This window comes from Sciurus vulgaris, assembly GCF_902686455.1.
Source record: "Sciurus vulgaris genome assembly, chromosome: 17".
Taxonomy (NCBI): Eukaryota; Metazoa; Chordata; class Mammalia; order Rodentia; family Sciuridae; genus Sciurus; species Sciurus vulgaris.
Genome location: NC_136478.1, coordinates 52,713,855 through 52,850,950, shown reverse-complemented (window position 1 = coordinate 52,850,950; position 137,096 = coordinate 52,713,855). Strand labels below are relative to the sequence as shown.

The window sequence follows — 137,096 nt, the reverse complement described above, 5'->3', positions numbered from 1 at the left end:
AAAACCAACAAAGCACCCAAGAATCATCATCTCAGCTGAAAAGCACCGTGTAGGTCCACACATCCTCAGAACGCTACATCACAGACCCGTCCTCTTCACCTGACCTTGCACCATCTCAGAGACCCACACTGTGCAACCCATGAACAAGATATACCTTTACATCACACGTGCTCAGGCCTCCAGACACATTACAGGACACAGGAGTTTTGTGGACAATGGAACCATCACACAGCATCACACACTTTATCATACACACTGCTCCCTCATATGTCTGGGCATGAGCAAAGGTCCACAGTACAAAATTGCCAAATTGTTGCTGTGAATGACAGACAAAAAGATGCATACACTCACATGCAGCACAACAGTCACACAACACCATCCCACACACTTCTCACATATCACGTATTCCAGTACCATCATGTATACCTTTGTGACACCTCCAAACACAGCCTAACACTCCCACCCACATGCCACACCCCCATCACAGAAAGTGTGTGCACACACACAGACACACAGCCGACACCCACACCCCAGGCCTGCCACACACACGCAACACCCATCAGCCACCCCATGGGGCTTGAGGAGTCATAACCTCCCACTCCCACTCCCAACACCACTTTGCTCCAAGAGGAACACCCTAGACTCTCCCTGGGGATAGAAGCGGGGGGTGTGGAGAGAGAGAGAACACCTGACCTTGTAGCTTTCTAAGAATGGATATCCCTCCCATTTCTGAAGTGGAGATATTAGGGACACAGGCAAGGGATAAGGAGTGAGCTTGGAGTGTGGGGATGGGTAAAGGTTAAGGACCTGGTCAGGGAAATGTGTAAAAGGTTGAAGGTCAGAGTGAGAGACAGAGAGACAGGGAGAGACAAGAGTCAGAGCCTCAGAAAGATGACCTTGGACAGGTTGAGACAGGGCCAGAGAAGGAGGTAAGGAGGCTTCCCCCAGCAGTCAGAGACTCATCCCAATCCTTTTCTCTGACCTGTCCCCAGTCCCTCCTGCTGTCCCTTGTTGCCATGGTAACAGGGAGACTGACTCTGCAGCTAAAGGAGGCTGGGCCAGCAGACCAGGCTGTTGCCGTGGAGACTAGGAGCGGGGAGGAGCCACATCTTTCAACCCAGGTGCATTGCTACCAGACATCCCCTCCCCAACTCTACTCCTTCCCCAGAGAAGGAGAACTTGTTTGTCCACATTCATCCCTTCCCTCTCTTGTCATCTTGGCCTGGAGGTCCAGGCCTAGACCATGTGAGGATAGGACTGGGGAGACAGGGAAGGCTGGGAAGATGATGGAGAACTAGATCCCAGGAGATCTACACTCTCCTGCTCTCCAGCTGGGCTGGGGGTGGTGAGGCACCCCCCAGCCTACCCCAGACACAGGCTCAGGTCCCCCCTCACACACTTCATTCTCAGACACGAGCCTGGCCAGACTGATGACTGTGCATCGTGCTCCCAGCGCCAGGCTCTGCGGAAGTAGGGGGAGGGAAGACTTAGGAAGGTCACCCGGATGGAAGGGGACAGGGAAGCTCAGCATGAGAGATGGAAGGAGAGACATAAGAGGAGAAACACACTATCCAGAGCCAGAGCGAGACTGATACAGACAGACAGACTGAAACATAGAGATCTGCAAAGGCAGAGATGAGAAAACAGCAACAGAAATACTCAGTGAAGGTGACAGAGAGACAAGGCGACTGAGCCAGGCAGAGATAGATTTGGCTAAATGAAGACACAGAGATAAAGATGGGGAGAGTCTCAGAGCAGAAACTTGGTGGGAGAGGAGGGCTCAGAAATGGGGAGACTCCCCAGAGGAGACCAGCCATATAGGATAGTGAGGGAAGAGACCGGAAATGTCTGCAATCATATTCTAGTCCCCTCGACAGAATCCAACCCAAGGGCAGAGACATTGATTAGAGTCTGTAGAAGATGTGGAGGGAACAGGGAAATGTTGGTGCTGGCCCTGAAGGGCACACATACAGCAAGTGTCTGAGACTCAGAAGGGGCCCGGCGGAGACTTGGGGGCACTGTGCGCTCGGCGTGAGGGGACTGTGTGCCGGTAGGGGGACTACTATGGAAGACAGGCGGACCCTGGATGCGAGCGTGGGCGCTGCTGTACGCCAGGCTGGCGGCCGGGTGCTGAACGGACAGCTCCCGAGCTCGCTCGGCAGCCGAACGGGCGCGTCCAGGCTCTGCCGTCTCGCGCTCTTGGACCCTCTGTCTGGTTTTCCTCACCGCTCTGGTCCCCTCCGGTCTCCAGTTAGTTTTATATGATTTCCTGTCTTTCACCCAACTCCCCATCTCATCTCTGAATTCCCTCCTCTGCCCCACCTCTCTCTCCTCCATCACAGCCTCTGTCCCTCTGTCCTTTCCCTTCCTCGCCCCTCTCTCCTACTCACCCCCCTTATGGTCTCTGTTCCACCCCTGCCTCGTCTCTTTCTCTCCCGCCCCTTCAACTCTCCCCTTTCTGCTCGGCCTCGTTTTGGCTCTTGCTGTTTGACCTTCACTCGTCCTTTTTCAGCTGCAGTTTCCACAGAAACCTCCAGCGGGGCGGAGGAGGGCGGGGACAGGAGGCAGACCCACCCTTCTCCCTGCTCAACCAGCCCTTCAGCAACCGCCCCGCCTCCGGGATTCCTCGCTCCCCTCTTCTGGGCTGGAGAGGTACAGGTTCAGCAGAAACACGGGGTCGGTCACGGACAGAAAGAGACGGCCTCAGTAAAGTTCACACGCACATGATCACAAAGTCGCCGAATCACTCTGGCCTGGGCACACACTCGCCACCATAGGTGCCACCCCAAGGATTCACACAGAGAACAGCTCATTGGCCCTCCCCTCTCCAAGCCCCATCTGGTTTCTTTCTCTGTCTTCTGCTTCCCGTGTCTCCGCCTCTCCAGATCCCTGCATCTCTCCATCTGTCTCGGGGTCTCTGTCGCAGCCTCCCTCTGTCCTGAGAGAAGGTCAGTGGAGAGGAACCAGCTGCTGGGACCTGGGCTGACCTGCTGGATGCAGGCAGGGCCAAGGGTGGAGAGTGTGTAAGTGACCATCGAGGCTGTGATTCTCAGCAGACTTCCAGGGACTCAAGCCTCCAATGTCTTCCCACTCCCAGGAAATGAGAGCCGGGTATCCCCAGTTTTGGGGTTTTGTTCTTTTTTTTATTCCAACAGGGACTGAGATGTGGCAGGGGGTAGGGATGGGGGCCCAACTGACCCCCTCCCTGGGGGGGTCTCATAGAAATTCCGAGGTTTCTCCCCCAAAAAAAGAGAGAAAGAGAAGAGCGGAGGGGCGCCAGGGGACACCCATCTGTCCAGAGGCCTTCCCCACCTCCAGAAGTGTTGGAGGGCAACTTCAAGTCTTGGGGCGCCTGAGCAGTCCCAGGGCGGGATCCTCCCCGCCGACTGTTTGCTGCCTCCGGGAAGGGCCCCCCGCAGTCCCAGGCCCCTGGAGTCCTCGGTTCCTGCGCTCCTCTTCCCCGCCGCGGGGGGGCGGAGTGCGGGAGTCCGTGGCGCCCCCTCGCGAGTCCACTAGGGGGCGCAGGCCAGCTCCGGAGCCCGGCCTCGGACTTCACAGGGAACCGAAGGCAAAATCGCGGCGTCGGGAGCATGGGGCCCCAAGTCCTGTATCCCTCCCGCTGCGGAAGCGGGAGCGGCGGGGGCCTGGGGCAAGCCCGTCCCTGCGGTCAGTCTGGGCACCCGCCCGGCCCCGCCCGTGGTCACTCGTGCTCGGCCAGATCTCGGGGTCCGGCGGGGCCCTGCCGCGGCCGTGGAGGACTGGTGGCCTCAGTGGGGGCGCCCAGGCTACGCGACGTCGCTCCGGCCCCTGAGGCCCGCAGCGCCTGGATGCGCCTGCACTCCTGGCAGACACGCACGTGCGTGCAGGGGGTGGGGGCCAGGGGTCGGGGCCCGCCTGGGGGCCCCGGGTCGTCCAGGAGGCGCTGCGGGCCTCCGTGCGCGCCGCCCGCATCCCCACCCGCGCCGGCCGAGTAGAGCTTGCCGTTGCTGAGCCGCATCTCACGGACCGCGCGCAGCGACAGCAGGGCCCGGCTCGGGCCGCCTGGGCGTCGGCGCCGGCGGGAACGCGACGTCTTGCGGCAAGAAACGGCGTGGCGCAGCTCCTGCAGCATCTCCTGGCACACCGACACCTGGGGACAGCGCAGGGCGGTCACCCTCCAGAGTGCGCCTCACCATCCTTCCCCTGGTTTCAGCATCCTTTCCCAGCCCACCTCTCCCGTGTATCCCTACTCCTCTTCTCCTTTCCCATCTGTACGTCCTCAGCATTCTCTCCGCGCCCCCAGCCTTTTCTACAGCTCTTTCTTTCGTCTTCACTTCCCATCCTCTTCACCCGGTCCTTCGTTTCCTGTTTAGTCTCTTCCTCTCTCACATCTCCCATCTTCCTTGGGTTTATCCCTGAGCCTACCCTTCACCTCCTATTTAGGCTTCTGTCATTCCTCTCGACTCTAGTATTTCTGATGGCCCCTAGTCCTTCCCTCCTCCTGTTTCCCATCTTTTATTGACAGGGCAAGCCATGTTAACTGAGTGCTGCTGTGTGCCAGGCACTGTCCTGGACAGAGCAGAGAATAAAACAAAGTCCCAGTCCTCATGGAGGTTACAGTCAAGTAGGCAGAGACAGAAAATAACAAATATGTAAATGCCTATGGTATGTTAGATGGTGATGAGTATTTGTAGAAAAGTTAAATAGGGAAGAGAGGTAGGTAGTGTGGCTGGGGAGTGACATAGGTCAGAGTGGCTGGAATGGGGCATGCAAGGGGAAGAGAGGGAGGAGGTGAAGAACAGGCCAGCTCCCTAAGGCCTGTTGGCCATTGGAAGGCTTTTGCCATCTGACCCCCAAGTTTGAGCAGAGGACTGATGGGTTTTTATAGAATCACTTGAGCTTTGTTAAAGAGTAGGCTTCAGGGAGGCCAAGGGCAAGAGCAGGGAACCCATTTAGAAGGCTACTGCAATAACCCAGGCAGGAGGTGGTGTCAGCTAGACCAAAGTGGTGTGAGAGGGCTGGATTCTGGGTATATTGTGACAGCAGCAGAGACAAAGGGATTTGCTGAGATGGTAAAAGAGAGCAAGGAGTGAACAGCTTCATGTACTTTTGGCCTGAACAACTGGAAGGCTGGCATTGCCTGGTGGTTGTGCAGGAGCTCAGTGGTGGGCACATAACCTTATGCATATATTACCAGATGACCATGTGGAGATGTCAGGTATGGAGCTGAATTTACAAACTCTGGGCGCAGGGAAATACACGCTTGGGGGTTAAGGGAGGCAATCTCTAAAATTCTACTTCCCAAGTCATGTCCTCATGTAATCCTCTCTGTAACTGTATTAGGGTTGGTCTGGACAGAATTTGGTCATCTGACATTTTCACTCCTTGCCCTCTCTTGGATCACTTGCCTTGGGGGTTGTCAGCTGCCATGGCATGAGGACCCATGGAGAGGTCATTGTTCAAGAAAGTAAGGCATCCTGCCAATTGCCACTGACTGTATTCATCTTTTTTTTTTTTTTTTTTTTTTATGTCTTAGGATATTTTGACATCTTCAAAATCTTACAGGCTGGGGAGGGACTAACTCTCCCACAACTAGCCAAATCGTAGATAGCAAAGGACTCCTCTGCTTATCAGATGCACAACAAGAAATATTGAGTCTGTTTATACCCCAACTGACCCCTTTTACCTAATTTCATACACCACCAATATTTACCCTGCCTAAATCATTCCAGGCCAGGTACAAGAAAACTAGAGACAGCCCCTATAGTACAGAATCCACTGACATTATTCAAAGTAGCCAGTCCTAAACTATATATTCTGCCTACCCGCCTTGCCTTGTCCAAGGGAACCACAGAAGTGATGGCCTAGTCTTTCCCCTCCCGGTGGCTTCTACTTCCTGACCAAATCTGGTGCTTTCTCTATGGCCCTGTGTGATTCCCACCTCTCTTCTCAGGAAACATAACAATCTTCTCTCTTCTCTCTTTTCTCTTCTCTTCTCCCTTCCCCCTCTCAGTATTGGGGATTGAACCCAGGGGCACTTTGCTACCGAGCTATATCCCCACCCCTTTTGATGAGACTGGTCTCCAACTTGTGATTCTTCTGCTTCGGCCTCCCTAGTCTCTCAGATTACAGGCATGGACCACTGCTCTTGGCTAAGAATCTCCTTTCGGTGGCACTGGCCTGTCTGTGTTTTCTCTCAGTCCTCTCCATAAATGAAAATCATGGATATATTTGAGACAGTGAGCCTCTTGGAAGTGGACCCTGCAGCCCCCATCAAGCCTTCAGACCCCAGCAGCCCTGGCCAACTTCAAGACTGTGACCTCACCAAAGACCCAGGTGGTAGAACCACCCTGCTAAGCTCTTGCCTGGTTCTTGGCCCCAGAAACTGCAAGCTGATAGAAGTTTTCTGTTTTAACCTATAAAGGTATTATGGTGGCAATGGATAACTAGGATAGAAGTCATCAGCACACGGAAAGTTTTAAGAGTTATTCCTGGGACCTCCAAGGACATGGAGAAAATCAGAGAGAAGAAGCAGTCTGAGGACCAAGCCCTGGGATTCCCCCAACAAAGGCTGGGGAGAAAGGAACCCAATAAAGCAGCTTAGGAGAGTGGCCTGAGAGGTAGGAGGAAAACAAGGGACCAGCAGAAAGGAAAGGGTGCTGAGGAAGAGTGGGCTGTGCTGAAGCCTGCTGCTGCCCCAGGCAGATGAGGCCTGAGACAGGCACCGGATTCAGATGAGGAAGTCACTCATGACAAGAGTGGAGGTGCAGGGACAGAATCTGGGCCAAGAGTGAATAGGTAGAGAGAAGTTGGAAAGAGCAGAGAGATGCAACCCTCTCAAGGCTGAACAGGAAAGGACAGAGATCTGGTGGTGGGTGGCAGGAGAAGTGGGGTCAAGGCAGGACTTCGTTAAGATGGGAGGAGTGACGGCACATTTGTATGCTGACTGCTGATCCAATCAAGAGAAGACAGCTGACCGGCAAAGCAGGAGGAAAGGCCTGGGGGTAGAGAGACTCAGTAGTGCTTGCCTTGCACTGGAAGGTGTCCTTGGGAAGGTGAGGGGGTGATCTGGGCATAGGTGGAGGCTGCCTTCAGAGGAGTAGAGAAAGTCGGGGGCTGGATGCAGGGTTGAAGCTCTGGGGAGTGCCTGTAAGATCAGCGGCTGGGAGTGAGGAGTGGAGGAGGATCTGGAGGCTGGCAGATCCACAAGGAGGTACTAACAGTTTGGGATGTGGGAACAAGAATGGGTCTGGAACAGTAGAGGTGTCATGCAGCAGTACCCAGGGCCTCTGGAGTGAAGATCCTGACTGCAGCGTGAGACTGGTCAGCAAGCCTGCGTTCTCACGCCTTGTCTCTCCTCTAAGTTTTTCTTGCTTTATGGCCTCTGTGGCCCCCCATTCTTCTCCCCCTCGCCTTCTTTCCCTGCATCTTTGTCTCTTTCTGGGCTCTCCTCCTTCTGTCCTTGTTACGTCTGGCCACTCTGTCTCTTTGCCTGCTCTCTCACCTCTCCTGGGACCTCCCTAACCCCAGGAGTCTCTCCAGGCCCCTCCTCACCTGCTATATTCCTCCTGCCCCTTCTCTAGCCCCCCACCACCCACCAGGTGGCTTCCAATGCCACAGCCTTCCCAGGCCCCAGCCTCGGGGTCCCATGCTTCATGCCCCACTTCCTTACCTCCTCAGACTCTGCTGACCTCCTCGTGGACCAGATGAATTCCATGACCGCCACGAAGACAGCAATGATGAGGCCACAGATGAGCACAACGAAAATGCCACCAATGTTCTCCATGCCCAGACCTGGGGGTTGGGGAAAGTCACAGGGTGGGGGGCCATGTGGGCATGGGGCTGCGAGGAGGTCCGCAGGACGGACATGCCGCACAGAGGGGTGGCTGACCTTTAGCTCGATGGTCCTCCTCCTTGGGGCACCGGCCTCCCTCCCACCACTTGCGCTTCAGGATCTCTAGTCGGTTGTTCTCCTGGAGCTGCAGGATGGCCAGCGTGATCTCATCCCGAAATGGGGAGCCTGGCGGGGCACATGGGAAGGGACTAGCTGGCAAGGCCCTGGGGCCCTGCCTGCCCCCAACCCCAAATGTCTCCTCACCCTGGCCTCCTTCAGTCCCTGATGCTGCTCAGGGTCTTCCCTGTGGCCTCCACCCACACCTACCCAGATTCTTCCCAACACGGCAGCCAGGAGTGAGTTTTGGGATCAGCTGATCAGGCCTCCCTTGCTGAACCCTCTTCTGTGGCTTGCCCCACTGTTGCTCCAAGGCCCCTCCCTTTGCCTACAGAGCGCGTTCTCAGTCACTTTCAGGTACTCCTGCCCAGGGTTCTCTCAGACCCAGCCACGGTAGCCTCCTGGCAAGTTCCAAAGGTGCCTAGCAAAGTCCCACCTTAGGACCTTTGACTCTGCCTGGTAAGTTCCTTCCCTCACTTCACTCAGGTCTCTGCTCACATGCTGGCTCCTCAGGGTCTACTCTGACCACTTTACTTAAAATGGAACCAAGAACCCCTCCCCGTCAGTCTCTTCCCTAAATTTTCAGCCAGGACACTTGTCACCACCTGATGTCATATGCCACAGTGGTTACATGTTTATGGTCTCTGCTGCCTACTGCCCTAGTGGAAGTTAGGAGGGACTGGGGTGCTTGGCATCTTCTGTTTCCCAGCATCCAGCACAGGGTCTGGCCCCTGTGAGGGCACCAGACCAATCAGCTGAGTGAATGGATCCCCATCCTCCCCTCCCCTCTGCAGCACCCTCTCCTCACCCTTGTGTTCTCTCCTTGAGCCTTCCTTGGACCTCAAATACCCCATATATCCTGTTCTGTACGCGCTCCTTCATTTACTAAGATACTCATAGAACATCTATCACATGCCAGGAAGTAGGGATATGGTGAATAGAAGTGATTAATGTTTATTAGGCACCTACTATGTACCAGATCCTAGGTTTGCAGAAATTTATCCAAGCCTCGCAGTGACCCTGTGAAGCAGACATTACCACCTGAAGCAGGTATTTCTGAATGAGGTGATGCTCTTGCCTTGGGTCATGTACTAAATCAGGGTGGAAAGTGGGATCTAAACCCAGGTTGGTGTGACACTAAAGCCTGTCCCCAAGGCACCAGGCTACACTGCTTCTCTGGCACAGCACCAACTCTTCTGCAAAAATGCTTAGAATTGGGTAATTTCTGTGCAGTTACAGGTAACTAATGTATGCACGTCAGCTTACACGTGATTTTAAAAGCCAAAATGGCAACATTTGGAGACAAATCAGTGGTAGGACTCCAGCACTGAGTCCTGGAAAAGCATATCCTGAACTGAAGAATAAATTGGCACAATAAGTCTCCCTGGAAGGTTCATCCTCCCTCCCTCCCTCCCCCATTCTTTCTTCCTCCCTCCCCTTCCAGCCATCTATCTATCTATCCTTTCTCCCTTCCTTCCTTCCATTTACTTACAAACCTACCTACCTTCCTTCCTTCCTTCCTTCCATCCATCCATCCATCCATCCATCCATCCATCCATCCATCCATATTTCATTTTCTGAGCACCTGCCTGAGCCAAACTGTAGGCTTTGGTGCAGAGAATATGAAGCAAATAAAATCTTCTCCTTCAAGGGCCCTTAGGCCAATGAGGAAAGGCAGCAAGCCTCACAGCCCTCATGTACGGAGTTGTATAGCAAAACCTCACTGGATTCTCTCATCAGCCCTTGGAGGCTAGACCTGATTGTTCCTGGGCCCTTCTTTGCAGGTTGAGGGTGCAGAGGCACAGGAAGGTGATGACACCTGCCCAAAGCCACACAGCCAGAAGAGTACACGCAGAACTCTCAGCCAGCCTCAGGGGGCCCTGGCCCCCGTCCCAGGCCTACTCACATATCTCGGTTTCAGACACAAAGGGCCCTTGCTCCATTCCACACCCTTACTGCAGCCATACCCAGCGGCATGCCGATGCCGTAGCCCTTGGTGTCGAGGAGGCCCCCGATCTGGGTGAGGTTGCAGTTGAGGCGGCGGTGGTACTCATTCATGGTGGACTCGAGCAGGAAGGCATAGCGGGAGTTGAGGACGCGGGCGATGCCTTCTTCTGTGCTCTTGACGAACACGCTGGGCTGCTTGGACTGCATGTAGTTCCACATACGCTGGTACGTCTGGTATCGGGAATTCTGGGCAGAGGAAGCACAAGGGGAAGATGGGTGAGGGTCTCTCTACTCCCCTCCTTTCTCAAGCCCTGTACCCTGCCCTCCAGGATGTCTCCCTCAATCTGAGAGAGTGGGGAGATGAGATGAAGACAGAAAGAGTCAAAGAGAAGATAGAGACCAGACGAATTGTCCAAGGCCAGGTCCAAATCATCCCAGTGCCTCACAGGATGCCTCAGCCCTCATGGCTCAGCAATCTCCCAGAACCACTCTTGTCTCCTGTCCCCTAACCCTCCAGCCAGTGGCCCCACCCAGCTAGAGCCTCCCCCAGACCACTTGTCTACCCCAACCTGACCCAAGGGAAATGTCCAACTCTAAACTGTCACCCCTTGCTCCCCTCTGCCTATGGGCAGGGTCCAATCTAAGTGCTCTCCCTGGCCTCTGAGGTCTTTGAGTCTCTCATGCAAACCTCCTTGCCAGGAGGTTTTTTTTTCTTCTTCTTTTCTTTCACCCCGAATACATAGGGACGAACTCTTCCCACTTTCAGGGCCCTCTTTCCTCTCAGTTGGATGAGTTTCCAGTTCCGACTCTTCTAGCAGCTCTTTGACCCTGCTTGTCCTCTATTGTATGGCACTGATTCAACATTAAATCCCACATCTGCCTCCTCGTCCCCATTCCAGGTCCCTCGCCAGACAGCAGCACTCCCCAGAGAGCGCAAGTGTGTCCTTTGTTCCCGTGACCCCCAACTGTCACTGATCATCAGTCCCTTTGATCCAGGAGGTCCTGCCCAGCTCCACTCAGAGATGCTATGCAGGGCAGAGACCCCAACACCAAGCCCAGAGGTTCCGAGTGGCCCCACCTGGAAGAAGGTCATGGTGGAGCCAGCGTGTATGGTGCCGTACTCAATGTTGGTCTGATCTGCCAGGTCATCAGCTGACTCCACAGGCACCTCCATGCGCTGCACGGTGAGGAAGGCGGCCAGGTTGGCCGTGTAGGAGGAGATGATGATCAAGGTGAAGGCCCACCTGAGGGGTGGGAGGGATGAGCTGCAGGCTGGAGCCATTCCTGCCACTTTGACCTGTGACCATGTGCTCCATTAGTGGTACCTCCCATCCCAACAGTGAACCTGACATTCAACAGGCTGACTGCTGACTAGTGGACAGGTTAGGAGTGTGGATTGTTTTTTTGGGCGGGGATGCTGGGGATTAAACCCAGGGCCTTGTGCATGCGAGGCAAGCACTCTGCCAACTGAGCTATATCCCCAGCCTAGGAGTGTGGATTTTGAAGCCAGACTTGCTGGGTTTCAATATTGATTCCAGAGACTTCTATTTCCAGGTATAAGAGAGTAAGACTGTCTAGAAATACTCTCTCACCATAAACAACTAGAAAACTGTACAGAATATAGGAAATGATGACCGAGAACAAAAGGCATCTCAGGGCTGCGATCCCCGAGAAAAGAGAAATGAAGTGAGGCATCATCATGTAGGCCGCCCAGTGGATTTAATTTATACACTGCAGCACCTAGAAGGGAAACCCAAAGGGTCCAGCAATCCTGCAGAGTTGTGGAGATGGAGATAGGAGATGGGGTCGGGGGAGCAAGGTGGCTGGAATTTGTGAGACAGAATACTTAAGAGCAGGGAACTGCACAGAGAGAAAGATCCAGAGACTTGGGGTCCCCTTGAGTCTGTGGCTGAATATCAGTCTGTAAGTGCATGGGATGAAACTGTGGGGCCAGACAAGAACAAATTTCAAGGGGAAAATGATTTCCAGAGTTCCCACAGGGCTGGAAATTGCTTGAACTCCTTCCAGCCAGAGTGAGATATTCAGTAGAGAACACAAAGTGCACCATTTTGGAAACAGGGTCATATGAGCCCTAAAGACCTATCCTAAAAGAGCTTCCGTATAGACCTGGAAGGATCAAAATAATTCACAAGTAATTTAATTGCAGAAAAAGTCCAAGATTCTTTTGATGTTTTTGTTTGTTTTTGTGGTGCTAGATATACACTCCATCACTGAGCTATACAAGACTGGGTAATGTAAACAATGTAAAATTCACGATGTCTGTTATCTATTTTTTAAAAATGATCAGATATATAAAGGTGCAGGAAAATGTGACTCAAAACCAAAAGAAAAATCACTCAACTGAAATAGATTCAGAATGGTCAGAGATAATGAAAAAGGCAGATAAGGACATTAAAATAGCTATTATAAATATACCCAGAATGCTCAAGAATATAAAAAACATGAACACAATGAGAAGAGAAATGGAAGATATGAAAAAGAGGCAAAGGGAACTTCTAGGGATGAAATACATGATATCTGAAAGGAAAATTTTGCTGGAAGGGGTTACACAGATTAGACACTGTAACAGAAAAGATCAGGGAAATGGAAGACAGCAGTAGAATCCACCCAAAACAAAGTAGAGAGGAGAATGACTACAAATGAGCAGAGAGCCTCAGTGGCCTCAAGTGTCCACATAGATATGACTGGCAGCCCAGAGAGGAGAGAAAAGGGTGACAGAAAAAAACTTTGAAGAAGTAATGGTTAAAAATTTTTCAAGTTTGACAAAAACTATAATCTTGCAGAGCCAAGAAGTTCAATAAACCCCTAGTCGTATAAACATCATTTATATATAAAACACACCAGGGCACATTGTAAATTAATGGCAGAAAACCAGCAATAAAGAAAAAAGCTTAAAAGCTGCCAGAATGGGGCGGGGAGGGGGGGAGAGAGAGAGAGAGAGAAATGTAGAGCACATTACACATAAAGAAGTAAAGAAGAAGTAAAGATAATAGCCTCAAGAGACTTCTTGTCAGAGAATATTCAAGCCAAAAGACAAGGCAACAGCATGCTGAAAGAAAAATCAAAACAAAACTGTCAACCTAGAATACCAAATCCAATAAAAACATCCTTCAAAGATCACATGTGAAAACATCCTTCATATAAGCGCAGCTGGGAGAGTTAATTACCAGCAGACCTGCACTTTCAGAAATGTTAAAAGTTCTTCAAGTAAAAGTAAAGTAACACTGGATGGGCATGTGGATGCACAAGAAGGAATGAAAAATACAAGAAATGGTAGATAGGAGAGTAAATATAAAAGGCATATTCCCCATTGGATTTTTTTTTCCTTTTTTTGTGGTGCTGGGATGAAATCCAAGGTCTCATGCATTCTAGGCAGATGCTCTTCCAGTGAGCTATACCTACAAGCCCTAAAAACTTTTAAAAAGACGCTTACTATTTAAAACACACACATACATGCCCCTAGTATAGTGGGGTTCATAAGACATGCAGAAGTAACATAAATGATACTAGCCAGAAGATGGGGCATGAGATGAATATATACTGTTGCAAGGGTCTTACATCTTACGTGAAATGGTATGTTACTTGCTTTTTTTTTGGTACTGAGGATTGAACTGAGGAGCTTAACCACTGAGCCACATGCCCAGCCTTTTTATTTTTTTATTTTGAGACAGGGATTTGCTAAGTTGCTCAGGGCTTCACTCAGTTGCTGAGGCTGGCTTTGAACTTGTGATCCTCCTCCCTCAGCCTCCCAAGTTGCTGGAATTATAAGCATGCAACACTGTACCCAGTTTGAAAACATTTTTTAATAAATTAAAGATGCATATTGTAAACCCAGGGCAATCACTAAAAAAAAAAATAGAAGAAGTATATTTATTTGACAAGTCAATGGTGAAAATAAACAGAATTCTAAAGATCTCAATAAATTTTAAAAAGGGCAGGAAATGAGGGAAAAGGGAACACAGAACAAATGGGACAAATAGTAAGCTGGCAGATGATTGACTTATTTATTTCGCAATACTGGGGGTTGAAACCAAGGGTGCTCTACTACTGAGCTACATCCCCAGCCCTTTTTATTTTTACTTTTTATTTTCAGACAAGGGCCTCACTAAGTTCAAGGTTGGCCTCCTGCCTCAGCCTCCACAGTAGCTGGAATTACAGGTATGCACCACTGCCCACAGGTTAATCCTGGCCCACTGCTGTTTCTGTACAGCCCACAAACTAAGAATGATTTTCACATTTTTAAATAACTAAGAAAAAAAAAAAGGGACAAGTAATACTTTCTGACACCTAATTTATATAATATTCAAATTTTAGTGTCTGAAGCTATACAGTTATTTATTTTTATTTATTTGCTTATTGTGGTACTGGATATTGAACCCAGGGACACTCCACCACTGAGTTACACCTCCGGTCCTTTTAAATTAATTATTAATTAATAAGGGCTGGGGTGTGGCTCAGTTTAAATTTAATTAATAATTTTAATTTTTAATTAGTTTTTTTAGCCAGGGTCTTGCTAAATTCCAAGGTTGACCTTGAATGTAGTCCTCCTGCCTCTACCTCCCAAGTCACTGGAATTAACAGGTGTGCACCACATGCCCAGCAATATCTATAAAGTTTTACTGGAACACAGTCATATTCATTCACTCGTTTATATTTTACCTATGGCTGCTTTCATACTCCAATGGCAGAATTGAGTGGTTATGACAAAGATCATATGACTGCCAAAATGAAAAAATACTATCTGACACAATACGGAAAAAGTTTGCCAACCCCCCTTTCAAGGCCTAAGAACAGTCAATCTTCTGTATCTGTGGGTTCTGCATCTGCAGATTCAACCAACCACAGATGGAAAATATTTTTGGGAAAAAAACTGTACTGAGTATGTGCATATTTTTTCTTGTCATTATTCCCTATACGATATAATAATGATTTAAAGTTGGGCTGGGATTGTAGCTCAGTGGCAGAGCACTTGCCTAGCACATGGGAGGCATTGGGTTGGATACTTAGTACCACATAGAAATAAATAAATAAAGGCATGCTGTCCATCTACAACTACAAAAAAATTTTTTTAAGTATATGAGAGGATGTATAAAAGTTATATACAAATGTTACACCATTTTTATATAGTAGACTTGAGCATCATGGATTTTTGGTATTTGCGGAGGGTCCCAGGACCAATCCCCACAAACACTGAAGGACAATGTATGTGCTATTTACAGAAACACAATGTATGTGCTGTTTACAGAAACACATTTAAATATAATGATACAAGCAGGTTGAGAACAAAAGGATGGGGAAAAGACATATCATGTAAACACTAAGCATCAGAAGACTGGAATGCCCTTATTAACATTGAACAAATTTGACTTCATGGTACTGGAGACTGAACCCAGGGGTGCTCTGTCACTGAGTTACGGTCCCATTCATTTTTAAATTTTAATTCAATTTTTTATTTGGGTTATTTACTTATTTTAATTTTGAGGGTTTTGTTTTGTTTTGTTTTTAGTTGTCTTAAGTTGCCCAGGCTGGCCTTGAACTTGCAATCCTCCTGCCTCAAACTCTGAGTTGCTAGGATTATAGGCATGTGCCACCATGCCCAGCATGTAAAGTTACCTTCAGAAAGAGGAATAACACCAGGAATAAGAAGAGACATGATATAATGACAAAGGATCAAGAGGACCTAGCAATCCTAAACATTTATGTACCTAATTTCAGAGCTTCAAAATTCATGAAGAAAAATGGATAGAACTGAAAAGAGAAATAGATAATTTCTCCAATTACAGGTGGAGATTCCAACACTCTCCTCTCAGTCACTGATAGGACAAGTAGAAAAGCGGACAGGAAAGCAGTAAGGACCCAGAAGCCTTGAATGATGCCATGGACCACTGGCCCTCACTGACATTTACCCACCAACAGGAGAATACACATAGAACCTCCACCAGGACAGACCATTTGCTGAGACATAAAACAAGTCTCAGTAATTTTAAAAGGACTCAAGTCCAATAGAGCGTGTTCTCTGATCACAATGGAACTAAATTAGAAATCAATAATAGAAAGCTCTTCGGAAAATCCCCAAATCCTGGCTCCAGTGGTATGACCTTGAAATTGTGTGTCAGTTTCCTCACCTGTGAAATAAGTACAGCTGCGAGCCGTTCCTCACAGCGTTTTGGGGAGAGCGAGTGAATCTGGCACACTGAATCTGCGAGCATTTGCTCTTATTGTCTTGGTGACACAAGACTGACTTGGGAGAAGAGGCACCCATGGGCCTGGCTGCAGGACCCCAAGGCAGCCATTTTTATTATCTTGGCCCCCTTTGTCTGCTCTCTGAGCAAGCAACAGGGGCCACCCAGATCCAAGGGGCCTGAAGACAGACATCAGATGGAGAGGCTGAGAGGGCCTCCCAGGACCCACTCCCATCCCTGGCAGATAAGAATGAAAACAGCAGCTGCCCTTTACCTGTCCCATGTGCAAAGCACTATGTGAGACCCTGGGGTGGGGAGTACAGTGGGGGGTTGACAGAGGGATGAACGATATAATACAGCCTCCTGAAAAATAAAACCCGACCCCAACACACAAGACCCAGGAACCGACACAACCTCTCATAAACCAAGTATCTCCAAACCCACTAGGGTCAATGTTGACATTCACTCATTTAAAACAAAATTAACTATTGACTAGAGGTACATGCCTGTAATCCCAGCAACTCAGGAGGCTGAGGCTGGAGGATTGCAAGTTAGAGGCCAGCTTCAGCAACTTAGTGAGGCCCTAAGAAACTTAGTGAGACCTGTCTCAAAATAAAAAAATTTAAAAAGCCGGGGATGTAGCTCAATGGTAGTGTTCCTGGGTTCAATCACAGTAAAAAAACAAACCAAAACAATAACAACAAAAACAGTGCCTGTACACACCAGGCACCACGCCAGCCTTTGAGAACACTGGCTGGCTGGCTGGCTGGTGGTAGTGATGGGGTGGAGGGTGAGAGCAAAGGGGACACAGATAGTGAGTTGGACTTGGGAGCAAAAACACAAGCTCTGTTTTGAACAACGAGTTTGGGGATGCCTGTCAGTACCAAGAGGTGCAGCCCAAGCGGGGTAGATACATGAGAGGCCTGAGAGGAGGACTTCAGAAGTACACATCTGGATAGCAAGAGAAACCAGGGCATAGGTGAGACGGCCCCTGACCAAGGTCAAGAATGGTGGTCTCTGGCTGAGATGCATGGGAAGTGTATGGAGAGGGTGTTTGGCAAAGTGTGGGGGTACTCTGCTGGTCGGGGTGGTTCCAGGGAGTGGCAAGTGTCTGACCATGCTCAGCTCAGTCTGAACAAGAGAGAAAATCCAGACATGAGTATCTAAGCCTGCCTCCTTGATATAAAAGAACCGCATATTTTTGGCAGTTAGAATATAAATCGGAATCTCCAGGAATGCATCTTTTGTTCAGATTGAGAAACAACTGGATGTTGCTTTGTTTGGCACTCTGCCGAGAACTCTTCGCCATTTTGGGAACTCGTGTCTCAGACAAACTGTTCCATTTGTGTCTGAGTTCTGGAGTCGGGTGGCTTGGATCAGCTGCAGTAGCAAACTCTCTTATTCATGGCAATTCATAGTTGCCACATTAATGCACCAACTATTTCCACATCAAATATCAAGGGTTGACAAAATTCTAATAGACAACCTTACTCTTCATCACTCCAAACTATTCCTTACAAGTAAGATGCCACCTGATCAGGCATTCTGTTCTCCGGTGTGGTGACATCCAAACATTTACATTGCCATCATATTATTTTATTAGAAATCACTTTCTTTTTTCCTTCATATTGTAATTAGGGTGTTATATTTATTTATTTATTTTAAATTATGCCTGTTGGTAGATATATTACCCTCAAATTTCAGGGTAGAAAAGGAAGTTTGAAGGAAGAGTTGTTATAAAAAGAAGGCATTGAGTCTTCAAGGACTGAACCATCGCTGGTGTGGGGTGAGAAGCCCATCTGAGGAACGGACAAGGGCAAAGGGAATCCACGGCAAAATGAAGTTGGGGACCAAAGTGGCCAGGGGAAACCAGAAGACGTGGCAGTCCAGAAGCAAGGACAGAGCCTCTAGAGGTGGGTGACTAACAGGGCATACAGTGTCCGCAGGGAAGAAAGGGATTGGATGTATGGATAAGGGGGCCACATGTGACCCTGTGGAACTGTGGATGTGGGGAGCAGGAGAGGCCAAGTGCAGCTAGCTCTGAGGTTGGGGGTTTTCTTGCCAGGACAGCTTGAGGACAGGGGCAGCAGGGGAAGAGTAGAGGACAACGGCTGAAGAGAGCACTCGGAAGCCTTCCTGCAGATAGACAGACTTGAAGGCAGGCAGGGCTCAGAGAATGGGGAGAGGGACCCAGGGGGAGTCTGGGAGGGACAGGGGCCGTGGTCAGAGAGAAGTCTTGGAATGTTGATTTCCAAGGCAGAGCTGTCCTGAATGATGATGAGCCCTCGGATGTGGCTGCAGGAGGCTGCAGGTCAAGTGGACACTAGAGACCAGGGGAAAGAAAACAGGTTCTGGCCAGGCTGCTGCAGGGCAGGCATCAGCTAAACCCCCCAGGAGGATGGCAGCAAACCCCTACGGGAACACAAGACCCACACGGGCAGGGACCTGGCTTGCTGAATCGTCATGCTGGGGCAGTATCTGCAGTTTTCTTTTTTATTTCTTTTCTTTTCTTTTTTTGCGGTGCTGGGGATTGAACCTAGGGCCTTGCAAGGCAAGCATTCTACCAACTGAGCTATATCCCCAGCCCCCATACCTGCAGATTAACAAACATTTGTGAAATGAGCAAATGTGTAAATGGACTCGGGATACAGAAGTGATGAGCCGAGAGCCAAAGCCTCCAATGAGAGAGGGAGCAAGACACAGGGCTTCTGGGCGACAGCAATGGGGGGGCAAAGAGTGCCTGGCTGGAGAACATGAACCTCAGCAAGAGGGTCCCTGATCAAGAAGCAGGCAGCATGGTTTGCAGAGAGGCCACTGGTCCCCCTGCCTGATGTGCAGACTTAGATTTGTCACAGTGGCTCTTCTTGGTGCCCTCGCAGCTACGTCTCACATACCCTGCTTTCTCCTGCCCGTCTTGAATGCTCCTCCTTCTCTTTGGCATGGACGACTCCATTGCAGCCCTTAAGGCCAGCCCCGGTGCACCTCCTAAGGGGGCCATTCTCAACTGTTCTGTCACTTCCCTCTGCAAGTTCCTTAACAGCACTTTTATATGAATCTAACACATCATTATATTAAAAATACGAACACATTTCACTTGAGCTGTAAGGTAGCAGAATAAGCCCTCTCCCACTGCCACCACCAAAGATGTCTATATCCCATTCCCTAGAAAACATGACTATGTCAACTTACATGGTAAAGAGACACTGCAGATGTGATTAACTTAAGGATCTTAAGGTTGGGAGATACTCTTGAATTGTCCAGGCAGCCCCAGTGAATCATGAAGGTGCTCATAAGTAGAAGAAGAAAGTCAGAGAGAGAGAGAGAGAGAAAGAGACTGATTTGAAGATGTTACTCTGCTGGCTTTGAAGATGGAGGAAGGAGGCCATGACCAAGGAATGTTGGTGTCTTCTAAAAGCCGGTAAAGGCAAAGAAAGGGATCCCCCTGGAGCCTCCAGAAGGATCCAGCCTGCCCTGCCAACAACCTGATGTTAGCCCTGTGAGATCTATTTTGGACTTCTGACCTCCAGAACTGTAGGAGAATACATTGGTGGTTTTACTTTTTTTTTTGGGGGGGGGTGCTGGGGATCGAACCCAGGGCCTTGTGCTTACAAGGCAAGCACTCTACCAACTGAGCTATCTCCCCAGTCCCATTGGTGTTGTTTTAAGCCAGTAAATTTGTGGTAAATTTTGCAGTAGCCATAGGAAACAAATACAGGGGCATCATTTGAAATGATGCAAATTCAAAAACTTTTAAAAATCATTAAGACTTGAAAATTTCACTGGGGTAATCTGAGGTAATAATCAACATGAACCAATGAGACACTATTCATTCACAAGCCAGTAACCAGGACTCTGACTTGGTCACTGTAGATGCTGAAGTCTGAACTCTCATTTACTGTGGTTTATCTTTGATTTTCAAGTTTTCCCAGCTCTTTATTGTGTCCTTCAGTTAATACTTTTATGGCCCCAGTTAGCTCCTCCACAGTGAGTACCATACAAACCTGTGGAACAACAACACCCAAACAAAACAAAAACAAAGAGACTTGAAAGTTTCAAAGCCAGTGGACTGCAGTTGATTCCACTTAGCTGGGAGAGAGAAAAACCTACTGTCCCTTAAGGTTAGTCTTGATTGAACAAGTCATATATTTAACGGTATTTTTGGGACAGATCCATTAAATAAAGCATGAAGCCCAGCGTTTACTGTTTGCTGGTTTATTGTCAACACCTCTGCCTCTGGAGGGCAAGGATGGGGCTGGCACAGGAGGGGCTTGACAGGCCCCTGTGGAATGGCCACGGATGCATGAATTCTGATGGGGAGGAGGGGAGGAGGACATGTCCTAGAAGGCCGCGTGCCTGGGGTATCCCTGGAGAGGCTATAGAGGGCCTCAGGAGCTGGGCTGGCTGAGCAGTTCTGAGGGCTGGCACGGGGAGAGGGCCGGAACCTGGCTCTGCATCTAGCCAAATACATGCTTTTCAGCAACTCACTCCTCTCTAATCCAGAAAACAGGGAGACTATTCCTGTCCTAAGCTTTCTCTTCAGTCTTCTGTGGTCCTGTTGAGGAGGAGGCAGAAGAGTCGCAGGAACTACAGCTAAACCCAGCTGCTAGATGACAGACCACGGAGGCAGATGTGAAGCCAGGCCAGAGAACAATGAGTGGGGCGTGTGAGCCTGAGGCCATGCTGGCTGGGACACCAGCTGGATGCTGGTCAGTGCTGCCAATCTTCTAGATTCCTGGGTTCATTTTTTTTTTTTTTTTTCCTTAGTACTGGTGATTGAACCAGGGGTACCTTACCACTGAGCCACATCCCCAGCCCTTTTTATTTTCTATTTTGAGACAGGGTCTTGCTAAGTTGCTGAGGGTCTCTCTAAGTTGCTAAGGCTGAACTGTCTCAGACTCCTGAGTCACTGGTATTACAGGTGTGTGCCACTGTGCCTGGATGAATTTGCCCAGAGTTTAAGTGTTGGCATCTAATTCCACATTTTTTAAAACTGTGAACTACAGACCATGAGTTCTCAGGGCTAGCTCCCTGACACAGAGCTTGTCTAAGGGGAAAAGTAAGTTCTGTCCAGGATATTGGGTCACTATGGGACTTCAAGGACTCTAGTCTCTGTGACAACCAGGGCAATGACTGTGACAGCAGATGATGCTCCTCTTGTTGTGACTATAACCCCTCCTGTGAGCACAGGCTGTCCAGCTCACAGGGCACTTTTCCCTGACTGCCTCATTGAATCCTCAAGGCTTAGACATGGGCCTTCTTAGCCTCAGTTTTCAGATGAGGATACTGAGACATGAGAGAGGATGGGGCCTACCCAGGGTCACACAGCCACTCTGGGGCTTAGTGTCTGACCCCATTCCCTGCCACACAACTGGAGATGGAGAATGTGGAATCACCCAGAGGACTGCAGAAGCCTCCCACACCCTCCAGAACTCAGAGGGCCCCTTCCCAGGCCCTGCTGGGCAGATAGAAAGCATCTCACCAGACTCCGCTGACGCAGCGTGTGGACAGCGCCCGTGGCATGATCTCCGAGCCCTGCTGCATGAACCCCCCCACAGGGAACCAGAGGCTGTTGCCCAGCGTGTATTGGTTCTCCAGGATGTGGGGGCGCGCCCGCAGGCATGGGTGAGGATTGTACCATTCATAGGGGCTCAGCCTGCAGAGAGACATAGGCAGGGGCATAGGCCCAGGTGCAGGGGAGAAGGGGAGAAGTTGGGGGAGATGGAGCCACTGTGGTCAGAGGAGGAGAGGTGGGAAAGAGAAAGATGGACGGAGACACACACACAGAGGAAAGGTAGAGAAACAGAGAGGCAGAGAGGCAGAGACGTCTCTACAGGGAAGTAGAAGAGACAATGGAGGCAAAAGAGGAGAGAGATGGAGAGAAGAGAACGGAGATGACCCAGATAGAGACCCACAGAGCAAAGGGCAGAGCCACAAGGGGAAAGGGCTCATGCCTCCTGCCCTCCTTCCGAGGCAGCAAAGAGTGCACTCACCTGGCAGCCAGGAACAGGACACAGCTGACAGCCAGGTAGGCAAGAAGCATGAAGAGCCACACAGCAGGGGAGAAGGGGTCCAGGAAGGAGAAGTAGCCAGGCTTGCGGCCCTGTGGGGAGTGAGATTGGAGCAGTTCCTGAACTGGGCTGCCAGGCACCAGGAGTCTGATGGGCTCATCTGCACTGGCAGCCCCTGTCCCTGTCCCCCAGGCCAGGCTGAAGCCCACAGTCCCCAGGGGATACTCACCATGTGCACTCGGTAGAGGATGCTGATCCCCAGAGTCATGAAGGGTTTGGAGAAGTCGATGACCTTCTCTCGCTCGGCAGTGATGGTAAATGCAGCCACGGCCAGGTCTGCCTTCTGCTGGAGGGAAAGCAGGGCAGGGCAGAGGGAGAGGAAAGGAAGACAGAGACGGGCAGTTAGAGAGAAACAGGCAATAGTGAGTAAAAGCAGCAGCTGGGGACTGCAAAGTGGGGATGTGATCACTATTCTCTTGCCCCTGGTAGACATTAGTGGTCCAGATGTGGGCCTGGAGCCTTCCCAGACATACAGCACCTGTGTCTGGCTCAGCGGCAATGACCTCAGAGGAGGCCGCATGGGGTCCCAAGTGGAGGGTGCTGCGGTCCAGGTGTGAACCAGGTCTGACAGTGAAGGGTGGGACAGAGAGCAGGGTGTGGGTTGGGCCTGCAGGTGTACCTGGAGCCCCTTTTATATTTTGTTGGCTGATCCAAGAGGCTATTCACTCTGGCTTAAAGGGACAGTAACTGGTCTTTAGCAGAGGATTGGACACAAGAGTGGAAAAATCCCTGTACCTCATATATGCTCCTGCATGCACTGCACTGGGGAGCACTATACACACACGTCTACACTACCTCACCCACACACGCCAATACGCAGGCGGAAGCAGCAACACACAGGGCATTCCCTAAGGGCCCAGCACATGCCCTCACATACTGGCATCTGCATTCACATGTACATGACAGAGCAGGTGGGGTGAGCATGGGGAGGTGGGAGCCCTGGCTATATCCAACTTGCTGCAAGATCTCAGGCAGCTTTCACATCTCTGGGCCTCAGTTTGCTCATCTGTAAACAGGGTGTCAGGCACCATGTGCTCCACATTTCTGAGTCCCAGGTTGGAGACAGGATCCCAGGGTGCCCCTTTTAGACACCCTGACTCCATTCCCTGGGCCTCAACTGGGTCCCAGCATCAGGAGCCAGGGATGGAGGGGGTCTCAAACCCAAATTCAAGAACAGTTTACCCTAAGGCTTTAATGAAAGAGCCAAGGTCCTGAAGGGGCCGAGGCTGGGAGCACATGAGGGACATAGGCCTAGACATAACCTGGGACAGGGAGAGAGGACACAGGGTAAGACCAGGGTAAGAAGAAGGGCACAGCCAGTGGAGAGAGCCCAGGCCTAACCCCATATGCAGTCAGAAAGAGGCCACAGTTGGAAACAGAGCCACGGCCAGGAGATGACCCAGGAGCCAAAGCACAGCCCTCATTGGCAGTGAGACAGCCCAGGCCAGGACTTAGCGCAGAGGCAGGAACAGGTGGCAGGGACCAACACAAGCCCAGGTCACTGAGAGAACTACAGGTAGAGTGGCACAAGCTAGAAACCAAACTCAAAAGCAAGGAGAGCACAGATGGGCCACATGAAATCCAGGGCCAGGGCCAGAGGAGAGCCCAAAGACAATGCCTGGAGATCAGGGAGAGCAGACCCAGACCCAGACGACAAGCCAGAGCTGAGACGGCACAGGTTTAAGGAGGGGCTCAGGGCAACAGAGATGGTGCCATGGCACCTGCTTGATATAGCTGAAGCACTGAGAGTCAGCTCAGCGCCCAGGCATAATGCAGAGGCCCAAACCCCAGTGGATTCTGGGAACATCAGTGGGGGTTCCTGGGTGTTGAGAATGAAGAGCCCTTATCTCCTCTCTTGTATGTTGGTCACATTTATCACGAAGATGTGAACTGCAGAACAGTCAAGCTAGCACAGGAATCCTATTCATTTTGTGCACTCATTGGGCACCCATGGTGGCCCAGTCCCCAGTTCAGACAGGAGGAAGCAGTGGCCTTTCAGATGAGTTCAGGGGGGCCCTGGCTGTCCCCAGGCCATGTGCTTAGGACCCCAGGTTCTCAGGAAGACTCTCCTATTCCTTTCTGCCCATCCCTTGGCCCACCAACCTCCTCACCAGCTGGCCTGCTTCTTCTTTCCAGTAACAAGGGCAGTGGCGTGCTTGAAACACTCCTAGATCTATCCACCTTCCTCTACCACCTCACAGACGCCCCCTGCCACCACTGACAGGCTGCTGACCTATTTCTCATATATAAGTCAAAGGGATGTCTCCTGTTTAAAACCAGGCATGGCTTCCCACAGCACTAGGACAAAACCCCTTTATGGCCTAGAGGCCCTTTGCAGTCTAAGACCTGCCACCTTGCTGGCTTCCCCTCATGCCCTTTCTCCCTTACCTGCTCCTCCAGCCATGATGGCCTGCCTTTTGTTCTTCAACACAGCAGGCTCACTCCCCATCTCAGGGCCTTTGCACCTGCTCCTCCCTGCTCTTCCTCACCACTAGAGGCTTACAGCATACCTCTCCATTTAAGCCCTCCCCAAAGCAGCCTCCACCACAGGGCCCTCTTTTTCACATTATCCTTCTAAGTGCTTCTAAGTACACAGTAGCTCCCCAGTGGCCACTATTCCAGGGTTTTCCTTGCAGTAGCTTATTTGGTCCCCTAGAGAAACCTATACAGAGGGACCACATTCCTGCCATACTACAGTGACGAGACTGAGGCACAGAGAGGGTAGGTGTCTTGACCTAGCTGCCCCCAGATGTGGAACCACTCCACTGCTGAGGAGACTTTACCTGTCTGCTGCCCACATCCTCCCATGGCTGGGGGCAATCTGAGGTCAAGTGCAGGTATATGACTCTTCCTTGGCTCCCAGGGAACTCAAGAAATGAAGGAGTCCTTGAACCTCCAAGGAACATTCAGCAACCTCAGCACCTACCCTCTCCCCAGCACTGTTCGGAATTCTACCTTCCCTGAAGCCATTGCATTTGAAGTCTGGGGGGTCATCCTGCACATGCCTGTCTCCTTGCCCTCACCATAAGCACTTTTTTTTTTTTCCCATGCTGGTGATTGAACTTGAGGCCTTGCACATGCTAGGCAAGCGCTCTCTCACTGAACTAAATCCCCAATCCCTGCATCCACTTTTGAGCCCTCCTGATTCTGCCCCCAAACGCCTGCAGAGCTGGGTCACTCATCTCTGCCTCCACTGACTGCCCCGCCCAGGTCTCCATCTCTGACTGGAAAGCTCATCTCTACTTCCCAGGCCTCTCAGCTGGCAGCCCCAGGAATCCCGATATGCTACAATCTGTTCACACCACTCCCCTGCTTAAATACCATGACGACACTCACCCTTCTTCAACTATCAGTCCCAATTCTCACCTGTCCCTCCCAGAGGCTCTGCTCCATCTGGCCCCTGCCACCCTGCCTGCCTCATCCCCTGCCATCTTGCCCTCCAACCCTGCATGGCAGCCGCTCTGCCCTTTCCATCTGTTCCCTCATTCGCTCATTCACCTGCTCAATACATCTTTGCCGGGCTCCCTCTACTGGCCAAGTACAATACCAGCTTTGGGAATATTGCAAATATAAATGTACAAAGTGACAAGTGCAATGAAGTAAAATAAAGCAGGGCCACAGAGATCCATGGAAGACACTGCTTTGAATACACTTTCTGCTGTGGGGTCTTATTCGAGTCCCATCTTCAAGGAAATGCAGGGAAGACCTATGGTGGAAGTTCCCAGCTATGGGAACAGTGGGTGGTTTTTGAGGTGGGTTCACGGAGGCTGTTGGAGAGCAGGAGGGGTGGGAAGTGAGGTGTGCAGGGACCACAGCCCTGCAGGACTGTGAGAGACATTGTGAGGGGCTGGGCTCTGCTCCAAGGGCAACAGAGGACATCAGGCCAGAGGGTATGGGTAGAGGAGAATGATCTAGACACTGTGGGAGCAGACCACAGGCACCAGAGTGATGCAGGGACCAGGGAGCTGACGCAAAACCCCCATGAGAAGGTGGGGTGGGACTGAGGGTGAGCAGTGGTGGTGGAAAGAGGGGGCTGGGTTTGGGTTTTGCTCTGAAGGTAGGACAAAGGATCCTTAAATGCTGTGAGTTCCTTCTAGGCTCCTGTCAAAGTCTATGGGACCCCCTACTTCTCACCCTCATTTCCCAGCAGAAATACCTCTTTCCTACAGAAATCTTCCCTTCCTAACATGTGCCCCCCCCACTCTTTGCCAGTGGGACCCTGAAAGTTGTTCAATCTCTAGAATGAAATTGGTACAAATTCAAACTAGGAATTACAAGGGGGATCGAATCAAAACACTGACTGTCCCTCAGCTCCAAATTTACCCTCTATATGGAGCTATGTGCAACCTACATTCCTGCCTTGCCAGACTCTGCCCATAGCATACTAGAGGGAGGCTCCCAGGCCACAGGAGGGTGAGTTTGCTCCTTCCTGTTGCCATTCTCTTCCTCCTGGTCTGTGTGGGCTCCCCTTGGCAGCAGGGGTTCCTTTCCACCATAGCAGATGAAGCCAGTCTTCCCAATGCTTGCAGTGTCTGACCTCTCAGGGACATCAGCAGCAGCAAAAGATCCTCCTGTGACCACTTCCTCCATGATACTAAGGGCAAAGGTGGGCAAACCATGGACCCCAGGTCAAGCCCAGCCCATCCACCTGGTTATGTAAATAAAGTTTTATTGGAACACAGACTGCCTGCTTGTTTACATGTTGTCAAACTGGTTTCCATACAACAGAATTGCTGAGTGGTTATGGCAGAATGGACGCAAACCAGAAATACTTACTCCCTGGTCCTTGACAACAAGGAGTCAAATCTTCTGACTTGGAATTCTTTCATGTTCACATTTACCTAGTGAACAACTTTATACCTACAACAAAATCCTCTTCTTCATTCAAATATCTGTGTGGCTTGTCTCCTGATGGGAGCTGAATGACACAGAAATGACACACCCAGGTGGTGAAGGGGCCACACAGTCACTCACCAGGCATGAGAAGGTGTTGGGTTGTTAGCAGGGCCCAGTAAAGGAGCCAGGAGTAGTTTGTCAAAGGAGAACAGTTACTGCAGAGGGCATGGGTTCGTTCCATGAATCGTCTATTGATATCAGGGCAGCTCCATCCAGCAGCCTATTTGACAGTGGCTCTCTGCAGATCTGTGGATCTGTCGGACCATCAGGTCCAGGGGCACATCAGCTACCTGCAACCTAGACTTGCTTACAGAGCTGGCATGTGCTCCAGACCACAAGAGAAATGACAGGCTGTAGGGTTTGCTTGGAAAACAAGTGGATTGAAGTTGTACAATCCAATGTGATTATAAGTTGTCCTCAAATTAAAAAAATGTCATGCACCAAGCAAAAAGGGTCCTCTCTTCAGGGCTAATGAGTCTCGGTTCTGCAAGGCCTTCTCCTAGGTTTCTAAGTTTTCATCTTTTCAATCTCTTTCCCTTGTCGCCTCAGTCCTAAGGGTGGAAGCTGCTACCTGCAGCTACTAACTTCAAGACCCTTTGATTTTCTTTTACCTTTTCAATCAGCTGGTTAACAACTTTACATTTAGTTAACAATCCTTTATATTCAATTCTTTCTGTTCAAATAACTGATGGAATTTTAGTCAAGTAACTAATGGGGTTTTAGTCGAGTGCTATCTTCATCTCCAGAGTGGACCTGACAGACATCAGCAGGGGATTTATTGCCAACCTCACTTACAAAACTACCTCCTGCTCCTCAGATCAGATCAGCATCATGTTGTCAACACGTGGATCAGTGTGGGGCCTTGAGATCAATTTCTCTGCCACCCGTATCATGGCAGAAAGTGGGAGAGTTGATGTTGCCCTGAGGCAAGGCTGTGAAGCTGTGCACTCTTGGCTTCTGGTGGTCCTTGGAAACTGGTATGGAGGAAAAAGCATTTGCCAGGTCAGTAGCTCACACCAGCTGCCAAGGGCTGTGTTGATTTGCTCCAGTAAAGATTCTTCATTTGGGACAGCAACTGCAATTGGAGTCATCACCTGATTATAGCGAAAATAATCCACAGTCATTCTCCAGGATCCATCTGCCTTCTGCACAAGCCAAATGGGCCAGCTGAATGAGGGTGGGATCACTACCCCTGCTTCTTTCAAGCTGTTAATGGTGGAACTAATCTCTGCAATTTCCCCAAAGGATGTAAAATTGCTTTTGAATTACTATCCTGAGAAAGATGGGGAGTTCTAGGGGCTTCCACTTGGTTCTTTCTATCATAATGGCCTTGGCTCCACAGGTCAGTGCAACCGTGTGGGATTCTGCTGGCTGCTGTGTATGTCTATTTCAATTATATAGTCAGGAACTGGGAAAACACAAGGTGGGTCCATAGCCCTATGAGGGTCTATTTAGAGTTGAACATGGGCTCAGACTCTTTTACCTGACCACATAAGCCCCATTGTGGTCCGCTAAGCAGGAGTAATAAAAATGATTTGCCATCTACAAAAATGACAGTGGGTTGTCTATTGCTGAAAACTAATCAAAACACTCAATGCTGAGGAAGGTGCTGGAAAAACTGGACAGCTGTATGTAGAAAAATGAAACTAGATCCCTATCTCTCACTCTGTACAAAACTCAAAGTGAAATGGATCAAAATCTTAGAATAGAAATTAGACCAGAAACTTTACAACTTCTAGAAGAAAACTGGGTCAACACTCCATCATACAGGTGCTGGCACCAAATTCTCTAACTAGACCCCCCAAAGCATAGGAAATAAAACCAAGAATTAGTAAGTGGGATGCCATCAAACTAAAAAGCTTTTTCACAACAAAGGAAATAAGAGCATGAGGAGAGAGCCTACAGAATGGGAGAAAATCTTGGCCTGCTACTCCTCTGATAAGTTGTTAATATCCAGAATATATGAAGAACTCAAAAAACTTCACACACACTCACACACACACACACACACACACACACACACACACACACACACACCCCAATCAATAAATGGACCAAAGAACTAAATGAAAATTTCTCAAAAGAAGAAACATAAATGGTTACTGAATAAACAAAAATATGAAAAAATGTTCTACATCTCTAGCAATCAGGGAAATGCAAATTAAAACTACACTAAGATTCCATCTCACTCCAGTCCAAATGGCGATGATCAAGAATATGAACAATAAATGCTGGTAAGGTTGTGAGGAAAAGGTACCCTGTACATTGTTGGTGGGACTGCAGACTAGTACAACTAGACTCTGGAAGGCAATATGGAGATTCCTCAAAACACTAGGGATGAGCCACCATGTGACCCAGTGATCCCACTCCTTGGTATTTTCCCAGAAGATCTAAAGTCAGCATATACAGCAATACAGTGATCAGCCACCTCAATGTTCACAGCGGCACAATTCGCAATAGCTGAATTACTGAATCAACGCAGATGCCCACTAAGAAACTGTAGTATACATATATAATGGAGTTCGACGCGGCCATAAAAAGTAAAATTATGCCATTTTCCAGTAAACAGGTGGAAATGGAGAATATCATACTAAGTGAAATAAGCCAAACTCAGAAACTCAGAGGGTCGATGTTTTCTCATATGGGGAAAGCTAGAATAAAATAAAGGAAAGGGGAGGAAGGATAGGATAATATAAAGAATCAAACAAATATAAATTAATAGACAAGCAAAAGGCAGCCCAATAGAGGAAGGAGAATAGGAGAGGGGAGGAAGGTGGAGAGGAGAGGGGAGCACCATGGACAGAAATCGATTCCCAAGCATTCACGAGTTTGTTGGGATGAACCCAACAACCATAATTATAAAGCTCCAATTAAAAAAAAAGAAACATTAGCTTCAGGGTAGGTAGGGAGTATATCTGTTCTGTACACTGCTTCCTCCTAGTGGTTGGAACAGGGCCAGGGGCATAATAGGTGCTCAATAAATAATCGATAAAATAAGGTAAATCTATGTAGAAAATTCACCCACAGCCCTTTGATAAGCCCCTTTATTCTCCTTTCCCACTCTTCACTCTTACTTTTTTTTTTTCCCAGTACTGGGAACTGACCTCACACATGCTAGGCAAACACTCAACTGCTGAACTATATTCCCAGGCAAACCTCTCCATGTGTACCAACAGAAAAATGTCAAGATATAAGTGAAAAAAGGGCAAATTACAAAATAGTACGTATAGCAGGATAACTCCCTGCCCCTAGTACTGGGAACTGAAAACAGAAGTGCTCTGCCACTGAGCTGTATTTCCAATCACCCCCGACCGGCCTCACCTTTTATTATTTTGAGACAGTCTCACTAAGTTGCCCAGGCTGACCTTGAACTTGTGATCTTTCTGCCTCAGCCTCCCAAGTCACTGGCTGGGTACCATTTTTGTAAAAAATAAAGCTTAAAACTTTAAATACTTGTATCAATGAATTTCTAGAAAATGAGTTAGAAAAATCTGCACCATACTCATTACAGTGGTTGTCTCCAAAATGTGACTTTGCATCACTTTGTATTATATATATAATCAAGGAACATAAAGGAACTGTTTTTAAATGGCTTAGGACAACTTATGAACCCAGGGCCTTGCACACGCCAAGCATTTACTTTACCACTGAGCTACATCCTAGCCACATGACAACTTTTGATGGCATGCAGAAGCACTTATAATTTTTTGATGTACATATACATTTTGTGTGAAATGGAATTATACTTAACATATATTGTTTTATAACCTGAAACACAATATAAAACTGTAAAAGGGCTCAAAAATCTATGCATAGAATGAAATAATTTTTTTAAAAATATAAAGCAGAGGTATCCTGTAGTGATATTCCCTTTCTCCTCTCACTTGTGATCATCTGAATGCATAAAAATTTTGAAGTTGGAAGACAAATGTGATGTGGTATTTGAGAATCACATCTAGGGAATTTTGTGCATTCCCAGGAGACAAGGTTGGATGAGGACTATAAGCAAGAAGGTTGAAATCAGCCAGGGGAGGTGGTGCACACCTGTAATCCAAGTTAGTCTGGAGGTTGATACAGAAGGATCGCAAGCTTGAGGCCAGTCTGGGCAATTTAGTGAGTCCCTGCCTCAAAATAAAAAATAAAAAAGGGCCGAGGATTTAGCTCAGTGGATGAGAACCCCTGGGTTCAATCCCCAGTGCCTAAAAAAAAAAAAAAAAATTGAAATCAGACACTAGATGGAGGGGTTATGGACAAAAGTTCTACAGCTCTCATACTGATCCTTCATGGCCCAGGTTTGCTGTCTTCCTACAAATGAGTTCTGGGGCTCTGCAGCAAAGTGACTTGACCCCAACTCACAGTGCTGCAGCAGGTGTCTCCCATGCCTTTTTGAAACCCCCAGATACTTGAAAAGCCAGGAATAATCTAGAAATTCACTATCACTGATCAAGCACTGCTGTGCCAGGCCCTTGTGCAGGTTTGGCTTGTATTCACCCCTTGACTTCCCATGACCACCCAGCAAGGGACTGCTATTAGCCCCATTTCATCCCCCTATATGCTGTGCAGTGATATCAGCCCCATTTCAGGAAGGGAACGCGAGGTTCTGGAGATGATGCAGCCTGCCAGTGAGTCTGTGGGATCTCAGGAAACCTGGAGCTGGTGGTACATGCCGTGCCTGCCGTGGTGCCTCCCCGACCTTCACTCATGTCACAGCACTCACTGCCCCGGGTGCCCAGGGTATTGATGGCTGATGGCTCAGCTCTGACAATGGGAAACAGGACAGCCCCTCACCCAAGGTGCCCTCCCTGAGGGAAGCCCATGTCCAATGATGTCTGTGGGGGACATAAAGGCCTGGTCCCTTACTCTAGGAGGGATGTCCTTGATGGCTATCCCAAATATGGAGCTGTCCATGGGATGGCGGAGGATGCAAGACAGCAGGACTATATCGTAGCTCAAGTTCACCCTCGGCCCAAGCCTATTTTCCACATTCCCTCACAGGGCAGGTTTCCAGGGTCACCTCCCACACTCCCAGCCTGTAAACCTCTGTCTTGAGTCTGCTGCCTAGGACCCTGACCTAAGACCTCTGTACCCCTTGAGGGCCAGACCAGAAGCCACAGATTTTATCCTGAGGCCCTGGGGTTTCACCTGAAGTATGAGTGACAGGTCAGACTTAATTGTAGTGAGATTCTGATGTAAGATCAACTGAGGCGTGGAGAGACATGAGGTCAGGAGGCCAGGAGGAGGCTGAGGAGCGGAGCCTCAGTTCACACCACAGCAGCCACAGGGAGGAGGAGGTCAATTCTAGCAGTGGCCACTGGGTGGAATAAAAGGACCATAATTTGATACTGGTCAAGGATAGCTGGCCCAAGCCAGGGGTGACTGGGGATGGAGAGGTGCGTTGCCTAGGGTTGTCTTCCATCTGGAAGTCACTCTCCACCTCCAGGCCAGTCCACTGGGGTGCCTGCTCTAGTTCTCTCAGTCACTCGTGGTACAGCCTGGATATAGTACCTGAGTGCCTCACCCTGTGCATTTGATAAGATGGGGCTAATACCAGTCCCTTGCTGGGTGGTCATGAGAAGTCAAGGGGTGAATACAAACCAAACCTGGACAGGGGCCTGGCACAGGAGTGCTTGATCAGTGATAGTGAATTTCTAGATTATTTCTGGCTTTTCAAGTATCTGCTGGGGGTTTCAAAAAGGCGTGGGCCTTGGGACAGACACCTGCTACAGCACTGTGAGTTGGGGTCAAGTCCCTTTGCTGCTGAGCCCCAGATCTCATGGTGGTAGGAGGACAGCAAACCTCTGCACTACAAAGGATTGCTATGAGAACAAAGTTAAGTAACTCAGAACGTTCCTGGCACTCGGTGTGAAGTTGGCCAGTAGCAGCTGCTGCTGTCGTGGTGATGTGGTGGCGATTCCCACACAGCTCTGCAGGCAGCGCAGACTCAGCAAGGCAGGGCCCCACCCTGCTTAGCACTCGCAGGCTGCTCCTCCTCCACTGTTCTCTCCATAAATGTCATCGCAGCCAGCTGCCCAGCCAGACAGGGACGAAAGCCCGCCTGCCTTCTCCCTCCTGCTTCCACTCCCCAGGCAATCACCAAGACCTGCGCTCCCTGTCCCTCCCCAAGTCTCCATCCCTACTGTGCCTGGGCTGTGCCTGGGACCCAGGGACACTATCTCACCCTGAACTTTCTTACTAATCCTGCTGCCACTGTGGCCAGCCCCCCCCTACAATGGAGCCAGAAAGAAGTCTTTGAGGGCATCCCATTAATCTGCTGAGGCCCAAACTCTTTAACATGCACAGTAGTAAAGGTTAGGCCAGATCCACCTTGTTCACAACTGTACCCCAGGGTAAGGCACAGGGCCCAGTACACAGTAGGTGCTCAATAAATACTAGCTAGGGGACCAGTGCTAAGAAGAGGAATGTACTCATGAGCTGGCCATGCCAAGAGGAATAAGAACAACAGGAGTATAGGACACAGGTACGTGGCATCTCCTCCCCACCAGGCCCTTTTTACGACTCTTATGTAGATTCACTCATTTTATGTTCACACCTATGAGAGGGGCTCTTTCTGCAATTTTACAGTTAAAGAAACTAAGTGATAGGAGATTAAATAACCTGCTCAAGGTCACACAGCTGGGGCACAGCAGAGCCAAGACTCAGGGTTAAAGTCACAGCAAACAAACATAAAATCTTGTCCCCCAGCATCAAATCATCTGGCCCATCCCCTGGGAAGGTCCAGAAGCACAAAGGTTAAGACTTGCCAAGGTCAGGCCGCTGTAAGTAAGTACTGTTCCAGAACCTCCTTCTTTTTTGATGAATAAACTGGCGTGTACTTTATAGAGCTTCAGTTGGGGGACTATTCCCACAAAACCTGCTTATTTCTAGGGTCCCTAATGAAAGAAAATTCGTGAGCTCAGGAGACTGAGGACCAGGCTGTGGAAACAGGTCATGGGAAGCCTACCAGTTGGGCGGGAGCAGGGCTGGCATCGCTGGGCCTCTGCTCTCTATCTCATCAGGTACCTCTTTGGGTTTCAGGCCTTAAAACCCTCCCTGGGGCAGAAGCTTTCAAACCAGATGGCCACTGAGGGCCTAGCTGGGGAGTTGGGTGAGGAAGACCAAGCAGCCAGGACTTAGCACCCGGCTCCCTACACCTCTACTGCACCAGAGGAGCTCCCCGTTTGTCCAGGATTCTGAAGAAGCTTTCAATTATAGAAAAAAGTTCCAGTCAAAACAACTTGAAAATCAGTGCCCTAAGGGATAAATGTCCTTGTCAAGCAAAATGCCCTACTCATATCTATCCTACTGACATTCAGGGACTTGGATGTAGTAAATTCTGGCACAGGAGAGACCAGAGGCGAAGAATCTCTGATGTGCTCAGCCAAATTCAATGTCAAGGCCACTCTGACTGTTCCTGGCCAGTTTCTTGCTCTGCACCCCAGCTCTGAGTGTGTGCTAACCAGGGGCCTGTTTGGCACAGTCCTGCCTCTTGGCATGTGCCCACCCAGTTTTTCCACCTGGAACAGAAATAGGAACATCTTGGTCCCCACTGTCTGACAAGCAATGTGTGAGGAACTTGTCCCTATTGCCTGAAACCCTCACTACAGACCTGCCGGGTCCTATCCCCACCTTAGAGGGGGAAATGGGTTTAGAGAACAGAAATAACTCACCCAAGGATTTCAGTTCAGGTTAGTCTGACTCCAAAATATTCTTGCCTCCCAGGCCCTGCCTCTCATCCCTCCTCACCTTCATCCAAGTCCTGCCCACGTGCAGGCCCAGCTGGTTCTTCCCGGGCTCCCCACTCTCTCAGGCCCCTACCTCTGTAGATGCTGCTTCCTCTGCTCCAAATACATCTCCTCCTAAACCCCATCACCTGCAGACTCCTTCATGCCCCTCAAGAATCAGTTAGGGTGTCATCTCTTCTTCTTCTAGAAAGCCCTCCCTGGATGTGGAGGCTAGGTCAGGTGCCTGCATGGGTCCCGCCTCTGTTTTTTCCATTATAGACTAAATGGTTCTAGGCTATGGTCATTTGCTTCCTGAACCCTAAAGAGACTTAAAGTTCTTGTGGGTAGGACCCAGGTCTACAGTGCTCCCCACTTGCTATATCCTGTGCCCAGCAAGGGGCAAAGCACATGGTAGGTGCTCCATAAACTACTGACTGAGTGATGTTTGAGTTTGACAAGCTGCTCTCAATGCCCACAATATGCCATGCTGGGCAGAGCACACAAGTGAGGCGAGCCCCTGTTCTGAGCTTCACCTCCTACAGGAAGCCTGACCTAATCACCTCAGACCTGTGCCGCATTCCTACTCCGTGTCATCTCATCCATTCAACAAATCTTTGAGCACTGATTAGGCCAAGGTGGTCTGGGGCGGGGGGTGGGGGCATTTGACAAAGCAGGACCCAACCGGTGATGTGCTGTGCGGCCTCATGGGGCTCCCAGGCACAGGTACCCAGTCCCTTATCAGCCAGGCTAGTGAAGGAGCCCTTAATGACTCTCTTTTGCCATGTGCTGGTGGGTCCTGAGGTTCCACTGGCTGTCTTCCCTCCCTTGCCCACTCCAAGGCCTCTTCCCCAGCCCTGGCCCAGCCGTACCCGGTTGATGAGCTCGCCAACCATGCCAGTCCAGGAGCCATTGGGCTCGGGCGCCCCATACAGCCCATCCTCCACCAACCGCAGGCGGTAGCGGAAGCGCAGCAGCTCAGCCAGCTCCCGCAGCATGTCCACACAGAAGCCCTCAAAGCGTTCGTTCCCCGACAGCGCCTGGAAGTTGGGCCGTCGCATGACATAGGGGTTTTCCTGGGTAAGCAAAAGAGAGCAGGGGTCAAAAACTGGGTATCTCTGTCTGAACTGGGGATCCCAGAGCCCCGTGAGCCTGGAGAGCCTGGATCAGGCAGCCAGAGCAGCAATCTGCTCGCAGAGTCAGGAGGACGGATTCACTGCATGCATCCTCACAAATGCTGAGTGGGAAACAGGCCTGAAATCTGGGAGGAAAGCACATGGACCCTGCCAGCCCCCAGCAGATCACAGGGAGCCATTTTAATCTCCACAGCCAACCTGATGTTCCTTGGTCTTCAGTTGAAATGCCTATAAGGGAGGAGGGAGTTGGGAGAGAACAGGATTGGATAGAGCTTATGCCAAACTAGAACAGGGCTTTCCATATTTTTTTATTATGAACCACAGTAAGAGAGAGTTTACCTTGCAACTCAAGTCACCCCCACACATGCACACACATAACTAGACCTAATTCCACAAAGCAGTCCTTGCCCTTGGTGACCACGGGCAACCCATGGATATTTTCTTTTCTGCCCTACTTCATTTTTAATGCTACCAATAGTGACTCAATAAGCTGACTTCATGAGCCACCAATGGGCCAAAGCATGCGTCCCCCTACCTACCAGGATTTAGCTCCAGCCCAGCACTACCATGAGGGAAGTAGGCCTGAGATGCCAGATGGTGCAATTTCAACACAATTTGGAAACCTAGATTGTTTCGTAAAATCTCCTGATTATAAATGTTAGTAACTAATTCGAATTCTAATACCATTTGTTTTAATGCTCTGCAGGCCAAATACACACACCTGCCAGTTTGTAATCCCTGACCTTTTGCTACATTGATGCTTATTTCTGAGGGTTGTAAGCAAATTTTACTGACCCCATTGTGGCCAAAGAAACCAAAAGCAGAGAGAACATCCAAAATGCCAGTAAGACAAGTCATGAGGAGATAATCATAACAAAAGGGAAACCTATCTTGACACAGCGATTGTCTAAATGGTTGTTGGTACAGTCTCTTTGGACTAATGAATGAAAGGACTTGGGAAATAATCAGGGGAGAAAGTTTGGGTAATAACATGCATGATGGTTACTGTGTATTGAGCACTGGCCGTGTGTGTGTCCTCACTTTAATTCCTCGCAGACACCTAACACTAAAACATGCAATATTAGCTGGGTGTGGGGACTCATGCCTATAATCCCAGGGACTCAGGAGGCTGAAGCAGGAGGACTGCAAGTTTGAGACCAGCCTGAATGATTTAGTGAGATTCTGTCTCAAAATAAAAAATAGAAGGGCTGGGGATGTAGTTCAGTGGTAGAGTGCCCTGGATTCAATCTCCAGTATACCTAAATAAATAAATAAGCAATATTAGAATCATCTTTACACATGTGTACACTGAGGTTCATAAAGGGCAAATGACCTGTCACCATTTATAATTACTGAGCTCTGTGATAGATGAGAACATAATATCTTGCTGCCTCTTCCAGGTGGAGTCTATCTCCTCACTACTTGGGTCAGGCTGGACTTATGACTTGCTTTGGCCAAAAGAATGTGTGAATTCCAGAGCCTCAGCTTACAGAAGAGCTCTCAGGGACACCCATGTAAAGAAATCCAGGCCAGTCTGTTGGAAGATGAGTGGACCAAGGTGGGCCAGAAAGAGCCAGCACCTACAACCATTCTGGATCTTCCTGTGCAGCTTGACCACCAACTGAGTATAGCCACAGTAAGCCCAGGAAAGACCAGCGGAGAGCAGCCCACTTGACCCACAGAATCTCAGGAACTAATGAATCATTATCATTTTAAGTGTTTGGGTTTTGGGGTGGTTTGTTACAAAGGAATAGACAGAGTCTCCTCCCATGAGGCCTTCTGTCATTGGCCCTAGGCTCCAGGATCCCAGAGGCCTGCAGCTGAGGGACAACAGGATGGAGAGAAGTCAGTGTTTCTCTTTCTCTACAAGCTGCCTTTTCAAATCCAAAATTGTGGAACTGGGAGCAGGAATGTGAGATAATACTAATAATAGCAGCAGCAGCTAGCATTTCTTGTAGGCTTGCTGTGTGACAGCTCTTCTGTCAGTGTGGGAGGTCGGTATTATTACCTCCGTTTTAGAGATGAGGACACTGAGGTCCACAGAAGTGAAGTCATAAGTAGCTCAGAAGGACAAGTCAGTCTGATTCCAAAGCTCTGCTCCACTTATGCTAGACTGAGCTCAGCTGGACAGAATCATAAAGTGGACATGGGAAAGCCAGACACAGAGATGGGGCTTCTGGGTCAGGTAACAAAACTGGAGGATCAGAAATCAAGAATTTAAAGAGAAGCACCCATGCTGGAGCTGGAAGGCCTTCATACAGCCCTCTTGGTATACAGAGGAGGAAAAGGAGGCTCAGGAAGGTAAAGTGACATATAGCTAAAGGAAAGCCAGGGGAAGGGATAGAGGACAGAGCTGAGATTCACAACCGAGGCACCATGCATTCTGAAGCCCTGGTCAAGCTGATCTCCAAAGTCAAGATTGAGGAACGTGGGTTCAAGGTCTCAGAGTCAGGGTCTGAGCTTATAGAGATAAAAACAGAAACTGGGGCCTAAGGGAGAGCTCAGGGTCAGAAAACAATGATCTAAGAGTCAGAGCCCTGAACCCCCACAACCAAAGGTCTTTAAAAGGGGCCCCAAACCCAATATCTTCAGGTTTCTTCAAATAGACTCTAAGGTGGAAGCCCCGCACAGCAGGCAGGTAGGGGCGTGCTGCAGTCTGGCTCTAGGAGCTCGTCCTGGAATGGTGAGCATCTATAGCCAGAAACACAGGTCCAGGAAAGGCATCGCAGCAGTGCCTGAGGTGGGAACAATGACTGAAACAACCTAATTTGGGACAAGATAAAGAGATCAACGATGTCATAAAAGAATCCCAGGCAACTATTAAAATAGCAAAGTCTATAAGATATATTAAGAGGAAAAAAAAAACAAGCTACAGAACAACGTGTACAATATGCTCTTCTTTGTGATAGAAAGAACAGACATGTGGCTGCAGATGCACAGACATTTCTGGAAGGATGGTGGCCTCCAAGCAAAGAAAATGAGGAACCAGGGAGGGAAGAATGCTGATTTTTCACTCCTTACCCCCTTTATCCTTTGAATTCTATTTTACCTAGATTTCCATTATCTCTGTCACTCCCCTGAGGTCATGATTTTTAAAAATTAAAGTCTGATATTTAAAATTATATGGACTGGGGACATGACTCTGTGGTTAGTATATGGAAATGCAAGGGTCAGGAAGGACCAAAGCAATCCTAAAGAAGATCATCAAAACTGGTAGCTCATTCCACAGAAAGTCAACATTTAAATTGAGCTATGATGTTTAAGACAATGTGGTATTAGAAAAAGAGGGGCAACGGACAATTAAATGGAGTATTAGGAAAACCACACATAAATGGATATTGATTTATGACAAAGGTAAGACTGTGGGGAAGAGAGGAAAATGATCATTTTAATAAACAGTGCAATTCAGTCAGGTGTGGTAGTGTATACTTGGGAGGCTGAGGCAAGTGGATCAAGTTTGAGGCCAGCCTCAGTGACTTGGAGAGACCCTGCCTCAAGACAAACTAAAAAAGACTGGGGATGTAGCTTAGTGGTAGAGCACTTGCCTAGAATACGCAATGCCCTGGGTTCAATTCTCCAATACTACACACAGACACAAAAATGGTACCATTCAATTTAAGATCCATACGGAAAAAAATGTATTCTGACCACCTCCCACCTCACATGAGTCATAGAAGTCAATTTCAGAGGAAACACAGATTTAAATGTAAAAGGCAAAATTATTATGTTTTCAGAAAATAAATAAAATACCTTCATGACCTGTGTGGTAAGCAAGGAATTCTTAAATTCTAAAACATTAACCCAAAAATGCTGATAAAACAGACCTTAGTAAAATTTAAAAAACTAAGACTTTTTATCAATATATACAACTGAGAATAAAAAAGGTGTCACAAAAGGACAGGCGATATTTGCAATACACATATCTCACCAAGGACTGGAATCCAGATGTATGAATAACTCCAAAATCAATAAAAAAGGTCATATATCCCAATTTTTAAAAAACAGACAAAGACTTGAGCAAGAGCTTCCCAAAGGAGGATTTTCAAATAACCAATAAACACAAAATGTGACTGAGTACAAATGAAAACCACCACACATCACTGGTACCTATAAATATACTCACCACTGATGACAAAGAGCAACTGGAACTGTCAGTCATACACTGCTCAGGGAATGAAGTGGTGCAACCACTTGGAAAATGCTTTTGCAGTAGCTATGAAGCTGAAACACACACCTATAACCCAGCAATTCTTCCCGAAACATCCGCCAGAGACATTCCAGTACAAATTCATGGGCAAGAATGTAACTAGTGGTACTACTGTTCATAATAGCAAAAATCAGAAACAATTCAAATGTCCATCTACATTTGATGGGTAAGTGAATTGTAGTACCTTTGCATCACAGAACATACAAGTCTAAACTACATGCGATGGGTGGATCTCATAAATGCAAAGGGAGTCAGACACAGGGCATACCAGTATGATGTCATTTATATGAAGTTCAAAGGCAGGCAAACTATTCTGGGGATGGAAGTTGAGAGGTGGGCAGGTTAGTGACAGAAAGGGGTACAAGGCGGCTTCAGGAGTGAGGGGCTGGTTGCATAGATAGCATGTATATGTTCAGCTTTTGAAAATCTAGTGTGTCAAGTTACATTTACAATATCTGCAATTTTCTATGTGCATGTTATACTTCAGTAAAAATCTCTTGAGGCTGGAGATGTTCAAGTCTCTAGGTTCCATGTCCAGCACCGCAAGGGAAAAAAATCTCCTGAAAGTAAAAACAAAATTAAAGTAGGGTGTTCTAGAACATGCTTTATAAGCTGATTGCCCTGGACTCAAATCCATGTTTGTGACTTCCTAGAGTAGTGTATATGACCCTGATCTAGTCCACGCCCCCCCCCCACTCTGTTATGAATACAATACTTTAATCTCCTCACTTTCAAGGAGGGAAGGGAGGACAGAGAGAGAGTTGCTCAATGTGTGAACAGCAGTGTCAGGCCTAGAACATCACCCTGAAGACTCAAGAAGCAGCAGAACTTGGGGCAATGGGGTGCAAGGGACAGGCACACAGGTTCTATCAACTTAAATTGGCTCTACTCTCTACTGTCTTCTGGTTGAGTGACCTTTGGCATGTCACTTAACCCCCCTGTGCCTTTAGTTTCTTCATCTGAGAATCAGGGTCATAAAGGTACTGACCCCAGCCAGGGCTCCTGTGAAGATTGAGTACCACCAGTGAAGGGCTCTGCACGGTGCTCAGAGGCGTTGGCCACTGTGACAGCTATTTTCATTGTGGATACAAGTGCAGGAGGGCGAGGAAGGGCAAGGGAGGGCTCTGGTGCACTTGGTGGCCTTGTATGCTGGGCACTGCAGGGGCTCTTAGCACATGCACTGCTCCCATGGCCCCTCCAGGGGGCCCACTGGACTCATGTTACAGATGAAGGTATGTACACTGGAGAGTTAGAGGGCTTGAATGGGAGCCAGGAATGGACTGAAGTCTGTCTACTCCACAGTAAGGGCTCTTACTGCCACACCAGTCACCAAAGGCTGGGGTGAGGCCACAGTTTGAGGAAAAGAATCATCAGAACAGACCAGAGCCTAAGGTTGGGGTGAGGAAGGCAGGCCCCGGCCTGACCTCATTTCCTTAGAACTTCTGCACCCCCACCTCACACAACCTCAGAGCCAGCTCACCCCCTGCAGCTTCAGAGCCATGAGCCCCTGCCATGGCTTAGATATGAGGAGCCTCCCAAAAACACATGCGTGAGACAATGCAGGGTTTAGAGATAAAATGAACGGGCTATGAGAGCATCAACCCGATCAGTAAATTAATCCCCTGATGGGGTTAACTGAGCAGTAACTGAAGGCAGGTAAGGTGTGCCTGGAGGAGACAGGTGTTTGGGAGCATGCCTTCAGGGTATGTATTTTATATCTGGCAAGTGGAGCCTAGGCCCTGAGCCCATTCTCTCTCTTCTTCCTGGGCACCATGTTTGCAGCTGCTTTCCTTCACCACACCTTTGCGCCATGATGTTCTGCCTCGCCTCAAACCCTCGGGAACGGAGCTGGCTATCCATAAACTGAGACCTCTGAAACCGTGAATTCCAAATAAACTTTTCCTCCTCTAATTGTTCTTTTAAAGAAAAAAATATCGTTTAGTTGTAGATGGACACAATACCTTTATTTTATTTATTTTTATGTGGTGCTGAGGATCGAACCCAGTGCCTCACACACGCTAGGCAAGTGCTCCACCGCTGAGCCACAACCCCAGTCCCTCTAATTGTTCTTGTCAGGAGTGTAGTCACAGTAACACAAAAGTTGACTAAAACAGCCCCCACTCCAGGGACAACTCCAGCCGGTGCCCCATCACATGGCCTCCTCTGCTCTCACTGAGCTGGCCCTGCCTGCCCTGCACTACTACTTTTTTTGGTGGGGGAGTACTGGAGATTGAACTCAGGGGTGCTTAACCACTGAGCCCCATCCCCAGGCATTTTTAAAATTTTATTTAGCGACAGGGTCTTACAGAGTTTCTTAGGGCCTCGCTAGGTTGCTGAGGCTGGCTTTGAACTTTGAACTCTTGATCCTCCTGCCTCAGCCTCCTGAGCATGAGATTATAGGTGTGCACCACCGTGCCCGGCTGCACTACTTCTTAACATCCACATCGGAAGCCCCCTCCTCCCACCCAGGTGTCTTCCCTACAGCATCCTACATGGTGGGCCCAGGAGCTCTCCTGACATCAGAATCTGGCCTTGCCCTTCCTGCTTAGTACTCTCTTCCAAATAAAGAGCAAGCATAAGCAGGCCTTCAGAGACCCTTCCCCTCTTCTGCCCTACAGCTCCCTGGACCACTTCTATCCCATCATGACCCACACACCTCTTGCTTGCAGTTGCCAGGCACTGTCCTAGGCCCTGAGGACAGAGTAGGGAATGAGACAAGTCCTGACCCACGTCTGGCCAAGGCATCAGTGTGACTCACACATGTAACCCCGTATGTCTGACACAGGCCCTGCCCAAAAAACCAGGTCAGAAAATAGTGAAGCTGTGGGTGTGGCTCAGTGGCAGAACACTTGCCTAGATGTGTAAGGCCCTGGGTTCCATCCCCAGCACCACAAAAAGAAAGAAAACACATTCTGTTGCACACACAGGCTGCCGCCCCCCCATCCAAACTAACAAACATCCCAAGGCCCCCGCTCCTGCTGCTCTTGCTGTCCCGGATGTTCTGCACAACACTTCTATACAACTTCCAAAACCCCATCTGATGTAACCTCTCCATGAGGTCTTCCTCAGGCCTCTAAAGCTACATCAGTCCCTCCTTTCTCTGGAAATCCCTCATTATTTTGGGTTGGAAGGACTGTGTTCAGGGTGGAATCACCTCCCTAGTGCCACTTGAGAGCAACTGTGACTCATTTCTGTGCCTCTAGAATTTACGTGATGGCCAGGCACATAGTAGCTTTAGTAAACATTTGTGGAATGGGTGAGTGAACCAACCCATCAAGAAGAAAATGAACCTCAGTAAGAGAAGAATAATATTGGCTCTCAGGCCTTGGGGAGAAAAGAGAGGAGAGACTCAGAGTCCGGCGCATGGACTGGCTCTCCAAACATCTTCTCCCTGACCTCTGACCCTTGCTCCCCAAGGACCTCAGTGTTCTGCCTCCAGGTGGCTTCAGGGACTGACAACACAGTACATGCACAGGGGTGCCCACTGCTCCATGCCAGCCCAGCCCTCAGGGCCCCTTGGTGAGGCTATTAGGAAGTGACTGGTTTCCTGTCTGCAGGCCATCTGTCCCTTTGCAACAGACTCACTGGCCCTTCTCCAAAGGGACTCCAAGTCCACTTTAGATCAGGAGTTTCCTAGAAACCAAGGGAAGAGCTCTGTGATTTGTTGCTTACAGGATCCCTGACAGCCTGTGGAACCCTCTGCAAATCCTCTTTGAACCTTGGCCTCCACAGCTATTAGCAGTTCCCTTGGACAAGGGAAGGCAGCAGGCTCTGGACTTGGCTGCTATGAAGAGTGTGGCTGCCCAGCATGTCCAGTCTCCAGGCCCAGCTGCTCAGGGAAGCCCCTGCTCATCAGGCCCTGTGCGCCAGAACCTGCCTGACTTGATGGGAGGCAACAGGGTGTAACAGAGAGGGTACAGACTCTAAGCCTGATGCTCAGACCTACCAGGGTTCATTGCATGCCATCTCCTTACTGTCAAAAGGAGGAAAATAAAAACAACCTCACAGGCTAGCTGTGAGGTCTCAAGAACAATACCTGCAAGGGCCTAGCATAGTACCTGCTGCAGTGAATAATCACTGACACCCCAAGGCCCCTCTACCTCTGATTTGGTAAAATGCAGGAACAGAAGCCTGAGAGCTACAAAACAATGCCTTTAGCTGTTCTAAGTATGGAGAGGACTGGATCTTCTGAGCAGAGCACTTAAGATTCAGACTCTGGATCCTTAAAGACATGGCTTCCAGTCCTGGCTATATCACGTATCTGCACTGTGTTCCTCAGCAAGTTGCTTCACCTCTTTGATCTTTAGTTTCCACATCTTCAGCATATACACTAAATAAGTTGGCATGTGTCAATTTACTAGGTTGGCAAGTATAAGAAAACAACCATTCTAGAAATAGCTATTATCAAGAGCCCACCATGGGTCAGACATGTGAAGAACCCAAGGCTGAATCTGGCTCCCATGTGGTTAGCATGGTGACACCCTGGTCACAGTTGGGAGCTGGTGGGTACATGGGCCATATCCCCTGCTAGTCAGTACACTGTGCCTTATGCCAGTGAAGTTTCCCTCCACCTCACAGGAGAGCTAGGATAAAGCTGGACTACTGCTCAGGGAAGGCCCAATATTTGAACCCCTTAACCTACAGTGCCCTCCTTCCCCAGGGCCACTCACCAGAATGGTTGTGACCACCAGTGTCTTGTTGGCCAGCGTCTGTGACAGGTTGATGTCCAAGGTGGTAGCATTCATGGCCAGGGTCCGGTTAGAGTACCACACCCCTATCTAGGGGCAGAGAGGGCGCCATCAGCCCCAGGCCCTGCCCAGGGACACAGCAGTCTCTAGGCCCACCCACCCAAATCCCAGCAGGGCTCTGGTACATCCTGGGCCTGCTCACCTCACGGTGGCCCTGCCGGGACTTCTCTAGGATGCGCAGGGTGTAGTTGGTCCTCTGCCCTTTGCTGTTGAACTCGACCCGCCCGGTCAGCCCATCATACTCTACCTAGCAGGGCAGGAGGTGGGGCAGAGGGAAGGGTGGCAGGGCCCAGAGATGGGCAGAAAGACCCAGTGGAGACCAGACAATCACAGAAAAGAGAGGGAAGGAACAGGAGAGGGACCAGGAAAGGGATCATGGTCAAAAAGAAGATGGCACAAGGGGAGATGGCACAAAGCAGACCAGGAGCAAGACAGCAGGACCCAGAGAAAGCATACAGCCCAGACAGGCAGAGGACAGTTGGGAATGGACAGACAAGATGCGAGAGTGAGGAGGAGGCCCAGAAGAAACCCAAAGGCAGTGGGTAGTGGGGTTGGAGGTGGGGGAGAGGGCAAGGGCCACAGGGTGGACATGGTGAGTGCCCCTGTCAGAGGTAGCCACTGCCCACCTCCCACAAGTTCCCCTGCTCCTAGCTCACCATGCGCAGGTAGTTCATGAGGCTGGTCCCATGGGGCCAAATGTTGGCCGATGTACAGGCCAGCGGCTTGACACCGATTTCCTGGCTACGGTTCAGCTCTCGGACAGCACTCACCACCACATGCACAGCATCAAACATCAGGGCAGCTGACAGCTAGAGCAAGCAGAAGCATGTGTGGAGAAAAAGAGGCAGTTTAGCCAGGTAAACTTGAAGCCCCCTCATGGTACCATCCCCAGGTTCTTGGATGGTTCCTGTCCTCACAGGAACAGGAAACCAGGGGGTCAGGAGGGAAGAAGCGGTCTGGTCTCTCTTAGGACATGTGGATGACAGTTGGGAAGTTGTTCGTTTGTCCCATGCCTTGGTAGGAATAGCTCTGGTGGACTGTGCGTGGTCACATGTCTACCAGGGGAAGGCAAATCTAAGAGGGTTTGCCTGGAGGGCCAGATATGTCTCTCACAGAAGCAGGCACTCCAGGGGTCAATGCATGGTCAAAGCAGGTGAGGAACAGCCACTCCCTATCTTGAGTGTGTGTGGGGTATGCTCATGGGAATGGGTTACATGGATGTGCCCATTTGTTTATGTGCCAGTGGGTGTGGGATCAGGGAGGCAGTGACTGCTGCAGGCCCAGCTCTGCTGTTTCCTGGTGCTATGGCCATGTCCCTACCATTCTCTTGAGGCTTAGTTTCTTTCCCTGTAAAATGGGAATAGCAATAGTCACCAGCTCTGAGCACTGTGGGACAAGAGAGAGAGAAAGCTCATAAAATGCTCAGATCAGGGCCTGGCACACCATGAGTGTTGTATATGCCCTGGCTGGTGGTGGGTGCACACATGTGTATGTGTGAGCATGCACCTTCACTGGGTTGGTATGAAGGGCTCAGTGTGCCATTTGGTGTGTACAGGGGTAAATACTAATGTGCCTCTGCCCGTGTCAGGGTGTGATCTCTGTATACACACATCTTGATCACACATCTTGGCATCTGTGGATAATTTGGTGCAGGCAGAAGTGTCTTGGTATCTCAGTATATGAATAGGTGTCTACAAACAAATACACATAAATAAGCCTCTTTTGTATGTTTGCATTTATTCAACATATATTTATCAGACACCTACCACAAGCCAGGCTGTTGGAGGTGCTGGGGTACAATGGTGAGCAAACTGGACAGAAATGCCTGCCCTCAGGGAACTTACAGTCTACAGATCTCTCTCTATATGTCACATGGTGATTAAATGTTAGTGCTGCAGGGAAGAAGGAAGCAGGGAAGGGGGTTACAAAGCGAGTGCTTTTCCTTTTTAAAGACAGAGGAACCAAGGAAGGTCTTATAGCCAAGAGAATATCTGAGCACATACCTGGAGATGAGGGGCAGCCACTGGTTCAGTGGGACAGTACATGGGAAGCAGAAGGATAGGCATGTGCAAAAGCTGGAGCTGTGCATGTGCAGGGACAGCAGAGGCACCTCTGTGGCTGTAGCAGTGTGGGAAGCGGGGAGGAGGACACAGTTCAACTTGTCACGGCATCATATTGCAAGGCCTCTGGGGCACCAGAGGGTTCAGAGTATGATCTCAGTGAGGTCTGAAAGGGGCCCCTGGAAGCATCTGTGCAGTGTGTCTCTGAGTGTGACTGGGTTTTTGTGCTCACCGCAGGGCCCGGGTAGGTGCTGGCTTCACAGTTCTCCCTCCAGGACATATTGAGGCTGCGCACAAACTCAGGGTAGAAGGGATGGGAGGTGTTGAACATGGAGAAGCCCAGGATGTTGGAAGAGTCCTCCACAATACCATCCAGATGCAGGATAGGGAAGTCCTGAGACCAAGCAGAGGTGGTGAGGGCTGGGGCCAAATCCCAAGTGGGGCAGACACGGGGGGAGGTGGTGGGGGATGGCAGGGGTACGCACCATGGTGGTGAGGATGTACTTGTAAAATGCTGAGGTCATTCCCAGCTCTGAGGCCTGGAGAATACAGGAGAAGCCAAGAGGCAGCATGAGAGGTGGACGTCCAGCAGGCAGCAATCAGGGAACCAAAGAAAGGAAGAGAGATTTAGTGGCAGGCCTGACGAGAGGATATCCAATGGAAAGCACAGTAAGTAACACCCAGAGACAGAAAAACAGAGGAAAGTAGACAATGAGGGCAGAGGGAGACCTTGGTCCCTTGGTGCCCCAGGGTGAACAGAGATTTTGTTAGAGGAGACAAAGGGTCCCCCAAAGGCCTGCTCTTTCTCATAAAGGCACTTGGCAGACTTCCTTCTAGAAATGAAGGAAAGCCTCAGAAATGGGCTGGACAGGGACAGGAACTTGAACTTAACCCTCACATTGCCCAAAAGGTGTTGGGCTGCTAATGTGTAGGACTCAGCCCTGTCACACATAAGCTCGGGAAAGCACTGTGTGACCAAAGGCTGCCCGTTCAAATCTTCAGGCTCATTTTTTGAGTCCCCTTTCTCACAAACCTCAAGAATAAGTCTGGAAGCCTTCTCTGTCCCGTGAATGCCCAGTCCTGACCCCCATGAGAATTATTTCAGGGAACCAACTTGTATTTCCTGCACTGCAGGAAGTGGAGGGTTACATGTGGATGTCAGAGAAAGGTAAGCTGAGAGAGAAAGACAACTGTGCACAGCTCCACAGAGGTACCAGGCTGCCTCTCCAGGCCAGCCTGCCTCCTGAGCCTGTACCTTTGCCCTGAGCCATCCTGCCTCCAGAGCCCACTTGCATTTCTTTCTGTGGGTTATTATCAGCAATGATATATAGTTTTAATTTTAAAAAAAGTGGAGAAAAATAATACAAATTAGATTATGAAGAAAAATTAAGAACAGGGAAGCAAATGAAGGATTAATGAGCGTGGGTCACTAGTGGATAGAATGTGCTGGGCTCATGGGGGAAGGTCCTAGTATTCCAGGCCCTCTTGTGTGCCCTTGAGCCAGTCCTCCCCCACAAACTCTAGCTTCTTCACCCACAAAATGCTCATGACACCTGTTCTGCAGGTGGGGTGATAGTAATTTAAAGATGCACATTAAGTGCATCAACCTAGAGCCTTAGAAAAAGTCTTAAGGAGTTGTGACCCAGGTGCATCTACCCTGGCCCAGCACTGTGCTAAGCACTTCCCGGGTCGTTCATTTGCCAACCCTCACTACAAGCCACTGAGGTAGGAACTATCACTGCCCTCACTTCCCACAAAGATGAGATGACTGTCCAGGGCCACATGACAAGGGAGCAGCCAGGCTAGGTGACAAGCCTTAATCATCAGCTGCATGAAAGAAGAGGGTCTCATTATCCTCTCCCACCACTGAGGACCCTGAGAACTGGGTGACATGATCACAGCTACCAAGGTTTTTGCCCTTGGCCCTTTGAAATAAGAGAGAACAGAGGGGGCCCACCTTACGGAGGACAAGGTGGGAGATGGACGCATTGGCGTCGATGATGATTGTAGACACTTTGTCATCTCGGATCTCCTTGAGCAATGGTGTGGGGTCCCGACTGTCATCCAGCATCCTCACTGACAGCGTCTCCTTGGAGATGAGGAAGCCACGCACCAGTTCCTCCAATCGCAGCAGGCCTGAGGGAGGGTCAGGTCTTGGCTTAGAGCCCTTATTTCTGGGTGCCAGACACAGGGCAGACACACCTTCCTCCTCCCCAACATAGGGAAGCGGGCAGAGAATTAGAGGGCATGCCAAGAAGATAGTGGGGCTGTCCCCAGTGCAGCTGGGACCCTTGGCACTGGGCTCAGGGACCTAATGCCTAGATCCTCCCCAAGTAAAATCTCAGCCTATACCCCACTTCCCCAGATCTCCAAACTCCTGTCCTGCCCCTCTTCTGATCCCTCACTGGAATGTCTGACATCACATACAACATTCCTGTTTTCTTGCCAAAACCACATTACCCTGTCCCCATCTTCCACCTTTGGCTGAATAGCAACTGTAGCCTGACAGCGGCTCAGGCCAGACCTCTGATGGAAGCCCAGCTTTCTCTCCCTCCTCCTCCCTCACCCACAACCAGCCCATCTGGGCTCGCTCTTTGAAACACATCAGAACCCATCCTGCATCCCACTGTCAGTACCCTGACCCAAGCCACAGCCATCTCTGGTCTCCTGCAAAAGCCACACTGGCTCCTGTAAGTCTGTTTCCTGCACAGCAGCCAGAATGATGTTGATAGAGGGCTTCCTGCTCTGCATCCAGCCCTTTGATGGCTCCACATCTCCTCTCCCCCATCGTGCAGCTCTGGCCACAGGACCTCCTTGCTGTTCGACACACACAATAGTAACACTTCTGTACCATGGCCTTGGCCCTGGCTGCTCCCTCTACCTGGAACTCTCTTCCTCAGGTCCCCCACAGGTCTTTCCCTCACCTCCTCCAGCTTTACTCAAAGGCACCTTCTCAATGAGGCCCACACCCACATCTGGTTTAAAACTGCCCTCCACCCCACTTCAGATTCCAGAACCTTATTACTGACTACCATGTCCTCACGGAACTTAGTGTCTAACCACAGAAAGCGCTTATGCACAGTGTTTACTGCCTAACTCCTCTCATCAGAATGGAGGTTTGACAAGGACAGTGATTCCCGTCTGCCTCACTCACTGCCGTCTCCCTAACCCCAACGGTGTCTGGCAGCCAGCAGATGCTCAGTGAGCACCTTTGAAAACAGGAATTCCTTCCAGAGGTTACAGAGCACAGTCCGCCTTCTTTCAAGCTCCCCAGCCACCAGATGGCTCACTTGGATGTCTCCAGGACTTGCTATACCCAGCATGTGCCCCTTGAGCCAACTGCTGTTCTCCTCTTTGGCGCCATCCGTGACCCTGCTCTCCCACCCTCCTCTACTCCCTCAATCTACCTTGGTTGTCTACCCTGATTTCTACCACCTGGGCCCCCAAACACATTATCTTTCCCTGCCTCTTGTTGGTCTCCAGTTATGTGTGTCCCTCTCCAACACACTATCTTCCTACAACACAAACCTGGCTGTGCGCCCTTGCCCTGCCCTGCTTAGAAAGCTTCCGTGGCTCCCCTTGTCTCCTGCTTCATTGCTCCTACACTCCAGCCAGGGGCACTCCTGAGCATCTCAGAGAGCCACACTCCCTAGGTCCTCCATCTCTGCCCCTGCCAAGCACTCTGCTTGGAATATATTCCCCCACCATCCCCTTTGATTCAGCTTAGATGTCCGCTTCTCAGGACACAAGCTCTGAACCTTCCAGACAGGCCCTCCAGGAGGGCCCCACACACCTCCTGGAAGCCCTCTGGGTCACAAGAGTTCAATGACCTGCAGCACTAGAGCAAGTCTTGTGCAGAGAGAGACCTGACTAGCACTGTTCCCTGCCAAACCACCAGGGCCTAGTAGAGGGCTGGATGAAGCAGGTGCTTAGTGACCATTTGTGGACCAATTGGGTCTGTCTGGGGAAAGAAGGGGTCTGTGGAACCAGAGGTCTTAGTTCCTGAAAGGGAAAGGGACAGTGGGGACTACTAGGAGAACCTGGTACCCAGGTTGCCCAGGGCTCCTAGCCACGGGGGAAGGGACAACCACATGGGAAGGGGCATTCTGGGGGAATCAAAACAAAACATCCAGAGCTCCTCCCTCACACTCAGCTTTGGCGCAGATGAGGCTGGCCGAGGGGTAGTTGAAGGACTTGAGGATTCGGGAGACTGCCAGGCTGACGTCCTCATTACTGGGGTATAGGCTGACAGATGCGAAGCGAAGGTACTGGAGGCGGGGCGTCTCCTCAGGACCCACTTTGATGTGGGGGATCTGGACAGAGAGGGAGCTTTTGCTTCCATCCTGTTGCTCACCAGCCCTCACCTCCCAGGGACCACTTACCCTGCACCCCGCAATCCCTGCCTTACCTCCTTCTCCCCACAGATATGGCTCACAGTGGAGGCAGATGCTGGGCTGGAGGAGGGTCCCAGGACAGACACGACCCCCTTGGGCAGGACCTGACACACTATAAGGGGCAGAGAAGAGACCAGAGTCAGGGATTTTTGGCCTCCTCTCCCACCCCACCTGCTAGGGGACTGCCCTGGCCTAGGAGATGACTTGGACACTTGGAGGTGCCCGATCCTTCTCTATCAACCCAGTCCTAGAGACCCAATCCCTGACCCTCCTCAAGAGAGTGTATAAAAGGAAGAAAAACAAGACAGAGGTTCAGGTCAGACGAGAGAAACAAAGGAAGGCAGGAAGAGAGACACCAGGGGGTCAGTTCCTCTGCCTTCTTCATTCTTAATCCTTTCAGTCATGCTACTGCCTGTAATGTGCCCAGCACTTCTTCCACACTGAACCTACAGTCAGTGTCCCCTGGGTTGCTCTAGACACCACCCTTCCATTGCATCTCCTCACTCCTCCTGCTATCTTCCCTTTAAACACATGTTTCTCAAGACTCAGAGGCAAACAGCTGCTGCCTTGCTTGCTCAGTGCGGGTTCTCACAGCAGAACCCTCTCTTTTCCTGGAAAAAAATCATTGTGCCCCTTAGTCCATGGGCTTCCCAGGATTGACTGGCACCCGACTCAGGCCTGGCTAGTCACAGAGCCACATTCTCTTGGCCACAGTGACTGGTTCAGAGATGGATCTGGGTTCAAATCAGACCAGAGAGAGCCTTCCCCATCTTCTGCTACGATTATTATTGAGTTTCCTAAACTGGTGCGATGTGAGCTTTGAACTGCCTCCAGCTGAGAAGGGAATTCCTGAAAATGAAGCCAACTCAGAGGAAAGCAGGACCTGAAGATAAAAACAGAGAGATTCCTAGAATATCATTTCAACCCCTGGATCCAGCCATTCCTGGAACAATCCTGAGACATCATTTGAATACCTAGATCCAGTCATGCCTCCTGAAATTAGTCTGCAGGTCATTTAGTGACATGATTTAATTGTGGTGTGTGTGTGTGTGTGTGTGTGTGTGTGTGTGTGTGTGTGTGTACTGCTGTGGATAGAACCCAGGGACTAGGCAAGTGCTTTACCAATGAGTAAACCCCTAGCAATAAGGTCTCTTTTTCCCTTAAGACAGTCTGAATTGAATTTCTGCCACAAGTAACTAAAAGTATCAAAACTGAACATCTCATCTTCCTCCAAACTTGTTCCTTCCATGCCTTTCTCACTGGGAAGGTCCCATCACTTGAACAGACCAGATGCCTCTTTCCCCAGAGACATTAAGCACCAAGTCCTGTCTCTACTTTGCCTCCAAAATTTCTTACATCCGGCCCCCTCTCTTTTACTCCTCTGCCCCTGTCCTACATTGGACTCCTAAGTCAGGCATGTACCAGCCTCTTCGCTCATTGCCCAAACCCAGCCTCCAGATTCCCCTTCCAAGAGCCTCGTCCCTGGTCTAAACCCATCAGCAACTCCCCACTGCCTTGGCTAAAGGTGGCATCTTACCCTGGCACTGCAGGCCTCCCTGAGCCAGCCAGTCAATCTGCCCAGCTCTGCTTCCCACTCCCGTCATACTCCAGCCCTGGAACCACTCACAATCCCCTCTCTCATCACGCCCTGCATTCTGGTAGTCAGGATGGTCTCAACCCCACATACTATTCCTTGGTTCCAAATTATTCTTCCAGCCCCGAGCTCCAGACTCCAGGTATGTGTCCACAAGCTATCTGCCTCCTCACCCTCCACCCCAGCTTTTTCCAGATCATGTTCTGCGCTGCACCAGTCAAAAAAGTCCAGGAAACACTGTGCCCCACTCTCCCTCTTGGTGATCTGAAATATACATGAACATAATAAAACTTCTAAAGTTGGACATGGTGGTGCACTCCTGCAATCCCAGTGGCTCAGGAGGCTGAGGCAGGAAGATCATGAGTTCAAAGCCAGCCTCAGCAACTTAGTGAGGCCCTAAGCAACTCAGTGAGACCCTGTCTCTAAATAAAATATAAAAAAGGGCTGGGGATGTGGCTCAGTGGTTAAGTGTTCCTGTGTTCAATCCCTGGTGCCACACCCCACTACCCACACAAAAAAAATAATACTAGAACTTCTGATTAGGCCTGCAGGAGAATAACCTGCCTAAATCATGCTTTCTCCCCACCTCTTAGTGGTGCTGGGGATAAAACCTAGCATCTTATGACCTGCTAAGCAGGTGCTCTACCACTGAGCTACATCCCCAGCTCTAAAACATGGTGTAAAGCAGCTGCCTGCAAAGATCAATATCCCTAGCACATCTGTTCAAGTAGCAACATTCATTCACTCACTCACTCAATACTCAATAAACACTTCCACACCCCTATCATGTGGCAGGCTGGGGCTTCACACAGTGTGCTGGGAACAGTGTCGGTCTACATTCTGTTCACCTGTCAAAGTTCTGCTTCAGTCTAGCCTTCTCCAGAATGCCTTCGCTGACCCTCCCCTAAGCTACCCGTCTTACTGATTGGGATCCTGGGACCAGTAGCAGTCCCCTCTGGGAAAGAGAAGGCAGAGACAGACACAAAGGAAGTGGGAAGATAGATCCAGGAGAAGACAAGGCCAAGTTGAGGAGGCCAGGGAAGGGGGACAGACTGAGGGCCCCGGCTTGCCCTGCCTCACCCCACGCCCCCGTGGCCCCGCTCACTGGTGTCCGTGGTCTCGTACTGGCTGTCCCGCTGCAGCTCAAAGATGTCTACTTCCACTCGGGCCTTGGCTGGGACCTCGATGATCCCGTTGATCTGCTCCCGGGCCAGAGCCAGGGCCAGACGCTCACCGCGGCCACACACTGTTTGGTCGTCCAGGATTGCAGCTGAGGGGACACAGGGGTTGGGGACCAGACTCCCCCAGGTCCTGAGAAAGGAGGGGCTGGGGTCTGAAGTGAGGGGAGTATAGAGACTAAGGGTCTAGACTCCTGAGTTTGAGACTGGAGAGAACTGAAGGTCTCAAGTCCTAGGTGCAGAGGAAGGAGGAGTTGGGGCCAGGGCTCCCCTTGTTGTTGAAGAATGCTGGAACGTGAGGCCCAGGATCCTGGATCCTAGGGGACTGGCATGCCTGGGTTCCCAAAAGGACCCCCAGGACCCAGCAGGAGGTCTCTGAGAGAGGGGCTGCTGTAGGACCTCACCCATGCGCAGCGATGAGAGCACCTGGCAGCTGGGACTGGCGAAGGCGACAATCAGCAGCAGCAGCAGCTCAGCCGGCATCTTCCTCCCCTCCTCATGGGGACGCAGCTGCCGCGGCCCCCACTCGCCACCTGCAGGGAGACCCCCAAGCTGAGGGAGACTGCTGATGTGGAGAGGAGAGTCCCTAAGGAGGGCTGCTAGACACAAGCATAGCCCCCAGGACGTTGCTGGTGAGGGGTTCACAGGTCTGCAGGACCCTGCTCTGAGTATAAGCTTGCAGTACTGGGGCACTGCTAAAAGGAAGCTCAGGCTCAGAGGTGCAACTAGGAGGAGCTCACAGCACTTGGGCACTGATGGGACAGACACTGCTAGACAATGTGCACAGTGACCCAAGTGGGAGCAAGGCATGTTAGAGATCTCAGGTAGGAGTGATTCCAGAGTCCAGCCCCACCCCAATAGGAAACCAAGAAGTGCCACCCCCCACACCCAGTCCCGCCCCTGTCTCTGGGCAGGCAGCCGTTACTAGGCAACAGAAACAGGCTGGAGAGAATGCAATGGTTGCTAGGCAACCCCATCCCAAGCTTCACTTGCTACCTTCCTGACATCCCTAGCTCCCATAATCCCATGGGAAGAGAGAACTGGACATCCGGGGTCTGGTGGGGGGAGAGAGAATCTGGGACTTAGGGAACTTGAGGAGAGTGGAGAACAGAAAGAAAGAGGGAGATACACACAGATGTGGCAAAGGGGCTTAACACAAAAGGAAAAAAAAAAAGAAAGAAAGCAAAAGAAAAAAAATAATAAAGTGAGGAAACTGAGAGTCAGAAAGTCTTAGGGGAAAATGGAGAGACTCAGAAAAGGAGAAAGGAAGGAAAAACAGGCAGATATAAAAGGGAACAGAAAGATAACAGGAAAATGGAGAAGGAAACAGAGAAAAATACAGGTGGAGGGTTCCAGGGAGCTAGGGATAAAATTAGGAGAGAAAGAGGCAGAAGCAAAAAGAGGAAGAGAGCAGGGTAGGTCGACCAAAGGCTCAAGAGAGGCACAGGTGAGGAAAACAGAACAGAGAGAGGCACAAACCAACTCAGGATGTAACCAAGAAGAGCCAGAAGGCAAGAAAGTGAGTGAGGCTGGGAATGAGCTGTCTGCAGTAGTGCATGCCAAACTGCTGCCCCCACCTGCTCGAGGGAACTGAAGGAAAGGGGAAGCCAGTGCATCTTTGCTTCTCACAACTCTCCACCCGCTGGGGTTAGGGACTGCTCTGGATGCACCTGACCTTCTACAGGTCAACCACTGGGTGGGATGTTTGGCCAGATGCATATGCAACTCATCCTGGCCAAGGGCTGTGCCCCAGAGAAGGGACACTTGGGTTTCCAGGGCAGAGCCTTGTTGTAAGGCCCAGGGTGCTATGAGGTGAAACTGGTGTCTCTCATCATCCCACCCAGTTTCCATGGAAGGAAGGCTTGAGCTGGTAAAATGCTAGAGTGACAACTGCTAGGGAAGGGCAGAGGTACAAACCAAAACCTTGGTCATCTCATGTGGCCAGGAAAGCCCAGGCTAGGGCAACAGGAGAGCTTGTCAGTTTCAGCTCTGCACCCCCAGACCCTGTCCTCACCACATGACCTTGAGCAAGTCACCACTCTCTGGGCCTTTGGGCAGGCAGCTGTTACTAGGACCCAGCAGGAGGTCTCTGAGAGTAGAGGCTGGGGGGCAGGAGAGCATGCTGGACAGGCTGGTGGCTACAGACTGTAATTTAGATTTAAGGTGAAGGCTTGTCAAGGGGAAGGAGTAAGGAATGCTGGGAGAGCTGGAAGAAAAATTCACAGCAGAGAGGATGGGACGGTGGGGTTGGAAGAGGGGTCATCTTGAGGCACCAGGGACATCTGGGGCAAATAGGGAGCAGAGACTAGAGGACAGAAAGACCAAGAGAGGAGACAGAAGGGCAGGGACTCAGAGGAGGCAGACACAGGTGGGAGCAGGACAGAGACACAGTGCAGGGATAAGCTTGGGGGCAGCAGACAGACACAAAGGTCCAGGAAGGCATGCACAGAAAGACCAAAAGTGGTAACTGGAGCTAAATGGGTGAGGACAATAAACAGACACAACCTAGAACTGAGACACCTGAGGTGGCAGAAAACAGACTGAAGATGTGAGAGAGGAGGTATAGGGAGTCAGCAGGCCTGGGACTCACAGATCAAAGCCAAGGCAAAACTGAGGGGAAGAGGCGAGTGAGGAGCCCTGCCAGTGGGGAGAGAGAGAAAGACAAGTGGGCAAAGGAAAGAGAGCAGTGAAGATGAGCAGACAAACAGAGTGAGGAAGATGATTTAAAAAAGAAGAAAAAGAACAGAAAGTACAGGAACTGCAGGGAGGAGAGAAACGACAAAACTCGGAAAAGAGTCTGAGAAAGAGAGAGGAAGGAGAGGGAGGATGAGGAGTGCTGGAGCGGGCAGAAGCGAGAGGGAAAAGCTCGAGGGAGAGGCCCACGGGGGAGATGGCCTTGCAGACCAGAGGAGAGAGAGTCAGGAGGGAAACTGAGGCAGAGAGGAAGAGTAGTGTGCCTGGAAGGGCAGAAGCAGCCCCCTGACACTCAGGGATGCTTGTGGGGGCGCAAAAGATCCCGTGGCTGTGAGCCCCCAGGCATGAAGAGGGATGGGAGCAGAAAGGCCAGGCAGGGAAAAGCAGAAGTGAGAAGAGAGGGGGTTCAGGGCAGAAGAGCAGGACCACCCAGCAACCAGGGAGCAGAGGGAACTAGGAAGCAGATAGAGGGGCTGGGGACCCAGAGTGGGTCCAAAGTAGAGAAGGCAAAAAGTAAGAGACAGAAAACAGCCCCTAAATCCCAAGCCCAGAGGTGGAGAGAGGAAGGAGGCAAAGAATGGAAAGACAGAAGTGGAAAGATGGCTGGACTGGCATGGGCACCTCTAACAGAGACCACTTAACAGAGACACAGTGACACAGGGTTAGGCTAACAGCAAAGAAGAGAGAACTTGGGCACAGAGGCCCAAGAGACACATGAAATGGAAACAAAAACAGAAAGACATTTCCAAAAGATATGAGGCAAGATAGGGGGACAGGATGGGGACAGGGCCTGTGGCAAGCACGGGGGTGGGGTGGGGGGGTACTGAAACAGAGAATAGGAGCTGGTCTGGGACAGGACCAAAGCTCAGTGAAAGCAGGGGGCAGGGACCTGACAGGAACCCCAGAGAAGTGAGACACCACAAGTAAGAGCTGGCCAGCCCCACAGGACCCCAGGAAGCTAGAGGACTGGGGCAGGTGTGAACTGTACCCAGAAGTAGGGGTGAGAAAAGGTCATGGTGAATGGAGGTTAGGGACATGGAAGGTATGAAGCAGGACCCTAGTGGGGGAGGGTCCTTGCCCTCTGGAGAACAGCAAATGTGGGGACCCTGTCAGGTGGGCAGTGAGCCCAGCCTTCCAGCACCCAGGACCCAGCCCAATCCCCGCCCTGCAGAGACACTCACGGATCCTGGTGGGACGGAGGGCTGGGCTCCCTCGAGGCCCGAGGAACGACAGAGGAACGACAATCAGGAGATGGTCTGGTGCTGGGTGGTGGTGTGGCTGGGGCAGGGGGAGAGGGCAGTCCACAGGGCCCCCTCCCCCGCCGCCGGCTGGCTGTGGACCCCAACTAATCCAAACTGTTGGCTCCCAGGAAAGGGGAGGAAGGACAGGTGGAAAAGGAGAGGGCGGGCCGGGAGGGGAGGAAGGGGAAAGGAGAAAATGGAGGAGAGAAGGGGAGAAAGGAGAGGGGGAAGGAGCAAATGGAGGGGAAGGAGGGAGGAAAGGAAGAGAGGAAGGTGAAAACGGAAGGGAGGGGGACACAGGCAAAGCCGGGGGAGGGGGAAGCCGGCCCGGGAAAGGGCCCCCGCCCCCTCCCCTAGCCTGGCCGGCCTGGGGGGGCCACAGGGGGTGGCGAGGACTGGGTGGAGAAAAGAAAGCTGGCCATCAGGAGAAGTGGGGGAGGGGAGGGCCTTTTGGGGGGGAGGGGGTCGCCCCCGTCCCCCCCTCCCCCCAGAGCCTTGGCCCTGCCCTGGATGAGGCTAGGGCCTGGAGACCTCAAGCCCTCAGCCCCAGTGGGAAAACATGCTGGGGGCCTGGAGAGGCAGGCAGCAGAGGGGCTGGGGAGGATGGGATGCTGGCGGCGGAGAGCGGAGAAGGGGGCAGATGAGGTGGAGAGATGGGGAAGAGGGAGAGGAGGAGGGAGGAGAGGATGGAGAGGAGCAGGGAGGGGAGGATGGAGAGGAGCAGGTGGAAGAGGAAGGCGGAGGTGGGGTGTCCTGGGGGCGGCCCTCCCAGGGCCTCGGTGGGAGGGCCTGGCCACGGACTCCTGGTCCCCTGTGAGAAGCAGCAGCCGCCGGCTCTGTGTCCCCAGCTGGGCCTGCTTCCCTGCTGCTGGCCGCCGCCACCGCTCCTTCTCCCCTCTGAGGCCGCCGCCTGCCCGCCCGCCGCCCGCGCTGGGTCCTGGAGTGCGGGGGGGGGGGGGGGGGGGGTGCCGTGGAAGGAGGGAGGCAGGGAGGAGGGCAGGCAGGAGGAAGAGAGGGAGGCAGGCAGAGAGCGAGGAGGGAGGGGAATCGGGGGAGGGGGAGCTCGCATTGGTTGGGCTGGGGGCCCCCGCGAGGAGAATGCTGATGAGAGGAAGGAGCTGCATTGGATGGAGGGCCCACCCCCAGGCCACCCCCTCTACCACACCATGCCACCGCCCTGCCCAGGCAGCCCTAGGCACCAGAGCCCACAGAGAGAAGTAGCAGGGAGACCTGGGGAGAAGGCCAAGGAGATGGAGAGAGAGGGCTATGGAGAGGAAGAAAAATGCAGAGAAAAAGAAAGGCAGCCATCAAGACCCAGAGAGATGGATCCATGAGGACAAGGATAAAAAAGAAAACACTCCTCAGAGTGTGGAGAAGTGGCATGGAAAGGGCAACAAGGAAGCAGACCACAGGAAGGAACAGGAGAGAGACAAGAGCGTGGGAGGAGGGCACAATAATTGGGAGGGGCACAGAAACCAGAGGACCCTGAGAAACAAGGATTTGGCTCATAGACGCAAAAGGCCCACTGAGGCAGTAGTGGCCAGCCATGGAGAAATAGCCCCCAATGAAGGGAAGAAATGGGTTTGGGAATGGGAATTCTCAATAACACATACTGAAGTCCTTGGGAACCACAGAGTGGGTGGGAAGTCACCAGAGCAGAGAAGCTTTGGGCAAGGGGAGCAGCACAAGGGCAGGGAGCTGGACGGCACAGCCAAAGCTGGAAGACTCCCTCCCTCCCAGGGAGCCTCTGCTGCCTCTCAGAGGGAGCCTGGCTGGGTAGGGGGATGGCAGAGAGAATCTCCACAGATCTTGGAGTGGGGGTGGGTGGTGCACGGCTGGGTGGGGGGTGAAATTTTGGGGAAAGGAACATGACAGTTGGCGCTGAAGGCTGAGCCCGTGACTCACTACCACCCCCACGCTCGTGATGGGGAGGAGACAGTGACACGTTCACGTGCGGCCCTCAGCACGTGACCGCATGCCTCGCACACACAACTGGGCACGTGGCAACTCTCAGACCACATACAGGCCTAGCATGGGGAGCCCTCTGCAGTTGGCATGTGGGGCATCCCTGACATTCATGTGACATACACATTTGACCCCAAAGAACCACCAACTTTGCACACACCTCCTCACCCTACTTGGGCAGCACCTAAGATCTTCCTAACCCACTTTTAGTTCCAGCCAGGCCTGAGGCCCAGACTCATACATGCCTCCTGGGACTTTGCTTATGCAGGGATCTCAATATAGAATACCTATTCTCTCCGAATACAATCTGTTCTTAAAGTCCTGGTCTGGTGCTGCCACCTCCAGAATGTCTGACCAGACCTCATTTTACTCCTATGTAGTCTAAACGGTCCTAACCAACCCAAGTTAAGTTGAAAAATCCAAGGTCCTAGCAAAAAGGGGCCTGAGAAGCTAAGCTGGACTCAGATTTTCAAGTGTAAAGGAGGCCTCAGCGGGGGCAAAAATCTGTCCAAGCACAGAGAGCCTGTCAAAGGCTGAGCCTGACTTCTACTTCAGTTCAAACATCCTGGTTTAACCACCTGGACCTAGTGTTAGGGAGTTTAATGGAAAGGACACCCAGTTTAGAGAGTGATAAAGATACAGCAAAGGTAGTGACTGATAAATGAGAATTATGGTGTTCAGCCCCCCTAGTAGCTTTTTGGCCTCTCTGGCTCCCACCCTAGATGACTTCACCCTGAGGGCAAACCCAGTCTGCCTTAAGAACACAAAGGCTCTAGCTTTAGAGCACACTAATTTCCATCAGCCTTTTTGCTGTACTTCTTGGTTCATCTATTCAACATGCAATCACAGACCATTCTGCCTGCCAGGCACTGGCGCCTGGGGGCCAAGATTGTAGACCTTGGGTGGGATCAACTCCTGGCTTGGAATCCTGGCTCTGTCTCATCCTAATTATGGGAACTTGGACAAGTTACTTAACTTCTCTGGGCCTCAGTTTCTTTGTAAACTCAGGATAAGTTTTTCCCTCAGAGGGTTGTTGAGAGGATTAAACTAAATAATGCATGGGAAGCACTGAGTATAATTCCTAACACACTGTAACAGAAGTCAGTTATTATTATTGAGCTCCTTGAGATACTAATAAAAATTAACTCCTATATAGATTTTACTCCATGCCTCACAACAACTCTTTGAGACAGAGGTTGCTGGTAGCCACATTTCACGGATGAAGAAACTGAGGCACAGGAGAGTTGCCTTGCCCAACATTACAGCTAGGAAGAGGCTGGGCCAGGATATCAATTCAAACATCCTGGTTTAACCACCTGGACCTGGTGTTAGGGAGTTTAGTGGAAAGGATACCCAGTTTAGAGATTGATAAAGATACAGCAAAAGTAGTGACTGATGAATGAGAACTATGGTGTTCAGCCCCCTAGTAGCTTTTTGGCCTCAGATGGGCAAAGGACCCAAGTTCCAGACTCAAGTTTACTCATCTGAGAAATGGGAGTGGGGAGGGAGAAGTTTGACCAATCTTATCTCTTCCAGCTTCCCTGACCTCGGATTCAGTGGTCTCTGAAAAAAAAAAATTTTTTTTTTTTTTTTTTTTGGCGGTGCTGGGGACTGAACCCAGGGCCTTGCGCATACTAGACATAGACACTCTACCACTGAGTTACACCCCCGGCCCTGAAAACTTTTTTTTTTTTTTTTAAACAGCGCTGAAGCAACTTGCTCTCAAGACCTGCAGGACCAGAAGGGAAGGTGAGCAGGAATGGACAGAACCCCTCACATAGGGATCCCTCCTCCCTGAGTCCATGCGCTATGGGATCATTTCCTCCAGGTTCACGCCGGAATTGTCCTCAGGTACAATTGTCCTCCACACGCCATTCTTTCAAACGTAACTTCCTGACCATTTCCTTTTTTCTCCATTTCCTTCCACATCATTTGTTTTCCCTGGTCGCTAAGATAAACCCCCCTTCCTTTCTAACATTTCGGGTTCACCTCTATCCCGTCTCTTCGCTTCCCCGCCCTTCCTTCCTGCCTTCAGTCCCGGTTTAATAAAATCAAGTCTGGAGCCTTGGTTTCAATTTTAACTCCCTCCATATGATGGGCGCAGTAATTTCCCCTTTTCTCTTCCGCTGACTGGCATTTGACTTTCTCCCTTTGTCCCTCGATGATTTCTGAGCTTCAATTCCCGGGCCTCAGCCTTTGGGGGTCGTATGCCTCAATCGCCCAGACTTTCTCCCCAACCCCATCGACTCCAGCCCAGTGCCATCAAGATGGCGCCCTCAGCCTTGCGCCGCCTCCTGACGTCATCGCGCTGCCCTCGGCTCAGCGCACTTCTTTCCAGCCGTCAGAGGCGGAGTCGAAAAGGAGGTGGAGGAGGAGCATCGTTCCCGGAGGCCTAAGGGGGCGGTCACTACAAACTCGGGGGCCGGGGTGGAGGCGGGGGAAACGGGGAGCGGGGGGGGGGGTGAGGGAACGTCGCCAGAGGATTGGTTGGGAGCTACGGGGCATCCCGATCCTCCTCGTTATTGGCTCAAGCCTCAGGAACGTGAGCGTCGATTGGCAGAAAGGCCGGAGCCAGGCCGGCGATAATTGGTCGCGTTGTGCCGTCTGTGCGGCGACTGAGGAGGAAGGTAGGAGGGGCGTTGCTGAGGGTGGCTGGGGGCGAGAGTGAGGCTGCGGAGCAGGCGAGAGGCTACGGCGAGAGCTAGAGAGGGCGCCGCGCTAGGGTGGCTGTGGAAGGAGAGCTGCTGCCCGGTCCCCGGGCGTACGAGACAGCGGAGGTGGGTGAGTGCCTGCGGGCGCGCGAAGGGCCGGCCTGGCCTCCACCCCTCCCCCGCGGCCTGTTCTCGTCATGGCTTGCGCAGTGAGGGCCCGAAGGGGCGCGCGCAGGGCGGTGAGGGCGGAATGGCACCAACGGCCGCAGGGCGCGCGGGCGCCTGGGATGGGTCGGGACCGGGTGGCGGGTGGGGAAGGGGACTAGAGTCGTGTGCAGGGCCGAGTGAGGAGGGGCGGGGCGGGGCGGGGGCTGCGGGCCGGTAGGGACTTGGGTGGGAAGGGGAGGCTTTAGAGCTGACGCCGAGGAGGGCTCCTAGGTTCCATGGGGTATCGGGAAGAAGACTTGGTCGTGGGTCGAGTACCGGACCCTAAGTGGGGGCGGTTAGAGGGCTTTTTGGTGCCCGGGGTAATGGGGGTTAGGGCGCTAGAAAAGAGGTAATTAAGTTAATGTAGGGGGAAATCTAATTACATCTGGAAAGAATTAGGGCAGTGAAAGGGGTCCTGGTATGAAAAGGTATTAGGAAAAGGGTATTCTTCCTTTAAGGGGAAATTTAGGCTTGAGGAAGAGATCCAGGTGTGAAGAATGGGGTTAAATTAACGTGAAGAGTCGTTCAGCCAGTGTGGTGGGACATGGCGGGGGGTTGGCACCCCTGGAAAGCGTTGAGAGGGGTCTTCGTATGTTTTGTATGAAAGGGTATGTTCATTTGAAAGTGTCTGGGTGTCCCTAGAATGAACTGAAGGAAGGTGGTTTTTGTTCATTTGTTTGTTTGTTTGTTTTAGTAAGGGTAACTAGGCCAAGGTGAAGATATTTTGGGGGTAACCCTGAGGGGTAATGTGATGAGAGAGATCTGTGTGCTAAATAGGGGGTGATTTGGATATCCCTAGGATGAGAAAGGCGTTACACTGATAATTGGGAATCTAGCTATCTCCATAGTAGTATCCTGGTGAGAAGGATTTGGGTGTGAGGAAAACAGGGTTTGTCTTCCAGGTTAGGGTGGTTATGGGGGTCTGGGTATCCCTGAAGGGAATTTTTCAGTGGAAGGATCGTGTGTGGGAAAGGAGTTTGAGTTATTATGAAGGGTAGTCTGAATATTTCTAGACCAAGTTAGAGAGTTGGGGCATTGTTTTGCAAAGAAGAAAAATTAGGTTGATGTGAAGTGGGGGTTTGGGAACTCCCAGAATGGATTAAGGTTGACCTGGGCCTTTATGCAAAGAGGGACTTAGGTTCATATGAAGAAGGATTATGGGCATCCTGGATGAATTTGGATAGCTGTGTATGAAGAAGAGGAGTTTAAACCAACGTGAAGAGGGAATCTGGGTTCAGAGGAGGGGCTTAGCATTGTAGACTTGTTACAGAGAAGAGGTAATTAATGTGAAGAGGGATACCCTGGAGGCATATGGTAGCATAGTGGGAAGAGTCTAGGTATGCAGAAGGATTAGGCTTTTGTGAAGATGAGTCTGGCTATTCTGGATAAGGGGTTAGGTGTGGGAGAGGGTCTTGATTTTTTGAAGTTATTTCAAGTGGAGGATTTGGGCATTGTGAGGAAGTGGTTAAGGTGGGAAAAGTCTGGATGGGTTAGGCTGATGTGAGAACATTTGATTGGGAAAAGGGATAGTTTGATGTGAGGAATCTGGCCCCAGAGGGAGAGTTGGTACTTAGCAGGGGAATGTGTAAAAGAGAGGGGGTCACATGTAAGGGTGCCAAAAGTGGAATGATAGGTCACTGGGGCAGTTTGAGTGATCTGAGAACCTGGGAGAAAGAAGAGTCGTGGGAGGAGTGTAGCTAAGAGAAACAGGCCGTGAAGGCCTATGTGAAGATTCTTCTGAGTACCTTGGCAAGGGAATGGAGTAATATGAGTTGTGAGGAATCAGTGGGAGGAGATCTAACCTGTGTGTTGGGTTGGGCCTTGGGGCCTGCCATGAGGCCTGAAAGATGGAGGAATTAGACCGGTCACAAGGATCTAGTGGGTGGGTTTTTATGTGATTTAATTGAGAGATGAGACTTGGGGGTGGACCCTGGGAAGGGACTGCTGGGAAGGTTTTGCACTTGGTATTTTCGTTTTGTGTTCAGGGGAGGAAACATTAGGGAGGGAAGTTAGAGTAGAAAAATCAAAGTAAGAAGTTAGGAGAGAAAACAAATTTAAGATAATAGAAGGTAGGGGTGATGAAAGGAAAGAATTATCCCTAGGAACAGCTGATTTGACCCTGCTCTCCCCTCTTGCAGCCCAGGGCCTTGCTGCTGCCATGACTGAGGAATCAGAGGAGACAGTCCTATACATTGAGCACCGCTATGTCTGCTCTGAGTGCAACCAGCTCTATGGATCCCTGGAGGAGGTGCTTGTGCACCAGAACTCCCATGTGCCCCAGCAACACTTTGAGCTGGTTGGCGTGGCTGACCCTGGAGTCACTGTGGCCACAGAAGCAGCTTCAGGCACAGGCCTCTATCAGACCTTAGTTCAGGAGAGCCAGTACCAGTGCCTAGAGTGCGGGCAGCTGCTGATGTCACCCAGCCAGCTCCTGGAGCACCAGGAGCTGCACCTGAAGATGATGGCACCACAGGAGGCAGTGCCAGCTGAGCCACCACCCAAGGTGCCCCCACTGAGCTCCAGCACCATCCACTATGAGTGTATAGATTGCAAAGCTCTCTTTGCCAGCCAGGAGCTCTGGCTGAACCACCGGCAGACGCACGTTCGGGCTACACCCACCAAGTCTCCTGCCCCAGTTGTCTTAGGGTCCCCAGTTGTCCTAGGGCCCCCTGTGGGCCAGGCCCGTGTGGCTGTGGAGCATTCCTACCGAAAAGCAGAAGAGGGAGGGGAAGGGGCTGCTGTCCCATCTGCAGCTGCCACCACCACTGAGGTAGTGACTGAGGTGGAACTACTACTCTACAAGTGCTCTGAGTGCTCCCAGCTCTTCCAGCTTCCAGCTGACTTCCTGGAGCATCAGGCTACCCACTTCCCCACTCCTGCACCAGAGCCTGAGGAGCCTGCCCTACAGCAGGAGACTCCGACCCCATCACCTGCAGAGGTGCCTGTGTCTCAGCCTGACCCCCTGCCAGCTTCTGACCACAGTTATGAGCTGCGTAATGGGGAAGCAATTGGGCGTGATCGCAGGGGGCGCAGGGCTCGAAGGAACAACAGTGGAGAGCCAGGTGGGACAGCCACCCAGGAGCTCTTTTGCTCAGCCTGTGACCAGCTCTTTCTCTCGCCGCACCAGCTGCAACAGCACCTGCGGAGTCACCGGGAAGGTGTCTTTAAGTGCCCCCTGTGCAGTCGTGTCTTCCCTAGCCCTTCTAGTCTGGACCAGCATCTTGGAGATCACAGCAGTGAGTCCCACTTCCTGTGTGTAGACTGTGGCCTGGCATTTGGCACAGAGGCCCTTCTCCTAGCCCACCGACGAGCTCACACCCCAAATCCTCTGCATTCATGTCCTTGTGGGAAAACCTTTGTCAACCTCACCAAGTTCCTTTACCACCGGCGCACCCATGGAGCAGGGGGTGTCCCATTACCCACGACTCCAGTCCCACCAGAGGAGCCTGTCATTGGTTTTCCTGAGCCAGCCCCAGCAGAGACTAGAGAGCCAGAGGCCCCAGAGCCCCCTGTGTCCGAGGAGAGTTCAGCAGGGCCTGCTGCCCCAGGTACCTACCGCTGCCTCCTGTGCAGCCGTGAATTTGGCAAAGCTTTACAGCTGACTCGACACCAGCGTTTTGTGCACCGGCTAGAGCGGCGCCACAAATGCAGCATTTGTGGCAAGATGTTCAAGAAGAAGTCTCATGTGCGTAACCATTTGCGCACACACACAGGAGAGCGGCCCTTCCCCTGCCCTGACTGCTCCAAGCCCTTCAATTCACCTGCCAATCTGGCCCGCCACCGACTTACACACACAGGGGAACGGCCTTACCGGTGTGGAGACTGTGGCAAGGCTTTCACGCAAAGCTCCACCCTGAGGCAGCACCGCCTGGTGCATGCCCAGCACTTCCCCTACCGCTGTCAGGAATGTGGGGTGCGGTTTCACCGCCCATATCGCCTGCTTATGCACCGTTACCACCACACAGGCGAGTACCCATACAAGTGTCGCGAGTGTCCCCGCTCCTTCTTGCTGCGCCGGCTACTGGAGGTGCACCAGCTTGTGGCCCATGCTGGACGCCAACCCCATCGCTGCCCATCCTGTGGGGCTGCCTTCCCCTCCTCGTTGAGGCTTCGAGAGCACCGTTGTGCAGCTGCTGCTGCTCAGGCCCCACGACGCTTCGAGTGTGGGACCTGTGGCAAGAAAGTGGGCTCAGCCGCTCGGCTGCAGGCACATGAGGCAGCCCATGCAGCTGCGGGGCCTGGAGAGGTCCTGGCTAAGGAGCCCCCAGCTCCTCGGGCCCCAAGAGCCACTCGCACACCAGTTGCTGCCTCCCCAGCAACCCTCGGAGGTACTGCCACCACAGCCTCCTCAGCCCCTGCCCGTCGTCGGGGCCTGGAATGCAGTGAGTGCAAGAAGCTGTTCAGCACAGAGACGTCATTGCAAGTCCATCGGCGTATCCACACGGGTGAGCGACCATACCCATGTCCAGACTGTGGCAAGGCCTTCCGTCAGAGTACGCACTTGAAAGACCATCGACGCCTGCACACAGGGGAGAGGCCCTTTGCCTGTGAAGTGTGTGGCAAGGCCTTTGCCATCTCCATGCGCCTGGCAGAACATCGCCGCATCCATACAGGTGAACGACCCTACTCCTGTCCTGATTGTGGCAAGAGCTACCGTTCCTTTTCCAATCTCTGGAAGCACCGCAAGACCCACCAGCAGCAGCATCAGGCAGCTGTGCGACAGCAGCTGGCAGAGGCAGAAGCAGCTGTCGGACTGGCTGTGATGGAGACTGCAGTAGAGGCGCTGCCCCTGGTAGAGGCCATTGAGATCTACCCTCTGGCTGAGGCTGAAGGGGTCCAGATCAGTGGCTGATTCTGCCCTGTTTCCCACTTCAGCACCACCATGCCTTGTTGCTAAAGGCCCTCCTCCAACATCCCCTTAAGCCTCTGTACATACTGTGTCCCTTTTTCTTGTCCTCCCCACCACTGTAAGTTCTGAAACTGGATTTATTCTCTTTTCTGATGGGGATGCTCTGGGGTTCTTGATATGCATAAAGGTGCCCCCACCTGTTAGCACTGGTGGCCCCAAAGTAAAAGAGTCAATAAAGACTGAGTTGAACATTTTATGTGTTTTTGTCAGGCCTAGCTGTGTAGAATAGAATTTGGGAGTCAAGGGGCCTGGTACTGGGTTGACTATGGCTGCATTCCCAGAACCCAGTACAGGCCTTGCTGATAGTAGAAGCTCAGTAAACATTTGCTGGATTAAAGGGAAAGTAAAGGGTTTAACTGGGCATGGCTCTCTGAGCAGAAACTTCTCTGGTGTTAAATGGAAGCAATATGACTTTCTTGCCACTGGAGGTCCCCACAGCCCTGTAGAAAAAGTTCAGGGCTTTTCTGCTGGTGGTTAGGAATATTTAGAGAAATCCTTAGATTCTTACCAGCCTCTGTCCCTTCACTTCTGGCCTGATGTAGGCCGTGTCCCTTTAATTCCATCTGGTTTTCTCACAGGGTCCCTGAGGGTAGACTCGGGTTGGGCATGATCTCAGGCAGTAAAGGGGTCAGACCCAGCTGTGGAATTGGAGAAGATTGTGAATAAGGTGTCACTGGGTAGGAAGCATCATAAGAGGAGGTATCTTGAAGCCCTGGAGTTAGACTGTGGCTCAACCAATACATTTTGTGGGGGGAGAGGGAGTGCTGGGGTGACTACTCAGTGTCTAGTGTGTGTATCTCAAGTACTTTCTTATATTATTTTGCATAACATTCACATTGGTCTTCCTGTGAAGAGAACATTTTTACAGGAACGTTGTCTAAAGTCATAAGCATTGAGGTGACTTCCCCAAGGTCATTTCAACCCAGACAGCAGAGCTTGAATTTAACTCGGGTTTCTTTTGGCTTAATCACCCATATGCTTTTTTTCTCCACTCTGCTTCCTTTTACATAACTAGGGGGAGGGTGGTAGAGACAGGAGAATGGGGCATGCTCAGTTGCTATGCCAGCCTCGCCTCTAAGACACCACCCCTGAGATTTCTCCAGATATTTCTGTTGGAAAGAACTCTTAATTTGGAACCCCAATACAGAGAAGTAGAAAGAGAAGCTATTTATATTGAAACTCGGAATGGGAAGCCCAAGGCCTGCTCCATGAGCATCCCTGATACTCTACTCCCTTCAGACCTTTGGCTCTTTGTGGGCAATGAGGCCCTAGGATATCATTTGAAGATCTGTCACTCAGATGAGAAGAGGACTCAGAGAAGGAAGGGAGTTGCCAAGGCCACAGAGGCAGTAGAGGTGAGAAGGGCTAGAAATCAGGTCTTTTAATTCCACTGCTTTTCTATTAACATTTTACAGAATTGTTTGTTAAAAATAAAATGTACTCATCCGTTTGATGTCCTAAAAGCACCTAATGAAGAGCAGTTCGCTTAGGTAGTGTCCCACTATGGCATGTTGATCATGGATATCATCTTTAGTAATTGCATATTTTATAGGAAGGGTTTGAACCATGGTAGCCTATCATGCCAGGTACCCATAATTCCCAGAACAAATTGATTCCTGAACTGCATTCTTGAGATGCTATAATATCCTGAAAGTCTTATCAAATAAGTGCTTAGAAAGATTCATCTTTGCAAACCCAGACATCAGGCTGAATCAAGGGGGAGAAAAAAAAAGGCAGTGTGCAGTGGCACACATCTGTAATCCCAGCAGTTTGGGAGGATGAGGCAGGATGGTGAGTTCAAAGCCAGCCTCAGCAATTTAGCAAGGCCCTGTCTCAAAAAATAAAAAGGGCTGGGGATGAGGCTCAGTGGTGAAACACCCCTGGGTTCAATCCCTGGTAACTCTGTGCCAACCACCCCCTCCCCCCACAAAAAAAAAAATAGGAATGGTTGATCATAGACTGGAAAAAAAAAAAAATGGTGCTTTAAACAGAACAACTATGATGATGGGGTGACTGTCCTTTATCATTCTTTTCTGGAGCCTATAATAAAAGCTTAGACTCCTGAAAAAAGTTTATGCATGCAATGTTTGCAAACAAATTCCAGAAATGTATTGTTCTCCATCACCCTGCTGAAACTTAGATGGTGTTCAGTTGAATCTTTTGTTTAAAAAAAGACGTGCTGATCACTTGTTTGATGTTGGTGTTCGACTGGGACAGGCAAAGATTCTTAAACTCCAATGTGTATTGGGCAATTCCGAGTTTTGGAAGCAAGCACATCTAGGGTCATCCCAGGATTGTATTGTGCACACACCAATTCTGATGAGAGTGACTTGGAGGCCCTTAACGAGAGACTTGGGTTGACTATTTTCAGTTGGAATGAAAGTTGTAGAAGCAAAACAAAGGAACCGAATGCTGCTCCTCTAGTGCCCCTCTTTTCTCCACCCACAGTACTAGGGTCTTAGTTAACCCAGGATCTTGCACATGCTAGATAGATAAGCCCTGAGTTACATCCTCAGCCTTTATTTTGAGACAGGGTCTTGCTTTGTTGCCCCAGCTGGCCTCTAACCTGCAATACCCCTGCCTCAGCCTCCCAAGTAGCTAGGATTACAGGTGTGCGCCATCACACAATAGTACCCAATATGCTCTTGAAAAGAGTGGGCCCAAATGTAACTAGAAGGTAGGACATGTACAGAAATTGGACACATTCACTGGACTACATGTGGACACAGTTGAGACTTCAGACAAGTGGCAAACTGGTGTGCCAACTGCCTGTCACACGATGACCTGCATGGTTCTGACTGTACCACTGGAAGTCGCACATCACACTATCCTTTCCTGCTGATTTAAGAGTTGGGGAGGAACTTTTTTTTTTTTTTTTTTTTTTTTTTTTGCCATGCTGGGCACAGGGTCTGGGGCCTAATGCACACAAGGCAAGCACCCCTACACCCCTTGCTTTTCTACTTTTAATCTTGCCAAAAAAACGCATCACTAATACTTCATTACTAAATTTTTAAACCCCGCTCCCAGTCTTTTCTCCTTCCCGTTCCCCTTTCCCTACCCTTCACTATTGGCTTTGCCAGAATCCCAGCACCTACCTGCAACACAGACATCAGATAATAGTTCAGTGACAAAGAAACTCCAATGGCTTTCTCAGTATATTTTTATGAGAAAGCTGAGTGTTAAGACCATTTCTGATTTTCAGTGGTGATTTCTAGGGGTCAGCCCAGGTGTGGCCTGTGAGTTGTTCCTGCAAATAACTTATTCAAGATAGGGACAAGAATTTGAGTAAATAATAGTTAATGTCCCTCTAAAAAAATAAGGGGGGTGATACATACATCATACCGCCAGACAACTTCAAAATCAGCTTGTTTTAAAGAGCTTTAAAGTCTTCTAGGGAAGTATCCAGAAATAGAGGTGGATAAATACTTGCTGGATCCTGGCTTTGTTATAGTTCTCATTTATTGACTACTGTCAAATTTATTGACAGTGTTGTCTGTCCTAAGCACTTTACTTATACCATCTCATTTAATTCTCTCAGTCCCATGAGGTAGGTATTTTCTGTTTTATAGATGAGAACACTGTAAGTTGCATATTAAAGGTCACATCCACAAAATGGCAAAACTGAATTTTGGATGCAGGAATTTGAATTCATCCTAAGTTCCAGAACTTCATTTTCTGATTGGGAAAAAATTTTGCTCAGGCCTTCTGAACAGTCAGTATTTGAACAGAAGTAAAACTCTCCCCTCCCCATATAACACATCCCTACCCCATACCCTGATTTCTTCTCCACCCTTCCCAGCAGTCAGAAGACCAAGGGAGAACAGGCATCATTTCTTTCTGTACAGTTTTTAATTTTTTATTTTTTGATGTTTGTTGTTCAGATGAATGACACACTCAAGTTACAAAAATGGGGCCTTAAAAGAAGCACATTGTACAATGAACAAGCAGATTGGAGTTAAGAACACTGAAACGCTAACCCGCTACCACGAGAAGAGACAGGGAAAGGGATAGGATGGGAGAGGAGGGCTACCAACACAGGGGTCAGACAACTGAAAAGGGGGTTCACTTGGGGGAGTGGAGGAAAGGCAGGTGTACTCCAGGGCCTACTCGAGTTTTGGATGCCACTTGGTCTCCCTTGCCCACTACTTGCCACCCTCTCCAAGTCTTCCCACACAAGTAAGTGAGAGACATCCACCCCCAAAAGGGCTGAGCCAATCAGATCTTTACAAGGTGGGGTGGTCACTTTACCCTAGTGTAGCCCTGAATTTGGGCTGTGATGGTGGCAGCAGTGGGGTAAGAGGCCAGAGGGGAGCAGGAAGAGCTGATCAAAGATCAGGCCCCTGCTCTTCCCTGAAGGTAGCCTGCCCCTTCCCCACCCCACCATGATCCAGAGGCCTCTACAAGTTGTCGAGAGAGGCTCCCAGTTACCCTGCAATTACATAAATAAATACTGAGCCCCTGGTCTTGGAGGAGAGGTTGGGGGAAAGGCAGCAGGGCTAGAGGAAAAGAAGGGAGAGGAAGGGAGGGAGCAGAGGGGAGGGGTCACAGACATAGTAAATTGTTGTCTCCATCCCAGCAACACTTCTCTCTGAAATTTTTGCTCCTTTTGTTGTTGTTGTTGTGGTTGTTTGTTTCGCAAGGAGCTAACATCTCAAGGACAAATACTTAAAAATATACATTATTTTTTATTTTTCTCTCCTTTCTCATCATCGTCTTGCTTTGGAGACTGTTGAGGTCAAAGTTTAAACCGCACGAGGGAACTGCGGCTTGGAGTTTTTGTGTATTTTTTTTTTAAGTTTTTATTTTAAATTTTTTTTCACTTTTTTTCCCAACGTATAAAAAGGTAGCGGAGTTGTCTGTGGGTTTTTTTTTTTTTTTTTTTTAATGGTTAAATCTTTGGTTTGTTTCTTTATTCTCTTGGAGGCCTTTATCTCTCGCACTTGCCTTTCCCACTGAGACTGGTGGGGGCCCGCGTGTCTCAATCTTGCTCAATCTGTCTCACTCTCACTCAACTCCCCCTACCCTGGGCTAGAGGAAGAGAGAGATACCCTGGGGTTGGGGTGGGTGAGAAAATATAGGTCAGAGGTCACCCCCCACTAGTTCCAGAGTGCCAGGCGTGGAGACCATTCTCTTGGCCTTCCCTGGGGAGGATGTGTGTGGAAAACTCATACCATCCCCCTCCTGATCTCAGCCCCAACTTCCATAGGGACCTGGGGCCCCAATCCCTACTATTCACCCCCCATACACACCCAGCCCCTTCCTCCCACTTCTAGTCCCCACCCTGCCCCACAGAAGAGAACAGAGAGAGGTGGTTTAGTTACTGGCATCTTTTTTCTTTTTTGGCACAATTAAAAAGCCCATCATTAAGTAGACCCAGTCTCTGTCCCTCCCTTAAGTAGGACATCAGGGATGGGAAGAAGGGAAATTCAGAGGGCTCCCCCTTGCCCCAGTTCACTCACCTCTCCTCTCTAGCCCAGGGCCCTGGCCCCCATCTGACCTCTAAGCTAGCTTAGAGCCTGGCCTGGGGTCTCCCTCCCCATCCCCACATAAAGCTCCCCAGCCCTCCAACTCTCTCGCTCACACACAGACACACGGACACAGGCTCTGTACAGACCACAAAATAAAAACGATGAGATAGTTTTGTTTCCCGGAGTCGAGGCGGGGTGGGGGTGGGGGCCAGAGTGGAAGGGGGTGGGTGGGGGTGGGGGGCAGGAATCCCCCATCACCTTCCCAACCCTAGCTCCCTCCAGCCCCCAGCCCCTGGCCCTGGCTGGCCCCCAGCCAACGATATTTGGTTTCCTTTTTTTTTTTTTTTTTTTTAACATTAAAGTTCTATGAGGTATTTGGTGCCTTATCTCGAGTCCTCGGAGGAGGGGGGCCCAGGGGGGGAGACCTGGGGCTCACCTGCCCCTCCCTCCCTCCCTCCCGCCCCTTCCCAATATTTGGTTTCACAGCTGTAGTTAAAGCTTGGAATTTGGTTATTTCCCCCCCTCCCAGGAATTTTTTTTTCTTGTTTTTCTTTTCCCAGTTGTGGGGGTTGGATGGGGAGGGTCCCCTCTACCCCCGGCTGCATGGGGGTCCCTCCGCCAAGTCAGGGCATCTGCCCCATCCCTGCCCTGCTTCCTCCTCTCTCGTTGCCCCGCTCCCCGCACGCTGGGATGGGGAGGGGTCCCAGGTAGGGGACTTGATGGGGAGGAAACAGGAGGAAGTGGGTGGTGGTGAGCCGTGGTTTTTCTTTCTTTTTTTTTTTTTTTCCTCTTTTTTTTTTTTTTTTTTCCTTTTTTTGGTCTAAAATCATAGCTTTCGTTTGAGTCATCTCCACCATGCCTTCCATGCTGCCTGTCTTCTTGGAGGGGGTTTTTGGTTATAATTCCTTTCATTCTGCTCTGCTCAAACATCCTTCCTATCCAGTCGGGAGCCCTTGGCCCCACTCCACCCTTGGGCTGGGGCTTAGGTCCTTTCACCAGGCCCTTTTCAGGACATCAAAATGGACAAACTCAGAGGTAGGGTGAGGGCAGGGAGCTGGTTCATCGGAGATGCTTACATTCTAGCAAGGATGGGCTGACGAGGTGCCAGGCCCCATCAGTGCCAGGGGTGGGAGAGGCGGCCACTCCACCACTGCCCAGACAAGGCACCGAGGCCCTTGTGTCGGCTGAGTCTCTGCTGCCTCTGTGGCCCAGCCCAACAGTCTTGTTTCCCGGTTGGGAGAAGGGAGACCAGAAGAAAAGAGAACGCTGAGGCTGGGGCTCCGTCTGCCTCTCCTTGGAGTGTCCAGCAGAAAGCATGGAGGCCACCAGCCCTCTCCAGGCTCTCCCCTCCCTCTGCTCCTGCCCAGCCAGGGGCGGGGACCACTTTGATTTCAATGGCTCCAGTCCTTCACAGCAACACTTTGGTTTGAGGAGAGACACAGATAGAATGAGATTGAGAGAAGTGAGAAAAGAGCAAAGAAAAAGGGAGAAGAGAGAGGAGAGGGGAGGGAGGAGGACAGAGAGAGGAAGGAGACAGGAGAGAACAGAAAAAGAAATCAAAGGAGGAATCAAACCACCCGAAAGTTGTTGGTTTTCCTTCGTCCATTCTTTTTGCTTTCTTCTTATTTTTTTCCTGTCTTTTTTTTTTTTAAAGCTTTTTCAGTTGATTGGGGGGGCGAGGAGTTTGGGGCTCTTCACCCCTGTCCCTGACACCCTCTCTCAGCCCTGCCCACCCACCTCCATCCACCCTGGCTGAGGGACAGGCGCTGCCCCAGCCGCCCCCCTCCGGCTTTCCCGAAGACGACGTCCATGAGGTATTTGTGAAGAGAAAGAAGCATCCGTCCTTCCATCCGTCTTGGGGACCAAGGGCCTGGACCACTGGTGCAGGGGCTTGGCTCCACCTCGGTTCCTTCTTATTCTTGAAGAGTCCTTGTCTTCTTTCCCTTATATATTTATTTATATATATATATATCTATAAATTCTTTTTTTTTCTAGTTTTAATTTATTGTTTGTTTGGTTTGTTTTTGTTTGTTTGTTTGTTTTTTTGGTTCAAAACTTTGTTGGCCTCCACAATAGCAGGAGGGCATGGTGGCTCCCAGTAGCGTCTCTCCTCTGTCCGTCAGCAAGATGTGTCTAGGGCTGGGCAAACACAGGGTCCAGCCAAGACTTGTGGAGGTCTCATGGGAGTGGTGGCCACCACAGCGCCCTCTTGGATGGGGGCCACAGGTCATGGCACTGTCCCCGCCACATGGACCCTGATGGGGATGCCATCTGGAGGAACCCACAACGGGGGTGCGTGCGTGTGTGCGTCGGGGTGGGGGAGGGTAGGCATCTGCCAGTGTCAGAGGGGCACAGGGTGGGCGGAGCGAGGTGAGTTAACTTTTTGGTTTCTGGTTAATGTCAAAGAACGTGAAGGATCCCACGGATAGGCACTGGAATATGAATATTTTTTTTTTCAGGGAAACTGACAGACAGGATGGAAAAAAAGACAACTTGAATGCCCTCACCCGTCCCCTTTTGCCTGAAACACCCACCTTCCCATAGGCTGGGAAAGGGGTAGATTCCAGCGCAGAAGAGGGTGACAGGGTTGAGGAGGGACTTATGAGAGCTGGAACTTGGCAAAATGGCCTAGCCCACCCTTCAAAGGGAAAAGGGGGAGGTACAAGGGGTGAAAAGTCATCCCCAGGCCTTCCCCTGAACTCACCCCTGGCTGGGGGAGGGAAGGGGGCTAAGGAAAGACCCCCCTGCCCAGGTGGGGAGAGCTGGGGGCCAGGGGAGATGGGGACACATGGTAGGGACACATTCTGTTGAGCACAACGCTAAAAAGTCTGTACATCCTTTGGATGAAGCTACTGAATATTTGGTGTAAGGTTGTTCAGGCCCTTTCTCTTTCACCTTCTGGAAAAGAACGTTTGATGGGTGGTTCTGGGTCAGGGCCCTCTGCCCCAGGCTGTGCCCTGTCTCCGCTGGCCCAGGGTTGGGGCAGGGGTCAGCAGGCTGGCACCAGCAGGCTGGCACATTCTCTTTTTCCTTCTTTAACCCCCACCTGGGGGGGGCAAGGTTGGAGGTTGGCCCCACAGCCAGGGCTCGGCAGCATGAGGTCCGACCTGCAGGAGGCTGCTCCGCTCCTGGCTGGGGTTCTTATTTGGTGTCGTAGCAGTGAGGGTGAGCACTCTGAGGTCTGGCTCGAGACTGGTTTTTGGTTTGATTTTGTGGGGTTTTGTTTGTTTTTGGTTTTTTTTTTGTTTTTGTTTTTGTTTTTTTGTTTTTTTGTTTTTTTTTGTTTTTCACCTCTGGTTCCTTTGGGGCAGCTGGTTTCTGTTGTGATTATTTTTGGTTTTCTTTTTTGTTGGTTAGTTTCTCCTTTTTTTGGTTGGTTGGATTTTTGGTCTTTCCTCCCTTGTCACTCCTGCTCCAAGGACCCACTGTACCCCCACCACTGGCCTCCTCGCCCTCTTCCCAGGCGAGGGACCAAGGCGGGGGGTCAGAGGAGTGGGAGGGGAAGCATGGTGGGCCCTCACTCAGGCTTGGACCCTGCCTCGGGCCCCCCTGGGCCTCCAGGGGTCTGTGCTGCCGCCTCACTACAAGTGGAAGAGGAGGAGGACGAGGATGAAGAGGATGAGGAGGAGAGGCCAGGAGACTTGCTGGAGATGGAGGCTGCCACTGCCGCAGCCGCTGCTGAGACCAGGCCCACGCCTGGCGGGGCGCTGAGCAGGGGCAGCCCGGCGTGGTTCAAGAAGAGTGGCGAAGTTACCAGGCCAGGGCTCCCTGGGGCAGCGCCAGCGGCCCCCAGCACCAGGTTCCCGCTGCCATCAAGGCTGGTAAGGGGCAGGGTTCCACCAGAGGCCAGGGCTGGTGGGGAGAGAGAGAGGCTGGGCTGGAGGCACACCAGGCCAGGGGAGACCTTTGCCTCCCAGTGTCCTACCCCAGTGACCCCGTCAGTGCAACCTGTCTGTCTCCCCCCTGTCCCACTGCCCCCATCAGCAACCCTCACACCTTCCCCAAAGGCAAGATGGGGATGAAGAGGCGAGCGATGCAGTGAGCAGGGCAGGACGGCATGGCTGGAGCAAAATGCAGGGGGCAGGGGCTCGAGGCCCTGGGGGACAGGACTGGTGACAATGGGAGTGACATGAGGCAGCACGCACCTTGGATAGTGGCCAAAGGGTTGTTGCTCATGAGGGCTGGACTTAGCCCGGAGCTCAACCCCACCATTGTGCTTCTGCAAGAGCAAAGCAGAGGCGTTAGCAGGGGTAGGGAGCTGCAGGGAACTGGGGGGCAGCTCCCCACCCTGAAAGCAGCAGCGACCCAGCTTCTCCCCACAGCCTCCCTGCCCGCACCTGCACACTTACCCCGTGCTGGGGTTCAGGCCTGACAAGCCGATAGCCGAGTGGCTGCCTTGAGGACTGGGGTTTGTGCTGTTGGTGGTGGCCGGGGGTGGGGGAGTGACAGAAGGGATGGAATTGAGGGGGGGCGCGGCCCCGCCCCCGCCTCCACCCCCTCCAGCTGTCCGGCTGGGGTGGAGCGTCCCCACAGCTGAGGATAAGGTAGTAACTGCCAGAGAGAGACAGAGATGGGGTCTTCAGCTTCCACTAAGTCACCCATCAAGGAAGCGGGGTCAACCCCTGCTTGTCATTCCCTCCAGCTCACTCAGCAGCTCCTCAGTTAGAACGGACCAGACCTTCCTGTTCCCTCTTCCCTGAGCCCAGAGTCATTTCCTCGTACCTCTGCAAGGGGAACCACTGTCCCAATAACCTTGGTAAGAGCAGCTGCCACCTACTGAACCTGTGCCAGACCGGTGTTGGCTCTGCGAAGCATGCCCTGAACCACGGACACTGAGTGGAGCGCCCGGAAGACAAAACCCCACTCAGGGGCTCCCTCTAGGGGCCATGAAGGAGGCAGGGGCATGGGCACACTGCTGGTGGCCCAGGAATGGGCAAGGCAGGGAGGGGCTGAGGGCCAGTATGTCCTGTCTGAGATTAAGATTCCTGGCTCTGTCATGCCCCAGCTGTGCCCTGAGGTGATTGCCTCTCTGATCTTCAGTTCCTTCATCTGGAAAAGTGGGATAACAATAGAACCTATCTCATAAAATGGGTGTGACAAATCAGTCTATATGCTTTATAAGGAGCTTCGAACGGCGCCAGGCACCCTTATTTATTATTTCTACTTACTATTTCTTAACCTGAGGGGGGCAATATGGTGTTTGTTTTATATTATTCTTTTAATTTTTTACAGTTCTGAGGATTGACCGGAGGGCCTCTGGCAGGCCTGCTAGGCAAGCCCTCTACCACTGAGCTACAAGCCCAGTTCCTGCACGCTGGTCTGTAATTATTTATGTATATATCTTCTTATATATTACACATTCATAATAATTTTATATAAACTGAGACTCAGAGAGGTAAAGTAACTGCTTGAGTTCGCGTAGCTTACAAATGACAGAGGCCAGGGACAAAACCTGTGTGTGTGTCTCTTTTTAGCCACCCCATGCCTTCCTCACAGGAAATCCTGGAGCAGATTAGAGCCCTGATGCTCTGGTGGAGGAGGAGTGGGGTCTGCCTTCTATCTTCTGTCCTTCCTACTCCCCCTAACCCCCAACCCCCAGGCTCAGCCTTGAGGCCCATGGCCCCACAGAGCCCCTGGCGAACCTCAGGCTGCAGCCTGTGCAGCATCCTCCCAGTCCCCCTCCCATCTTCGGCCCTCCCTGACCTGTTGTGCTCAGACTGCTGGAAGCTTGGGACAATGGTAAGGTCCCGGCGCCCCCTTGGGGTGTGACCTGGGGAGAGAGAAAAGAAGCTATGTTTAGGCCATTGTCTCCCAGAAACCCCCATGATGCTCCCCTTGCATATGACCCCCACTGCTCTCCCCCAGGGATGGGGGGAGAAGGGACTTTGGATACAATGCCGCATTTGTATTATGTCACTTGCTTTCCATCATAGCTTTCCTCACATTCACCCTAGGTGATTCTGAGTCACAACCAGGAAGGAGTAATTCTCAACTGAGAGGTCTCCCTGCCTCCCACCTGGCACCATCTAGTCTGGCTCAAGTCCTTTCGATGCCATGTACTGCCTGCAGTGACCGAACTGAGGAGCAACTGCTCTGTGTGCTCTGCTAACATAGCTTCTCCTAGAATGAAGATATTTAATTCTATTTTTTACAGTACTGAGGACTGAACACAGGGTCACTTTATCCTTTTACACCCCCAGCCCTTTTAATTTTTTATTTTGAGGCAGGGTCTCACTAAGTTACTGAGGCTGGCCTTGAACTTGAGATCCTTCTGCCTTAGCTTCCCAAGTTGCTGGGATTACGGGCCACTGCACCTAGCCACACCTGCCCTCAAAGATTTTTGAGGATAAATCTTTGTGTCAGTGTTGGGATGCCATATTACTTCAGTTCTTGGGATCATCTATGGTCTTCCCTACCTCCAGTCTCACCTTTCTATCAGCCCCAAAAGCCTTGCTAAATTTGACCCTGTCCTTTCCCAGCTTAATACTCCTTCTTAGCTCCTCACTGCCCAAGGTTGGAATTCAAGCTCCTCATGGTGAAAGTTGGTGTTCCTGCCCCCACCCATCCTCTGCCCCCATGTCCATTCACGGACACAGCAGCTCCACTTGAGATTGCATGGAATGCCTCCAAAGAAGCGTGGCACTCTAGCATCTAGGCCTTTGTACACACTGGTCCCTTCACCTGGGAGGCCCTCCTCCTTCACATGGCTGGCTTTCTCTTATCCTTTATGATTCAGCTCAAAGGGTCCCTCCTTCCTCCACACCCCTGGGGCAGCAGGCTCCTCTCTGGAGTATCATTCCTCTGGAGCCCTTTCTACAAATGGAAATAAAGGGATGGAAGAAGGATGTCCCAGTTGTGTATGATGCTGAGTGGGCCTGTGCATGAGCTGTGGTCCTGAGGATACCCCATGGATGTAACGATGTCCCTGCCAGGTGAAAAACACCTCTCCCTGTCTCTGTGTGGGTGTGAACCTTGACCACGCCCTGGTCACACATATCCATCCGGTGTTGCTATGCCCCTGTGATAACGCTGGCTCTGACGGGTATATCTGTGGGTGCTTGAATCCCGCACATGACTTGGAAACCCTGTGTTCCTGGTATAACTGTGATTTCTATGTGACAGTCTGCCCCCAGGGGCAACACTGCTGGCTTCTGTTCTAGGCCCTGTGGACAACCAGGTAGGTTTGTTTCACACAGGTGCCTTGCCGGCTTGGGGCTCCCCTGCCCCCCACGGGGCCCTCGCGGTACCAGATGGGGGCTGTAGCTGGCTGGTTTCCCTGGGCTGGGCAGCATGGGTGCCGCGCTGCAGGGGTTAATGCGTTTCTCCTTCTGGCGTCGGTTGCAGAACCAGACGCGGATCACTTCCTTCTCCATGTGCAGCTGCTCCGCGATCAGCAGGATCTCCTCTGAGGTAGGCTTCTGGTTCTGTGGGCAGAGGGCTCGCTAGCACTGGCCTTTCCTCCTGCCACCCTCTGGCCCGCCAAGGAGGATGTGGGGGGCCTCACCGCTAGAAAACTCTTCTCTAAGGCGAAGCGGACGTTTGTCTCGATGCTGGTCCTCTTCTTGCGTCTCCGGCCAGGCAGCCCGTCAAAACCCATGCTGGGGCTGCTCAGCTGGTTAGGGCTGGGCAGGCTTGAGTCGACAGACATAGTCTCTGTGCCGGGGAGGAAACCTGGGCTTGAGAGGGCCCCTCCCCCAGCCACCGCCCGCATCGGTCGGCGACCCTAGAGCTCCAGCCCCATCTCACCTGCGTCATTGAGCCACTTCTCCAGGAGAGGCTTGAGTTTGCACATGTTCTTGAAGCTCAGGTTGAGGGCCTCAAAGCGGGAAATGGTCGTCTGACTGAAGTCGTTGCCGTAGAGCTTGCCCATGGCCAGCCCCACATCACCCTGGGCCAGTGGGGTGAAGATGGGGCGGAGGTCAGGGAGGGGTCTTCAGGCATTGGGTCAATCAGACCGTCAATCAGCGGCCTACGCCCCCCACTTCCCTCAACTGACCACGCCCCCACGCCGCACGCCTCCCACCCCGCAAGGGGGCCCCAGACCTGCGTGAAGCCCAGTTTGATGCGTCGTTGCTTGAAGGTGCGGGCGAACTGCTCCAGCTCCTCCAGATCACTGGGTTCCTCGGGGTGGGATGGTGGCTCCAAGCATTTGGGGGGCTGCGGGTGTGAGAGGTGCGGGTCGGGCAGCGTGGGGCGGGTCACGGCCTAGTGGGGCGGGCAGGTGGGGTGGGAAGCGGGACGGAGGACGAGGATGGTGCTCAGCAGTGGCTACAGGTCCCCGGTCCCTCCCTGCAGTTCAGACTCTCCCTGCAGACTCCCCACCACCTGCCCAAGGAAGCCCCTCAAAATTCACAGTCCCGTTAAAGATTTGACTCTGCTGCCCCACATGGGTCCTCTCATTGCCTGGAACTGTCTGCACTGCCCCTTGGAACCTGCAGACCCCCAGAAGAAGCAGCCAGCTTCTTTTGCTGAGGGCTTTTCCCCTGAAATGAGGAGGAGGGGAGCGGTACTTTCCTCTCCTCTCTAACAAGAAATCAAGGACTGGCTTGGACTCTGCCACTGAATTGCTGGATAGCTCAGGCTAAGGATCTTAACTTCCCTGGGCCCCACTCTCCCCCTCTACAAGGGGGAAAACCATCATTGCTGCTCTAGCTGCTCACTGGGATTTTGGAAGAATCGGGTTAAAAATAAGTGGGTTTCCAGACCCGCAGAATGTAGAACACCAAGAGTGAACCCTAATGTTCAAGCTATGGACTTGGTAATAACAATGTGTCCCTGTAGGTTCGCTGACTGTAACACCACTTGGGTTGAGGATGTTAACAGGGAAGGCTCGCATGTGAAGGGCAGGGGGATCTACCTTCCCTGCTCAGTTTGGCCATGAGTCTAAAAATGCTCTAAAAATTTTAAGTCATAAAAAAATTATAGATAAAATATAAAAACATGGACAGGGAGGACAATGAGAGGGACTGACAAAGAAGCAACAGTTCTGTCTAAAATGCTTCATTGTCCTAAAAATAAAGGTCTGAAGCAGGTGGTAGGAATTGGAATGTCTGTCACCCCTGATGATCCCAAACCCTGAGGCCAGCTGTGTTTTGGAAATTGTAAGTTTTTCAGAGTTTTGGAAGTCTATATCTAGGGCATGTATCACAAATAAGGTGCCACCTGTCAATCAGCCTAAAGGCATTGCCTTGTAATCAGACACATTAGCAGTTCTGCAGCAGCAGGCATGTCACACCAAGAGGGGTAAGAAGTCATACACTGCCCCACGTCAGGCAGGGCAGCTTTTGCAGTCAAATAAGTTCTGGTGCCAATGTTACAAGAACACCTTACCTTGACCTTCAAAGTATTTGGATTTCAGCACTGAAGTCAAGACCTGTATTGGTCTCTAAACTTTTCAGTCTTTCTGAAATAGTTCACCTATATATTTTTGTTCTGGGCATTGAGAATTGAACCCATGCGTTTGAGCAGGCTAAGCATGCACTCTTCCACTAAGCTACACCCCCAGCTCCTCTATATTTTCTGAAAGGGTTGTACAAAAAATATATATATATATGAAAAAAAAAAAAAACTGAACTAAGTAAAGGGCTGTGAAAGTCTCTTTAAACCCTAGAATTCAAGCAGCAAATTGAAGGAAAGGGGTCCAGGCATGAGGAGCCTGAGGTGTCCTGGAGAGCTGACACCCTTCCTAAGGGGGTCCCATTCATGGCCTCACATGGATGTACTTCAGTTTGCAAGATATTCTGATTTGTGAAGAGAAGCTAGAAACTGGCACTTTCTGGGAATTAAGCTGATGATGATCAAATAAAACTTCTGTGGGCCCCGTTCTCAGGTCAGACTCTGGTCTGGGAAATGGACATGGGTTAGCTCCTAACAGATGCCTAGCTCATGAGAACCCTCCAGCTGCCTTGGAGAAGAAATGCCTTGAAGAAACCAAGGCATTTCTAACCTAAAGGCTTGCAACCCCCTGAAAGCTTGTGTTTGTGAAGATGTACATTTTGAAGGCACGGGGATCATCAGATCCAAATCTTTCTTCAGATTCTCAAAGGAGTCTGTGTGCCTGAAAAGGTTAAGAATCACTAGTCTAGTTTGATTCCCTTCATTCTCTAGAGGAAGGCACTGATCCAGACAAGAAGCATGCATTTGAGGTCCCACAGAAAATCTGTGACAGGTTCCCCAGCTTCTGTCTTGGCTCCTGTGGCTTTGGGGTGGGCAATGGAAAGGAGATCCCACCCCACACACCACCCCTGTTCACCCAGCCCTCACGGCCCTGCTGCCAGCCTGGCCTTAGCACACTCAGAGGACCATCTCACCTGTGTGGGGAGCCCGGCCCGGGGTTGGGAGGTCAGAAGAGCTCCCTGGGTTTGCTGAGGTAGCTGGAATAGATTTGGCGTCGGTAGCAGGCCTGGGGAGAAATCGTGGGACACACAGGGTGAGGGGGGAATGGGGTGCTGAGGGAAGACTGTTGGGGCATCAGGGAAGTGGTGTTATTATTATTATTTGCGGGGCGGTGAGGGAGGGAAGCCTTACCTGGCTGACTCTGCTGGGTCTGTGGCAGCAGGAACTGAGCAGGTGGCTGAAGGTGGTGGCCTGGCACAAGCACCAGCTGCTGGAGCTGGAGGAGCTGCTGTATGTCCTGGCAGGGAGGTGATGGACAGAAAGACCATCAACCTGAGTCCTGGCCAGATTCCTCCCTCTCTGTACCACCTGAGTCCCCAGGGGACTAAAACAGGAACAATGAAATCTGGCACTGGGCAGCATCAGTCTCTGAACAGCACCGAGAACGGAGGGCACCCAGAGGCTTCTCTCAGCCATGGGGTACCGGAGAGTTCCATATGAGTCCTAGGAAGGCTCACTCTTTATTTATTTATTTTCCTTCCTAATGAAATATTTGCCTTGCCTTACATTCCTGCAGAACAAATAGGCTTGTCTAAAAATGTAAACCAAATGAAGTCTTTCTTCTTTTTTAAAACACTCCCAAGACAAACGATAAGATGCCCAAAATTGGTTTTAAAATACTTCAGCAAATAGAGGCTATGTAAATTGGCACAACCACTTTGGGCAACTCTTTGGCACTGTTACAAATTGAGAAAAGATATATTGGGATCTTAATCTCCAAAACCTCAGAGTGTGAACTTATTTGGAAACAGGGTCTTTTGCAGATGATCAAGTTAAAACAAAGTCATTAGAGTGGGCTCTAATCTATTATGACTGATGTCCTGATAAAAGGGCAAATTTGGACACAGATAGAGGAAAGATGATGTAAAGAAACTCAGGGGAATGGAGCTGGTGTTGTGGCTCAATGGTAGAGCACTCACCTAGCATGCGTGAGGCCCTGGGTTCAATACTCACCACCACATTAAAAAAATAAAAATAAAATAAAGGTATTGTGTCACCTACAACTAAAATATACAAAGAACACAGGGGAAAGATGATCATCTATAAGCCAAGGACAGAGACCTGGAACAGATGCTTCGAAGCTTCACAGCCCTGGAAGGGATCAAACATGCCAACACCTTGATTTCAGACTTCTAGCCCCCCAAACTGTGAGACAGTGGTTTCTCTTGTCTAAGTCACACAATTAGTGGCTCTTTGTTAGAGCAGCCCTAGCAAATTACTACAGTGTCTACTGAAACTGAACCCACACCTGCCTTACGATCCAGCTATTCCACCCCTGGGTATAAACCACCATAAATACATAGGGGGGTTTTCCACAAAACCTGTGCTGGAATGTCCACGTAGACCATTTGAAATAGCCAGAAGCTGAAGACAGCCCCAGTGCCTCACAGCGGAATGGGTAAATCAGCTCTAATTCAAGGGATGCTATAGCACTGAGGATGAGCAGCTGAGATCTGCCATTACACACAACAACACCAACTTCCCAAGCCTAGGAAGTGAAAGAAGCTAGTCATGAAAAAGAGCATCTGTGTGATTCTGTTTATTGTCCTGTCAGAAAAGCTTGGGAAGCTTCCAGGCGCCAGTGATATGGACATGCCTCCTTCGCAAGTATTCATCGAGCTGTATACTTATGTACACTTTTCTGTATTTGTTATACTTCAATAAAGTTTTTAAAAAGGGTGTGAGGGGGCTGGGGAGATAGCTCAGTCGGTGGAGTGCTTGCCTTGCAAGCACGAGGCCTTGGGTTCGATCCCCAGCACCGCAAAAAAAAAAAAAGAGTGTGAGGGAGGGGAAGAAGTAGAATCCAGCCCACCCCACCACCAAAAAAAGTGAGGAGTATGGATGAAATCCTATTTGCCAGTAGACTGACAACACGTGGTGATCTGTTAGGCTGGATGATGGGTATATGAGGTTCACTGTATCGTCCTCTCTACTACTTTTTTTTTTTTTTTGGCAGTGCTGGGGATTGAACCCAAGGCCTCATGCTTTTGAGGCAAGCACTCTACCAACTGAGCTACATCCCCAGCCCTCATCCTCTCTACTTCTGTGCTTGAACATTTCCAAAAGAAAAAGCAACCCCCCCACACACTGCGATCAAAACTCTTCACGGCGTCTAAGGCCTTTATAGGAGGCCTGTGCCATTCTCCCTGACCTCAACCTCTCTGTCCTCTTCCTCGCTGCTTATCCTCCAGTCACTCAGCCCTGTTCTGGGCCAAATGTGTTCCTGCCTCAGAGCCATTGCACATGCTGTTCCCTCTGTGGGCAGGTTTGAGTTCTTATACAGACGCTCCTCCTCAGCCATGCCCTCTTAGACTGTGTAATCTAAACAAGCCCACCGCCACGCCTCCCTTCCCCAGCCCCCATTTCACGTGCTCACCAGACCTCAAGGTGTGGCTCTTTCTGTTCACTCACTCCTAGTGTGCCACCCTCACTAGGAAGTCAGTCGCATTCGAGCATGAGCTTGACTGTTTCTGTCACAACACCGTATCCTGAGCACCTAGAATAGTACCTGGCACCCAGGAGGTGTTCCACATATATATGTTATGGATGAAGACTCATACTTCATCATTTACTTTCCAGATCTTATGTAGATGTAGCTGAAAGTTCTAACATGTTATTTATGATATTTTTCTCTTCTGGGAAATTTGGGCTGTTGGCACATGCCCCTCAGTTCCTTTCAATGCTAAAGACCAACTTAATGTCCCAGGAAATGAACTCTTTGGGAAAAAATAAAAGCGACTCAACAGAAAAAGTTGATTTCTCTAATATATAAAGAGCAATTACAAATCCATAAGAAAAATCCTAATGACCCAGTACTCTGGAAAGTGCCTAGCAAAGGAAATTCAGTTCATTCCTATCACTCACAACGAAATAAACAGGAACACAATGGCACTGAGATGCTATTTTTATCTCTCATATCAGAAAAGATAAAAACAGTGCACAAGGCACCACAGTGGAAGTGTGGGAAAACGCTCTTCTCATGACTGGTGAGGGGGAATTTGGCAATGTCTATCAAAATATGCAAATTACATAACCTTTGACACTGCCATCCCACTGCTAGGACTTCATCTCGGAGACATAGTCATGCTTGCGCACAATGACCTCCATAGAAGGATATTCCCAGCAGCACACAGTGTTCCAGCAAGAGTAGAAACCAGTTGGGGACCAAGCAATAGAGGATGGGTGAATGAATTAGGGTGGAGCTTCACAGTCTATGACTACGCAGTCATCAAAAGATGACTCTTTGTGCCTTGACATGGAAGTCTCCAGAACAGCCTGTCAAGTGGAAATCTCAAGAGGCAAAACAGTGGATATGATGTGCAATTATTTGTGTAAAAAGTATATATAGAGGTATTGACTTGGGTATGCAAAGGCAATATCTGGAAAACTATACTAGAAACAGGCCATGCTGTAAATCCTTCTGCATTTCTTGGAACATTTATCTGGTCAAAATAAATATCCAGGAGTCCTGCCCCACCTACCCAAAAAGTCGGTGGTAACCAACATCCATGTTTTTCCAACCATTAATCTCAATGGGAGGAAAATCTTAATGGGGTCCCTGGGAGGCCTCTGCTTTCTGCATTTCCAGCAGAGGAGGGGGGACGCTGATGCTTCCTCCTTGCAGCTGCCGATTACCTCAGGGTCCAGTGCAAGGCTTTTGAAATCTTACACTATATCCTGAGAAACCAAGTCCGTTCTGCCTTCCTTCTCCCAACTACCCCAGCCCAATAACATGCCCTTGGTCATCTCTCCCCAGATGTGGATCAACTATAAAGCAAAAAAAATCTAAGCTTTATAGCCTTCCATTTACAATAGACCCTTCCAAAGACCCGGACCTAATTTTGGTTTCATAATGTTGTTTTATTTTTCTTTCAAAAGCTCTCCAAACTGTAATCTCTTCAGGCCTCTCAAAAGAAGACCCACCCTTCTCTGTGTTGCCCTTCTCACAAGGCAACAAGTTTGTTGATGTATTTTCTTCCTCTGCTAGATGGAAACTCTAGTAGGAAGAGACATGTCTTATTCTTCTTGTATCCATAACCTTTAAAAAGGGCCTCAGGAAACCCCCATTAAATGCCCACTGGATTGAATCCAATGAATAACACTAGAAATAAAGTTATCTTATGATTTTTTTTTCTTTTTTTGCTATGACTCTTAGTATGTTGATAACTTGTTTCATAACTTCTATTTCTCCCTAACATGATTCTCAATGAAAACTCCCCTTGCCTGCCAGAAACCGAAGTGGTGTCTGTGATTTGCATTCTGATTCAGAAGGAGAGAAGATGGAGAAAGTGAATCCTGGGTTTCAGAGGATCTCATGGTGAGAAATACAGATTTAAAAAAAAAAAAAAGCCAAACATTTACCCACACCCATCCAGTTAATCAGACCAAGACTCAGGGATCATCTGTGATCCCTACTTTCCCTTCCTCTCTGCTATCCATCCAATCCATCCTAACTTTTTACCAGCTCCCTCCACTTCTTTCTCTTCCCACTGGCCTGGATGAAGTCACCATACCATTTGCCCCTGACCATCCATTCTCCCAAAGCAACCAGAGAGGGGTCCAACACAACATAATTCTGCACATTCTTATGTCCTCTTTTTTTAAAAACAATACTGGGGGTTGAACCACTGAGAGCTTTACCACTCCCCAGCCCTTTTTATTTTTTGAGACAGTGTTTCACTAAGTTACTGAGGGTCTCAGTAAATTGCTAAGGCTGGCCTTGAACTTGTGATCCTCTTGCCTCAGCCTCCTGAGTCATTGAGATCACATGCATGTGCCACAATGTCTGGCTTATGCCCTGAATTCTTTGGCATCTGACAACCTATCACCCCATTCTCAGAATTAAAAACACATAAAATAAAACATAGGATTTCAACTAAATCAATCACATTGAAATGCAGTCATCAAGTATGTTTAAATTGTAATAGTAATCTGTAGGTTTCTTTATAAGCACATGAAATAGGATCCAGCAATAGGTCTGATGACTTATATAACTTTGAAGCAATGATGAGAAAAAAAAATACACACATACACAAATATGTATGTATGTATTGTGCGTGTGTGTGTGTGTGTGTGTGTGTGTGTGTGTGTACTGGGAATTGCACCCAGGGTACTCTACCACTGAGCTTCATCCCCAGCCCTTTTTATTATTCATTTTGAGACATGGGCTTGCTAAGTTGCCAAGGCTGGCCTTTAACTTGCAATCCTCCTGTCGGCCTCCCAAGTGTGTGGAATTACAGGTGTGTGCCCCTGCACCTGGAGAAAACAATAATATTGAGAGACATGCACTATCTCTAAAGGGGAATATGAAAATCTCTGAGCATTCTATTGATAACAAAGTCTAAATACTGTTAATACTATTGTGGCCTATTGTCTATACTCACAATAGAAGGAAATGCTACATTTTTGGTTAGAGAATGGCAAAAATTGAGGCATATATGTTTTTTCCCATCCAAGTTCATGGACTCTCTGAAAGCTATCCACAGACCCTTCCTGGGATGGTCTGTGGACTCCTAGTCCCTGTTGTAAAATATAAATAGAACCATGGACCTTCATTCATGTTTATCACATTTGTAATAGAACCCTACTCCTTGCCGCATCCCTGCCTGCCCCAGGCCCCTGTTTGCCCCTCCTTTCTCACCTCGTGGCTCTCTCACACACTAAACCTAACCAACTACAGTGACCTCTTTCCTATCACTGAACCCAAGGAGTCCTCACCTCAGGGTCTTTGCTATTCCTTCTATAGCTACACGTCTGGCCCCTCCTCATTCAAGGATATATTAAATGCCCCTCCCAGAGAGGCTTTCCATAGCCACCTGCTCGGATAAAGGGTCTTCCTCTTCTGACACTACATCACATTCTTGCCAACATTGCAATAATCTGCTTCCTATATGTCTCCCCAGCTAAAGTGGGCGTCAACTCCATGTGCACAAGCTTGTCTACCTTATCCGGATCCACCTAGAAATGTGCCTGGGCATGGGCATGTCCACCAAATATTTGCTGACTAGAGGAATAAAAGAAAGAAAAGATTCTGGTGAACAGTGAGCAGGGTAAGGACTGCGGTTAGCCGGTAGGGGGCCCCATTTCTCCACATTCTAGATTCCACGTGGCTCGCTAAGGCCACTAGGGGGCGTATTAAGTCTGAGACAGATGGTGGAAAAGTTGCAGTTAGCTGAGACGCTGGGGTAGGGCCCTTGGCCCGCATAGTTCTGAATCAACTGCTCTGTCCCTAACCTCTGAGGAAAATTAGCCCAGAGGTTTAGCACACCTTACTAAAGCTGAGAAGGAAGGAACCAATTCTTGCTCATCACTATATGCTGATCACCCTCCACTCCTATTACAAACACCTAACAGGCAATCAATATATTTTCAATAAATGAATGTGAGGAAACCTCAGCACAGATTGGCTATGCTTTGCTGCAGCTAGGATTTTAGCCACAGGCTGGGGACAGAAAGATGGTTTATAGGATACATGAGTGAATGGGTGGGTGGGGGATAACTTCTCACTTTCTCATCCAAGCTTGGTTCCACCTGGGGAGGGAGAAAGCCGTGACAGTGAACTTGAGGAGACTTGGGTCCCAGAGCCAACCAGCTGCAACACAGCCCAGGTGTTGTGCCTCACTCCAGTGCACAGAGCAGACAGCCCACTCCCCGTGTGGCTCTCATCCGCCATGACTGGAATAGTGTTGGCCCACATGCCTAATATGGCAAAGTCTGACCAGTCTAGACACCTCATGCTAAGACATGGGCAACCTTCGGTAAAGTCCGACTGGAGAACAGGAAGGGGTGGGGTCTGGGAAGCATGTAAATTATGATAGATTATGTTCTAAATGAGAACAGGGGGAGAACATTGGTCAAGAGTTACAAAGTTTCAGTTAGGAGGAATAAATTCTGGTGTTCTGTGGCACATTACTGCGTCTACAGATAACAGTGTTATTGTATATCCCAAAATAGGTAAAAGAGATGATTTTTTTAAATGCAGGCTGAAGATCAGATCCACAGCCTTAAGTGTTCTAGGCAAACATTTGGGGTATACCCCCTGGCCCAGACAGCAGATTTCAAATGTTCTTACTACACAGAAATAGTGATATTTTGACTGATGAATATAGGAAGTAACCTGATTTAATCATTCGACAATGTACACAAGAATCAAAACATCACACTGTATTTCAGAAACATTTACAATCATTACTTGTCAATTAAAAATAAAATTTAGGGCTGGCAGCGTAGCTCAGTGGTGGAGCACACATGAGGCTCCAGATTCTACCCCCAGCACAGAAGATAAATTAAGTTAAATTAAACTCTAAAAAATGAGGATAGGCTTCCTGACACACCGAGAAGTGTTTACCTGTCCTGCAGGGAGACAGGTCACCTCAGATGGAAATGAGCTCCTGTCACAGGAGCCTTCTGAGTGAACACCTGTACCTACTGGGAATGCCATGAAGGAGTTCCTACACTGGTGGGGGTTAGAGGACTGGGCTCAAGGGTCCCTTCCAGCTTAGAAATTTGGGGGTTTGAGTCTTGGTCCTCGTGACAGCTTCTCGGCATGTGACCATAGGAAAGTGAAGTTCTTTCTGGGGCCTCGACTTCCTTTACTGTCTGGGAAGGTGATGCAAGTGTACCCAAAAGGCTTCGGGTGTACTTTGGAATCATTATTACTGGGTCATTTCTCTCTCAGGGCCTCACTTTTCTGATCTACAAAAAGGAGGAAAAAAGTGTCTCCTTCTTCATCGGGTCACTCTGAGGCCCGAGTACTGTCATGCAGAGCGCACTGTGAGAATCGCAGCACGCTCCTCCGCCATCCCTCGATACCCCTCTCCACTGTGAGCTCTCCAGGGCGCAGACCCCGCCCCCCGCTATGGAATCCCTCCGCTTCCTGACAACTGACAACTTCCAGTGCCCACCAGGCTCTCGGCTGAGCTTCCGCCTCCAGACATCTGCCTGCTCACCTGATGTCTCCACTCGGGTGACTAAGGGACTCTTCACCCCAACCCCAACACGTCCTCCTGGCTCCCTCCCCTAGTCTTCCAGAAGGTCCTTTTCCTTTTCTGTCTCTCCCAACTCAGGAACCACCTCATCACCGCCCAGGTGCTGAAGCATCATCAGCATCATCTTGACTCTTCCACTCCGAACCAAGCAGTGTCCACACCCACCAGGTGCCTGCAAGGACTTCCTACCTTGCAGTCTGTCCTCCCCAGGGGCTTTGGAAAAGGTCAATCAGGTCGAGTCGCCCCACTCTTTAAAAACCTCCACAAAGCCTCCCATCATGTTTAAGAGTACTTTTCAAACTTCTTGCACTAGCGCACGAGACCCTGCAAACTCTAGTCCTGTGTTCCTGTCCTCTAGCCTCCTCCGCCTGCCCCTTGGCCACTCTGCTCCAGCCACACCTCCTCCTCCTGTGCCCTAAACAAAACAAGCTGGTTTCCACCTCAGCACCCTTGCACTTGCTGTTCCCTCTTCCTGAAATGCTCTTCCCCTGGCATTTTTCATAGCTGACGCATTCAGTCCTACCCTCAAAGGCCATCTTCTCAGAGAAACCTTTCCTAACCACCCATTAAAAGTGGCTCCTCCCTTTCCGACACTGCACTGTTTCATTTTCTGCATTACACTTACTCTGAAACTGTCTGCTTGCTGGTTTGCGTTGTTTACTGTCTGTATATGATCTTCAAGGACAGCCACCTCTACCCTGTTCACAACCACCCCTCAGGGTGTAAATGGGTCCCTGGCATACACACTGTAACCAGTAAGTGCCAGCTGAATGAATAAATGACCATGTCTCTTCCAGTTACTCTTCCAGGGGAAGCTCTCAAGAGGTGGTGGGGGCATGTAGCCAGGTGTGGTGACACACACCTGAAATCCCAGTGACTTGGGAGGCTGAGAAGGGAGGATCACAAGGGCAAGACCAGCCTTAGCAATTTATTTATTTATTTATTATATTATTATTACTACTACTACCAGGGATTGAACCTAGCAGCTCTCCACCATGGAGCCACATCCACAGCCCCTTTTTTGCCCCTTTCTTTTCTTCTTTTCTTCCTTTCTTTTTTAAAGACAGGATCTCACTAAGTCGTTGAGTGCTTTGCCAGCCTCAGCAGTTTAGAGAGGTCCTAAGCAACTCAGCAAGACTCTCTCTCTCTCTCTCTCTCTCTCTCTCTCTCTCTCTCTCTCTCTCTCTCTCTCTCTCTTTCTCTCTCTCTCTCACACACACACACAGGCTGGGAATGTAGTTCAGTGGTAAAGTTACCCTGAGTTCAAACCCAAGTATAAAAAATAAAATAAAATAAAATAAAATAAAATAAACAAGAGGTGGGGGGTGTCCAGAGTCCAGAGTAGGCTCATCCCTGCACTCCATTTCCTAGAGGTTGACCTTGCCATATGGAATCCAGGAAGTCCTGACCACTGGGTTTGAACACCATGAAACAGAGAACCAATCAACAGGGAGAAAAACTTGTATGGACTGTGTGTTACATCACATGCGACCTTATGCTAAAAGTCTAGGATAGACACACGATTGCAGGCAACAGTGGGAGAGACTGGCTGGCCCAGTCCCGGAACCCCAAGGGTCTGAGATGCACTGGCCACACAGCTCCAGGTCTGGTACCACTATCCCTCCCTTCTTCAAGCAACATCTCTTCCCTGTGGGAACTTGTCTTCCCTATGCTCAAGACATGAGGACCAGACAGGGCCTACCCTGCCTTCTCCAGGGACTGGGCAATCACTCAAACCTGACCAGTGGATGTGTCAGATCCTTCAGGACAGGGTTGCTGCAAGTCTAGTGCTGGTGCCATTTCTCTTGCCCCAGAATGAAACAAGGAGACAGGTCTCTGGAGTTGGACCTGATGTTCCAGTGTCAAATATTTCCATTTCTTCTTCAGCCACCTGGGGTTAAGCTTTGGCCAATTCAATGCCACCCGCAGCTTATTCTTCCCCGTCACCCACCCCAGCTCCCTAAGCCTGTCCTGCTTCCTCACGTCACGCTTGTTCTTCCCACTGCCGGGAAGCTCTTCCTCTGGCTCATCCACCTGGTCAGCTTCTACTCCTCCCCTCAGCTCCGATAATGCTTCCTCTTGAAAGCCTGCCAGATCCCCTCGGACACACAGCACATTCCTTGTCCCACATGCCCACCACATCCCCTGGGTGTCTCTGGGAAAACCTTTATTCACTAGGCCTTACACTCTGAAAGATTTGGGTGAGTGGGAGTGGGGATGTAGGTCAGTTGGTGGAGTGTGTGCCTCACATACACATGGCCCTGGGTTCAATCCCCGGCACCACAGAAGGAAAAAAAAAAAAAAAAAAAAGATTTGGGTAAGCTTTACTTCCTGTGGTCCTACTATCAAAATAGGGATTCTGCCCCCTAACACTCACACTTTCCAAATACAGAAAAATGTTTTAACAGTTAATGACTAACATAAGTTTTCAATCAATGCCAACTCCTATCGAAGACATTCTGAAACACTCCCCTGGAGAGATTAAAAAACTGCAGCAAAACATCCTTCATTGATTCCATAAGCATGCATGTTGCCCCCGGGTTGATGACAGCTCACCAAACATTGGACAAATTATAAAACAGTATTATAATCAACTTTTCATCTGTAAGCCAGGAAATTATAGGGAAGGACCCTGCCAAACTGTCTAACTGGCACTATGGAAGGAGTACTGCCTCTTCATACTTTATATAATTCTGAAGTGATAGAGTTGCCCCTAGTTGCCCCTAGTGCTGGGGTTTGAACCCAGGGCTTCACACATGCTAGGCAAGTGCTCTACCAGGGAGCTTCACCCCTAGTTCTATGGGTGATTTTGACTCTCTTTTCTGGGCTTCTTTGTATCTTCAAATAAAACAGGTTGATGTGCCTGTTTCACCACAAAACAAAGAGCTCCTGAGGAGCAAGGATGACAGGGACTCACTACTAAGTCTCAGCCTCCCGCTAGGGCCTGACTCATGGAAGGTTGGGAAATATTTGTGAAATGACTGTAGGAATGGAGCTGAGCAGGCAAGGGAAGGGGAGGATAGGGAGATGCAGGCCCAGGAATAGGGAGCAAGCCCAGCAGCTGGCTGGGAGGGCAGGAGCAGTGGGCAGCTAGGGCAGGTGGAGCTGCCTCTGGGCCCTACCTGGTGCTTAACACTTAGAAGGTACAGAATAAATTGCTGTTGGGAAATTGGGGCCACAGGGTAACTCAGACTATGAGAAAGAATCCCTAGAAAACACACTTGGTCCAGCTTTGCACAAGCTGACGGCAGACAGAGAAAGAAAGATCAGAGGTGAGAACGCTGGGGAAGTAGGAGTGAGAGGCAAGGGCTTGTGGGGAAAGATTCAAGGAGACCTTGTGATCAGGGACTGGCTGGACAGCAGGTGGCAGAGGGGTGGCTTGCTGCTGGGCAGGCAGGGGGTGGGAGGTTCCTAGGGGTGCATGAACACATGGAGTATTGGCTGCTAATGGGGTGTCGGCCTGGCGGGGCCTGCACCAGGTTGCCTGCCCTTTGCCTTCCTCCTTCTGACAGACATATCCTTAGGCATACTCAGACAGTTGGAGGGAGGGAAATCCGCAGAGACCTCCTGGAGGCATGTACTCTCGAGTTGGGCCTGATGGATGAAGAGTAGCTCTTCAGGTAAAGAAAGGGAACAACTCTAGGTCGAAAGGAGAATGGGAGCAGGGGCTGCCCAGCGCAGCGAGGAGCCTCAAGGCCTTGGCATTGCTGAGTAAAGAGCCTTTGGCCGTGTACTACAAGGCAAATGGAATACCTGCTGCTGGAGTCTCTGGCGGCCTGGGGGGGAGGGGCCATGAAGGACATGTCCATGAAGGACAGCTAAAGGCAGCAGCTAAAGACCATGTGGTTAGAGCCCTAGGCTCCCATGCCTGGCTTCCAGACCAGTTCTGCCATTTCTGTTAACTGCGTGACCCAGGGAATGTCGTTTTGCCACTGGGAGCCTCAGCTGAAGAGAGGATTCGTGAGTTCGGAAGTCACAGCTGGCACAGTGCCTGGTACCAAGGCAGCGCCCAGAACACTCGATACAGTTATTGTTCTTTGGTGAGCCAGGTAGTGGAAGGCCACACAGGGAGAGTCATCATGCTATAGTGAGACCTGCTTGCTCTGAGTTTCCCTGCAGAGCCAGGCCCAGGGGTAGCCTATTCTGAAGAAGGCAGGTATCAGCTCAGTATCAGGGAATTTCCAAATGGGAGCATCAGTCAGTAAAGGAGGGATGAACTCCATCAAGGGAATAGACCCTGGTGCACGCCTGGTACAACTCGGGTGGGTGAGGCAAGAGGCAAGTTGGAGAGCAGCCTCAGCAACTTAGCAAGACCCTGTCTCAACATAAAAATAAAGAGATAAATAGAGAGACCTGGGATGTAGTTCAGTGGTGGGGTGCCCCTGGGTTCAATCTCCAGTACCAATAAATAAATGAATGAATAAATAAATAAATACATAAAAATAAAAAGGTAGAAAGCCTTGCAGGGTAGACAACATCTGTCACCACCAGGGGATCCGGGAAAGATGACGGACAGAGTAAGAGAAAAGCTTCGGAACACTAGGCTAAGGGAGGTGAAGCAGATTTCTTTGTTGCAGGATTTTTCAGGACCTTCACCACTTTAATGAGCACCACAAACTCAAGTGCTGGTGGAAACTATACAGACAGCACAAATGGGTGATGCGGGTAGGTGCGCCGGAGAGAATGTGTCTGTCTGAAGGGTAATCCTACTAGGCTCCTACCTTGTTCTTCTTGCTATCTATCCTTATTGGAAATTGATTAACCACTGTCGAGTTAAACTGTGTCCCCCTGAAAGATACGTTGAAATCCTAATTTCTGGTACCTGAAATGTGGCATTATTTGAAAACAAGGTCTTTGCAGGTGTAATCAAATTAAAATAAAGTCAGCGCCTGGTACATGTGACTTGGGAGGCTGAGGCAGGAGGATCACAAGTTCAAAGCCAGCCTCAGCAACGTAGCATGACCCTGTCTCGAAATAATAAAATGAACAGGGCTAGGGATGTGGCTCAGTGGTTAAGCACTCCTGGGTTCAATTATTCTTAATAATAATGTCATTATGGTAGGCTCTAGTACAATGACTCTTTTTTTAACTATATATATATATATATATAAAATATATAGTTAATTGTGTATGAACCTTTATTTTTATTTACTTATTTTTATGTGGTGCTGAGAATTGAACCCAGTGCCTTGCACATGCTAGGCAAGTGCTCTACCACTGAGCCACAACCCCAGCCCATGACTCTTGTCTTTACAAGAAAGAAATTTAGATATAGAGGCAGACACAGAGAGAGGACCACATGACACCAGAAGCAGAGGTGGGAGCCATTCATCTTGGAACACCGAGGATTGCCCAAACACCAAAAGCCCAAAAAGGCAAGGAGGGATTTTCCCCTAGAGGCTGCAGAGAGAGCATGGCCCTGTTGATACCTCGATTTTGAACTTGTGGTCTGAGATAATACATTTCTACTGTTTTTAGGAAGGGTTATTGTGTTTGTATTTTTTGATACCAGGGATTGGACCCAGGGGCATTTTACCACTGAGGCTCATCCCCAGCCATTTTTATTGAGACAGGGTCTTGCTAAATTACTTAGGGCCTTGCTAAGTTGCCCAGGCTGGCCTCAAACTTGTGATCCTCCTGCCTCAGCCTCCCAAGCCACTGGGATTAGAGGTATGTGCCACCATACCTGGCTTCTATTGTTCTAAGACACCTACTTGGTAGTAGTTTTTTGTGGCAGCCCGAGGAAACTAATACAACCACTAATTCATGATTCAGTACATACCCACGAACTCCAGAATGGGGAGAGAGGATCTAACATTTCCTAACTCATATATCATAGACCTCCTTTCTGAAAGAACATCTTGGAGGCACTAATTCTGATTTGCTTGTGCCCGTAGAGGTAGCACTCATGGGGGTGACTCTGGTTTCCTCACCTGTTAATGATATCTGGGAGGCTCTGGGCTCTAGGGAGATGTGCAGAAAACACTTAGCTCAGCGTACCATCAGGCAGAAGACTATTATGTGGGATACTCCCCCTTGTGAGCCTCATTTTACCCATCTGTAAGATGGGAGAGCAACATCTCCCAAGGCTTCCTAGGATTACTGAAAGCTGCCTAGCATATGGCTGGTGGTCAGAAGGCTCCATGTGGACCAGTCAGCCCCTTCCTGCACACTCACTGCTTCTGCTTGTCCTTTGCTAGAGGGAGTATGGTCCCTGGTGGCCACCCTTACCTGTGCTGTGAGCTGGATGGGTTGGGACAAAGTGAGCTGTGGGGTCCCAGGGGGCTGGCTGGCAGGCTGTGGTGGTGGCAGGTCGCCTCCCCCAGAGGAGGGTGGGGGCTGCGAGGTCGAGGAGGAGGCAGAAGAGGAGGAGGAGGAGGAGGTGGAGGAGGAGGCAGCAGCGGCGGCAGCGGCGTTGGCGGCGGCGGCGGCACTGGACTGCTGAACGGCAGCGGCCAGCAGCTGGGCCTGGGCTTGCTGTAGGAGGAGCTGCTGCTGAGCTGGCATCAGTGCTGTGAGCTGTGGGTGGGTGGGCAGCAGGGCCAGAGACAGCAAGGGAGCAGAGAAGGCAGAGAGGGGTTAGAGACTGAGCCGAGCAGGTGAGAGGACAGGTCTTCCGGAGGACAGAGGAGGGCGCGAGGTGGGCATGAGAGGCTATGGCCTTGCCGGGGCTCCTCCTCCACGGGTCCTGCAACAGATGGGAGCAGGTTGGCCTGTGCCCTCATCCCAGGCCTTCCCCAGTTACTTACCCCAGCTAGCTGGCTGCCCGTCAACATGAGTTGGGCCTGGGGTAGATGAGGCTGAGCCGGCTGGGGAGGCGGGGGCACTGCTGGGGCTGAGTCACCACTGGGATCTTCAGCCTTGATCTGGGGGGGAGAGAGGCAGGGTCCGGGACCCCAGAATGTTAAGTGGAGGCCAGAGAGAATGCCCACCTGTGAACCAAAGAGAGGGCATATGTGTGGCAATGACAGCCTGGGGTTGGCACAGGAGGAGCTACTCTGGCCTCGGCTTCCTTATCAACCAGGAAGGGCTAACGCACCACCTGCAACCAAACTCCCTGCGAGAGAGGTCTCCTCCTGAGAGTCAGTTTCCCCATTTGGAAAATGGTGCCACTGGGAATCTGGATGGACAAATAAGGGGGTCTGGGTCCCACAATCCTCATCTGCATCAGTCAGAAGTGCATCTCTTAGGACTGTGGCTGTGGCTCAGTGGTGGAGCACTTGCCTAGCATGTGTGAGGCACTGGGTTCAATCCTTAGCACCACAGAAAAATAAAATAAATCAATAAAATAAAGACATTGGGTCCGTCTACAACTAAAAAAAATTTAAAAAAGAAGTGCAGCTCTTATTTGTTCAATGGTGTAAGACCTGGTTGGAAAGGAGGATCTCAGGGTATTTTAACCTAGGCCACAAACTCAAATGATTATGAAGACAAACAGCCCAAGTAGGTGACACAGGCAGGCGTGGACAGGGTGGCCTGAACAGCACATGCCCACCAGAAGAGGAGGCCTACCCAGCAACTACCCTGCTCCCATTGGCCACTCCCATTTCAGAATCTGGAACAGAAACACCGCAGGACAAGGAAAGTACACCCAACTGGTCCTGTGCAGTGGACAAACCAGTCCAAGGGCTGCCAGGTTCCAGCAAGCCTCTGTAGCAGAGGTCCAGGAGCCTCTCCAAACTCTTAACCAGGAGGTGAGTGAATCTTGCGTCCTGCACATAGAATGGATCAGCATAGAGTTTCCCTGGCCACCTTCCCCTCCTCAATAAAAAGCCAGATAACAGAGGCTGCTGGTCGAAGGTGCTGGGTAATGGACATGCTGGGACATGAGAAGGCAAGGTTTGATGGTCACACACTCTCAAGCCCGGAGCAGACATTAGGGATCACCCTTCAGCCCACCATCCAAGCACCAATTTGTAAAAGGAGATCCAGAGAGGGAAAGCAACTTGTGCAAGGTGAAACAGGCAGACCGGTGTGGTGGGAGGGCTGAGGAGGTGGTGATCTTCAGAATGCAGACAAAGACGAACAAAAAAACAGAGGCTCAGAAAAGGTCAAATGACAGAAATCATGTCCCAAATTAGGGGACCCAAGTTTCAGGAAGTTTTAGGGCTAAGAGAGATGCAGCATGAAATGACACTCAGTATAAGAAGTTAGGGAGGGGCTGGGGATATAGCTCAGTTGGTAGAGTGCTTGCCTTGCAAGCACAAGGTCCTGGGTTCAATCCCCAGCACCACAATTAAAAAAAAAAAAAAAGAAAGAAAGAAAGAAAGAAAAGAAATGGCAATCTCAGGGCTTCTGGAAGGCAGGTCTCATTCTGCTTCTTGATCTGATTGCTAGTGCCATAGGTGTGCTCAGTTTGTGAAAATTTAGTCATAAGCTGAGGATCTATGCATACTTTGATGTGCATCATATTTTAATACGAATTTTTTAAAAAATAACATTGAATGCCATAAAGAGAACACTATTCTTTTTTGTGTGTGTGGTTTTAATTCTTTTTGGTTGTCTTAAGAAAGACTCTGATGCAAGGATGTCTTAGACATCTCTCCAATGCTGGCCAATCTCTCCTTTTAGCCAGTGAAGAACAGCCTTAGACCCTGCAGCACATAAAGAGACTGTGGGTAAATTTTAATAATCATTGTATTTATTTCCATGGCAAATGACTCTAGTTTTCCATTCACGAAATTTCCATTTAAAAACCATTTGTTCAAGCTGTTGAAAACACAAGGCAGTTCACGAGCTGATGATTGCTGAGGTTGATTGATGAGATCCTGGGGGGTGTTATTTTCATTATACCCTTCTGTCTGTTTTTGTATCTGCTTCACATTTTCCATAGTAAAATGTTTTTAAACATTGAGCCAATTAACAAAATTATTATGTAAATAATTTTACACGGTGGTATGTGGATATATCTGAAACCATGACAGGAGCATGTAAATCATTGCAGTTGGGCAACGACTGGCCCAGAAGAGAGGGAAAGAGGTTGAGAGGCAAAGACCAGGACTAGAGAAACGGAGGTGTGGATGGAACCCAGGCCTAGGAACAGGAGGAAAACCCCTTCGTTCCCTTGGTCTCATTGGCTTTCCCGAAAGAAGGAAGGCTGCTGAGGGATGAGAGCCGATTCAGCTGATGAGGGAGTGGGAGCAATGGACAATCACTCCCAGGGCTGAGGCCAGGGCCAACCCTGAGATCAGGAGGAAAGAGTGGAGTCCTCGCCTGAACCTGGTTTGAAGCACTCAGTACAGAAGAGAAGACACCTGTTCACGCAGCACTTTGTCCTCCCGTGGCAATATGGGACTAGACCAGAGGTGGAAGGGACTTCAGAGTCATCCAGTTCTACTGTCCCTACCCCCATCTCCATGTTGAAGAAGAAGACGCTTAGAAGTCCAGAGAAGGAAAGTGGCTTTCCCGTGGTCACAGAGCAAAGCTACAGCTGGGTCAGGAGCACGTCTCAGTTTCCAACCCTGTCCCTTGGCCACCTCTGCTCAGGGTCAGGAGTCTTGCCCATGTCCTCTCTGGCCCCACCCTTGGTGCTATCATCAGGTCTCTGGACCTGGCTAGAGAGTAGAGACGCAGGCCCAAGAAACCCCCCAGAAGCCTAGCAGCACTCAGTATGGGACTCCTTCTGGATCTGGAATTGGCACCATCTGGCTGCTTCTGGCCTCCCCATCGTCCTCTCCTCCTGCATCCCCATAGCTGTAGACTCACAGGGTCTTCCAGCCGCCACCCGCCCCCCGCATCCCCACTGGTACCCGTGTGTGTGTGTGTGTGTGTGTGTGTGTGTGTGTGTGTGTGTGTGTGCTGGGGGACAGGGGGTGGTGCAGGCCCCTTTGGTCAGGGAAGTCGGGATGGGGGTGGGGCCTTGGCTTCCTGTTGTTCATTGCCCTGGGGTTCTGGGGGGGATTTCCCTGGCCACCCCCACCCCCTAGGGAAGGGGAAGGAGCTCTGGTGAGTCACAGGCCTGGGGCGGGAACCCAGGGTGAGAAGGGGCGGGAGGAACCTTGTCACGGGGTGTTCTCTCAGATCCTGGGGCCTGGGGCTGACATGCCAAAGACCCTCTCCCAAACACAACCGCCTTTCCTGGATGTTCCAGCAGGTGCTTACCTTGGTGCTGGGGCCAGTTGGAGACACAGAGAACGAGGAGGCCTTATTTTGGGGGTTCTGCAAAGAGAAAGTTGGAGCAGGGGGTGGGAATAGAGCGATGAAGTGGCTTCAGGCACCTGCCCCTTGGGTGGCTGCACAGAGGTCCCTCGCTCCCTCCTCCCTCTTCCCACCACCCTCTAATCCACTCCCTCCTGACCTGATGATTAGTGTCTGGTCCATTTCTTTCAGTGTCTGTGAAGAGAGGGAAAGGATGTGTTGTCATCAGCCACCCACCACACCTGTCCCTTCTGTGGTCTTCCCATCTGCCACACTTCTCTGCCCACTGTGACCCTGCCCCTCCCCACCCACCTGTGTGCTCTGATGGGGAGTCCAGACCTTGCTTCTCGGCCTCCAGGGGCTTAGACATTCTTATTTCTGGGGACAGAGAAGGGATGAAAATGGGGTGAGGGAGAGGAAGCCGAGAGAGCTCTTGGGCCCTTCCACCCCACCCATCAAGCCTTTTCCAAATTCCCTCCACCCACTGCCACCTTTGAAGTATCACTTTTTGAGAGGTATGTCCTCTGTTCTGAGCCTCTGCCCTCCTCTGGCAGGACGAGAGGGGGGCCTCGGGCCTTGAAGGACTCTTGCCTTAAGCTCAGGGGATGAAACACTGGGGCAGGGAGGGAGGTCGGAGGCGGTCATGAGAAGGCGGGAGGAGGTAGCTGGTGTTCCAGGAGCAAGTGTGACCTTGGCCTCCTCCCCGGGCTCCCATTCTGCCCCACCAGGTTTCGGGTGAGACATGTTTTCCACTCTGAGTGGGGCCTAGGAGATGTGATGGGGCTGCAGCATCCCCACAGGAGAGACTTGTCAGATCTCAGGGTGTGATTAAGCCACCCTCTGGCTCACCGATTTTCCCGTCACACATCACTCCCACTGACCTTCTTGTGTGCAGAGCATACGCCTAGTGGCCTCACCCTGCTGCTCTCTAACCCTAACTCCCTCTGACTCGGCCCTTTCTGTGTCCTCCAGGGTAGCCCTAGACTAGAGTTCGGCTTGATTCCCAGCTGCATTCTCAAGTCCACCCCACAAATGCAACCCTGCTCTATAGTTCCTGAGAACCAGGAAACAGGAGGAGATGACCAGGGAAAGGAGGCAAGCACCAGGGGAACAAACGAATGGAAAAATCATGGGCACTCACTGTGCCAACACCAACCGTGGAAAGGGAGTGCTCACCCACCAAGTACGAAGCTAAACAGGACTCAGCTTACCTAAGCATTGGTGTTAATATTATCCTTTCACAGAGGAGGAAACTGGGGCTCCAAAAGGGGTCTCACCTCTGCAAGAGCATGGCAAGGCCACAGAAGCGCCCCGATTGAGCCCAGCTCTTCATGTCTCCAGAGTTCCCGTTTCTAATCTGGACCACTCCAGTCTAATGGGTCCCAGTCTTGACACACACCTCATCTCCAACAGTTGCTAATCCAAGTTCATCCTTTTACCAACTCCTACCCTTCCTAGTCCTGGACCCCAGCACAAATATGGGGTGCAGGCTGACCCATTCTCAGTACCCTTACTCACCCTGAGTCCCAGCATGTGCCCAGATGATCCAAGTTCTTCATCTGACCTTGACTCTCAACTGTCCTCAGACCTTACTCGTGCCCCATCATTAGGGCAGCTCACTCCAAAACCCCCACCTAAACCATGACCCCACTCCAATCGAAGGAGCTGTCCAACTCTAGTGTGCTCTGCACCCAAGATATTTAAAGAAGGCCTGCTATAGTAAGGGATGGGAAGAACTCAGCAATGGAGCCTCGGGGAGAGTCTGGGGATTCTGCAATTGTGGATTAGTCTGTGTGAACTGCTGCTTGTATTGCAGATTCTTTTAGATTCTTAATTCAAAAGCCACGTCATGAATTGCTGGTGGGAGTGTAAATTGATAACAAGCGCGATTCAGGAAAGCTGAAGAGAGACTTCCCTTACACCTGCCCCCGACACCATGACCCAGCACATCCACTCCTGGGCATCCACCCAAGAGAAACACACATCCTGCCACCCAAGGGCACGGGCGCCAGTGTTTTTGCAGACTTTTCATATTGGCCTCATACTGGAAAGAACCCAAGAGCCCATCAATGGGTGAACACATAAACACAATGTGGTACATCCATACAAGAAACAGTCACAGCAACGAAAAAGAACAAGCTCCTGCATCATGCACGCTCCTGCCTCTCACAGGCTGAGCGAAAGTGGCCAAACAAAGGCAGACACACAGTGCTGATTCTAATCCGTGGAGAGTGCCAAACACAAGCAAGCTGATCTCCAATGATGGAGGTCAGACGAGTGAGTACCTCTGGGGAGTGTGGACCATGAGGAAGCCCGCAGGATCTATACACAGGACAAAATGCATCAAGATGCACACTTAAAATATGAGTACTTTACTGTATATACATTATGTTCAACAACAAAGAAAAATTAAGAGTTTTTAAACAGCTAGCACATATGGGTTGGGGGTCTGGCTCAGTGGTAGAACGCTTGCCTAGCATGCATGAGGCCCTGGGTTTGATTCTCAGTACTACATATAAATAAAATAAAGGTATTGTGTCCACCTACAATTTAAAATATTAAAAAAAAAAAAAAGCCAGCACATAGTCCTATTAAGGTGTAGGCCGGGGGAGGGTGGGATAGGTGCTCAGAATGCTAGGGGGGCTCAAGTTCTGTTTCGGGGCACTGGGGAAGGAGTGCTGAATGTCTAATGATCATTAGAAATCCAGGAAAATGCAAAGAGAGATGGGTGGGGGGCTGCTCCCAACTCTGGGGCAGCAAAGACCTGATCCTAGCTCCTCCTCGGGAAGACTTTAGCCCTACCCCAGGCAACCACTAACCATCACGGGGTCCAAGCCTAAGTCCCCTCCCTGGCCCCTCCTCCAACAACCCTTCCTACACCCAGCTCTCCCTGGCTCTAAACCTTTCCACAGCCTCCTTCTCCCTTGAGAAACATCCAGGCCCCTCGGCCAGACTTCGGGTGTAGCCTGCCACCCTCCGTTGCTCATCTCTTGCCACTCATGCATCCTGCTCTTGGACACACCCAGCATCTCCCTCTGCTTGAGGGCTCTGCTTGACAAGTAGTCCAGACCTTGCAGGTGCTACCCCTGCCTCACTGGCACATGCCAGCTCTCCTGTTCACAGATGGAGCAGCCTCCCACCTCACCACCACAGAAACTCCTCTGCTGTGGAGTGAATCTGCCCTCCCAAATCCAGATGCTGAATTCTAGGTCCCAGTACCTCCAAATGTAACTGTATTTGGAGATCAAGTCTTTAAAGAGGTAAGTAAGGTAAGAATGAGGCCATTAGGATGGGCCACAATCCAGTCTGACTGGTGTCCTTATAAAAAGAAAAAATTGGGACACAGACTCACAGAGGAAAGACACAGGGAGAAGACTCACCTGCAAGCCAAGGAGAGGACTCAAGAGAAATCAAGTTTACCAACATCTTGATCTCTGACTTCTAGCTTCCAGAATCGCAAGAAAATAAATTTCTGTTGTTTCAGTCATCTAGTCTATGGTACTTGGTTATGGCAGCCCTAGCAAATTAATTCATCTTCCCACACCCACTTCAATCCCCCAGGGCTGTGGTGCCTGTGACCCGGTTCCTTCTTCACCTGACCTGGGGACAGGCCTATCTGATTCATTGCTGGGTCCCCAGCCTCACCAGTCCAGAACAAGCTGTGTTTGCTGAACGTCCCTCCTTGCAACTCCTTCTGCCTCTGACTGGTTTCTTTCCTGCCCTGCTGTTTCCCTGCCATTTAACAAATATTCCCTAAGTCCTTGACATGTGCTGGTCCCTCTGCCTGGAATGCTGCCCCCCACTCTGTTCACCTCCAAATTATTCTTTAGGACTACCCTCTATGAAGCCAGAGACTCTGCCCTCCTTTTGCCCTGGCTTTCCTTGTCCCAGCATCTCCCTGTCCCTGTCCCTGGCTGTAGCTTTCCAGTGCCCCATGTCTTTTCCATCACACTTTCCCATCAAGAACAGGTCTGGGGCTGGGGTTGTGGTTCACTGGTAGAGCACTTGCCTATCATGTGTGAGGCACTGGGTTCGAGTCTCAGCACCACATATAAATAAGTAAATAAGTGTCCATTGACAGCTAAAAAAAAATTAAAAAAAAAAAAAAAAAAAAAAAAAGGAGGGAGAGAGAGCAGGTCTGACCAGGAGCAGTGGCACATGCCTGTCATCCCAGCAGCTCAGGAGGCTGAGGCAGGAGGATGGAGAGTTCAAAGCCAGCCTCAGCAACAGTGAGACCCTAAGCAACTCAGTGAGACCCTGTCTCTAAATAAAATACAAAACAGGGCTGGGGATGTGGCTCAGTGGTCTAACACCCCTGAGTTCAATTCTTGGTACCTCCCCCCAAAAAAGAGCAGGTCTGATCTTGGGCCCCACCACCACCCAGCAGAAGACATGCAGGTTGACGGCCAAGGGTGACCCAGTCCTGACCTCCTCCTTCAGGACTTTACCTCTGCCCTTTTTTCTTAAATAATTTTTTAGATGTTGACAGACCTTTATTTTATTCATTTATTTTTATGTGGTGCTGAGGATGGAACTCAGGGCCTCACACAGGCTAGGCAAGCGCTCTACCACTGGAACACAACCCCAGCCTCCCTCTGCTCTTTCTTACAGGACACTTTCCTGTTCTAGGGGCAACTCCTCCTCCTCATGAGTCCCCTCCTCTATGAAGTCCTCCCTCACCCCCAGGCTGTCAGTGTCTCTTTCATGTGAGTTCCCCCAACCCCTGTGCCCACCATCATCCTGGGCAATCACTCGGTTCCCACCCCCTAACTGTGGGCTCCTGGAGGACTCAGGTTGGAGTCACTGCTGTGCAGAACTCAGGCCTTTGAAATGAGTGAAAGCATGAGAGGACTCCCCACCCGGTCTGAAGCAAGGCCCTATCTCTGCTGCCACCTGACACCTCAAACCTCTGCCACCATCTCCAAGGAGACTCTGTCTTAAACCTTTAAGATTCCTTGGGGCTGGGGTTGTGGCTTTGTGGTAGAGTGCTCGCCTAGCATGCATGAGGCCCTTGGTTTGATCCTCAGCACCGCAATAAAATAAAATAAAATAAAGGTATTGTGTCCACCTACAACTAAAAAAAATATTTTTAAATCCTTAAAAAAAAAAAAAAGGATTCCTTTCACAGGGTTGGCAGCTGGAGACAAAAGCGGTTTAAGGGAAAATGTCCACCATTCAGTTTTCCTTATTCTCCCTAAATTTTCTAGACTACTCCCATGTGGACCCAGTGCTCACCCCAGTACTTGGCTGGAGCACAGCAAAATGAATGCTGCCCTTGGTCAAGATGTCTCTCTCTCTCTCTCTCTCTCTCTCTCTCTCTCTCTCTCTCTCTCTCTCTCTCTCTGGACTGTGGGTTGAACCCAGGGGCACTTAGCCACATCCCCAGTCCACATTTTTATATTTTATTTAGAGATAGGATCTCGCTGAGTTACTTAGGCTCTTGCTAATTTTCTGAGGCTGTCTTTGAACTTGTGATCCTCTTGCCGCAGCCTCCTGAGTCCCTGGGATGGCATGCATGCGCCACTGTATCCCATCAGACACTGGTTTTAATGACACAGGGAGTGACATGGCTATCTGACTTAAAATTGTGCCCCCACCATGATTCTAATGTGCTCCAATGCCCTGGCACCTCCAGAAGCCCCTCTTGAAGCCTCATTTGAATAGAAAAGTTGGTTGGTTACTTAGGACTATAACCTTCCCTGACAGTAGTGTGTAGTGTTTTGGAGGAACTGGCCACGAATAGCAGTGCATGACCTGCTAGGCCCTTTGGAGCCATGTTAACCCCTGAATCCCACCATCCTTGGGCTAGATCTACCCAGGGCTGCCCAGGCCCTGAGTTCGTCCACTGCCCCAGGCCTGGGACTCTGGGTCCCCTCCACCCTCCTTGACCCTCCCTCCCCGGACTTTCACTTCTCCTCTGCGTTTCCCCCAGCCAGTTTTAGCAGACTTAGCGAGCTTCTCGTTAAGCACTTACCGAAAACGGGACTAAATATAGAGGACCCAAGGACTGCCCCTCACCCTTCCTGGCCCCACTTGGCCTGTCCCCTGGGTCCTCCGCCCCTACAGCCTGCCTTGATCAAGGTTATGCCCTGGGAGCCCCTGTGGGCAGGGTTGGTGCTGCCGGGAACCTCTGTGGGTCCAGCTGGCCCAGCCCCGGGCTCCCCAGGAGTAGCACCTCAACCCTCCCCCAACCCCACAGCTGTCCCTGGGTGGCCTCAAGGGAGTGAGCACTTCTGAGCTGTCAGAGGGAGGGATGGAGATACAGCCTGCAGACACAACAAGAGAGGTGGCCTCCAGCTGTGCCAACAATAGGCAAGATCTGCCACATAACACACTCACCACACCACAACCAAGTAGGGCCTGACCAGCACACACAAGATGCATGTGTGCAGATTTCAGACAGGAATGTTCACAGGTCTGCAGATGAAGACACATGCCTAGGTGTGATGCCATGGGCAGTTATGCAAAACACGTACTCAGATGTTACACACTTACACGCTGTCAAACCGAGTCACACACATGTGCACACACATACCGAGAGCCACACAGAGACAGGTAGTTATACATATGCAGTCACACACAGATATACGCATAGACGTGCCCAAACACGCACGCACTCACATACACAGAGTCACTTCACCCTGGACAGGATGACCAGAACAGACTCCTGGGCCAGTTCACTGATGTGAAGTGAGAGTCCCTGTAGGATGAGGATCTGTGAAAGGCTGCACAATATATTAATTCATGTCTGGCCATAGAAAACCCAGGCCAGTCCACCCAGGTAGGGTTGTTTTGTGAGAAATTGCAAGAGTTTAACTTGCTGCCTAGCACCCATGAGGTCCCCAATTTGGTCCCAGACAGGGACGAGTCAGGGGTGGAGCAGACACCATGCATGTGAAGACACCCTGAATCTCATGTCCGCACTGCACAGGCACACACACATAAACACAACTGATCGTACAGTCAGTAAACAAACACATGCCATCCTTTAAATAGTCTTCCTCCTTTGCCAGGTGCAGTGGCGCACACCTGTAATCCCAGCAGCTTGGGAGGCTGAGGCAGGAGAATCTCAAGTTCAAAGCCAGGCTCAGCAACTTCATGAAGCCTTAAGCAACTTAATGAAACCCTGCCTGAAGATAAAAAAATAAAAAACAAAAAAGGGCTGGGGATGTGGCTCAGTGGTTAAGCACCTCTGGGTACAATTTCTGCAAATCCTGCGAATATTACAACCCCCTTAAAAAAATCGAAGAAAAGAAAAAGAGAGAGAGAATTCTTCCTCCCATCCCACCCCTCCTCACCTCCTGGACCTTGCTCACCAATTCGCACTTCACACCCAGCTCAGACATTCCCCTCCTCCAGAAAGCCCTCCCTGACCCTGCGCTAGCTGAATTGGATGTTTTCTGGGCTCCTACAACCCTCCTGTGCCTCCTCAATTCCAGTCCTGACCACTCTGTAGGATCATTGGTGACAGGTCTGTCTTCTCCACTGAACTTGGGACTCCAGGAGGGCAGACTCGAAGTTGCCTTTGTCAATTGTATTTCCAACACCCAGCACAGAAACGCTCAATAAATACGTGCTGGTAAAAGATCAGGGATGCCCACACACACTGGTGCACATAGGAGGACATACATCAAGCCAAGATTTGCACCCACAGACACCCAGAAAAGTGACATACCCACAGTCACACCCGTACAGCCACAAATGAAAGACGCATGAAGTCCCAAGTACCTCCTGCCACATTCCAGGCACTGTGCTCAGCATGTTTCACATATCACCTCATTTAACATTCTCGTCAACACTGCCAAGTGACAACTCTCACGGTGCCGAGATACGTGCATTCTACTCAGCGAACCAACAAATAGAAATCATCTGTACGGTGCCTGGCACAGAGTTCACTCAGGCAACTGACATTTGGTGGAGGAGGCGTTGAACAAGTACACAAATACATAATGAAATTTCAGGCATCAATAAGTGCCGTGAAGGAAAGGCAGGGTGAGGGGACTAAGAGAGGTTCAGTGCCAATTTACACAGGGAGATCAGAGAAGGCCTCCCTGAGGAGGTGACAGCTGAGGGGAATGAAGCGAGCCAAGAGATTATTGCCAAGGCCACCTTACAATGCTACTCGTAACAGCCGCTTACAGCTGCTCATACACTAGCACATAAGAAACACCCTCAGAAGATTCAGAACTACTGCACACACATGCTCACACCCATACACAGATGCACCAACACCCATACACGGATGTATACATACGCTCAAAAGAAAGACAGTACCTGAGTCCAGCAACTTAAAGACTGACAACCCCTTAGCAGCCCCCACCCAGTATCACCCACATCGCCCACCCCCCTGGTTTTCCATATAAGGTCTCACTACTAACACCTGGCTCCATTCCTTCCTCCCAGAGACCCCTCAGAACAGGGCAGTAGGCATGAGGAGAAAGGTTGGAAGCTTCGGTGCCTGATGTGAAAGGGGAGGGAAAAGAGAAGCCAGGGAGTTGGGGAGACAGCCTGGGAAGAGGGGGGATTGCTGGAGTACAGAGCAGGACAAGAGAGAGAACTGAGGAGGGGTGGCAGGGAAGGTCAGCAGAGGTGGCCAGCAGAACGAACCCAAATGTGCTCAACCTGTCCTTCCACCTGGGCATAGGCACCAGCCCCCTTACCTGGAGCCCCCATGCTGGAGTGAACCATACTTCCCGCCCCACCAGGGCTGGGGGAACAACTGTGTCATCTCCCCGCCCTCTCTGGGGGCCAGCCCTCCTTGCCGGAAGTCACCCAGGGAGGAAACCACAGGGTTGGTCCGCCCCCTTCGGAAGGGAAAATACCCTGGCCCACAGACCTGCCCCAGCAGCCTAGCTGACCCCAAATCATATGTGAGTGTTTGGGGGGTGGGAGTTAGTGGGATGGAAAGAAAGCAGGCTGGAAGAGTTGACTCCTGCAGCTGCAACACCAGGAGGTGCCTACAACAGTTGCCCCAGCCCTCTTGCTGCCCCCACGATGGGTCTGGGAGAGAAGGCAGACTGGTTGCAATAACAACAACAAACACTAGCTGGCAGTTGATGCGGGGAGGACCTTCCCAGTGCCTGGCCTTACACTTCATACTTGACAGGTGTCTTCTGGAGCAGTGGGCACTATTATTTGCCCCATTTTACAGACGAAAAGACAGAGGATCAGAAAGGTGAGAAGCAGCTTTCTGAAGCGTCCAAAGTCAAAAAGCACTGAAGCCAAAAAACAGGACAATGTGGATGACCAAACCCAGCACCTGTGCACAGGTAAGGCATCCCGGGTCACTACTGGGAAGAAACAGTGCCTGGGGGCAGTGGCTGCACCGGCGGAGAATTGGGGTCTTATTCCGGGTCAGTAAGAAGTCTGTCAGAAGGCAAATGCAGACGTCCAAGAGAAGGGACCATTGAGTTCCCTGGTCCCTGAGGGCTGGCCCTTCGCGCTGTGGAGCTCCCAGCCTAGTGTCTACCTCCGTGACCGCCAGAGGGCGACAGCCACCCGCCAATGGGCTGGAGGGCGGGGCTGTCTGCGGAGGAAAGAACCCCTCCCTCTTCTCCCTGCGCGGTCTCCCCACCCTGCCCCCGCCCCCGCGCGCACACCTGCGAGGGTCACACAAAGGCGTAGGACTCCCCGCGCACCGCGGCGCAGACAAAGGCGCGCCAAAGCCGCGGGCTTATTCCTTATCTCGACGTCCAAGATGCAGAATCTCATGGCGCCTCCAAATACCTCTCCTGCCTGCCCGGGGCTCCCCAGGACACACTGTGCCCCACGCTGTGGGGGTCCCCAAACCACACGTCCACGAACAGATGTGTGGACTCACCCATACACTAAGGTATTTCTCCACGTGGACCCTAGCACTTCAAACACACACACAGACTTACATGAACACATCTCTGAGCACATGGCCCTGGTCCTCCCTCCCTTATGCAGACACCTTCTTCCTCTACTCCTTTAGGTGGACCTTTGGGCACAAGGTCACATCTACACATATGACCAGTCCAGGTCTGGCCATGTGTGCCTACATTCACACACATGCACACCCACAAAGGACATGATAGACAAGCAGAACTACATGGGTGCCCTCCCCTTCTGCACACGGCTGGTACACCCAGACACACCTGGGCAGGCAGCTGGGCATGACAGCAATGAGCACATTCTCACATCTGCACACAGAGGACAGTTTTAGGCTCCTACACTCCACGACATTCCATACTGTAAAGGCTATTGCATAGAGGACACCCACTGACCATACAACTGGCTGCAGGGTTTCTATACATGAAGGTCTTCCAGATAGCAGTCTGGTGGCAGTGGGCTACTGGGGCCTTGTCTTGAAGCTGCATTTGCCCAGTGAGCTCTGTTTTCATTTAGGGTTTATGTTTGGGGGTTTGGAAATGCGAGTCATAGGACATTAGTGGGGGTGGGGGGCAGAACACACTGGGCACCCCCGTGCTCCACTCTGTCCATATTCAGCATCATCGAAGTGAGAAGCACACTTAGACACACGACTCCAGGCCAGCCCCTTAAGTGGAGCAAGGACAGGACCGCCCACTTCCAGGGCAGTCCTCCCAGGTCTGCAGTGGAGCCCAGGAGCTGGGAAGGCCGTACCTGCTCCCCTGAGGGATGAAACCAGCCCACTCCTGTCACCTCCCACAGTGGCTTGACTGTTATTGCCTCAGACCGGTGCTGACTCCCTAGGCCTGAATAAGGGGACCTCGAGTGGGCCTGCCCAAGAGAGAACAGAGGGGCAGAATTTGGGGCACAGTAGGTGGGTAGGGCTTGACAGTTGGGAATGGAGACACCCAGGCAGGGGGAGATGGTGGCCTCCCTGACAGAGAAGAGGACTCAAACCAAGCTGAACGAGGCAGGTAGGACACAGGCGCTGGGGAGCAGTGGGGGCCACTCAAGGTGTAGGGAGCCTGCAGGGAGGCGGCACAGGGGAGGCCAGGCTGGGCTCAGGGCTGAGCGGTAATTAAAGGAGACGTAGGGGGCTCCCCAGGGCCAGCGGGGCTGGTAACTGACACGCGGGCCCCATTGCTCCGCTCATATTTCTCGCTGGATCGATACGTTTGACTCCCGACAAGACAATAATCGCTTGTACGCGGCCGGCGAGTCGATCAAATACATTATTAGAGCGAGGTCCCCCGGGGGCCCGCCGGAGAGTGGGGGGGGGCGGCAGCCAGCCCACCGGGGACAGCAGAGTGAGATTCTTCACCCCTTAGGGCCCCCCTGTCATGGCCTCTTCCTCCTGGCCACCCCTGGGGACCCTCTCTGTGGCTCAGTTCCCCAATATCTCTCTGGACTCCTGCTATCTTTAACAGTCTTTCTACTTAGCCCCCAGCCTCATCCCTGATCTATGTGGAGACCCAAAGGGCTTTTCCCCATAGATGCTGGCCTCCTGTGTAGGGTTCTAGCATGTGGGAGTTCAGAGGGGCACCTCAGAACCCTAGCCTCGTGGGAGACAGGGAGACTCAGTCGCAGGCCACACTGTGAGTCCATGACTGGATACGGAAATGAACTTGGGCCTCAGATTCATTAACACCAATTTCTCTCTGCTGGGCCTCCCTTCTTCATCCAAGCACGTTGGCCGTCAGCAGAGTCCAGACCAGAGGCAGCCTCTGAGGGATAGGGAGAGCTGGCTTAGAGACCTACATAGGTAAGAAAATGAGGATGGTAGGGATGGCAGACAAACCCACAAAGAGATGTGTGGCCAGCCCTGCTGCAGGTCATGCAGTCTGTCCACGGCCTCAGCTGCCCTCGAGCCATGCCCAGCCTCAGCTCTGGCCCACCCCAGGCACTGCCTGCCCATCTCTTGCCCTCTTTCCTAGATTCTGGGCTCAGAACTACCTCCTATTTACATGCTACCTCATCCCCTGGACCTGAGGGCCCCTCGGGACTACTTCTCCAACAGCCCAAAGTCAAAGTCAGATTCTCCTTAGGAGCATCCAGCATCCAGGTACTCACAGTTCATTTCTTCACCTTTTCCTCATCACTATTGTCATCAACATTAGCAGTAACAGCAGCATCCCTGTCTATTTTGTGCTATTTGAACCAGTAAATTATTCCTAAATCTTTGCAGCCGTCTGAATAGGTAAGGTTTCTTATCAACCCCATTTTGTTGATAGGGTTCAGAGAGGTAAATCGTCTGACCCGAGTCACACTGCATGTGAGTGGTAGAGTCCGAATTCAAACCTGGGTCTATTCTCCCCACCACTCCTCCCTCTACCCCGCCATGGCCTCCTCTGAGACTTTGGGAGGCTCTGGTCATCCAGTAGACGGCAGGAATAGCCACTCTGTCCACTCAGAAGCACTGGAATCTGCCACGCCCCTGCCCAACTCTAACAGCTCTCGGAGCCAGTTTCTTGATTTCCATCAAGGAACTAGACTCCTGCTGACCCCATCAGGTCCCTGCCTGAAAGCGAGCCAACCCTTCTCCAGTTCCTTAGTCAGGCAGTTCCTCCACATTGCTGGGTTCCAAGCCCTGGGCTGTGAGCTGAGGACCCCAAAACGAACTAGCCGTGACTGCACCCAAGGAGCTCATGGTGTGGAGGGAAGACGTGTAGATAAACTACCTGGTAATCCACCACTCAGTCAGTATCCAGTAAATGCCACTGTGTGCCAGGACACGGCTAAGCCCAGAGAATACAGGGATTGGACGCAAAACGAAGATATGCTTTCTTCCCCGTCCCCCCTGCCCCAGAACTTACAGTTTGGGGCAGGAGAATCAATTTTTTAAAATATTTTTTAGTTGTAGATGGACACAATTGACCTTTATTTCATTTATTTATTTTTATGTGGTGCTGAAGATCGAACCCAGGGCCTCGCACATGCCAGGCAAGTGCACTACCACTGAGCCATGACCCCAGCCCGAGAATCAATTTTTTAAAATCACCAAATAAATATGTAATTCCAAGTTGGGAAAAGCGCTTTCAAGAATAGGTGGAAGTACATAAAATGGACGGTGGTGGCACATTGCAGAAATCCATCCCAAGGAGGTGACATTTACTTTGTAATTCAACACAGTATGCAGGATGCAAAAGAGGTGGAGAAGAGCACTCCAGGCAGTGGGAACAGAGTAGGTGGCGGCCCTGAGGCAGCAAGCAGCATGAAAATTCCAGGAACTGAAAGAGCCCTGTACAGCCGGTACAGAGAGAATGAGGAGAGGGATAGGGAGATGAGGGGGAGAGGTGGCAGGGCCAGACCACGCAGGGCCTTGCAGGAATTTGCTCCAAGAACAGTGGGACACCACTGGTGGATTTTAAGCAAGGAAATGACATGAGTTTGTGAACATTGTTTTTCTCGGGTGCTGGGGATCGAACCCAGGGCCTTGTGCTTACAAGGCAAGCACTCTACCAACTGAGCTATCTCCCCAGCCCTGAGTTTGTGAACACTTTAATGGGTGATTATGGCTATGGGGGTGGGGGTGCACTAAAGAACCAGAGGGTGAGGGGGTCGGCCATAAGGAAGTGTTCACATGAAGGATGATGGGGACAGAACCAGGAGAGTGGCAGTGGGAGAGGAAATAAGGAGAGGCCTCTGGAAGAAATTTTATGAGTACACAAAGCAAGATTTGATAGCTAGATGAATCTGGGGTGTGACAGGGAGGAAGGAACCCAGGTACTTGGAAGTACTTTCCTACCATAGGAAGATGGGGGAGGAGGGAGAGCTCAAGCTCAGTTGAGAAAGATCAGGGCACAGAGAGAGAAGAGCCTTGAAGATGGACTTGATGTTGGAGACGAAGGCTTCTGAGAGGGAGATTCTGAGTGAGGAAGAGCCCTCAGGGACTGACGTGGAGACAGGGTGGTGGGGGGAATCTGGAGGCAGATGACCAGTGAGAGCTGGACACTGGTCCAGGCAGCCAGGGAAGATGGAAACATGAGGTCAAGGTGAGGGTACGAATTCATGTACAGTCATTAGGACCTGGAGATTAAACAGGGGGATGCTAGGACATCTCAGATGGATATTGGGAAGGGGAGCAAATTTGGAGAAAGATCAGGAAGAAACACATTGGAAGCAGTAAGGTTTATGGATCAGACAACCAGTGATGCTTAGTAAACCACACTGACACAAAGCACTAGTCATACCCCCTGCCACCCCAGCTTCCCAAAGCCACTAGAATGTGCTATCCACCCCAAGGAAGAAGAGAAGCTCTGTGCTGTGACTCAAATAGCATAAATATTAGAAGACCAACCAGGTTGCTATTTTGCAACTGGACAGCTGGTGACCTAGGAACAGCCTCCCTGTATACTCTAGTTTTCAGTTTCCCAACTCTAAGAGGAAGGTAGGCTGTTCTAAGAGGAAGTCTTACTGTTGAGACTTCTTCCAGCTCTAAATACTATAGCTTGAAAGAAGCAAGAAAGGTAAGATGAACTGATGATCAGCTAGCTGTGGGACAAAAAGAAGAAGAATGAATTGTAGGCCTACTCTGTGGAAGACCTAGCTGAATTTACTCAATCCCTTGATTCCTCACTGCCACTTTAGAGACCTTAGAGATAAGGGCTCTTATTATCCCATTTTAAAGATGAGGAAACTGAGACCCACAGTCACCTAAAGTCTCACTGACCCCAAAACCCGTGCTTAAACGGCTGTGTTGAGCTCACTGTTCTTACCCTGACTTGCACGTGTCTCTCCCAAATTGCAGGTCCCCTAAGAACACAGTCCTTGGTCTCCATTGCCACATATTCCCCAGTTTTCAAAGGAGCAGGTGCTCAAAGAGGCTCTACCCTCTACCCTGAGTACCTCCTGCTGCACCCAGACTTTCCATAGTCCACGTGTGCATCCTGCTCTGCTCCAGCTCTGATTTCCCACTCATCCAGCATCAGCTCTTCAAGTTCAGTGACCACCGTTTTCTACCCTTGCAGGGAGCTGTCCAAAGGCTGAAACTTATCTCCTCAGTCCACATTCTTACCCTTGTCTACCCAGGGCCTTCCGGGGACTTCTGGATGCCCCCAGGACAAACCCAATTCACATTCCGTAGCCTCAAGAACTCTGTAGGGCCTCCCCTCTGTCCACACAAGCACCGAACCCCAGCTACACTGGAGGAACTGAGGTCATCCCCACCTTAGGGCTCCCAGTCTTCTCCTCCTTCAAGATTCAGCTCAGAGGCCATCTCCTCCGAGGGCCCTGTGTTCATCACATTCTACTACAATATTCATTTTTATTTTCTTCAAGGACTTTGGAATTTAATTACTGTATAGTTTTTTTACTATTTCCCCACCTAAAATGTAAGCTCTCTGAAAGCAGGTGTTCCTTTCTGTTTTCTTCACCATGATGTTCCTATTGTTATCGTGCTGGGCGTGAACCCTATTATTGTTGAATGAGTAAATCCCTCCAGGCTCCCATGGCCCACAGACTGAAGGCTATGGCCGGATCTCCAAGCCCAGGTGGACATGCCCCTTGCCAACCTCTTCAGCTATTTGCCCTCTAAGGATAGGACTGGGTTTGATTCATTATTGTTGAGATGGAACACAGCCCTGGGCCTACCTACATGTATCCAGGGCTCCAGAAATGTGTTGAATGAGGACATTTGCACATGAACTGAGTATATGTACATGAATATAATGACTAGTTTGGGGGTTAGACAGATGAAAATGGTTTCTCCCACTCATTTGCTATATAACTAGGTCAAGGACCCCCCTCTCTGAATCACAGGTTCCTCATCTGTGAAATAGGGGCAGTAACAGGCTGACAAGAACTGCATTAATCTTAAGTATAAACTTGCCACCATGATATAAGTACAAAGGAATTCATTAAATCAAGGTCTGAGTGAAGGGAAGGGAGGGAGTTTGGGGGTAAGAAGGATAATAGAATGAATCCAACATTATCACCCTATGTGCATATATGATTATATGACCAGTGTAATCCTACATCATGTATAACCAGAAGAATGAGAAGTTATGTTTGATGTGTCAAAATGCATTCTATTGTCATGTGTAACTAATTAGAACAAATTTTAAAATTTTAAAAATTCAAGGTCTGAGGTTGAGAAAATCAGGATCAATCTCAATGCCACCAATAGAACAGTGGCTAAGTAATTTGATAGTATGTTCATACTCAGGAATCATATGTGGTCATGAATGTGAATGAGATAGATCTCTGGATATGGACATGGAAAGTTCTCTAGGACACTATTCAGAAAAAGTAAGTTGAAGAATGAATTTTACACTTAGATATCATTTATGTAAAACACATACAAACACACACATTCTCTGTGGGTGCACAGGCATCAAGAGGAAAAGGTCTAAAAGGTAATTAATTAACTAATGACGACTGCCTTTGGTGAGGGGACCACGACTGGGGAAGCAGAAGGGATTCAAAGGAAATTTTAACCTTTTCTGTAATGATTTTGGTTTTGGCCATGAGATTATTTCATTTTTAAATCAGAATTAGAATACATAGGTGGAAAAGCAAAGCAATGATTATCCCAAAGATTAACCAGGCTGGGGGATCATGGTAACCTCCAGCAGGAAGGGAGGATACTTGGGAAGGGATGCAGGGCAGAAACCTGTGGATGCTGGGTGCATTTAGCACCTCCACCCTAGTGATGATTATAGAGATGCTCACTGGGTCAGGATTCATTAAACTGTACATTCATGTCTTGTCCAGTAACCATAAGCTTCCTGCAGACAGGGGACAATTTGTACACGTGGAGGTATCATCTGTCTCCTCTTCCCCCTTTCATTTCACTGCCCAGAAACAGATTTAAAATAAGTTGGTGTTCAGTGTTCAATAGGGTGCGCCCTGCGGCTGCAAGCTCTTGGAGGGGCCGAGGCTGCTGTCCAGGGTACTAACAGCCAGGACTGGAAGGCCACGGATGGAGGCTGGAAAAGTAAACCGGTTCTAAGACTTCCTCCTGTAAAGGCCACTCTAGACATGCCTTGCGATTTGACACCACCCCTTCTGCTACTCGGCCCTTGCTCTCTCCCACCCCCTGCTCATTACCCCTGTGTTGGCTGTCTTTCTGTCCCTGCAACCCAAGCCAAGCTCTCCTCCTTGCCTCAAGATCTTTACCTATGCTCTTCCCCTGCCTCGTCATTCCCATGCCTCCTCCCCTCACTTACTGCAAGATCCCAGTTAAACGTGACCTCCACGGAGAGGTCTTTTTGATCATTCTTCCCCAAATAGCTCTTCTTCTTCCCTCATCACTCCATTCTCTACCATGCTGCATTTTCTTCTAGAACTCTCCTCTAACGTTCAAGTTTCCACGTGTTATGTCTTATGAACTTGCTAATTACCTCTCTTCCCCAACCTGAATGCTTTCTCCTGGAGGATGGGGAGCATGTCTGTCCTGTTCCTCTTTTAAAGGACTTCAGGTGCACAAAACTGGATTAATTAAAATCCTTGGTTATGGTATATTCTCATCACTGGGCTGGATAGAGCTCTTCTTCATTATTCATCTGTTTACTTATGTGTTTTTAATAATGTGTAAAATTATTAACACACCACTCAACATTCCAATTAGACCTGTGACAATAATTTCACTGACTTGGGTCTTCCGTGTGTTTCCAGTGCCTGCAACGTAAAGGGTACTCAGTCTACTTGCTAAAGAAGAAGCTGAATGGGAAAGGACCTCCATACCCTGCCAAAGGTAACTAACGGGAGTGTGCACCTGGCCTCCCAAGGAGGTGGTTGTCTGCTAAGCACCCCAGTTGGAGAGACTGATGCTCAGCAAAGTTAGGTCATTTACCTGGGGTTACGTGGATGGAACTATGACCAGCACTACGCAGGTGGACTCCAAAGTCCACCCTCACCATCACTGTTTTCTTCCTCAAACTTCCACTTTGCCCACTTCTTCCCTTTGACTCAAATGGTGGGCTTAGACCTGGGCTTTGCTGGCCAAGACATCCACATATCTCCCTTTCCTGTCTTGTTATAGCCTCCTGCCAACAAGAGCCAGTCACTAGGAGCTTCTCTATGGGTTGTCCACCTTGAGTCACAAGGACTCTGGGATGCAGACCAAATGGTATTTCCTACTCCACTTTACAGGCTCCTGGCACATTCTGCAAGCTCACACAGCAAGTCCAGGTGTGAGAGGAGCCTACACCTTTCAGAGTACTTGTTCCTGACACCACCTTGCTCAGAGTTCACCTCTTCCATGGAGTCTCCCAAAGGAAGGCCTCTCACTCACCTCCAGGTTTGATCTCATTCTGACTACAAAACTCCCCTCAGTGCGGAGGACTCCAGGCACTTTGGAATTTATGTGGAGACCAACAAATAGATACAACCCAGGCCCCTACCTCCCGGGGGTTCCTCCAGGCTCCTAGAGAAGAAGCAACACCTGCCCTGGTGAGAGGAAAAGCTAGGTGTGTGCAAGCCCAGACCTTAACTCTGTTCTCCGCGTCTTTGAGCCTCAATATCATCACAAATTCCTTCACTTCCCCACTGCAATCAAGGCCACCACAATCTCTGCCCTGAGTGACTTTAGCAAGCTCCTCCCTGTGGGTCTTCTGGCTTCCATGCCTGACCCTGATGAGTCTTGTCTTGTCTCCTCTTGACACTCAGAGAGTATGCTCAGTACCCAACAAGCACCTGGCTCCAGGAGAGTACTCAACAGACATACTGAATGCATGTGTTCCAAGGGGGCACCTAAGGCAGAAGTCTTCTGAACCCCAGTTTCCACTTCCATAATCCAGACAATATTCCTCCATTACAAGGTATAATGAGTCTTCAAGCAAAGAATGAATATTGACAATGCTTTAGAAAAAGGGTTCCAAAAATATAAAAGCTTTAAAGAGCCAAAACTAGGGGGTGAGCATATTTCAGAGAAGAGCAAGAAGGAAGGGCATGACCTTTTATCAGGTAATCTTACTGTATTTCATATTTCCTGTTTCATTGGCTCCTATGAGATGGCAGTTATGACCCAAAGGAGGAAACAGGCTCAGAGAGAAGCATGAGTCCATGGCAGAGCCATGATTTGAACCCCTCACACCAAAGCCTTCACATTTTCCAAGCACCTCCTTAGCCATGGATCTCAAAAAACGTGTCTGGGTTGAATCAGTGAAAGTCGACCAGAGTCATTGGGCCTGAATGGCAGTCCTGGCTCTGGCACTTACTAGCTGGTGACCATGAGCAAGCCACTTGCCTTCTCTCAGCCTCAATGGCCCCATCTAGAAAGCAGGATTAATGACAATGCCTGCACCTAGGGTGTCAGGGTCAGCAAGAGTACACAGGTCACAGAAAGCAGTCCATGAGCAGCTATGAGGATTGTTACTCTTCCACTTGAGGGAACAGCATGAGCAAAATATGATGAGAAGCCAGTGGAGAGAGGGACACTCAGGGAGGACCATGTAAAAGCAGGGACATCTGGAGCCAGATGGGAAGGGACTTCCAAATCTGCACCTAGCTGCCAAGGCAGGAAGTGGGGAGGATTGATGAGTCCTGAACTTCAAGGAACAGCTCCTGACCATGTGTATGATCCTCAGGAAGCCCCAGAGGTAGTGAAGTGGTTGCTGCAGAAGGCCAAGAAAGGGACACATGGATACTGCCGTAGTGGAAAGATCCGTTGACCATTTGGGTCACAAAGTCTTGGATGAAAATGGCAGCTTAGAAAGGAGATCCAGGGTCACCTCAGAATTCTTTTCCTGTCAAGTGCCTCCCACCTGTCAACTTCTCAATTCACCCCAGAGATTCTGAATCCCTTGCTCTTTTCTCTGTTCTGCCCCTGCTCTACCTGAGGTCATCCTCCTCTCTGTCTCTCTCTACCCCCTGGACTGTCTTATGGCACAGGTTCTTCTTCACTCTGTCATTTGCTCTACAGATATCTCTTGAACCCTGTCCATGTGACAGATACCGAACTAGAAATCAGTTCAGTATCAGTCATATGGACAGACCCCTGTCACAGGCCAAAACTCCTAACCCAGAAAACTGACTGTGGAGGTGGGGTCTGGGGTCTTAAATCCATCCCTTACACTACTCCTTAAAGCATGACTCTAGTCATGTCACTCCTGTGCCCAGACTGAGAAGAAAAACCCTGGCATCCCAGGCTGACCTTCCCTCCTTCCTTTCTCTCTCTATTTCTTTCTTTCTTTCTTTCTTTCTTCCTTCCTTCCTTCCTTCCTTCCTTCCTTCCTTCCTTCCTTCCTTCCTTCCTTCCTTTCTATATTTTTTGTGGTACTAGGGGTTGAACCCAGGGGTGCTTAACCACTGAGGTCTTTTTATTTTTTATTTTGAGACAGGGTCTCACTAAATTGCTGAGGCTAGCCTCTTGACTTGCAATCCTCCTGCCTGAGCCTCCCAAGTCACTGGGAATTATAGGCATGTGCCACCATGCCCAGCAGGCCTTCCTATTTCTACAGATTCAACTCCCCAAGCCACCAAGAGATAGTGAGAGCCCAGTCCTGCATCCTTGGAGATATCATGGGGGATGTGACTGTGGGATGACCATGTTCATCAGACTGGGGATCCTTCTAGAGAAACCCCCAAACCTCTCCCAGAAACTAAAAGAACCCTGAGCTTTCTAGGCACAGGATATGCCATGAACATCATCTGAACTGTTTATATTTCAGGGGGAAGCCAGACTCAGGACAAGCAAGTGACTGGAGCAAAGCCACACAGGAAGTGTGTGGCAAACAGATGGGCCCAGGCCTGAGGACTCCAACCCTGAGGACGCCAGCTCTGTGTGTGCAGGTGTAGATGAGCTCTCACCCCAGCAGTCACTGATACTAAGAGAAAGAGAGGAGAGGGGCTTAAGACCCTTTCTCTGCGCTTCTCACTGATGTTCCAAGGAGCTGGGCCTCTGTTTATTTTTACAGTAGTGGGAGGGGGGACGAACCAGGAGAGCTATAGGAAGAGACAAGAGATGGAGGTGGGTAAGGGTTGAGGGGAAAACAGAGCAGGGGAAAGAGGGGTGTAGGGAGGGAATAACTGGGGACTTGAAAGGTAGAAAGGAGAAGTGTGTGGAGGTTTTTAAATCCCTGGAGGGAAAGGCAGCAATAAAGGAGAGAATCAGAGTCAAACAGAGAGACAGAAAGATACAGAGAAAGGGAGGTAGAGACAGAGAAAAGCGGAAAGGGAGAAAAAGAGAAAAGAAAGGAGGTAGGAAGAAAAGCAAGCTGCGGTGGGGCTACGGAACCTTCTGCGACTTGCTTCCCCAACATCCTCTCCTCGGCCCCTCACACCAGCAGTCCTCCGGGTGTGTGGTGATGTCCCTGGTCCTGGGCAGAGCTGAGACTGATAGATGGAGAGGTGTCCAGCTGCCCTCCCTGTCTTTCCCCCTTCGCTCAGCTGCCTCCCAGGAAAAGGGGCCACCTTCAGAATGGAAGGGGTTGAGGAGGTCCCGAGGTTACAGTAGAGGCCAAGCCGGGTATGCCTCCCTCTCATGTGCTGTGCAGGGGACACCCCATCTGTTCTTGTTGGTGGCCCCTGTTGGCTGCAGCTGCTGGGCAGGCGGCTGTTCCCCCGATTTTAGCCAACACCTCCCTCAACCTGTGGCCACCATCTCCCTGCTGCCCACTCCAACACCCTCCTGTCCCTCCTCCTCCTGCCCATCCCTGTACCCCACAAGGCCATTCATCCAGAGCCCACCTTTCTGCTCCCCTATGGGCCTGGGGTTAGGGAGGGGAACAGAGCAGCCTAGGTGGGGGTGGAGAGCTTGGTGGATTATTGAGGATGTGCGGGGACTGCAGCTGACATGGATGAGGAGGAAGAGGAGGGGGTCTTGGTGATGGACGATGCTGATTCTTTGGTGGGGCCATGGCAGGCAAGGGGGGTGGAGGAGGGCTGGGGGAGGGGTGGTGAGGAAGCAGGTTGGGGGGAAGCAGGACCAGGCTCACATTTGGCATTCAGGGCAGCTGACAATAAAAATGCTTTATTGCCAAGAAACTGGATCGATCGGGGCTGGAGGGGGCCGGCAGGGGGGACGCGGAGGGCTCAGCGCAGAGGCCGGCGGCCCGGCCTCCGCAGCGACCAGGGCCCGAGCCGCCCTCCCCCCTGCGCCCCCCTCCCCGCCTCCTGCCCTTTCTCTCTCCTGCAGCCACCGCTTAGTTCTTATTATATTTTTTCTTATATATTTTTTCCCCCAGCTTCTCCTGCTCCTGTTTTTTTTTTTTTTTCTTTCTTTTAATTTTTTTTAAAAACTCACTGCACTCCCAATGCTGCAGGCCAGGTGGGGGTGGGGTGGGGGTGTCTGTCCAAGCCAGGCCCTACCCACAGGGCTTCCAGGGCTGCTGGTTCCAGGATGAGCCCCACTTTGCCTCCATATTCCCAAGTTCGATCAGGTCCCCCCCTACAGCCTGGCCCCTTACATGCGTAGCTTCTCCTGTCACCCCTCCTAGAGCCTCTGTTCACCGTGGAGCACCCCCACACCCATAGTGGGCCCAGAGCCCTGTCCAGACCTTCCTCCCCTCCCCCCTACCTGGCCCCCTGCTCACTCCCTGAGCCATTTGGCTGATGGTCAGAACTGTCCGTCAAGGGGGCTCTGAGCCCCTAGGGACCCAGATGGGAGGAGGGAGGGGGAGAGGTCGGGGGTCAGGCCACGTCCCCTCAGCTCGTCTCTTTCCCCTCCCCCTTCCTAACAAAGGGAGCAGTGGCCTGATGCTGGGGTGGGGGGTGCCTGGTACTCAGGGAAGCAGGAGAGGGACTGGAGATGGCCATGGGCAGGAGGCGGGGTGGGGGCTGCTGGCCCCTCCTCGGCCCGCCCCCTCGGGTCAAGGCTAAGGTGATTCCTCAACCTCTCCAGGCTGGGCTTGGAGGGGAGGAGGATCTGGGCAGACAAAGAACTGGAGCCCCGGGGAGTTGGGGGCTGGGGGAAACACCTGGGACCCAGCAGTCCTGGCTGAGGGAGGGGCTGGACCAGGCACCCTCCTGGTCCTGGTCTCACCCTCCTGATGGCCTTGCCTGCCATCTGCACCAATCTCAATGAATTCCAGGGCCATACAGAACCTTCCAGCAGGAGCAGGGTTGCATGGGGGAAGGAGGGAAACTGAGGTCCAGTGAGGGAAGACAGAGCAACGGATAGGATCGTGGATGGAGGCACAGCCCCAGTCTTCCCAGTGCTGTCCCGGAGCCTTTCCCCACCACCCCTTCCTACCAGGGGAGACATCTTCCTTCCCCGCCCAGGTCAGGGGTGACTTAGATGGAGGGGGCAGGTAGTAGGAGGTTCTATGGAGAAGGAAAGAAAGCTGAAGCGGGCAGAGGCTGAGTCTCTTCTGGCTTAGGCCAGCAGGGAGGAAAAAGAACCAGAAGAAAGAAATCCTCAGTGTGATCTGTCCTGGCACTGGCTTGGCACAGTTATAGTGAGAAGCAGATGAAAAGGGCAAAACCACGCAGATAGGATGCTCCTAAGTGCAAGGAAGGGCCTTCAGAGAGGTTTCGCTTTGGCTCATGGTCAAACAGCAAAGGAAGAGGATCTACAGTCCTGTCTACCCCCAAATAAACAGGACACTGCCTCGGGGACCTGCCCTTCCTGACTATGGAGGGCAAAGGGGGGCTAAGGTGGCAAGCAGCTCTGAGCAGGGATAAAGAACTGCCAGAGAGACAGAAAGAGATGGGCAGATCTTCTGTGCCTAAATTCTCCTACCAAGGCTGAGATGGCTCTCAGGGAGAGGGCCGCAGCCAGGGTGGGGGAGGGAGAGGGCAGGGCAGACCTCTTTTGGGGAAGTGGGCCAGGCTCAAGCATGCCCCCACAGCCTGCCCAGGAGGCCCCAGATGGACCAAGGACTATAGGGGTCCCGGCTGCCCTCCCCCAAACCTCCCCTCCCTTCTCTCCCTCTCTTTCTCGGCTGGCTATCGACCGGGGCTGTGACATGGTAGATCAATACGGCAGGGATATAAAGCCGGCTGGCTGGCTGCCTGCCTCTCCCTCTCTCTCTCTCTCTCTCTCTCTCTCTCTCTCTCTCTCTCTCTCTCTCTCTCTCTCCTTTGCTTGCCTTGCTTCCCTTCCCGGAGCCAGCCGCACCCAGGCCCCCCACCCCCATGCACCCCTTACCCCAGCTTCTGAGGGGCCAGGGCCCCTACCACCACTCCCCTACAGCGGGAGAGCTTAGGGAGGCTGAGAGCTTGGACAGCCAAGAAAGGGGGTGAGTATGGGAGTGGGCAGGGAAGCAGACGGGAATGGTGGTCCCACCTGCAGGTAAGGGGACTGGGATAAATTGAGACACTCCCCAGAGAGAAAGCAGGCATCCCCTCAGTTGGGAGCGGCTTAAGGAGATGAGGCCCTTTGAAGGTAGGTGAGGGATAAAGCTCTGGGAGGTGGGCAGGGGCCCCTGGGGGCACTGGAGACACACAGTCCTAAGTCCATGGGAAGGGAGGGCCTGGGGTGCTGGAATGAGCTAGGGTGGACGGATGCAAAGAGAAGAGTGGGCACCTCAGGCAAGCCTGCCACCCTCCCCCAGGGCCAAGCCTGCCCCATCCTGCGGCTTTCTGTGGGTGGAACCTGCCTCGCCCTCACCCCAGGGCCTGGCCTGCACGTGTGTGGGAATGGGGGACTTGTATGGTGTCCGAGTTGCTATACGTACAGGGTGTGAGCAGGTCCATGAGCTCTGCTGGGCACTCAGGGGCTGTGCGTCCTGGGTGTCTTGGCTCCTGAGTCATGTCTGTGTGACCATGAGTCTGTGGGTGTGTCCCAGGGGCCCTCTGGGGTTGTGTGTGTATTTCCATGTGTGTGTGTCTCCCTGAACCTGAGTGTCCTCTTGGGGACGTGTGAATGTATCCCAGGAGCACTTCAGGGAATACTCTCTGTCCCCAGGAAACGTGAAGGCTGCATGTTCCTATGTGCTCTCTGCGTGTGGTGGCATGTACATGGCCCCGGCAGAGTATGTCTGAACACGGGCATTTCCATGAGCGATTCTCCACGTGTGCCGGTGCCTTGTTGCTGGGGGCTGAGCGTGCGCTTCAGGACTGTGTGGCTGTATCTGTGTGCATCAGAAGCTCTTTCTCTTTGAGTGTAGGAGTTTCCATGTGGTTCTCTGTGTCTACGTGCTCCAGGTATCCCTGTGTGTCGACGGCTGAATGCATTTCCATGAGTGGAATGGAGGCTCTGGGTGTGTCCCTATGTGTGTCATGGTGACTTGTGCACATGATGGTGTATGTGGGGCGGAGAAGCTACACCCCTGAGTCTTGGACTGAGGAGGGGGCAAGGTGGCAGAGGCTGCCACTGAGACACTGGCTTGGCCTTTTCATCAATTCATCATCTCCAAATACCAGTGCGAGGGCCTGCCTGCCTTCCTTCCCTTTCCTGCCAGAGGCCCCAGACCCCGCCAGGGTGGGCACAGGCCCCTTCCCTTCTCCCACCTTGGGCAGGCAGTACCTCTGCTCCTCAACACCCCCTGCTTTGGTGGATGTCACCTCAGCTCCACCAAGCGACCTCCGTCCCTCCCAACCCCCCCAGCGCCACCCGCTCCCCCCGTCCTCCCCCCACCACAAGTCCAGTCCAACCCAGACAAAAGCAATTACTCCTGAGGTAGGATGTGAGTGTGGGTGTTAGAAACAGAAAAGGGGGGAGGGAAAGCAAGAGAGAGACACAGCACACAGGCAGGGATGGACAGCCAGAGACCCAGAGAGACAAGGATGGAGAAGAGATTGGCAGAGTGAGAGACAGTGGGACACAGAGAGAGACACAGAGGGAGAAGCAGAGTCAGAAGATGAAAGAGAGAAGGGACACAGACACAGCAACCAGGAGGCAAAGGCAGAGGGAAAAAGGGGCGGAAGGGAACATGGAAAGAACATGCTCGAGAGACACACAGAGAACGAGAGCAGAGGGATGCGGAGAGACAGGGAGAGACAAGACGAGAGTGAAAAGCCAGAGATGAGCAGCCACACAGAGGACACAGATCAAGAGAGAATGGGAGCCAAGAGGGAGAACGAGGGAGCCCCTGGGTGGCGGGGAGAACGAGCACACAGAGAGGGATAGAAGCCTGAGTGAGAGAATGAAGCAAGGCCGAGACAGAGCGAGAGCCAGGGATGAAAGAGAGCCGCAGCCGGAGGTGGAGGGAAGTTGCTGAGGTACTAGGAACTCCAGGACAGCAAGCCGAAGGGAGGGAGGCCAGGTCCCAAGTGGTTAGTCTCACACACACACACACACACACACACACACACACACACACACACGCACACACACACGTCAGCTTTCTCCCACCCTCCAGGTGGGAAGTCAGGGATTGCCGAGCCCTTCCAACAGCGCATCGGGCCCCTAGGAGCCAGGAGCAGGAGCATGGGCTGGGCTCAGGACCACAGGGTGGGTGGGAGCAGGGACCCCCCACCACGCTCACCCTGCACACACCGGGACACAGGCACCGGGAGCCTTGGACAAGTTCCTCACAGTCTGCCAGTCACAGTGAGCCTGAGGAGGGCGCAGGAACCCAGGCGTGAGGCACTTTCCTGCCCCACAGCCCCTTTTCCTGGGCTGCCCTCAGCCTCATCCCCCCATTCTTTCTCACCGCCCCCCAACCCAGTGGCCTTCCTCTGTCACCTACCACGCTCACACTCATGTGCTCTCTCTCCCCGTCTCTTCCTCACTCTGTGTCCCTTGCTCTGCTTTCTCGCCTGACTTTCCCATCTCCCTTCCCCTTCGTCATTCTTCCCCTTGCTCCTTCTCTCTACATGCCTCTCTCACAGGATGCGCTCCGAGTCCTCGAGTCTCTCTCCACGCCCCTCTGGCATATTTCTGGACTCCCTTTCTTGAATGATGCCTCTGGGCCCCCAGAGGAGCCCAGGCGATGGCAGCGCAGGAGTCCGGGAAGCGGTCCTGCGGTGACAGGGCAGGGAGAGAGCTCGGCTCCTGTTTTTCCTTCAAGGGCCTTATTTCCTTCTCCCTGTCCTTGCCCGCTCCTCACCCCCAGCAGGCTCCACATCTCCTGTGGCTCTCGCTGGAGACAGAAGTAAGACGCGTACTCCCCACAAGCAAGACTCAGAAACCCTGGCACAAAGGAAAAGGAGGTGACCAGTAAGGAATGGAGAGGCTAAAATACAGATGAAGACTCAGAAAATGAAGAAAGAAGAGGACAGGGTGGAACCACCTGGCAGAGAAGAAAGGAAGGAAGACCAGGAACCAAGATCTGCAGTCCTGGGTGGGCTTGGGACACTCATCGCGATTCCCAACAAACCTTGCTAAAACATCAAGGGTTGGACTCTCAGACCCACCCTCGGTCTGCCAGCTCTCACACAGACCCCTGAGGAGCATCTCTCTCTATCTGAAGTCAGAGCCCTGTGCCTGCCCTCAGCCCCTGGGGCTCCATGCTTGCCAGAATGGTGGGCACTCGGCCTTCAGTTGCTGTGGGACTGTCAGGGGTTTCAGGGACCCATTATTCCAAACTTGCTAAGAGACGTGAGCCATGTTTACCTCATCCACTTCTGCCTAGCCCACCCCGTGGCCTACAGACACTCCCAGTCTATAGCTGTCACTACCCACCCCACCCAGTGACAACACTCAGCCAAAGGGATCAAGCAATCTCTTACCACCTCCCCACACCCACGATGGGAGACAGCCCCTGGCTTTTGGACTATAAATCCAGTGAAGAACACCATGCCCACGGCCCCTACCCACAACCTGGCTCACACAGCTGCCACCTATAGAGTATCTCATGGGTCTCATCCCAAAGTCACTCACACCAAGAGAGCTGCCTGCCCCCACTGAAGCTGTGTTCCAGTGCCCCTCGAGCCACATCTGTAACAGCAAACGCCCTAGTCCTAAAGCCAAAGCACCCCAATTGCGATGCAGAAGGAAACTGATTGGGCCTGAAGATCTAGATGAGTCCCTGACCCACCTACTCACTTCTGGATCTTATCTGCACCCACCACCACCCCTACACCCTCACCTGGGGAGAGCCACTCCACTTTGTGGCTCAACACCCCTCCTCACGCAGCCCTGAGTCCTCTTCACGTCACCTCACCAGACACGGTGATGAAAGTCTTTCACCCACAGCTAAATTCCTGCTTCCGAGGCCTTTAGGACTCCTTTGGTTAGTTTGGGTTCCCTGGGGAAACCACCCCCCCCTCAACTCGTGAGCACATCTGAGTCATCTCTGTGACCCTGAGACCAGTTTCACATGCCCTTTTGTGTAAGGATGGAGGGACAAAAGGGAGGGAGAGACAAGGTGATAACGCAGCCCTGCTCCTGCCCTGGTACTCTGAGGGTATCAGGCCCAGATAACTGGCCATGGGGACTCTGAGGCCAGACTGGGATCCACCCATAGTGAATAAGAGCCAGTCAGCTAGCCACACCTTCCCACTCACCAGAACTCTAACTTACTCCTTGGCTTCTCCTAACCCTCAAGAGCTTTCCTTTATCATCGCCTCCAAAATACTTCTGGAAGCCCCCTAAGCAAGCCAGTCTCTTTCTTTCTTCCCTAACCCAGCACCTTGCAGTCCCCTGATTCAGGCTAAAAGTGTTTATGCCTGACTCTTCACCAGCTGGGGGAGGGGGGGTCCCTCTGAGGCCTCAGAAGACCTGCCTCTTCTCTTCTCCTTCAATGTTTCGAGGCCTAGTGCACAAGAAATTCCTGAAAATGTTGGCTGCAAGAATAAATGAATGGATAAGGGTTTATGTGTCTGTTTGCTCACTTATGTATTCACTCAACAAATACTTACTGAGCATTTATATTGTGCCAGGGATTCGGTGCCGACGTGTTAGACAAACAGCTTCCCCTCACCGTGAAGCTTATGGGGGAGACACTAAGCACATAATGTATAATCAGCATGGCAACAGTGCTCAGCAGGGAAGAGGGGTATAATCTTGCCCAGTGATCAGGAAGGTTGCTCAAAGTAGGGGAGCTGAGGGAGGCAGAGAGTGAACCCAACCAATAGTGGAGCGAAGGCCCTGACGTGGGGGGGAGAGAACTGGAGGAAGGTGCCCGGAGAGTGAGGGAGGCGGGGCCAAGCCCTAGCAAGGCCGCCGAGGCAGACCTGGGCCCAGGCTGGGCTGGCAGTCCTGCTCACCGTGGGGACATGGAGCATGGAGGAAGCCTCCAGGCAGTTTAGGGGAACTACTTACCTTCCAAGTGTGGCTATGAAGGAAAGGCAGTGGAGGTGGGGGCAATATTTGTTGTAGTTGTGTGACAAAATTATATACCTAAAAGTGTGTGACCGCTTTCAAAGATGTCTCCCTGAGGGTTGAGCTTGTCCTTGAACCACTCAGATATCTGGCAACAGCCTCCAAGGCAAGTTTACAAACTCCATCAGCAAAATGCCTCTCTACTGAATTATTTTCTCTAGTTTTACTGGAAAACCCACAGGTAGCCCCAGTATTATGCAACACCTTCATCCCTAGGTTTAGCAGAGTTGGTGCTAAATCAGACTTCAGGTGTTCTCCCAAATCAAATTTACTCCCAAAGCAAAAAGATCTGCAACCCTGTGGAGATTCAAAAAACTATGGTAGGTTTTGGTGAGACAGAAGAACAAAAACTAAGTTCAGGCAGACTTGAGTTCAAACTCTGACTCGACTATGGACATGCTGGAAGACATTAGGCAAGTTGCCTTCCCTTTTTGTTCCTTAGTTTCCTTCCCCTGTAACAGGTGACTAAAACCAACTTCACAGGGTCACAGTACAGATTAAAGGCAAAATGCCTAAACAGGGCCTGGCACATAGGTGGCCCCTAATAAATATGTTTCCTTATTGGAATGTAACAACTCTCCCTCACATGTTACCAACTCTGTCCATATGTCCATAAAACTATGATACTTAATGAACACCTATTGGAAGACAAAGAGTTAAAATAATAGACCTAACTGCAACCCCTACCAACTCTGAAACATAATTAAAGCCTTCTGTTACTTTAGTCTAAATTTCAGGCACTCCTCAAAGCCAGCCTCTAATCCCCAAATTAACTCTGCAACCTAGAAGATCCCAGACCCTCTTTTCAACCTTGAGGGTATCGGAGAGGACAGGAGTATTCCTGGGAAAGCCACAACTCTGGTTCCCTGAAGAAGGCACACTAATGAAAGGACATCTTGTAAATAATACACCTATACCTCACAGAAGAGGGATCTGTGGATAAGCTTTGGGGTCTATGAATATCCCCAAGTGATAACACAACCAGGTAGTTATATGTTTTCCTTGGAGGCCTATACTGCTGCAAAACTAGGCATCGAAAGCCAAAGTTTGCCCCCAAAGTATGTTTGGGACCACAATGAGATTTTTGAAACCTTGCCTTAGCTGTCAACATTTAGAGTCTGGGAGATTTTACCTGGGTATGGTGGCATTCGCCTGTAATACCAGTTATGTAGGAGGCTGAGGCAGGCGGATGGCAAGTTTGAGGACGGTCTGGGCAACTCAGCAAGATACTATCTAAAAATAAAAAGGGCTAGGTGTGTAGCTCAGTGGTAGAGTGTTTGTCTAACATGCAAGCAGCCCTGGGTTCAATGCTCAGTACTGGGGAGACGGGTGGAGAAGAAAGAACTGGAAGATTTCACATAAAAATTGGGATTTCTGGCTTCTCTTGAAAAATCAGAAAATCTGGCAAGTCAGGGCTACCTCTGTACATGAGCATAGTCCGTGGACCCACCCTACACTGATGCTCATTGCTAGAGCCACAAGAAGCCAAGTGCAGCCCCCACCAAGGCTAATGCCCGGAGCCCTTGCTTCCCACAGATTTGAGTGGCTGGGAAATTTTGGCTTCAGTTTGGTCACCTCACTGGGACTTCACAAAGTAGTATTTGCTCAGGGTATTGCTTCCAGATGTATCTTGAGCTCCTATTTCCTAAGGCTACATGATTTACAGAGAACTTCTTTCATCTTTGCAATATCTTTGTGTGGTTGATACTGTGATTTCCCATTCTTTGACAGATGGGGAAACTGAGCCATGCCCAGGATCACAGAGCCACCTGCTGCCTATCCTTCCTCTATCTCATTTGTCCTCTACACAGCACTTAAGGTGGGTTCTGTTATTATTCCCACTTGTAGGTGAAGAATGGAGGCATTGACTTTTCCAAGTCCCTTGCAATTAGGCATACCTAACCCCAGAGCTGTGATCTGAGCCACTGTTAACCTCATCTCTCTCCCACTGACCCCTAATACTCATCCAAAGAAACACCTATGGTTACCAACACTAGAACTACTGATTTGGCCAGAAAGCCATGGGATATATGGAGGAAGAAAACAGTCAGACTCTAACCTCTGGGGTTTGGGGACAGCACAGAGAAGGGAAGCAACCTCCTGAGGGAGGCCAGTGATGAACATTGGAAAGCAGAAGTTTCTGTGAGCAATCAGGATCACCCAACACAACAATACCATGGCTCTTACCTCTTGGGCAGACACAGCAAAGCTAATACATTCAGGCCACCAACCCGGTCCAGTAGAGAACCTAGAGAGACACAGAGAGAGAATAGAGTCAACATTCCAGGGTCTCAGCCTCCCGCAGGATGACACACCCCTCTAGCAGATGGATTTTCTTCCTGTCTCACCATCAGGAGTTGCGGGCTGGCGAACTGTGAAGGCAGGTGCCTGGAACTCAGTTCCTGCCACCCACTTGTTACCTTCGGTCTTCATGTATGGCCTCTGAAATGTGTCCATGTTCTCGTAATGGGCACGTTGGTGCCTGCCCTAGTTGAATACCTGTTTTTCCCTCCTTAAATGACAGGGACTATCTTGCAGTCTTAGCATTTGGCAGAGGGCCTGGTAAATTTGAGATACTAAGTACATAATGGATGACTGAATGAATGGATGAATGGATATTAATTAATTAGCAAACTGTGCATCTCAAAAGACTGTTGGGAGGATACAGGGAGAAAGAAATGTAAAGGGTTTCTCATTATGAGGTGCCTATGTGCTGCGGGGAGATGAAAACGAAAGTCCTAATGATGATATTTCTGACTTGCACATTTGTGCATTCATTTATTCCTTTATTCAGTTAACAAATATTGAGGGGGTACAGACATGAATTCGACAGGCCTCCGCTCTGTCTACTGTGAGGTTCATAAGCAAGTTGGGGATACAGAGTAAAGAGCCAATGCCAACACTCTGGAGTAGACAGAGGGTGCTTCAGGAATCCTATAGGAAAGATCTTATGGAGTAATCAACACCCAAGACAAATAAACTCAAGTCAGACAAAGAGCCAGGTAGAAGGAAAGAGTATGCGAGTCCTTTGCCTTCCCGGGGTTCAGTGACAGAGTAGGAAAGGATGAGTCTTTGGAGATCACAGGAGCAGCACCCTGTCAGGCCTCAAGAACCTGGTCCAAGCAGCTAGGGTCCATCAGAGAGCGGGAGGGACAGGATGCAGTTTATCTTTGGTTTAGGTCCTTCTGCATGCTGTGTAGAGATGGAGAAGACAGAGAGATAGACAGGAGGGATGAAGACCCACCCCCAAAGTGTTTTTGCTAAGCTTCTCTACAGCCCTGCAAGAAGGAGGAGCAAGGTGTTATTGTCCCTACTTTACAGATGTGGTGGATGAGGCTGCAGGAGGTGTGACCCGTCTGGGATTGTGTACAGCTCAGTGAGGGAAAGAGCTGGCTAGAGAGCTCAGGAGGCAGGAAACCTCCTCTCTTCTTAAAAAAGCTGCTTGAACCCACATAAGAACAACCCTTGCCTCTGCTTGCTGTGGGCATTCAGAGAAGGGGCCAGGCAGGGACTGTGGGATAGGGAGAGACTTTCCAGGATTACAATCAGTCCTTCCTACAAGGCAGGCACTGACAAGTGGACAGTAAGCCATGGTTCAGAGTGGCAGAGCCCTGTGGGCAAGGTCACAAAGCCAGGAAGCCCAGCTCTGCCTGACATCTGTGTGTCCCTGTGAGTTTGCTCCTGAGAGGGGAGGGGAGAGGAGAGGCAGGACTGACCATGGCCTTCAGTGTTTGATAAATGACTTTTCTATCTCATGGCAGATCTGCTGGCCCAGATGGGGAGACTGAGTCCCAGGACACACAGAATTCAGGGAGGTATCAGAGTTCAGGAGGAGAAAAGAGAAAGAGAACAAGATAGACCGAGATGGAGGGAAGAGATAGATGAGAGAAAAGAGATAGGGAGACACAGAGAGGAAGAGTGAATAGCCAGAGAGAAAAGTTCGAATAGGAGAGAAAAGGGGGGTAAACAGAACCAGGGGTCCCCCAAATCTCCCTCATTTCCCTTTCTCTCCATAGGCCTCTTGCTGGGCCTCCATCCTCAAGGGCAGAAGGGGATCAGGACCCCCGTCCCTGAGGCAAGGGAGGAGCAGGGGTTGCTCCCCCTCAGGGGCTGCTCCCCCCACCCCCCGCCCCAGAGCTAATCAGCGGCTGTCATCTCCACGGTGAGGTCTTGGTTAAGGAGATTTAGGGCCAGGATCAATAGGAAATTTAAAAATCGATGCAGCGCGCAGGGCAAAATCGATGGCGTTTAATCGCCTTGCCGATTCCCAGTCAAAACAATTAGCCGCGCTGAGTGTTGAACACGGTGGCGACACGGCATTAACCGTCAATATTGGTGTAAGTGATGGCGGGGCGGGCAGGGAATCCCCAGGTCTCAGAGGGGCCTGGAGTCAGACAGTGCCTTATGGCCGGGGTCTTCCCCAGAGGCAGTCCCCCCACGTTGGGGCTTCTCTCCAGCAGGGCCCACTCATGTCTCTTTGCCCTCGTCACCTGGTATACTGCCCATGGGCAGCACAACCGTGGCCTGTCTTCCTCCAACTCTCCCCATCCCACCTCCCAGACTCCCAAATCCCCATATCCCTGACAGAGGGAAGAGGACCCCTTTCCCAAGTAGATAACATCTCCAAGGAAGGAGTCCATGGTGCTGGAAGCTGTACTTCTGCCATCGGTACCTTGAGACTAGGAGTGTTTAGAAGACACCTTCTCCCCACTTCACAGATGCGCACTCTGAGGAGGAACAGAGGGAGGCAGTTGGCCCAGTCACCAGGCACAGGAAGAGAAGGAGCCCGGATCTGAACCCTGTGTGTCTGGCTCCCGAGACGTGTTCCTTGCAGCGGCTGCACAGTATGGGTGGACTTCCATGTTCACAGAGAAAAGCAGGCTAGGGTTCAGTCCTGGCCCCTCCCACTCAGGATCTATAATGGCTTGTTGTGTCCTGGGGTTATTCTGCCACCTGCCTGCCAGATGGTGGGCTACTTGAGGGCAAGGTGGGCCTGGCTCCCCTGGGCGTCCCCGGCATTGCCCAGCATTGCCTAGCATTGCCTAGCACCTGGGAGAGCCTGAGGATGACAGTGCCACTTGCCCCAGAGATGCAGACCACCCACATACAACCTCACAAGGGGCAGATGGACAGAGACCAGCACCCACGAACATACTGGAGTGAATAACTCAGCAGAGCAGCCTTAGTGAGAGCAGCCCGTGTCGCTGAGGGCTGGCTATGTACCAGGTGAGGCTAGATGTTCTGCGGGTGAGTGCTCTCAGAATCCTCACAATTTTTGGCGAATATCATTCCCAGGACACTGCTGAGGACATGGAAGCTCTGAGAGGTAAAGGCACTTACCCAGGGTCACACAGCCAAGAGGGGCAGGTCTGTTTGACTGGAATCTGAGAGGCACAGGACACAGAGCAAATGAGATCTAAGGGCTGCAAGCAACAGAGCTGGATGCAAAAAGTGGGCAGAAACCTGGACAGAGGCCCAGGAGTGGCCCACACAGGGCAGGGGGCCTCTCAGCTTGGGAGCTCTGTATGGAGAGGGCAGAAGCTTCTATGGACACCTGCTTCCTGGCACGGAAGAGCAGGAGGGGGTGTGTGGGCAGGGGAGGAGGCCCACGAGATGAGCTGGGGATTGATCTGACAAGGTCCTAATCAAATGGTCAATATCGCTGACCTGACCACTTAACCTATTGATAAGCTGGCGAGGTTGGAGCAGGCGGCAAGTGGGCTCAGGAGTGAGGCAGCAGAGGGTGGGGAGTCTGATGGGGTGAGGCCCAGGTCCTGGCTGTCCCTGGGTCTGGGGGCTAAAGAGGGTGGTCTCCCCAAATGCCCTGTCTTCCCTCTGGCAGGTCATATGCTTTCTGTCGGGGGACTTCCTCTTCTCAGGCTTTTCTCTCTTCTCAGGGCCCTTTAGTCCCCCTGTGAGTGAGACAGGGACCTGTCCCCAGCACCTAATCCATCCCCAGCTCCCCCTCTATGCCTTAAGTTTTCACATATGTGAGAGATCGCATGTCCAGGCCTCAATATCCTCCTCTGTTAACTGGGAACAATTACAACAGGGAACACTGGGAAACAACGTCCTATGACTGGGCACCATCACAATAAATGGTCATACATCAGCCACACAAAGGGCACTACGGAGTTGTGGAAATATACGTGAAATAAATTCATTGACAAGGGAGCGTTGCCCATAATTCACTGCTTAAAAGGATAAAAGGGGGCTGGGGAGATAGCTCAGCTGGTAGAGTGCTTGCCTCGCAAGCACAAGGCCCTGAGTTCAATCCCCAATACCGCAAAAAAAAAAAAAAAAAAAAAAAAAAAAGGGATAAAAAGGCAAGTTATACACAAGTATGTAGGAAATAATCCAATTTGTTTAAAAAAAAAAATC

The 137,096-nt window shown here is 50.7% G+C and overlaps 3 protein-coding genes and 1 long non-coding RNA gene across 18 annotated transcripts; 2 read left to right on the top strand and 2 right to left on the bottom strand.

Moving 5' to 3' along the window:
- Positions 1-3,130: 3,130 nt before the first annotated feature.
- GRIK5 (glutamate ionotropic receptor kainate type subunit 5) lies at positions 3,131-58,086 on the bottom strand. Of its 3 annotated transcripts, none has more exons than XM_079119390.1 (20): positions 57,955-58,086; positions 54,484-54,612; positions 54,007-54,171; positions 51,322-51,419; positions 51,061-51,226; positions 48,871-49,049; positions 47,399-47,452; positions 47,146-47,307; positions 45,510-45,662; positions 44,996-45,100; positions 44,776-44,883; positions 35,635-35,838; positions 22,318-22,434; positions 22,071-22,180; positions 21,560-21,733; positions 10,956-11,121; positions 9,898-10,123; positions 7,871-7,999; positions 7,652-7,773; positions 3,131-4,129 (listed from the first exon to the last, which is right to left on the bottom strand). In XM_079119390.1, exons 2-20 carry the CDS (start codon positions 54,560-54,562, stop codon positions 3,701-3,703), a joined length of 2,946 nt encoding a protein of 981 aa, XP_078975516.1. In that variant the 5' UTR covers positions 54,563-54,612; positions 57,955-58,086; the 3' UTR covers positions 3,131-3,700. The 3 variants fall into 3 exon arrangements, with proteins under 3 accessions (XP_078975516.1, XP_078975517.1, XP_078975518.1); XM_079119391.1 differs by having other exon boundaries at positions 22,318-22,431; XM_079119392.1 differs by having other exon boundaries at positions 54,506-54,612; positions 57,955-57,981.
- Positions 58,087-62,766: 4,680 nt separating this feature from the next.
- On the top strand, positions 62,767-67,937 carry ZNF574 (zinc finger protein 574). The gene is made up of 2 exons (XM_079119848.1): positions 62,767-62,869; positions 64,976-67,937. The coding sequence occupies exon 2, from the start codon at positions 64,996-64,998 to the stop codon at positions 67,687-67,689; it is 2,694 nt and encodes an 897-aa protein (XP_078975974.1). The 5' UTR covers positions 62,767-62,869; positions 64,976-64,995; the 3' UTR covers positions 67,690-67,937.
- Positions 67,938-72,460: 4,523 nt separating this feature from the next.
- Positions 72,461-132,936, bottom strand: POU2F2 (POU class 2 homeobox 2). 13 transcript variants are annotated; one of them, XM_079119393.1, is made up of 16 exons: positions 132,903-132,936; positions 102,047-102,112; positions 101,895-101,929; positions 101,699-101,755; positions 98,347-98,529; positions 97,829-98,116; positions 83,742-83,847; positions 83,525-83,616; positions 81,258-81,419; positions 80,961-81,102; positions 80,719-80,867; positions 80,462-80,638; positions 78,918-78,984; positions 77,564-77,765; positions 77,360-77,433; positions 72,461-77,066 (listed from the first exon to the last, which is right to left on the bottom strand). In XM_079119393.1, exons 2-16 carry the CDS (start codon positions 102,102-102,104, stop codon positions 76,732-76,734), a joined length of 2,127 nt encoding a protein of 708 aa, XP_078975519.1. In that variant the 5' UTR covers positions 102,105-102,112; positions 132,903-132,936; the 3' UTR covers positions 72,461-76,731. The 13 variants fall into 13 exon arrangements, with proteins under 13 accessions (XP_078975519.1, XP_078975524.1, XP_078975525.1 ...); XM_079119398.1 differs by lacking the exon at positions 132,903-132,936 and adding an exon at positions 110,395-110,477 and having other exon boundaries at positions 98,347-98,463; XM_079119399.1 differs by lacking the exons at positions 97,829-98,116; positions 132,903-132,936 and adding an exon at positions 110,395-110,477.
- LOC306647808 lies at positions 110,543-120,183 on the top strand. Its single transcript, XR_013760175.1, has 4 exons — positions 110,543-110,604; positions 110,841-111,003; positions 119,240-119,318; positions 119,717-120,183. It is a non-coding gene; the product is annotated as an uncharacterized lncRNA (long non-coding RNA).
- Positions 132,937-137,096: the final 4,160 nt, after the last annotated feature.

Bases quoted from the DNA above. Each gene is read 5' to 3' on its own strand.
- GRIK5 (XM_079119390.1), bottom strand. From the start codon at position 54,562: ATGCCGGCTGAGCTGCTGCTGCTGCTGATTGTCGCCTTCGCCAGTCCC. The intron at 47,453-48,870 runs GTGGGCCCCCTC...TGTATTCTCCAG, and splicing joins CCCACCTTGTCCTCCGTAAG to GCCTCAGAGCTGGGAATGAC. The intron at 22,181-22,317 runs GTGAGTATCCCC...CACTCCCCACAG, and splicing joins TCCTCTACCGAGTGCACATG to GGCCGCAAGCCTGGCTACTT.
- POU2F2 (XM_079119393.1), bottom strand. From the start codon at position 102,104: ATGTCTAAGCCCCTGGAGGCCGAGAAGCAAGGTCTGGACTCCCCATCA. The intron at 81,103-81,257 runs GTCTGGGGCCCC...CCACTGGCCCAG, and splicing joins TCAAACTGGGCTTCACGCAG to GGTGATGTGGGGCTGGCCAT. The intron at 77,067-77,359 runs GTGCGTGCTGCC...TCTCCCCACCAG, and splicing joins CCCTTTGGCCACTATCCAAG to CCCTGGCCTCTGGTGGAACC.
- ZNF574 (XM_079119848.1), top strand. From the start codon at position 64,996: ATGACTGAGGAATCAGAGGAGACAGTCCTATACATTGAGCACCGCTAT.